At 61.3% G+C, this 126,850-nt stretch overlaps 8 protein-coding genes and 1 long non-coding RNA gene across 16 annotated transcripts in view; 6 read left to right on the top strand and 3 right to left on the bottom strand.

Moving 5' to 3' along the window:
• The window catches only part of LY6E (lymphocyte antigen 6 family member E), a 5,001-nt gene extending 4,839 nt beyond the window's left edge, over window positions 1–162 (top strand). For all 6 annotated transcript variants that reach the window (XR_002343041.1, XM_021088769.1, XM_021088765.1 and 3 more), the window contains one exon: window positions 1–162. This exon is cut by the window's left edge. The gene's annotated coding sequence lies outside the window, so the exon portion shown is untranslated.
• GML (glycosylphosphatidylinositol anchored molecule like) lies at window positions 14,746–23,156 on the bottom strand. Of its 2 annotated transcripts, none has more exons than XM_021088771.1 (4): window positions 22,988–23,156; window positions 21,240–21,327; window positions 20,501–20,608; window positions 14,746–15,419 (listed from the first exon to the last, which is right to left on the bottom strand). In XM_021088771.1, the coding sequence occupies exons 2-4, from the start codon at window positions 21,307–21,309 to the stop codon at window positions 15,124–15,126; spliced, it is 474 nt and encodes a 157-aa protein (XP_020944430.1). In that variant the 5' UTR covers window positions 21,310–21,327; window positions 22,988–23,156; the 3' UTR covers window positions 14,746–15,123. The 2 variants fall into 2 exon arrangements, with proteins under 2 accessions (XP_020944430.1, XP_020944429.1); XM_021088770.1 differs by having other exon boundaries at window positions 22,982–23,156.
• LOC110260194 (cytochrome P450 11B1, mitochondrial) lies at window positions 24,775–32,188 on the bottom strand. Its single transcript, XM_021088772.1, has 9 exons — window positions 31,948–32,188; window positions 31,438–31,593; window positions 30,370–30,569; window positions 30,044–30,247; window positions 29,615–29,769; window positions 28,002–28,168; window positions 27,531–27,609; window positions 27,236–27,433; window positions 24,775–27,084 (listed from the first exon to the last, which is right to left on the bottom strand). The coding sequence occupies exons 1-9, from the start codon at window positions 32,184–32,186 to the stop codon at window positions 26,971–26,973; spliced, it is 1,512 nt and encodes a 503-aa protein (XP_020944431.1). The 5' UTR covers window positions 32,187–32,188; the 3' UTR covers window positions 24,775–26,970.
• Window positions 50,786–95,109, top strand: LY6K (lymphocyte antigen 6 family member K). Of its 2 annotated transcripts, XR_002343042.1 has the most exons (6): window positions 50,786–50,916; window positions 56,638–56,740; window positions 57,655–57,759; window positions 58,840–59,637; window positions 89,112–89,242; window positions 93,692–95,109. XR_002343042.1 is itself a non-coding variant. In XM_021088773.1 (4 exons), exons 2-4 carry the CDS (start codon window positions 56,662–56,664, stop codon window positions 59,127–59,129), a joined length of 474 nt encoding a protein of 157 aa, XP_020944432.1. In that variant the 5' UTR covers window positions 50,786–50,916; window positions 56,638–56,661; the 3' UTR covers window positions 59,130–60,501. The 2 variants fall into 2 exon arrangements, 1 of the variants encoding a protein (XP_020944432.1); XM_021088773.1 differs by lacking the exons at window positions 89,112–89,242; window positions 93,692–95,109 and having other exon boundaries at window positions 58,840–60,501.
• Window positions 61,327–63,729, bottom strand: LOC110260196. The gene is made up of 3 exons (XR_002343043.1): window positions 63,036–63,729; window positions 62,483–62,582; window positions 61,327–61,764 (listed from the first exon to the last, which is right to left on the bottom strand). It is a non-coding gene; the product is annotated as an uncharacterized LOC110260196 (long non-coding RNA).
• Window positions 91,974–103,064, top strand: LOC110260400. Its single transcript, XM_021090360.1, has 5 exons — window positions 91,974–92,022; window positions 93,692–93,899; window positions 101,344–101,416; window positions 101,687–102,207; window positions 102,602–103,064. Exons 1-5 carry the CDS (start codon window positions 91,974–91,976, stop codon window positions 103,032–103,034), a joined length of 1,284 nt encoding a protein of 427 aa, XP_020946019.1. The 3' UTR covers window positions 103,035–103,064.
• On the top strand, window positions 103,079–104,764 carry LY6D (lymphocyte antigen 6 family member D). Its single transcript, XM_021088774.1, has 3 exons — window positions 103,079–103,241; window positions 103,911–104,009; window positions 104,219–104,764. The coding sequence occupies exons 1-3, from the start codon at window positions 103,190–103,192 to the stop codon at window positions 104,452–104,454; spliced, it is 387 nt and encodes a 128-aa protein (XP_020944433.1). The 5' UTR covers window positions 103,079–103,189; the 3' UTR covers window positions 104,455–104,764.
• LOC110260197 (ly-6/neurotoxin-like protein 1) lies at window positions 109,162–114,050 on the top strand. The gene is made up of 4 exons (XM_021088775.1): window positions 109,162–109,259; window positions 110,253–110,453; window positions 110,640–110,741; window positions 110,849–114,050. Exons 2-4 carry the CDS (start codon window positions 110,402–110,404, stop codon window positions 111,043–111,045), a joined length of 351 nt encoding a protein of 116 aa, XP_020944434.1. The 5' UTR covers window positions 109,162–109,259; window positions 110,253–110,401; the 3' UTR covers window positions 111,046–114,050.
• LOC110260198 (ly6/PLAUR domain-containing protein 2-like) lies at window positions 120,615–122,757 on the top strand. The gene is made up of 3 exons (XM_021088776.1): window positions 120,615–120,808; window positions 121,929–122,048; window positions 122,484–122,757. Exons 1-3 carry the CDS (start codon window positions 120,751–120,753, stop codon window positions 122,687–122,689), a joined length of 384 nt encoding a protein of 127 aa, XP_020944435.1. The 5' UTR covers window positions 120,615–120,750; the 3' UTR covers window positions 122,690–122,757.

Below are 126,850 nucleotides of genomic sequence, written 5' to 3' on the forward strand. Positions count from 1 at the left end.
TCAGAGCTCAGCCCTCTGGGAGGCCCAGGCTCCACCGTCCCAGGTCTAGGCTGCTGACCCAGGAATTCGCGCCCACCCCTGACCCGCTGCAGCCCCTGCCCCACCCCCCTGGGTCCTCCTGCTGCTTTGGTGCCTCAAATAAACATGGATGTTCCCACCTTTTCCTGCCTGGGTGTGACTTCCTGTGGCCCCCCCTTGATTGGACCTGCCCCTTCCAGCTTGGTCCTGATGGGGGGAGGCCGGTGGAGTCGGGGTCCCATAGGAGGCGGTGGGGAAGAGGGTGGTCGAGTCCACAGCCAGTTGCCCTCGGCGGACGGGGTCACTTGGGCCGTGGCTGGTGGGCCAGGAGCCGTGAAAGGAGGGCTGTAGCTGGCCTGCCCCCAGGGCGATGGGAGGGCCATTTTGTCACTGTGGAAGCTCAGGTTCTGGCCGGGATCCTGGACCTTGGTGGCGGGGGCAGGTGAGCAACCGTGCATAGGACGAGCCCCGTGACACGCACGCACGCACGCTTTGTCCTCATCGTCCTCGCCACCAAGGAGGGCGCCAGCCAGTACACGTGGTCGCACACCGAAGCAGTGAAACAGCCTGAGGGAGGGCCAGCCCCAGGCAGGCGGGGTGGGAGGAGGGCCCCCCGGGAGATCGGGGTGACCCCGCAGGATGGTGAGGGAAAGGAGGCCGGGGCCCGGCCAGCAGCCTGTGGGAGGACCCGGAAGCACATCGGAAGCACATCGGGGCAGTCTGGTTGAGACTCGCGGGGTGGTGAAAATGGGATTCATCTGAGTCGGTCCAACCAGCCTAAAGTGATAGGGACAGGGTCAAGGGGCGAAGCAGGGGACTAAATGATTGATCTCTCTTGGGGATCATATATGGAAAAAAACATATGGGCAAGCCCGGGAAGTCCGTGCTCCCTCAGGAGAGCAGGCTTGCTTAGCAGAAGCATGAGACAGGCCCCATGACAGCCAGACGCGGGGAGCGGTGGACAGAAACTGCTGGCCTGGGCCGGGCGGAATCGCAGCTGCCCACCCGAGGTGTCTCCCGCCGGGACACCCCGATGAGGAACGTGGTGTTGCCCCGAGAGCTGAAGGGGCTCCGGAGGGGCCGGTGGGGGGAGGAGACGGCCGAGCTCCCAGAACTCTCGGGGCCGGGCCCTCTTGCCCATCTGGGCTCTGACCGTGGGGCTGTCGCCTTCGCAGGTTCCTCCCTCCCTTGTCGCCGCTCGCATCTCGCAGCGTCCTGGGCTGACGAGCGCCTTGCTGCCGGTCACTCCGTCTCCTCGCAATTCTTTCTGGGCCCGGACAGAAGACCCTCTGCTCTGCGGGGTCCCGAAGCACGTCCTGCGGTTTCAAAAGCAAGGGGAAGAGTTCAAGGGCACGAGGTCAGAGGCCCCGATGAAGCCCGGCTCCCGTGCGGTTCTGAGTCCTGCAACAGCGCTGCACGCCCTGCACTCCCAGGAGGGCTGAGCTGCAAGACCCGCCGCAGTCACCCGGCAGCTGGGTCCCGAGGCGACCTCGGGACGGGGACCCACAGGAGGAAGCGTTCTGTTTTGGACCTGGGCCCCTGGATGGCCAAAATGTTATCTAAGGAAGACTTTCAATGACCCAGGATTCTAGCTTCTTCCCCAAGGTAGAAAGCGCGAAAATGACGAACTTAAGGCGTCCGGTTGGGGGTGTGTGTGATTAGCAGTAACTTTTTACCAAGATGTGCCCCTGAGTGCGTGTGTCCCAGCAAACACTTCACAGGTCTCCTGGCCCCTCTCCTAACGCTACTGAGAGGTGGTTCCCCAGCTGGTCTTTATTTTTATTTTTTATTTTTTTGGTCTTTTTAGGGCTACACCCATGGCATATGGAGGTTCCAGGCTAGGGGTTGAATCGGAGCTGAAGCCGCCGGCCTACACCGCAGCCACGGCAATGCCAGATCCGAGCCAGATCTGTGACCTCCACCACAGCTCGTGGTGATGCCAGATCCCCAACCCACTGACCGAGGCCAGGGATTGAACCCATATCCTCATGGATGCTGGTGGTGTTCGTTAACCAATGAGCCACAACAGGAACTCCCCCAGGCTACTAAAGTTCCCCCTATAATTGAAACTCACTGTGTAATCAGATAGATTGGGGGGGGTCCCCGGAGAAGGAGAACCAGGCGTGGCTTTCTTGCCCTAAGAGAAGCCATTTTGGCCTGAGCCACTTTACGACCTGCGCCTGGCCACAGTGCTCGGCCTCGAACAAGTCTCAGGAATCATGCTCTTCAGGCAGGTGAGGGTGCAGGGGCGGAGGAGAAGCAGTCGGACACGGGTGCAGGGATAGAGGCCTGGTTCCTCCTGGAGGGAAGTCCTTCCTACCAGCCCTCTGAGTTCTGCCGGAGCCAAGGCCCCGCCCCCGCTCTGGACCCTCCTAACGCAACCTACCAGCTAAAGCTTGGACGCTGTCAAGCGTTGCCCCAGTTCTGTGCTGAATTCTCCTCTCCTGCAGCCACTTGGTGAATGTGCGTGTCCCGTTCCCTTAAAAGTCCCCCGGCTCTGCTGGCCGGCAGACCCCGCTCCGGGGGAGCTCTCCCCGTGTTCTGCGTACTCGCCGCAACTACAGGCGGTCCTTCGCCGGTGGTCTCTTCGTCTTGGCCTCGGGCACGTCTTTTGGCTCAACCCCCCCAAGAAGTGAACCCCGTTTTCAGGTAACAGCTGCTTTCATGTTGTGTATTTTGTTTGTTTTGTTTTTTTCCGGACAGCTCCCGCTTTGGATGCATTCCCTGTGTTTTTCACGCAAAAGAAATGGCAAAGGGTCTTCGCTAGAAGGACCGAGAGCAGCAGGGCCGGGCAGCCATGGAGCCAAGGCGGGAGGAAGATGCGTCGGTGGCCTTGGCCATCAGTCAGGGCTCTGGATTGGACTCTGGGGACCCTGGGAGCCACGGGGCAAGAGGCAGCGGCAGGACAGCCAAGCGACAAACTCTCTTGCCCCGTGGCTCCCAGGCTCACTATTTTCCAGGTGAAGTTAGTCTCTTACTACTAGTCCTACAACGATGCTGAGAGGTGGGTGTTGAAACTGGGGCTCGGGGGTGAAGCTATTGGCCTTGCCCTACTGGGTAACCCCCTGGTGGGGGCAGACCTGCGGGGGAGGCTGGTGGTCCCGATTCCTGCTGCCCCTCCCTGGGGTGAGGGAGGCTGGGCGGGGGAGGGGTGGGAGGAGGAGCCCAGGGCTCTTGGGTTTCCTTTTCCTACAGCCTGGCGGAGGGCGGTGGTGGTGGTGGTGGTGGGGGAAACATCAAAGGTGGAGGGGAGGGGAGCGGAGAGGAAATGGTTTCTCGGCTCCGCCTGAGACTCAATTCTCCAGGCATCAGCCGAGGCCGCAGGGAGGTCCCGCCCAGCCTCGGGCAGAAAGGGGTTCGAGAGTCCGGCCATAGCCCAGGTCTCAGGCCAGTGAGGGTCTTGGGCTTTGCACAGGAAAGAATCGAGAGCAAGCTGAGGTACCGTGACAGCAGATTAATTCGGGGAGGTCTTCACTCCACACCCAGTGGGTGGGCCGTAGAGCAGCCCCAGGCTGGGGGAGGTGAGCTTTTCTTGGGCTGGGGCGTGTCTCAGGCTAATTGGTGGGAGGCTTAGTCCACCTATTTCCCCGGAGGGCTGGGGGGTTGCCCGGAACTGGGTCACCGCCTGCCGCCCAGAGCCGACTCGTGGGCGTGCGGTTGAGTGGTGCGAACTGGGGTTTGGCACCTGCCGCAGCCTCTGCATGGGGTAGAACAGGAGTGGAGCTCAGCGGGGAGACCAGGAGGGAGGCGCTCTGTGCGCTGGGAAAACTGGCAGAACAGGTCTGCAGAGAGCTAGATATTTTCAAGAGAAGAGTTTATGAGCCCAGTTCTTGCATCTCCTCATATCCAGAAAAACGCTAAACTCCGCCCCTTCCTGACACCAGCAGGAAACTCCTGTAAGACGCAAGCCTGGCAGCAGGCGCCTCCCCTCCCGCCTGGGGACGTGGGTGCTGCTGCGCCCCTTTCCCCGGGCGGGTATCCCCTTTGGGGTTTTCCCTTTGGGAACACCTGGGCTGTGGATGGTGGCAAAACGAAGACGTCGTGGGCCCCTGTGGGAACAGCCACGACCAAAGGGGGGCCAGTGAGCTCCGAGGGAGCACGGGGAAGCACAGCAAAGGAGAGATTCCTACAAGCCCAGACCTTGGTTTTCTGGAGGTCCCGTTGCGGCGCAGCGGAAATGAATCCAACTGGGAACCGTGAGGTTGTGGGTTTGATCCCTGGCCTCGCTCAGGGGTTTCAGGATCCGGAGTTGCTGTGAGCTGTGGTGTAGGTCGCAGATGTGGCTCGGATGATGTGGCTTGGATCTGGCATTGCTGTGGCTGTGGTGTCGGCCGGCGGCTACAGCTCCAATTCGACCCCTAGCCTGGGAACCTCCATGTGGCGCGGGTGTGGCCCTAAAAAGACCAAAAGATAAAGAGAAAGAAAAAAGAGACGGTTTTCTGTACATCTTCTGTTCCTACCACCTCCCCACTGTTGCCAAAACTCACACATCCTAGCTCCCCCCTCGCTTCCCAGAAGAGGTTTCTTGGGGCTCCCTGAGATGCTGTTTCCTGGGCTTAAGTCCTAATTTCACCCCAAACAAAACTTGGCTGTGAACCTTCAGGTTGTGTTGTTTTAGTCGACAGCTGCTCAGTGGACACACAAGCCTCGAGGCCCTGGAAGGCGCACCTTCTGCCATCTCGGGCCTGGTAGGTTTTAACCAGTCGTCAAGTCGTGTATCCTCAGTGGCTGTGTCATTCTTTGAAGGGTGTGCCCTGCCCCCTTCCTTCCTGTTGTCACACAGGCAGACGTGAGCAGAGAAGGGGGACATGGGGCCAGATGACAGGAAACCAATCATCATTGCTGTCGACTTGAAAAAAGCATACAACCTCAACCATGGTTTAAAAAATTAAAACTTGAAAGTCGACAGTTCGGTTCTCTTTGGGGTGAAGCGGGAGCTAGGACATATGGGTTTCTGCAACAAAGAGCAGGTAGCAGGAACAAAAGAGTCACAGACAACCGGAGTTACAGAAAGCCGGTTTCTGTGGTTAGAAGTCAGGTCGGGGCCTCCTGGAGCCCCGCCTTTGAGGCGCACCCCAGCTGGGGGTCGTCTTTTGTTGGTGTCCTGTGCTCCCTCGGGGCTCCCGGCCCACCCCTGGGAGTGGCCCTTCTCACGGGTGACCACCGCGACGTCTTTTCTTTTGCCCACTTAGCTGCAGCCCAGGAGGCCAGATGGCAGAGCTGGCCGACTTTTTGCCCCCACGAGGAGAGGGGACAACAGGACGTGACGCAGGTGAAGAGGGAGGTGCCTGCGGCCAGGCTGGCCTCACAGGGGTCTGCTGCTGGTGGCGGGACGGTCACTACTCGCCACAGGCAGCTGTCATCGTGAAGGATCTTAGTGTTTTTCTAGATGTGAGTGTAAGGTTTGCCGAGGGAGGCACACGCGCAAGGCCACGTGGGTAAACCTGAGAGATTCAGGAAGGCCGCAGACGGGGACAGGCTGAGCTCCAGGTGGCGCCAGCCCCGACCGTGAGGCGGTTCTGTGGTGGGAATCTGAGGCTGGAGTTCCTGGCAGAATGTGAGGCAGGAACAATGAAGAAGGGGAGGGGAGGCTCCAGGGAGGGGTAGGGGGTCGGGTCCATGACAGGGGCAGTTCAGCCCTGTGGGAGGGTAATCTACGGCGGCCCTTGTTTCCTGCAGGCCAAGGGGAGCCTCCACGTTCCGGGAGAGGTGTCCCCAGCTGGTCTCCAGGGTCAGCGGCCACATTTGATTGGGGGGGGGGGTCTGTCTCCGTCCTCCTGGGAACCTATCAGTTCCAGGATATTTTTTCGCACTTGTGAATTGCTGTTGAATGTTATCAAGTGGTTTTCCTGTAGACTCAACACAATCACGTGATTTTCCCTCTGAAGCCTGTCCTTAAGGGGAAATACATGGGCTGTTTTCAGGATCTACTGAAAATGAGAGTTCCATGCTGGCTCAGCGGGTTAAGGATCAGGCGTTGTCACTGCTGTGGCACAGGTTTGATCCCTGGCCGGGAACTTCCCTGTGCCACAGGCACAACCAAAATACAGACAGAGGAGTTCCCGTCGTGGCGCAGTGGTTAACGAATCCGACTAGGAACCATGAGGTTGCGGGTTCGGTCCCTGCCCTTGCTCAGTGGGTTAACGATCCGGCGTTGCCGTGAGCTGTGGTGTAGGTTGCAGACACGGCTCGGATCCCTCCTTGCTGTGGCTCTGGTGAAGGCCAGTGGCTATAGCTCCGATCGACCCCTAGCCTGGGAACCTCCATCTGCCGCGGGAGCGGCCCAAAGAAATAGCAAAAAGACAAAAAAAAAAAAAAAAAAAACCAAAAACAAAACAAAAACAAAAACAAAAACAAAATACAGACAGAATCCTGAACACGCCCCGCATGCCTAGAATATACCTCGTTTGGTCATAGGATGTGATTTTTAAAAATACATCGCTGAATTCTATTTGCTAATTTTTTAAACTGTTCATGAGCGGCATTGATCTGTAGTTTTGCGCGTGTGTGTGTGAGCTTGTGTGGGGTGTGTGGCGTGTGAGTGTGTGAGCACAAGCTCGTGCTATCTTGTGGGTACGAGCCTCCTGCCGGTCACCGACCCCAGCCCTGCGGCTTCCAAGAGGGCAGGACACTCGGATACAGTTGGGAGCACGGCCACTGGGGCTGCTGGAGGGACAAGACTGCCAGACCGGGGAGTGGGGGGGCAGAGCCTGTCCTGGGAGTGAGAAGAGGGAAGGGACAGGATGAGGGGCAGAAACAGGCAGAAGACAGAGAAGCAAAGAGGTGAGGGTGACAGGAGGCAGGCTTTTGCCACCAGGGGGCTGAGGAAACAAGAGTAAAAATAACAGCAACAATAATAATAGTAAAACCATGAACACAGCACCGACCAGGCCAGGCCCTGTTCTAAGCCCTCGCAAATAACTACACTTCCTCCCAGCAGCCCCTCGGAGCCATGCTGCCGCTCCTCCCTCTGTGCAGGATTTGGGCAGTGGTATCACGCCCCACACAGTCCTTCCCCTGCTGGCGAGGGATGGACGCTCTGTGTGAGTTAGAACCCTGGGGTGGGACCTGACCTGGGGAGGGTGGTGCCGCAGGAACACAGGGGTGCTTTGCAGGAGCCAGGGGTGGGGGGTGCTACTGCTTCAGGGCGCCCCCTTGCCGCCAGCAGCCCACTGGCATCCACGCAGAACGGGGCTGAGCCTGGACAGGCTGACAGCAGCCGCAGCCTGGCCTTTCCCCACAGCCCCGGGCATCCCAAGTCTGGCTGGCATTCCCAGTCCCAGTGTCCCAGGGCGAGTGCTCCCAGCAATGATGGGGGGCCCGGGCAGGAGGCTGGTCTGAGCAGCCCTGCTGGCTACGAACCTCCGGAGTCCTGGCTGGTTCTGCCTGTGGAACTGTGTAGAGGGCTGTGATGAGCTGGCTTGTTGCAGTGATTCAGGGCCTAGGGTGTCTGTCACTGTCACCACAATGAAAAGCCTTGGTGCCAACTGCTTGGTCAGGTCAGCCACCTGGGCAGGCCTGGGCGGCACCTGTGGTCCAGAGCAAGCCGCGGAGCCCAGTCCCGGGGCTGGTGCCAGGATGCCATGCTGGGAGCCCCAATGCTGGAGCTCCCAGCTAGGAGCAGGTGTCTGCCTCACCTGAAGAGGGTTCAGGTCCAGAAGAAGCCCCCAAACCAAGGGGTTAGCCAGGGCTTCGACCTCAAAGTAAGCCTGACAACTTGGTGCGGTGGCTTCTCTGCTAAAAATGACACAGCTCATCTCGTGCTGGCTGGGTGCCGGCTCCTCCTTCTGGGGATCGGCAGGTATTAAGACTCACCTCATCCGCCACAGACCTGATGAAGCGCATGCTATGGCGAGTCCCAAATTACAGGGAAGAAACCCAGGCTCACGGAAGTTCAACAAGCTGCCCAAGGTCACCCAGCGGGCAGTGGCAGAGCGGGGACTGGAAAGCGCCGCTCTGGGCTGAGCTTTCCGCCTCCGGGTCAGGAGGAGAGGATCCAGGATCCCCAAGCAGCATGGCTGGGGCTGCTCCTCTTTTGGGGGAAGCGGGGCGTGAGGGACGGGGGAGCAGAGAGAGAGCGGGGACGTGGCGGTGTCTGCAGCAGGGACAAAAGCGGGGGGCACGCTCTGACCAGGTCACGGTCTGCATCGAGGCAGAGGCGGCAGGAGCGGTGAGCGCGGGTGGGATTCCGGTGGGCGGAACTTTGGAGACCCCCTGGAAGTAGGTGGAGAAGGCGACACCTGGGTTTTCACATCTTTCACATGATGCGACAACACGATTTGGCTCAGAACCATCTGGGGCCAAGGAGGGCAGCTACGGGGCCAAGCCCGAAGGCCAGAGGGGGGCATCAGTAGCCTCTGGAAAGAGTGAGGCAGAGGCGAGGTCTGTGTGTGGCAGGTGTCTGCACTCAGCATCCTTGGGGGCCGAGCCAAGGAGCAGGCGGTCCCACAGAGACGTCCACGCAGAGGGAAAAGGGGATCCGAACGCTGGCAGAGAAAGCGTGCTACGGACGGCAAAGCGGTGGGTGGCGGCAAGGGCACCAGAGCCGGGACGGGGCCAGAGATCAACGGAAGTCCGGAGCGGCCACGCTGGCCGAGGCGGACGGAAGACGTGGGGTTCGTGGACTCCGGCCGCTGGGTGAGGCATTCATGCCGTCGCTGGGCCGGGCCTCGGTGAAGGCCCGAGCGCAGCTTCACTGAGTCCCGTGACCCCGTTCCACTGACAAGGGCGTGAAGGCCTGCGGAGATGCCCAGAGGGGCTGTGGCTGGACGGGAGGCAGGCCCTGGAGCTGGAACTCAAGCCCAAGTGGACACGCATCTGAGGGTTGAGGTTGACCCACCGCTTGCTGACTCGTGCCTGAAAACCGGCATCGCTCTGTCTGCCTGCCGCGCCACCCTGACGGCTGACACAGGCACCGCGCCCACCACCATCCCTGTCCCCACCAGCAGCACCACGCCCACCGTCAGCACCCCCACATCAGCACCCCACTGCCACCATCAGCACCCCCACATCAGCACCCCACTGCCACCATCAGTATCCCCACATCAGTATCCCACTGCCACCATCAGCATCCCCACATCAGCACCCCACTGCACCATGAGCACCCCCACATCAACATCCCCACATCAGCTTCCCACTGCCACCATCAACACCCCCACATCAGCATCCCACTGCCACCATAAGTACCCCCACATCAGCACCCCCACATCAGCATCCCACTGCCACCATCAGCACCCCCACATCAGCACCCCACTGCCACCACTACGACCACCAGCATCACCGTCTCCTCCACCACCGGCAACACCACCTCTGGCGCTGGGAGTAACAGGAGCCACCACTCTAGGTATTATGATAAGGAGTTGCCTTCGGGGCGCAGTGGTTCACGAACCCGACTAGAATCCAGGAGGATGTGGGTTCCATCCCTGGCCTCGCTCAGTGGGTTAAGGATCCAGCGTTGCCGTGAGCTGTGGTTTAGGTGGCAGACGCGGCTCGGGCTCGGATCCCGCCGTGCTGTGGCTCTGGTGTAGGCTGGCGGCTGCAGCTCCAATTAGACCCCTCGCCTGGGAACCTCCATGTGCCGCGGGAGTGGCCCAAGAAATGGCAAAAAGACAAGGAAAACAAAAAAAGCAAACAGCGAAACAAAACCATACATAAAAGAAGTGAATGAGATGCTGCGTGAGGCACTTAGACGTGGCGATTTGCTCCGTCTGTGAGCCTCACGTTTGCACCCACCTCTCCGCGAGGAGGGAGCCCTCGCCGGGCCTTTCTCTCCCTCTCCCCGCCCTGCCCGCACACCCGAGTGTCACTTCTTCCTTCAGAGCAACTTGACCCAGAGCTGCCTCCTTGGGGGTGCCCCCTCCCCCGCTGCTCCCGGCGGCAGTGCTCAGAGACCAAGGAGCTGGCAGCCCTTGCAGCGGTCCCTTGTCATCGGCTGGAGAGCCCCAGGCCTGGCAGAGCCATGACTGAAGTGGGGGGTTGCTCTTCCTTGGTGGCCCGTGAAAGAGCGGGGCATCCTAGAGTCTGTGGCGTTGACATATGATGTCACCGCCTCTGGGGAGCTCCCGGCCCCACACCTGGGGGAGGGGGAGCGGGGGGGGGGGCCTGAACAGGCTCCGCCGCTTCCTGGCGCCCAGCCGCTCCATCAGCGTTCAAGTGCCTGTCGTGTGGGGGCCGTGGAGAACCGGGGGGCGGAGGGTGGAGAAACTGTCGCGGAGCCCGTGTCTGCTGGCAGCACCCCCACGCCCCGGCCCAGACTGTGAGGCCGCCCCGGGACTATCGCCTCCTGTGCTTGGGCTCAGTTTTCGCCCCCAAGTTCAGACCTCGAGGTCCTGGCCACCGAGAAGGACCACCGCGTTTGGAGACGGGGTCCTCAGAGAGGAGAGGCGGCTAAGAGGAGGTCACCTGGGTGGCCCGAAGCCCGTGTGGTCGTAGGCTCGGTGTCCTTGGAAGAAGAGGACACAGATGCCAACAGAGGGACAGGCACGCGAGGACACAGGGAGCAGACGGCCATCCACGGGCCAGGCGGAGGCAGCCCCGCTGCCGCCCCGACCCTGGCCTTCCAGCCTCCAGAACTCGCAGACGCTGGGTTTCTGCTGCTTCAGTCGCCCCTGCCGTGGCGTTCATGCCAGAGGCCCTGGCAGGCAACCCGCCCCGGGTGACGAGCTGGAGTCCCGCTTCTCTGCACCGGCCAGGGATGGGTGCCGGGCGAAGGGAGGGTGAGGGGGCTGGTGCGTGAGGCCGGAGGGCGCGGGGCTAGAGTGCCTGGGCGGCCACAGGGGCCGGGAAGCAGGGGCAGGACCCAGGGGTACTTACTGCTCTGACTCCCCTCGGGAGAGGACACACATTGGGACAGAGGGCCAGCAGGGAGCGAGAGCTGTGAGTGCCCCAGGCCCTGTCAGAGCTGGACGGAGGCCCGCGACAGGCCAGCTGGCCTGGTCTAGGCCAGACACGCGGGCTCCGGACGGGGATACCGACGGCCCCGGTCCCGCGTTGAGCGTCCACCGTTCTGGCTGCAGGCTCTGCTCCTGCTGGCTCGGCCAGGTGAGCCCGTGGGGCAGGGATGCTCCAGGGCCTCGTCCCGCAGGCTGAGTGAGGGGCTCACGCCTCCCAGATCGCTGGCTGGGGAGCCGCTCTCAGCCCCAGGCCAGGCGCACGCCTGCGTGGCTGTGGCGCGAGAGGCTGGGCGGGAGCCAGGCCTGGCCTCCGCCGCCAGCCTTGTGGCCCCCAGGCCAGGGGCCGAGGTGCCCCTCTGTGACAGGGAATTGCTTCCTGCCCATGGCTTGCAAAGAAACCACGTGCTGGCGCCAGACTGTGTGGCAGCGAGTGCCCCTGCTCCTGCAGGCAGGTGGGCTGGGCGGGGCGAGGTGGGGCTCACCAAGGCCTGGCACTTGGTCCTCCAGCAGGAGGCGGGGCCGCAGGTGACGGCAGAGGCGTCAGAGAAAACCCTGCTCCTCCTCCAGGTGCAGACATCTGCCAGGGGTGTGTCAGGTGCGGGCTGGCACTGCCCTGGTCCGCAGTCGCCTCCACGAAGGGTCAGGAGCCTGTGGCCTCCACGCTAAAACCCTTAAGAGGATGAACGAGATGGTCCACGGGGGATGCTCCACGCAGCGTGGGGCCCAGGAAAAGCTCCATTCACAGGGGAGAGGGTTAGAATCGTTGTCCTTTTTGTCTCTCTTGGGGCCACACCCGCCGCACGTGGAAGCTCCCAGTCTGGGGGTGGGATTGGAGCTACAGCTGCCGGGCCACACCACAGCCACAGCAACATGGGACCTGAGCCACATCTGTGACCTGCACCCCAGCTCACAGCAACGCCAGACCCTTTAACCCACTGAGCCAGGTCAGAGATCGAACCCACATCCTCATGGATACGAGTCAGATTCATCTCAGCTGCCCCACCCCCACCCCGACATGGGAACTCCTGTTAGAATTACTGAACAGAGGGTCCAGGCTGCCCAGAAAGGGAGAGGGAGACAGTGGGGGAGTATGAGTCCTGCCCCTAGTCCCACTCTGAGCCCCCACCACGGCCCTACCCTGCCCCCGGTCTCCTTCTGAGCCTGCCCCTCATCTCACTCTGAGCCCCGCCCCTGCCCCACTCTGAGCCCTGCCCCTGGTCACATGCTGAGCCCTGACTCCATTTGCCCCTCCCGGGCACCCCAGTGAGATGAGAGGAAAGGCAGAAAGGTCCGGGCAGGAGGGCAGGACATCCTAGGCCTGGCTTGCCCCAAGGGGCAGGGGCCGGATTTCACCAGTCTCGGTAAACATCGCTCTGCCCTGAATTTTCCACACCCCGGCCGGGAAACGGTAGGCATCAAAGCCCAGGTTTATACCTCCCTGGCGGCTTTGTCTGTGGCCTCCTGCTGGGACCACAGTGCAGCAGCCACAGAGCCAGTGGCGGCCTGCTGGCCCTCAGCGTCTAGCGTGCCCACCTCAACCGCTAGCCCTGGGCCAGCCCCAGGAATGCTCAAGTGTTGCAGAACTAGGAGTCTGGACCTGGTGCCATTGTGCCACTGACACGCGGTGTGGCCTCCGGCAGAGCCCCTCTCCCGGGGCCCACATCCGACGGGCGAGATTCCAGGAGAGCATGGCCAGACTGGCGGGACACTGCAAGAGACCTGTGGCCGTGGCTGCAAGGAGCCTCTGCTGCTGTCCAGGGTGCTGTCTGCTGGCCGCACGCCAGGGACTCGGCCACCTGCTGGCCCCCGGGGCTGGTGCCTTTAGGGGCGGAGGCGACAAGCAGGTGCTTTCCATCCTTGGCGCCTTCAGGCCCAGGCCCCCGGCCTCCCAGAGCCTCTTGATCCTCTGAGCAGAAGACGCCGCGACGTCAAAGGTCGGCTGAGTTGCTGCCTCCTGATGGACCATGTCGCTGGCTTTCCCCCGGGAGAGAGGACACGCCCTCACCCCCCGGCCCAAATGGCCCCTCCAGTGGGCTCCGCCTGAGCCTCAGGGGTTTCGTGGAGGGCATCCTGCACAGGACGGGGCGTCCTCAGGCCTCCCCGCGTCGGGGCTGCCACTCACGCCATCTGCTTCAGGAGGCAGGGTGGGCACGGCGCCCCCGCTTCTGTGCCCGGAGCCACGCTGGGATGGGCTGGGGGCCCCTCTCCCTCTAAGCACACAGCGGGCCGCGTCCCCTTCCTCAGCCGAGCGGGCACATCAGCAGGAGAGGCGGCTCGAGCCCAAGCAGGCGGCAAGGAAGCCGGCCCCACCCCTGCCTCAGAAGCCCCGGCCTCACGTGGGCTCACGTCCTTGAGATTAAACGCCTCTTCCTGGCCCAGAGGGTCCTAGGCTCTGACCAGGGAGCCCTCTGCCCAGGAGCCGAGGAGCTTCTCGGGCTGTGGGGACCCATCACCCCCGTTCAGAGGGGGGCTGGCGCACCACCCATGGCGGCTCAGAAGCCTGCGGCCGCTCCTGGGGAGCAGGTGTGCACAGGTGGACACGGGAGGCGGCGGGTCTGCTGCCCCGCAGCCCAGCACCAGCCAGGGCCTGCGGGGGCTCCCCCGGCAGCGGATGCCCAGGCCATTTCTGGAGGCTGACCTGCCCATCCACGTGGCTTCCTCTGCGGTCCCAGCCCCCCTTCTAGTCAGTCTGCAGGTGTCAGAGCCCAGAGGGACGCAACCTGCAGTGACCACCGCCCACCAACCTGGCCATCTGCCCTGGGGCTGGAAGGACCCTTGTCAGTTACCAGCCCGTGGGTCCTTGAGGCCTGGATCCCCAGCCCCCACCTCAGGGTGGGCACCAGGAGGACCCAGTGGGTGTTGTGGGCATCACTGGGCCTGAGGGGGGCATAGGCAGGATGAGGACGTGCGAGGGGCATGGCTGGACAAAACGAGCCCCACCTCCTGGACCCTGGGGTGACCAAAAGTGGAGGTGCCTCGTGCCCCACGAACTGGGCTCCCAGCAGGCACGTGACCTCCAAGCCGTCTCCACCCATTTGGCACAGTGGACAAGCTGGGGGGGGGGCGGGCAGCCCAAAGAGACCCCACGGGGGACTCCGGGGCCCGGAGGAGCTCTGCTCTAGCTGCCGTCGGCGCCTCCGGCCCAGGAGCCCTTCAGGGGCACCGGCCGGAGCCTCCAGATGGACCTCGGCACGGGCCGGCCTCCCAAGGCCCGCTGCCCAGCCGGCTCCCCTCGGGCCCTCAGGCCCTCCTTCCCGCCAGGCCCGGGAGAGCTGCCTGGAGGGAGGGCGCCTGCCTGGAAAGGCAGTCCCCAGCCGGCCTGAAGGGGCCCTCACCCCTCTCAGGGCTCAGCGCCTGGGGCACGTTCTGTCCCTTGTAGGCAGCCAGGCGCCGTCTTGGAACATGGCCCGAGGCCTGCAGACCGGCGGACCGACGCCCCCAGGGCGCTGGACCCCGTCTCCGTGGCGGGCCCCCATCGTCCACACACCACCCCGTCACCAGCAGCCTCTCTGCTTCCGTCGTCCAGACCCGGACACTAGAAGGATGGAGGCTCAGGTGGCCTCAGGTACCGGTGGCCTGAGCAGAGCGCGGGCCACTCTTTCCCTGAGCCCAGAGACGACGCCCTGGCACTGTTTCGCTTTGTCGTCATTGTTCTTGTCTCTTGTCCTTTTAGGGCCGCACCCGGGGCACACGGAGGTTCCCAGGCTAGGGGTCGCATCGGAGTTGGAGCCGCCGGCCTACACCACAGCCACAGCAGCACCACATCCGAGCCGCATCTGCAACCTACACCACAGCTCACGGCCCCGCCGGATCCTTCACCCACTGAGCGAGCCCAGGGATCGAACCCGCAGCCTCGTGGTTCCTCGTCGGATTCGTTTCCGTTTCCGCTGCGCCACGCCGGGCACTCCCTGTCTTGCTTTTGATGAACAGGCGCAGCCTCTCCTGCCCCAAGGGCCGAGATCCTTTGGTCTGTGTGTGAGACCGTGATGCCTGACGACGGCCCAAACGGGTCAGACGCTGACACCACAAAGAAATCTGAGCGCACGCCCCCCGACGGCCATGCTCTTTTATTTCCCCCTTGAAAGAAGCCCCAGACGGGGAACTCGCCCACGGGGGGCCCCGAGGTGCAGTGTCTCTGGCTCACGAGAGATGCCAGGACAGCCAAGGCGTTCTGGGAAACGGGGAGAGGCTCGGACCCTCCCGAGGGGGCTTCTCATGTCAGGGCGTGGCTGACTAGGACGGAGGCCACACTCAGGAAAAGGGTGGCCTCCCCGAGACGCACGGTCCCTCCCAACTCCTCCTCAATTGCCTCTTCGGGTACAATGTCCCTCTCAAGATTAGTAGGTCCTCCGTGATTGCACGTCATGGTGTTGCAGCAGTGAACCCAATAGAAGCTGTTCGTAGCCCAGTATCTCGCCCTTGGCGCTTCCGGCATTTGCTCTTCGCGATACACAAACGTGCAGTTGAACGTACAGTCCTTGTAAATGAGTATTTCCCGAGCATTCACACCTACCGAGAAGCAGAGACGAAAATCATCGATTTTGCGTTTTCTGCTTGCACTTTCGAAAGCACCTTCCTCCATCCCCCACACCTTCATTGCCCAAAGTCTGTCAGTCCTTCTCTCTCTCTCCCCCGCCCTGGCTGCACCCGCGACAGATGGAAGTTCTCAGGAATGAATCAGAGCTGCAGCTGCAGCGAAACGGGATCCTTTAACCCCCTGTGCCAAGGCTGCCGACTGAGCCCTGCCTCCTCAGCGACCTGAGCCATTGCAGCCGGATTCTTTGTTTAAAATATATAATGATTTTTTTTCAATGTAGCTGGTTTACAGTGTTCTGCCAATTTTCTACTGTACTGCACGGTGACCCAGTTACACATCCATGTACACCTTCTTTTTTCTCACATTATCAGGCTCCATCGTAAGTCACCAGACATAGTTCCCAGGGCCACACAGCAGGATCTCACTGCTCATCCAGTCCAAAGGCAATAGTCTGCATCTATTAACCCCAAGCTCTCAGTCCATCCTGCTCCCTCCCCCTCCCCCTTGGCAACCACGAGTCTATTCTCCAAGTCCATGAGTTTCTTTTCTGTGGAAAGGTTCATTTTGTGCCGTATATTAGATTCCAGATACAAGTGGTATCATACGGTATTTGTCTTTCTCTTTCTTACTTCACTCAGTGTAAGAGTCTCTAGTTCCACCCATGCTGCTGCAAATGGCATGATTTTGTTCTTTTTTATGGCTGAGTAGTATTCTAGCAGTATTCCACATCTTCCTAATCCAATCATCTGTTGATGGTATAGTCGGATTCTTAATCCACTGCACCACCGCAGGAACTCACTGCCTAAAAGTCCTGATCGAGGAAGAATATTCAGGCCACCAGAGGGTCCGGTTCGTCCATAAACATCTTCTGCTGGAGATGTGTTCCACCTACACGGCAGCCTCCGCCAGGCGTCTGCCCTCCCTCGGCAGGTTTACAGTACCCTGTCGTGAGCTACAGCAATGAGTCGTCCTGGTCATCATTTGGCAGAGGAATTCCAGGCACCCGGGAATAAAATGCAGACCAGGCGACATGTTTTGCTTGGGTTCCAAAGATCATTCAGCGCCTGGCACAGAGAGCACAAGAGTATGGGCTTCGTCTGATGTTCTGCAGTTGGCATGGCCCCTCTAGAAGGAGCTCCTGCCACGGCCCCCGCTTGCGGTGCCTAGCTCCTGGCCCAACACGTCAATGCGGATGCACCATAATGCCCACCTGCTCCCCAGGGCAGACTTGACACACGTCTCCCCAACAGGCCCCAACTGCTGCCATTAGCTCCTCGGCCAGCCAAGGCCCCCTGACCAGGGCCCGCCCTGAGGCTGCCTCAAGATCCACCGGGTTCCAGGGCTCGTGCCTCCGGCCCTGTTCTGTTCCCCTTGAGCCTCGAAGCCTTTGCACAAATACTTCCTCCTGGAACTTACTGCTCAGGGCCCTGGGGTTGCCCCTCCAATAACACCAGAGGAACCCAATGACTCCACTCCAGTTCCTGGCTTTTCTTTATTTCCCATACATTAAAAAAGGGTTCATTACAGTCCAGCCTTCTACAGCAAAGAGCACAACCACAGGTCCACAGCTTCGTGGATTTTCACGTCGGGCACATGAGCCCATTACAGCATTTGTCTCAAGAAACGGAAGTGGATGGAAACCCCAAATCCCTCCCTCTCTTCTTCCATGGAGGCACTAGAAGCAGCCAAGGCCAAAGATCAGAAAGAAGGATCTGGATTTCTGAGCCTGTGCAGGAGTTAGTCTGCTTTGGAATCAATGACAATGACAGCCTGCTTGGTCTATTTCTGGGCTGCCCGCCCTCAGCTGCTGGGGCTTGGGGGACGCGCCCCTGCCTGTGCGAGCGGCCCTCGGGGTTCGCTCCCCTGGTTGTGTCCTTTCCCTTGTAGAGCAGACCCCCGTTTCCTGCTGATGGGCATGAAAGTTGCTCTGGTTTGAATCTACCCCAAGCCACACTGCAGTGACTGTTCTTGTCCCTGGCTTGAGGCAAGGCCGTGTAAGAGTCCCAGGAGGTGTGGACCCAGGAGGGGCAATGCTGGAACCCTGACAAGCTTACGTGCCGCTGTGGCAGATGCTGCCGAGGGACTGACAGACAGACTGGACCTCTTGAGCGTCCACCGGAGCCTGTATGCCTCTCGATCTCGCCAACACGGGGTGTGGCCCTCTTTGAGGGTTGAGTCATTCCTTCTGGGGTCATCGGACAGAGGTTTTAAGTTGCAGCTCCCCTGGGAAGCAGCACGTCCAACGTCTCTGCCACTTACTGCCCAGACGGACCTCGCCATCTGGCGAACAGCCCTCGTGCCCGTGGCTCGAATCTCTGTCGGATCATCTGCTGCTTTCACGGTTGATCTGTAGCAAGAAGCTCACTCTACATTCTGAAAACAAGGCCTCGAGCGCATACGTGTTTGAAGTGTGTTCTCCTCATCTGCGGCTTTTGCGTTTCTACTGTCCCATCCGTACCTCCTCAGGGGCAGATGTTGGGAATTTCCACATCAGGCCAGTGACCGTTTTTTTTCTCTCATGACCAGCAGTCTTCTGCGCAGTTTTTTAGAAAAAATCCTCAATTTTCCAAAGGACACAAGTATCATCTTCCACATTTTCCTTTCATTCGGGGGACTATTGGGCTTCACAGAGCTCCCACACCTGCTTCTGCTGTGAGCCTCAAACACAGTGTATGACGCCCTGTCTCTCCATCCCTCGTCAAGGCAAACCAGTCCTTCCCTGCTCCAAGGCGGGTCGACTTCGTCCAGAAACTTGTAACTGTTGGTAGGTGCTTTCTGGCTTTGCTTTTCTCCTCCATTGGTCTATTTTTCAATCCCGAAGCCAACACCACACTGTCTTGATACAGAAAATGACATGAACGCTCTTAGTAGTTGAGAGTGCAAGTCCTCCAGCGTTTCTCTTCTCCCACTTGATGGCTGTGGATGTTCTGAGCACTTTCCATTTCCATAAACATCTGTACATTTGGAAGCAATTTCTCACACACGTGCGCGCGCACACACACGCATGTGCCCACCACCTGCTGGGACGCCTCTGACTGCAAATTTATTGAATCTGTAGATGAATCTTTACTTTATTGGGACTCACCATCCATAAGCTTGGTGGATCCTTCCAGGAGTTTAAGGCTCGGACTTCAAGAATGGCTTTTGCAGTTTCAGTGTGCAAATCTTGCACAAAATTGGTTGGATTTCTTCCTGCGTAGTGATATTTTAATCCAGGTGTGTTTTCTCATAAATTTCATTTTCAGGTGATCATTCGATGCTGCGTCAATTGATTTCTGAATAACTGTCTTGTATCCAAGGCCCTTGCCAAATTCACCTGTTCCTTTTCCCCAAAGCCCACGGTCGTTGGTGACGAGTTGCAGTGTAACTACTGTCTTCGAGTCACCGTGCATTCTATTTCTTCCTCTGGCCTCCTGTGAACAGACCATGAACTTGATCCATTAGGAGCCGAGGTGGTGGTGTCGGGTACTGCACTCCAGTTTCACTCAGGCCAGACTTGCCACCGTCGTGTTTAGTGGTCAGAGTTTCTGGGAGATAAATCTTCCCTTTGCTTACACTTCCCTACTGTTTTCTTCTTCACTGGGACACGGGGTTGGAGCTGAGTGCACAGTTCTTGGCATATCTGATCACGATCCGTGATGTCTGCCCTTTCCTTTTTACTGGGGTGAATTGAACTCGTGGGTTTTGACCTGTAACCCTCAGAGTAATTCAGTGATCCCCGCCCTCACGCCTGCCATCACTACAAGCTACGCTGGCCCCAAAGGAATGGAAGGGTAAGTTGATAAATTCTTAGGTTTTGCATTACGTTTATGCTGCCACGGAGCGTGTGTCGGGGAGCAGCCCCCGCCAGTTCTTGCCCGGAGGGGTCCGTGTGAGCCTGGGGGGGTCTTCGCCCACGACGCCAGGGAGCTACTCGCCAGGGAAGCACTCTCTGGTTGGTAGCTTTTGCAGCAAGGACGCAGGACCCTGCGGCCTCAGGCTCTCACTGTGAGTCAGGCGTGCTTCAAGTTCTTCTTCATCTCACGGGACCCTCGCCTTCTCACAGGGACCCCAGTCGTTTGAGGCTTGTTGATGCTCCTTGTGTCACAGCCTGACCTCAGCCTTGCAAGGGCCATAGTCAATCCCGCACAAAAGGTGAACGTGGGCATCGCCGGGTCTGCTGTCACACATGCTGACTGCGCCCTGGTTGGGAACCGTGTCGCTCGGACCTTCTAGAGCAGAGGATGGCAACCCAGAGGCGGTGGGACCAACCCGGCCCACCACCTGGGTCTATAAAGAACCCTTGGTTGGAACACAGGGCAGAGCATGTGCTTCCTGACACCCAGGGCGGCTGCCACTTGGACAGAGACAGTGTTTTGTAGCAGTGACAGAGACCAGACGGCCTGCAAAGTTGAGAAGAAACATGCACAGTCCGGCCATTTGGGAAAAGACTGCGGAGCTGCTCTGCGGCTGTGCTCAGGTTTGCGCCCCTTCTCCGGCAGGCAGGAGCTAAGGAGGATTTTCACGAGACAGGCACGGCCCCATGGGGTCCAGGGGAGCTCAACTTCTTGGGCCTGTTTGTTGGAAGAGCTCGCCAAGCCACCGTTGCCACCTACCCCACAGCTACAGCAACCCCGACAGCACCACATGGAAGAGCTCCCCACACGACCACAGTCAAACGCCCAACCAGGAATCGCCCACGCTGCCCTGGGGCGTCCACACACGGGACCAGGGACTGCCAAGGGGGGAGCAGCAGTCCTCTCAGGCCCCGGAGGCACTGCGGGACAGGAGTCTCCCGAGGGCCCCCCTCGCAGGCCACGTGCCTCTGCCAGGGGCGGCTACGGCCCTCTCCCAGGGCAGAGGCGACTCCTGGGAACACCCTCTCGGGATGGGGACAGAGCAGTCGAGGCCCTGGGGCCGGCTGCGGAGAAAGAGCCGCTGGGCCCGGTGCGAGGAAGGCGCTCAGGCGGGGGCACTAGTTCGAAGGGGGAAGAGAGAGGCTCGGGCTCTTACGAATGGAGAGAGTCAGACAGCACCTGATGCCCCGAGGAAAGTCACGCTGCTCGGTACTCACGAATGGAGACGGTCAGGCAGCGCCTGAGGTGATAAGGACAAGTTCTGATGTCTATACAAGAGAAGGTGTTGGTGGCAAAACACTCATAACATCTCAAATTGTAGGTCCCTAGAAATAAGAGAGGGGCATCAGGCTCCTGCTCAAACATACTTTTGGAGCCAACAGGACCCAGGGAGCCCCAGGAGCACGTCCTCTGCTCAGACAGGTTGTCCTAAGGCCTCAGGGGACCAGGAGAGTGAAACTGCTGCTCTGGTGATGGGACCCCCCTTTTCAAGGACACTCTGGTGGTCCCAAGAGGCCAGTGGCCCCCTGAACTTCCTGCACTCAGCCAGCCCCGCCTGCTGGTGACGCAGGCTCCCTGGCACCGTGTCCTCCTCGGCTTCCAGAGAGGAGGGAGGCTGCCGAGGGAGCCAGGGAGGCCTCCCACAGGCGGCCTCGGCCTGTGGTCGGAGCAGGATTCTGGGAAGACGTTTCCGCTTACGACCACGACACAGAGGAGCGGGGAGGGTCCAGGCTAGACGCACTCCTCCTGGGGCCCCAGGGCCACTGGTCTGGGGAGGAAGCCCCTGCCTTCCTGACGTCCCCCGCCCCCGGACACCCTCCAGTCCACCCCGGCCACCAGCTGCAGCGACCAGGGGGACCTCAGCCGGCGAAAGGGACGAAAACTCCAGGCGGACCCTGGAAATGACCCCCCTTAAGGGAACGCTCCCCCCTGCCAAGATGCAGAACTGCTACTCACAGGCGTCTCCACGGTCAATGAAGCCCCAGGGCCAGGCCGTGATCAGGAGGCAGGCAAGCGGCAGCAGCATCTCTGGAGGAGCTTGAACCTGCACGTGGAGACACCCAGGGCACCGGTCAGCAAGGCTGGGGCTCCTCGGAGGGGCTTCGGGCTCCCAGCGTGGCCAGCACGTGTGCCGCGGCCCCAGTCCCCAGCTTCCCAGGCCATCGCTCCTCTGGGCAGACGCCGGGCAGCAGCCCGTGCCCGCACACAAAGGCTTGGCCACTCAGGCCCTCGTCCCAGATGAAGCCAGCCTCCCCGCCGTGCACCAGGCACGGCGGCTCAGCCAGGGCCTGGGGCCGGCGCCACTCGGACCACACCCCGGGTCCCCAACCCCACAGGCTTCCCCCGCCTCGTGTTGACTCCGGACCTCAGAGGCACTCGTGCAAAGAGCCTCAACCCTGCCCGCCTGGACAAGCACCGGGGCAGACGTGGGGGGCGGCGACTGGAGCCGGGGAACTAGGGCGCCAGAAGCCTGAAGCCTCCGCTGGCCCGGGGCTGGCACGTGCGGAGCCCAGGGGCCACCGCGCCTCCCTCGGCCTGGACAGCTCAGGGCCGCGGACTCCCGGCAGGGGATGGTCTGGGGCGTGGGGACACCAGCAGTCGCTCAAGGGAACGCCCCCAACCCCGCCCCGGCCCCGCCCCAGGCACAGCCCACGCCAGAAACGTCCTCCCGAGGGGACCCACCTGCACCCCCACCGCTGCAAATGCCCACAGTCGTGTGGAAACGGCCTCCCCGTCCCCCTCGTCAGCAGCAGGGGGCACCCCCACCCCCGGGCCCACTGGGGCTCCCCCTGACGACGTAGAGCCTGTCACCACGAGGACACCCACCCAGGCGGCGGCGGCGGCCCCCCACGACACCACGTGCACCGAGGCCCCTGGAACCGCCCGGAGGCCCGGGAGGGGGGCTTTCTGGGCAGCAGGCGGCAGGCCCCCAGGGGCCGCCAAGCTCCCACGGCCCCCGCCCTGCTCGCCCAAGTCCAGCTCTCTCCGGAAAGCGCGGCCCCAAGCCGCCTGCCGCCCAAGGCTTCCCGCCGGGACGCAGCGCGGGCCGAAGCCGGGGACAGGGCTGCAGGGGGGAGGGGGGCTGGCGCTCGGGCCCTGCAGGCGCCCCCGCCCCCGCCGCCCACTGCTGTCCTGCCCGAGAGGAAACAAGACGGCACTGCGGGCCCCAGGCGAGAAACACTACAGAGCGGACCTCAGCAGCCTCAAGCCTGGCGGGAAGGGGACGGGTGCCAGGCGGGCGTCAGAGACGCTGGAAGCCAAGACCAACGCTCTCCCTTTCCAGCGCCACCGACTCCCAGCAAAGTGACAGCAGATTCGCCCCCAGCGAAGGGGCCGAAGGACCCGAACAGCAGGAGCTGCCCGGTGGATGGGGACGGCCAGGGCCCCACGGGACGGGGCGCTGGGCCCCCGCTGGAGGCCGGAGGGCCGGGCGGAGGCGCGGGACCCGCGGGCGCTGATGGCAGGTTGAGTCGGAGCCCGTCCTTCACAGGCCTCGAACCTTCCCTGCCCCGTGTCCTGCCCAGACCTTCTGGAAGCTTCCTCAACCCCACGTCCTGTCAGACCTTCGGGAACCTTCCCCTCTGCCCTCCTCCAACCCGGTCCGCACCACACCTTCTGGAACCTTCCGTCTCCCTCCCCCCTCCCCCCGAGCCTGTCCAGACGCTAGAACTTTCCCCTCCGCCTTTCCCGCATCCTACCCAGACCTTCTGGAACTTTCCACCCACGTCCTCGAGGGCGCCCACACTCGCGTCGGGAGCGCAGCCACGGAGGGGAGCGGCTCAGGTTCCGGGCCCAGACCCCACTCGGGAGAGTCTGAAGGCGGCTCCCGTCAGGCTTTGCGCGGCCTCTGGAAGGTTCCGCCTGGTCTCGGGGTGGGGGTGGGGCTCCCGGAAGTGCTCCCCTCCGACAGCCCGGCTGGGGGCGGGCCGGGAGGGGCGGGGCCAGGAGGGTGGGGCGGGGCCTCCAGAGGGTCCGGGAAGGAGTTGGGGGGGTTCCCGTGGTCCCGGCAGCACGCGGGGGAGGGTCCAGAGGTCTGGGCAGGACCCAGGTGGCACGCAGGGCCCCACGGTGACCACACCAAATGCTGGGCCCGAGGCAAAGAAACCGGATTGTTCCCCCGTTGCTGGTGGCACGGAAACGGGGTGCGGCCAAGGTGTAGACGGGGCTGACACCTCCTTGAAAACCCCCCCGGGCAGCTACCGTAGGCGCTCCAAGTTCTCTTCTGGGTATTTTCCGCAGAGAAGCGGAAACTCGTGTCCCCGCAGGACACGCCCATAAGGAAGAGAGAGCTGGTTGCAGCAGGAAATGAGACGCCTCTGCCCAACCAGACTGCCTGGCATCAGCAAGGAGGGGCGGCAGGCGGGTCTGAGCGCAGACTGTTGCGCCAGGGTCTTGGGGCTTCCAGAACGTACAGGGGGGCGCGGGAGGCCTGTGTGTGTCCAGGTGCTTCCTCTCACGTTCAGTTTCGCCCGTGTGGTCCGCGGACTGAGGCGTGATGGTGTGGCCGGCGCCGTCGGGAACGGCGGGTGCCTGGCCTCGGCGCGCGCTCTCCGTGGCTCCTCCTGGGCGACCCGGGCTTCCCTTCAACACCCACGGCGTGTGTGGCAGCTGGATGTGTAGGCCCCCGACCCGGAAACACCCGGGAAGTTGCAGCGGGTGGACAAACCCCGGAGCCCGCGCCCGTGGGAAGGTCCTCAGCAGGAGGAAGAGGATTTTCGCGGATGCAGGAGGAATGAATGAGTCTCTGGGGACTCGGCTCAGGGAACCAAGGCCAACTGCCAAGGTGACACCCACGCCGCTCTGCTTACGTGCAAGCCCACGGATGACGACCGTGGAGAAAAGGCCTCCGGACCCGTCTCGTGGGCGTCCATGTCTCAGGATTTGGGGGGAGAAGAGGGCCCGTGTCCATGGAGGGGAAACGGGGAGGGGTAAGATCCGTCTTTTCCCGCACGTTTGCGGATGGCACGACCCTAGTTAGCTCTGGTACTTTTTTTTTTTTTTTTTTTTTTTGCAAGATGTTAGCGGTGGGAGTAACTGAGTAGAGGGCACGCGAACATCTTTCTGTGTTTCCGGCGACTGCACTTGGAAATACAACGATCTGAATCTACAAAGAACACGTTTAATGCAAAAGAACGTCTTAAGCATGCATGCGACTCATGACATTACTGCTTGAGTGGTTACAGTTAGGAACCCCAGATTTGGGGGCGTCAACAAAATAATCTATATCCTATCCTAGAGATACGCCTTAAAATAAGGTCATGAGGACAAATAGCACGTGATGTTACTTACATGTGGAACCTAAAATAGGGCACAAGTGAACCTATCTCCAAAACAGAGTCAGATCCATGGATAAAAGAACAGACCTGTGGTTGCCAAGTGGAGAGGGCGCATGGAGAGGGATGGATGCGGAGGATGGGGGTTGTAGATGCAAACCGTTACGTTTAAAATGAATAGACAACGAGATCCCACTGTATCACAGAGGGAACTATATCCAATTTCCTAGCATAAACCATGATGGAAAGGAATATTAAACAATGACATGTGTATGAGTACATACACACAGCTCAGCCACTTTGCTGTACAACAGAAATGAACACAACACTGTAGATCAAATATACTTTAATAAAATTAAAAAATAAGGATACAAAAGCTTGGAAATAAAATATAGAAATGGTCTACAATTTGAGTGCCAATCAAAGGATTTCTGTCACACCGTGGCAAGGTAAGCAGTGCCTCTGCAAGTGGCAGCCGCCCTGGGTGTCAGGAAGCACATGCTCTGCCCTGTGTTCCAACCAAGGGTTCTTTATAGACCCAGGTGGTGGGCCGGGTTGGTCCCACCGCCTCTGGGTTGCCATCCTCTGCTCTAGAAGGTCCGAGCGACACGGTTCCCAACCAGGGTGCAGTCAGCATGTGTGACAGCAGACCCGGCGATGCCCACGTTCACCTTTTGTGCGGGATTGACTATGGCCCTTGCAAGGCTGAGGTCAGGCTGTGACACAAGGAGCATCAACAAGCCTCAAACGACTGGGGTCCCTGTGAGAAGGCGAGGGTCCCGTGAGATGAAGAAGAACTTGAAGCACGCCTGACTCACAGTGAGAGCCTGAGGCCGCAGGGTCCTGCGTCCTTGCTGCAAAAGCTACCAACCAGAGAGTGCTTCCCTGGCGAGTAGCTCCCTGGCGTCGTGGGCGAAGACCCCCCAGGCTCACACGGACCCCTCCGGGCAAGAACTGGCGGGGGCTGCTCCCCGACACACCCTCCGTGGCAGCATAAACCTAACGCAAAAGCCATGAGAGCCACGGGAGGAATGGCAAGCCACTGATAGTCATCTCCTAGGACTAGAGATGCTCGAGGGCTTGAGGGCTGGCCCACGTGGTGAGCCAGGGCTCCTGTCTGCTCCTGCGTGGCCATGGTGTCTGGAGCCTCCTCTCTTCTCGCCAATCCTTCAAGTCCCCCTCAACAGCACCAGGCAGGGCTGGGAGGGGAGGGGAGACCACACTCTCGGCAGCAGCCCGAAACCTCCCCGCCTCGTGGGTGGAGTGGAGCAGCAAGAAGGGTGTACCCCTCAGCCACCTCCAGGCGTCTCGGAACTGCAGGTGCCCTGGGGGTCTCCGTGCCGGCAGGTTCTCTGCAGCCAGACACGCCACCCCTCCTTCCTTACCGCCTTGCCGTGACCCCATACCTGGCTGTCACTAGACAGGGTGCACAGGTGGGGAAGGAGAGAGCGAGCGAGCAGAGTCTCCAGCTCCCCTCATCTTGCCTCTAGGCTCCCTTTCGACCTGGGTGTGTCACCTGGGGACAGGTGAAACGGTACAGACTGCCCACTCCAGCCAGGTGGGCATCCCCGGCTGGCTCTCAGCTATTCCAACCCCTTCCACCCATGAGGTCGGGTGGCCCCTCTGCTGTGGTCCCTGGGAGAGGGCAGCCGGGTGTCTCAGACTGGCTTTGCTAAAGGGAGCACCAGCTGGAGCCACGGCCCTTTGAGAGACTTCTCGGTAGTTGCCCTGTCTCCACCTGGAGAGGCATTTTTGCCATCCCTCCTCCTTTCAGAGCAATACCCTGGGCCCAGATAGCTCTTCTAGTAAGCAGACTCCCGACCGACCTGCCTTAGCCGGGCGCTTCTGCCACCATCGTGGAGGACCTGCACTGCCCGCAGGAGCCCAAGTGGGCTGAGCGGGACCGACAGGACAAGTGACAACCCAGCCTGAAGGGAGAGTCCACACCACAGCACTGCAGACAAAGGGGACGGATGGCATTTGAAATGGCAGTGACAGGACAGGGATCCCAGGTTGGCAGCAGAGTTGAGCCCAGGGGCACATGGGACTGGACGGGGAGGCAAAAGGCGGGACGCGAGTCCCCTGCTTGGATGGACCCACGAGGAGCCTGGAGCCAGCGCTGGGACCAGGGGGGGCCAAAGGCCCTCCGAGGTGCCCCTTGCTGGAGAAGGCCTGGGCGAGATGGGGCACACAGCCAGGGCTGGCCATCCAGTTGCATTCCCAGCTCTGCCCTGGCCTTGCTGCCCAGGCTGGCAGGCCCTGACCCTCAGAGGGCCTGGGCTGTTCCGCTTGCGCCAAGTGCTGGCCGGGCAGAGTGTGGCTCAAGAAGCAGGGCCCATGGGAGGAAACAGGGGCGGCCTGGAGTCAGGCAGAGGGGACTGTGGTGCGGCTGGGCGGACAGCGCGGCGGCGGGACTAGCTGATGGCCCGGAAGGTGAGGAGGGGGAGGGTGGAGGGCGTCAGTATGAAGCGGTAGATCATCTTTATGTCCTCTTGCACCAGCGTCTCCACCAGGAAGTTTTTCAGTACCTAGGACAGAGGCGCGGGATCCCCTGGCCTGGCGGCCCCTGCCTTCCAGAGCCCTGAGGCTGGGCGCTCAGCAGAGAGGGTCCCAGACCAGGCTGCCTCCCCCACCCGCCCGCCCGCCCCGCTGCACCGGCCCCCACCCAGGCCCACTCACGTGGTGCAGCAGCAGTAGCATCTCCACCTGTGCCAGGCGCCGCCCCAGGCACTGGCGCATGCCAAAGCCGAAGGCCAGGTGTGGGAACCTGGTGCCCGAGCCCTGGTTGTCCAGCCAGCGCTGGGGGTGATAGCGCTCCGGTCTGGCGAACACGGCGGGGTTTCGACCCAGGGAGTAGAGTAGCACCTTCACCAGGGTCTGCAGACAGGCCGGGAGGGGCAGGGTCAGCTGCCCGCCCACGGGCGAACGTCAGGGAGCCGGGTGTCTGCCGGGGGAGCTCTGGGACCTTACTCACCCCGGCCGGGATGTGGTAGTTCTGCAGGACCAAGTCTGAGCTCACGCATCGGTCCAAGAAGATACCCACGGGGTACAGCCTGTGCACGGGAACATCCCCCAGAGTCCTTAGCTGTGCTGGGACCCTCGCTACCCCACTGCAGCCTTCCTAGCCCAGCGCACACTGGCCGAGGCCATCTCCCCCACTGCCTTCGCACTGGGAAGCCCAGAGCCGGAGGAGCTGCTGCTTTGCGTCTCCCGGGTCCACCCAAGCTCCCCTGGCCTGAGCAGCCCCGGGCCGGTGAGGACACCGAGGTGGGGCCCAGGGGACGAAGCACCCCTCTTCTGGTGGGGAAGAGCAGGTGCAGGGCGGGGTATCCTTGGGCAAAGTTACTCATCAGCGCCCCCCCCCCCATCTGTCTGCAAGCCCCGGGCGTGGTGTCTCCAGACAGGGGGCAGGGGCACTGGGACAGCCGGGGTCTCCCAGGCCTACCTCAGGGTCTCCTTGAGGGCCGCCCGCAGCAGGGGCAGCTCGGTGATTGCCTTCTGGGGGTTTTCCGAGATCCTGGCCGCGGCTGCCAGGCTCTCCTGGCGGAGCGCCTGCTGCACTTCTGGGTTCCGGGCCAGCTCGAACAGAGTCATCAGCAGGGGGTAGGCTGTCTGCGAGGCCACGGGCACAGGGCTCTGACCTCGGCCCTGGCCTTGCCCCTCCACCCACAGCACTCCCTTCCCGCCCCGCCCAGAAGGACAACTGTCCCCCTGCGTGCCCAGAGACGACAAAGCCCAGTGACCTGAGACCGAAAGATCCCAAACCACCTGTCTGCTTTTCCCTAAGTCCCTTGGGGAAGGTGGCCCCATTCTCAGTGAAGCCCCAGGTCCCCTCCAGCCACTTCTGAGCCTGGTTCTCACCCTCCTCTGGGTCCAGGAGGGGCTCACTCTTGCATCAACTGCGGGGCCAGAGGGGGGGTGTCCAGGAGCCCCAGGTCCTTCTGCTCCCAGGAGCTTATCTCCCCTGGGCAGAAAGATGGGCCACCCCGGAGCCCAGCAGTTCCCTCTTGCCGGCTCATTTCCACGTGCAGGGAGAGGCGTTGGCCCGCCCAGCCTGAGACCCAGGAGGCCCAATGTCTCCTAGACGCGCCTCCCAAGGCGGCACCCCGGGCCTCTCTGCTGCCTGCGCTCTAGTTCCAGCTCTACCCTTGTAGCTCGTGAGGGAGCAGACGTGCGGCCGAGACACTGCCCCCACTGACTTCCTCTGGCCTTGGACGCAGGCCTGGTGCCCAAGGCCCTTCCTGCCAGGAGCCCTGAGCCTGTTTGCCCTCACCTGCCCGCCTGCCCTGTTGCCCCCACTCAGCCTCCCCGCCCTTCCTGTCTGCTGTTGCAGGCCCTGGCGGCTGCCTCCCAACTTCTTCTCCTGTGATTCTTCCACATGCAGCAGAAAGCCCCCTTCTCCAGGAAGCCTTCCCAGAGCTGCCTCCTGGGGCACACGCCCTCCCCTGGGCTCTCTCGCCCGGTGGCTGCAGCACAGCCCCTGCTCAGCAATTCTTCCCACCCCGAGTCTGCGCTCCCGCCTGCTGAGGCTCTTGGGGGCCTGGCCCAAGGCAGGCCCTCAGAGATGCTGGCAGATGAAGGTTCCGTCTAGAGTCAGAAAGCATCAGGCGCACTCCCCTCCCCGGGGGCTCACCCTGCCCATGGTGTCACCTTGCTGCCCCTGCTTTCTCCCGGGCAGGCTGGAACCCCTCGCTGCCCTCCCCACCAGCATGTCACCACCAAGGGAGAGCCCAAGGCCATCTGGCCCCTCGAAGGCCCCCTCTGCAGCCCTCCAGCTGCACGTCGGCCCTTCCCTTCCTCCCAGGACCCAGGTGGTCCACACGGGCCTGCGATGCTGCCTGTCCCTGCCTGGGCTCCGTCCACTCTGAGCTCTACCTGGAGCATGGCTCCCTCGTGAGGAACTTTGAACTCCTTTGCTCAGAGGCTTGGCTCGCGTGTGCCCCCCCTCCCCAGTTCAGAAGCTGGGGCATGGAGGAGACGGTTGGTTTGGGAGGAGGCTGCCTGAGGGCGGGGGAGGGGGCTCCCTGTTCCAGGGGGAGGGCTGGCTGCTGGCCTGACCGTGTCCACGCTTCCGGCCGTGAGGTCGATTGAGTTGGCCTTGATGGCATCCACGGTCATGTTTGCGTGTGTCAGCAGCTCTGCCACGACGCCGCTGTAGTGCCACGGATGGCCCAGGGTCAGCTCCTGATAGAGCCTCTGGATGGCTTTGTTGGCTGTGGGACACAGCGTGATGGAGGCCCTGGGCCTGGGGCTGGGGGGCACTTGTTTTTGTCACCCCCTCCCCCCACCCCAACCCTCAATGTCCCCAGGTCTCCACATCCTACCCGGGTTCTCAGGATCAGCCAACCTCAGCGCCAACTCTCTCAGAGAGCATGAAGAAGCCAAAAGCCCCCTGCTGGGGCCTGAGTCCTCCCTGCACTGTGGTGCGTGGTGGGCAGTGCCCCGGGGTCGCTGGTCCTGGCCCTGCCTGCGCCCCGGGGCCCTCACCATACTGGAAGATGCAGTCCCAGGCCTCAAAGTGCTCCTTCCACGTGCCGGTGCTCGTCCAGCGCGACAGGCTCCTGGGCATGAACATGAGCTGCACAGTGGACTTGAACATGACCTCCAGCGCGTGGATGAAGTCCAGGCTTTCGGGATTCGGCTGATGGGCCAGGAGGCCCAGCCGCTCTCCAAAAAGGACTAAGTTGCTGGCTGCGGGGAGGAGGCGGTTCCCAAGCCTGAGGCAGCAGCCCAGGGCCTCCCGCTGCCCCTCCCCGCCCCGGACCTGGGCTGCCCCAGTGCCCCTGAGCTGCACCCTCCTCGTGGGCCCGCACCTTCGATGGTGTAGCGGAAGATGCTGGGCTTGATGTCCAGGGTCAGGCTCCCCCTGGCATTCTGCATGACCCTCGCCCGCAGGGCCTGGGAGAAATCCCTGGCCACCCCGTCCACCAGGGGCGTGAACTTCTGCATGGCCTGCAGCGACAGCACGCCCGGGTTCAGCTGCAGTCGGTCCAGACGCCAGGTGGGCCCGTTTCTGCAGAGCAGAGAGCGAGAGCGGAGTGTCAGCGCATCCAGAGTCAGCAGCTGGCCCCAGCCCTGTCCGCACCTGCCTCTCCCCAAAGGGCAGTGGGCCAAGCAGGGAGCTGCCTGCCAGTCCTCAGGGGCCAGGCTGCCCGCGTTTGAGCCTCGACTGCCCCTCTTTCCTCCAGGAGGCCCAGTGTCCTTGGTCCAGGAGGAGACGGGGGCCTCTGCCTGAGCGTGCCGAGGGACGTCCCCGTTTGTTTGTGCAGACCGGCAGGATCCGGGCCTGGTGCCCACGGCTCCCATCGGGCCCTTTCTGGGGTGCGAGGCCCTGTCCAGGAGGAAGGGGTCCGGGCCTTCCGGCAAGCTTGGCCCAGCTCGCTCACCCAAGGACCCTGATAGGAGAGGCCCGCGGCCCCCGGAGACTACCTCCCGGCTCCTGAGATGCCGCCTCTGCCTGGGCTGCCTGCTCCCCTCCCTGCTGAGCCCCCTGCTCCTCCATGGCAGGACCCGAATCGTGTCTCTCCTGATAGACTCCAGACAGAGCCCAGAGCCCACAGGGGGCTCCCCAAGGGCCCCTGGAGGGGCCTGACCGGAGGAGGGTGGGGGCTCCCTAGGGCCGGCGGCGGCATCTTTCTTCCTCTCACCCTGCAGGGAGGGCTGGGCTTGGGTCCCCACGGCACCCCGCTCCCCTCCCCGGGCCCAGGCCACACACGACCCCCCCCCCACCTCCCGGCACAGGCACTCGCCCGTCAGTGCACCCCCTCCTCCGCTGGGCCAGAGAGGCCCGGCAGGCGTGCTTTGGGCTCGTCCCTGTCTGCACCCAGCCTCCTCTCTGCACCCAGCCTGCCCCCTCCCCCTGCGCCCCAACTCGCCCTCACAGCAAGAACACGCCACACTTGTGCCCGCGGAGCTGTCGGTAGGCCAGCCAGGGCTCCAGGAACATCCGCTGGGGGTGAAGGCCTTCCACCTTCTGCAGCCGCTCCACGTCCTCAGGCAGCATCACCAGCACCATGTGCCTGCCTCCCACGTCAAATCTGTGGCATGGAGGGCCGAGCCCTGCTGTGGGGCCGTGTCCTCCCCTGGCCCCACTCTGCAGAACCAGTGCGACTCTGGCCCCTGGCAGGGAGGTGGGTGGCAGGGGTGGGGAGCAGCCCTCCCACCAACTCACCAACTCCCTGAAGCCTCCCGTCCAGGGTGTGTGTGTGTGTGTGTGTTCTGCCCTCCTGGCAGGCGCAGGGAGCCTCGCCGGGCACCTGCTCCACGGAGCCCCCTTCCTGCCCCTCCCCCACACGACACCCGTGTCAGGACGTGAGAGCAGGGAGGGACCCAGCAGCTAGTAGGGACGGACAGTGAGGGGTTCTCGCCCAGGTGGGCGGGGAGAGCACTACCTGAAAATGGGCCCCAGCTCCTGGAAGGTCTGATGCATGTCCAGGTGAATGTTCTCGAAGCCCTGCTCCCTCCAGAGCTGCAGCACCCGCATCCACTTGTTGCCGGGACACTGGGGTATGGCTTCGAAGGGCAGCACCGCCTTAGGGGCCAGAGCGGCTCTGGTGCCCAGCGTGCGTGCCCTGTGCAGGGCCAGCCAAGGCCCTGCCAGCCACGCTTCTGCCTTTGCCCAGATGGCCATCCTGGTGGTGTGCCCCCGCCCCTTCCAGCCCCATGCTTTTATCTCGCCCGGTTTGCTGGCCCAGCCGACTTGGTCACGTCAGAGAAGAAAGTGTCCCTGGGACTGCCCAGGAAATCCGGGGTGGCGGTCAGGGCTGGAGGCCTCGAGTGGCAGGAGGAAAGAGATGGATGGGAGCCTAGCCTGGCGGTGACGCAGGCCTGCTGGCGGGTGGCTGCCGAGAGCCTGGGCAGGGTCTGGCTAGGGCCCGATGGGGAGGGGCTGGGCGCAGGAGGCCCCCTCCCCCTGCAGCGAGGGATGGAGCAGCGTGGACAGGGCCTTATCTTATCAAGGGATGAAAGGGGACCCGAAGGCTTCATCTCTCTTCTACAAGGACCAGAGCGGGGGGCAGTAGGCGGGCTCTGCCCTCATCTGCTCGGCCGCACGGGCTTCGGCTACTGTCCCCCAGGGCCTTGTGTGTGCCTGGGGTGGAGACGGGGCCAGCAAGGGTCCCTCCCAGTGGGGGCTTTCAGTCCCTCAGGGGCAGATGGGGGATCCAAAGACACCATCGGGGGTGGCGCTGCAGCGGCCAAGGCACCGATGTGTCCGAGGCCCTGTCTGACCTTCCTGTCCAGCTGAGGACGGTGACGACCCAGCAGACTGGGTCACTGCGGGGGTGGCCTGCAAGCCACTCCTGAGACAGGTGGGAGGGCCCTGCCTGTTCCCCAGAGGCCTGAGCTCGGGGCCCTCACCCTGCTTTCTCCCCAGAGCCCGTGCCCCGGGTGGGAAAAGCCTCTGATGGGGCTGTGTCCCCGACTCCCCACAACCCTTTCCAGCAGGCACACGGCTGGTGCCAGTCCTGGGGGGGTCCATAGTTTGGGGTCCTGCATTGTGTCACTCAGGTCCAGCAACTTCCCCATGAGGGGGGTGTTGCCGTCACTGTTCCTGAGGCAGGAAGCGGACGGGCTCCAGGAGAGACGTTTACAAGTAGCCTCTCGTTTACACTTCCTGGGGCAGGAAAGAGGTACAATTAGCCTCCTAGTCACCTTTTTCTTTTTGTCTTTTTAGGGCTGCACCCGCAGCATATGGAGATTCCCAGGCTAAGGGTCCAATCGGAGCTGTAGCCACCGGCCTACACCACAGCCACAGCAAGGCGGGATCCGAGCCACGTCTGCGACCTACACCACAGCTCACGGCCACGCCGGATCCTTCACTCACTGAGCAAAGCCAGGGATGGAACCCGCAACCTCATGGTTCCTAGTTGGACTCGTTCACCACTGAGCCACGACAGGAACTCCCCTAGTTTCCCTTCCTGAGGCAGGAGACAAGCGGGCTCTGGGACAAACATTTACAATCAGCCCCTGCCTACACTTCATGACAGAGGTACCAGCAGGCAGAAGGCAAATAACTGGTACTTGTCTTTCACGACCTCGGTAAACAACGGTGATGAGAGGATCGGAAGAGGGGCCCAGCCCTGCTTGGACCAAAGACCAAGAGGTCACATCCTCCCCATCCTAAAGCCAGGGAGACCCCAACGCCACATGCGCAGAAAGACCCCCCTGGGTCAGAGAGGGAGGGGGCGCCAGGCCGTCCTAAGCCTGGACAACCTTCCCACGAGGCCTTGCTTCAGAGTCCAGCTTGGCCGAAAGATGCCGACACCCATCAGGGAGGCCCCTGGCTCTGCTCAGGTGTGGAAGATAAAACAAGACACGTGGACACAGGAAACAAAGACCCGGAAGAACTGTCCTACAGAAGAGAGCCGAATCACCCCTCAGGCGCGCTCCTCCCTCAAGGGGAGGCCCGCACCCTCGCGCCTCCGGGTGTGTGTTACCGCGCTGCATCTGCCTTCGATAAGTAGACTCCCGTCTGGGGGCTCTCCCCACACCAGTGTATTGTGTTTCTCACAATCAGCTTTATACCCGCAGTTCCCGTCGTGGCGCAGTGGTTAACGAATCCGACTAGGAACCATGAGGTTGCGGGTTCGATTCCTGGCCTCGCTCCGTGGGTCAAGGAGCTGGTGTTGCTGTGACCTGCGGTGTAGGTTGCAGACTCTGGCTCGGATCCCGCGTTGCTGTGGCTCTGGCGTAGGCCAGCGGCTTCAGCTCCGATTAGACCCTTAGGCTGGGAACCTCCATATGCTGCGGGATTGGCCCTAGAAAAGGCAAAAAGACAACAAAATAAAATAAATTTTATACCTGTTTCTACGGTCTTTGCCTCCTTGAAACACTCTTGCTCTCAACAGGGGGCAAGGATCAGGGCAATTCTGCTTCTAGCTGGGCTAGCGGCTGGGATGCCTGGTTTTCACCCAGGCTGCCCAGGTTCCATTCCCGAGCAGAGAATTAACATCTTGCTTCACACCATCGCTCACTGCTGTCTCCCCGAGATTCATTCTCATTTTCAGACGAGGAGACTGATGCCCAGAGGTTTTGTCACCTCCCAAGGCCCCCCACGCCGCAGAGGGGCCCCAGAGCCCTCATTCTGAGCACGCTTCAGGCTGCCCCCAGGCCCTGACCCCAACCAGGATGGAGAGGTGGGGGCGCTGCAGTGCGGGCTCGGGCGGAGGGCGAGTCTGTGCTTTGGTGGGGAGGCGAAGGTCCGAGTGGGGCTTTTAATTTTCCTTCACTCCCACTCCTGACCCCTCCCTCGGGGAACGCTCAGCGCAGGCAGTGAGTCAGAGCTGCCAAGGCCCCTCATCAAGCCGAGACGGAAGATGTGCCTTGACCCCAAATGATGTAAGAGCTGCCCTTGGGCCGAGATGCAGCCTGGAAGCACAGTCTGCCCTTGGGGTGCTGGCTGCCACGCTGAACATGCTCCTGCTGCCAGGTCCCGCCTGTGTGCCTTCCACCCTCACCCCCTCCTGGCCTCTCCTGGTCTGTTCTTGGGGACATCGCCACGTGTCAGCTTCCCTGTCCTTACACAGTCGGCCGCAGGATGCTGGGGACACAAGTCAGCCCAAAGCCGCCCCTGAGCAATGGCTGCAAGGCGCAGGCTCCAGCCTCAAAGGCTCTGTGCTCCTGCTGAATTCCTGGTGCCTCCCAGACGCCGCAGCCTTGAAACCAAGCTGAGGGGTCCCAAAAGGGCCTCCTTGCAGCACTGCCCCATGGATGAACCCATAAGACGATTCACTCTCTCGGCTCCCCATGTCACCACTGTGCTGCTCTGCCTGCCTCGTGGGCCTGGCAGGCCCCTTGGAGACTTCTTCCTGCGGCGGGGGCGCGGGGCAGTGAGGCCGAACCTGCCAGGTTGTCTCCCCTAAGGCTCAGAAGGTGCCAGGGCCTGAGATCGAATCCCCACCCTGAGGTCCTCCTACCCTGGGGAGGGCGTGCCGGTGCTGCAGGGAGAACAGGGCTGATGGTGTCACAGGCCGAGGTCAGCACACGGTGACCCTGAATACGGAGCACAGGCCCAAGGTCCGTCCGCTGTCAGGGAAAGGGCCCATCAGCGGAGGTTACGCCGGGCCCCTCCCGTCCCAGCCAAGGAGCCTGGGGGTGCTGGGCTGCTCCCCACTTCATCCGCAGTCCTTCCCAGCCCCAACGCCAGGCGTGGAGCCTGCACCCCAGGCGGGCCTCGGACGCCTTCCCCTGGGCTAGAGGAGGTGACCTGACCGGAACTCCAGCAGCCCCCCAACCCTGCCTCACCCGCCCAGCCCCCGCTTCCCTGTCCGCGCTCTTCGTCGCCCCCTGGAGGCAGGAATGCCAGTGGCAGCTTGAGCCCAGCCAGGGTTGTCAGGGGGCACAGCTGCCTTGAGGAGGCAAGAGGCCCCCTACCTGAAGCCCCCGACTTCAAACGCCCTGGGATCCTGCAATGACCACTGCCAGTTCCATGCTGTGAGTAAGAGTCCACGCAATTGAGGAGTTCCTGTTGTGGCGCAGTGGAAACGAATCCGACTAGGAAGGGAGAAGTTTCGGGTTCCATCCCTGCCCTCACTCAGTGGGTTAAGGATCCGGCGTTGCCATGAGCTGTGGTGTAGATCGCAGACGCAGCTCGCATCCCCCGTGGCTATGGCTGCGGTGTAGGCCAGCAGCTGTAGCTGCGATTACACCCTAGCCTGGGAACCTTCATGTGCTGCAGGTATGACCCTAAAAAGACAAAAAAAAAAAAAAAAAAAAAAGTAAACACACTGATTCAAAAGCTTTGTTCATTATTTATAATAGCCAAGATATGAACGTGTTCATCAACTGATAGGTGGATAAGGAAGATACATATATCTTCCATTTGTATACATATATCATCTGTATATGTGTGTGTGTACATATATCTTCTATATATATCTTCTCTCTATATATGATATATATACATAGAGAGAAAGAAAGAGAAAAAAATATATTACTCAACCATAAAAGAAGAGTGAAATTTTACATTTGCAACAACATGGATGGACTTGGAGGGTATTATGCTATGTTCCCACTCACGCAGTATTTGTCTTTCTCTGCCTGACATTTTTTCACACAGCATAATACCCTCCAAGTCCACAATGAAAAGGATGACCAGCAACAGAAGGACTAGTTAAAAAGGCAACTTGGAGTAATAACACGTCTCAAAAGCCTGCAACATCATGATATGCTTTCTGTTAAGTTTAAAGCACCACGTGAAGACTAGACAATTACATGCACCAAAGAAAACTATTTCAAGTAAGGATCAAGGGTGTGAGAGACACAAGACGGGTTGATGGTGCCTTGTGTGGAGAAAACAGGGAGGGAGGTAGGTTCGCTGGGGACGGCGGAGGTACTTGCAACTCAGGGCCCATGTTCCAGAGCTTGGTCCGGTGCTACCTACATACTAAAACGTTTCAGGGAAGGTTCCAGAAGGTCTGGGCAGGACAAGGAGAAGGGAAGAGGGGAAGCATCCAGATGGGTTAGGGTTAGGGTGATCTGGCTAGGACATGGGGTTGAAGAAGATTCCAGAAGGTCTGGGCAGGACAACTGGGGATCGAGGAGCTGGGTGTGGAGCAGTTTCAGAAGGTCTGGGCAGGACACGGGCAGCTGGGTGTGAGGGTTCCAGAAGGTCTGGGACAGAACACAGGGGAGTGAAGCGGGGAAGGTTCCAGAAAGTCTGGGACAGAACACAGGGGAGTGAAGCGGGGAAGGTTCCAGAAGGTCTGAGCAGGACACGGGCAGGTGGGTGTGAGGGTTCCAGAAGGTCTGGGACAGAACACAGGGGAGTGAAGTGGGGAAGGTTCCAGAAGGTCTGGGACAGAACACAGGGGAGGGAGGAGGGGAGGAGGGGAGGGAGGAGGGGAGGAGGGGAGGGAGGAGGGGAGGAGGGGAGGGGAGGAGGGGAGGAGGGGAGGGAGGAGGGGAGGAGGGGAGGAGGGGAGGGAGGAGGGGAGGAGGGGAGGGGAGGAGGGGAGGAGGGGAGGGAGGAGGGGAGGAGGGGAGGGAGGAGGGGAGGAGGGGAGGGAGGAGGGGAGGGTTCCAGACAATTGGGCAGACACAGGATTGAGGAAGATTCCAGGAGGTCTGGGCAGGATAACTGGGGACTGGGGGGGTGCGGGGGGGGGGTGCGGAGTTCCAGAAGGTCGGGACAGAACCCGGGGGAGGGAAGAGGGGAAAGATCCAGATGGATTGGGCAGGACACGGGGACGGGGAAGGTTCCAGAAGGTCTGTGAAGTGTACGGGCAATGGAAAAGGTTCCGGAAGGTGTGGGCAGGACGTAAGTGATTCCAGCCGCGCTGAAGTGTGGGGTCCCGCCCGGCCTCTGGTCAGTATCTGCGGGCTCTAGGATTCGGCCCTGCTCACCTCGACCAGGGTCCCAGGATCCTGCTGGCACTAATCAGCCATCTAATGACCCCCCCCGCGGGGTCCCGGTCGTCCCCTACCCACCCAACAGCCCTCCCCTGGGTAGAGGAGCCTCCACCTCCAAACTGGCAGCGCGCCCCCTTCTGCTCTTTATTTTAGGACCTTTGTTTTCCATTGAATTTGCGGTCTCCTTCCGAACTTTTGAGATGGAAAATGAGATCCATGGTGTTGGACACAGGCATGCGGAAGGGCATAGGTTCAATAAGGCCTGGGTAGGACTTGGGCATTGGGGAAGGTTCTAGAAGGTCTGGGCAGGACCTGAGGGAGGGGAGGGTTTAGAAGGTCTAAGCGAAAAAACTCAGGAGAAAAAAAATCTCTACGTTCTGGGCAAGACTTGAGGGAGGGAAAGGATCCTTAAGTTCTGGGCAGGACAGAGACGGCATGGGGCGGGGGCTAGGAAAGTTCCAGAAAGTCACTGAAGAACACAGGCAGTGGGCAGGGGAAGGTTCCGGAAGGTCTGGGCAGGACCTGGGCGGGGAGAACGATCCAGAAGGTGTGGAAAGGACATGGCTGGCAGGGGGAAGGGGCAGAGCAGAAGCTTCCAGAAGGTCTGGGCAGGACACGGGGCAGGGAAGGTTCGAGGCCTGTGAAGGACGGGCTCTGACTCAACCTGCCATCAGCGCCCGCGGGTCCCGCGCCTCCGCCCGGCCCTCCGGCCTCCAGCGGGGGCCCAGCGCCCCGTCCCGTGGGGCCCTGGCCGTCCCCATCCACCGGGCAGCTCCTGCTGTTCGGGTCCTTCGGCCCCTTCGCTGGGGGCGAATCTGCTGTCACTTTGCTGGGAGTCGGTGGCGCTGGAAAGGGAGAGCGTTGGTCTTGGCTTCCAGCGTCTCTGACGCCCGCCTGGCACCCGTCCCCTTCCCGCCAGGCTTGAGGCTGCTGAGGTCCGCTCTGTAGTGTTTCTCGCCTGGGGCCCGCAGTGCCGTCTTGTTTCCTCTCGGGCAGGACAGCAGTGGGCGGCGGGGGCGGGGGCGCCTGCAGGGCCCGAGCGCCAGCCCCCCTCCCCCCTGCAGCCCTGTCCCCGGCTTCGGCCCGCGCTGCGTCCCGGCGGGAAGCCTTGGGCGGCAGGCGGCTTGGGGCCGCGCTTTCCGGAGAGAGCTGGACTTGGGCGAGCAGGGCGGGGGCCGTGGGAGCTTGGCGGCCCCTGGGGGCCTGCCGCCTGCTGCCCAGAAAGCCCCCCTCCCGGGCCTCCGGGCGGTTCCAGGGGCCTCGGTGCACGTGGTGTCGTGGGGGCCGCCGCCGCCGCCTGGGTGGGTGTCCTCGTGGTGACAGGCTCTACGTCGTCAGGGGGAGCCCCAGTGGGCCCGGGGGTGGGGGTGCCCCCTGCTGCTGACGAGGGGGACGGGGAGGCCGTTTCCACACGACTGTGGGCATTTGCAGCGGTGGGGGTGCAGGTGGGTCCCCTCGGGAGGACGTTTCTGGCGTGGGCTGTGCCTGGGGCGGGGCCGGGGCGGGGTTGGGGGCGTTCCCTTGAGCGACTGCTGGTGTCCCCACGCCCCAGACCATCCCCTGCCGGGAGTCCGCGGCCCTGAGCTGTCCAGGCCGAGGGAGGCGCGGTGGCCCCTGGGCTCCGCACGTGCCAGCCCCGGGCCAGCGGAGGCTTCAGGCTTCTGGCGCCCTAGTTCCCCGGCTCCAGTCGCCGCCCCCCACGTCTGCCCCGGTGCTTGTCCAGGCGGGCAGGGTTGAGGCTCTTTGCACGAGTGCCTCTGAGGTCCGGAGTCAACACGAGGCGGGGGAAGCCTGTGGGGTTGGGGACCCGGGGTGTGGTCCGAGTGGCGCCGGCCCCAGGCCCTGGCTGAGCCGCCGTGCCTGGTGCACGGCGGGGAGGCTGGCTTCATCTGGGACGAGGGCCTGAGTGGCCAAGCCTTTGTGTGCGGGCACGGGCTGCTGCCCGGCGTCTGCCCAGAGGAGCGATGGCCTGGGAAGCTGGGGACTGGGGCCGCGGCACACGTGCTGGCCACGCTGGGAGCCCGAAGCCCCTCCGAGGAGCCCCAGCCTTGCTGACCGGTGCCCTGGGTGTCTCCACGTGCAGGTTCAAGCTCCTCCAGAGATGCTGCTGCCGCTTGCCTGCCTCCTGATCACGGCCTGGCCCTGGGGCTTCATTGACCGTGGAGACGCCTGTGAGTAGCAGTTCTGCATCTTGGCAGGGGGGAGCGTTCCCTTAAGGGGGGTCATTTCCAGGGTCCGCCTGGAGTTTTCGTCCCTTTCGCCGGCTGAGGTCCCCCTGGTCGCTGCAGCTGGTGGCCGGGGTGGACTGGAGGGTGTCCGGGGGCGGGGGACGTCAGGAAGGCAGGGGCTTCCTCCCCAGACCAGTGGCCCTGGGGCCCCAGGAGGAGTGCGTCTAGCCTGGACCCTCCCCGCTCCTCTGTGTCGTGGTCGTAAGCGGAAACGTCTTCCCAGAATCCTGCTCCGACCACAGGCCGAGGCCGCCTGTGGGAGGCCTCCCTGGCTCCCTCGGCAGCCTCCCTCCTCTCTGGAAGCCGAGGAGGACACGGTGCCAGGGAGCCTGCGTCACCAGCAGGCGGGGCTGGCTGAGTGCAGGAAGTTCAGGGGGCCACTGGCCTCTTGGGACCACCAGAGTGTCCTTGAAAAGGGGGGTCCTGTCACCAGAGCAGCAGCTTCACTCTCCTGGTCCCCTGAGGCCTTAGGACAACCTGTCTGAGCAGAGGACGTGCTCCTGGGGCTCCTGGATCCTGTCCAGGGAGCTCGCCAGCCTCAGCGCCCCCCTGAGGGCTGAGCTGTGCAGGCCTCAGGGAGAACTTGATTCCGTGGTGGGGGGCCAGCCTGAGCCGTACAGCGGGTGGGAGGAGAAGGGATGTTGGAGCCAGAGCCTGGGCCTGTGTTTTTTCTAGGGGCCTTTGACATGAGATGCCACGAGTGTGACACGAAGAACACCTTCGCTTGTGATCACATCGTGACTTGTCCTCGGGGCATCAGGCGCTGTCTGACTCTCTCCATTCGTAAGAGCCCCAGCCTCTCTCTTCCCCCTTCGAACTAGTGCCCCCGCCTGAGCGCCTTCCTCGCACCGGGCCCAGCGGCTCTTTCTCCGCAGCCGGCCCCAGGGCCTCAACTGCTCTGTCCCCATCCCGAGAGGGTGTTCCCAGGAGTCGCCTCTGCCCTGGGAGAGGGCCGTAGCCGCCCCTGGCAGAGGCACGTGGCCTGCGAGGGGGGCCCTCGGGAGACTCCTGTCCCGCAGTGCCTCCGGGGCCTGAGAGGACTGCTGCTCCCCCCTTGGCAGTCCCTGGTCCCGTGTGTGGACGCCCCAGGGCAGCGTGGGCGATTCCTGGTTGGGCGTTTGACTGTGGTCATGTGGGGAGCTCTTCCGTGTGGCGCTGTCGGGGTTGCTGTAGCTGCGGGGTAGGTGGCAACGGTAGCTTGGTTCTGATTCCTGGCCTGGAAATTCCATGTGCTGGGGAGCAGCCAAAAAGGAAAAAAATAGTAAATGAAGAGGGAGTTCTCCCTGTGTTGCAGCTGAAAGGAATCTGGTAAATGTGAGGACTCGGGTTTGATCCCCGGCCTCACTCAGTTGGTCAGGGATCCTTCACTGCCATGAGCTGTGGTGTAGGTCGCAGACGTGGCTGGGATCCCACCTTGCTGTGGCTGTGGTGTAGGGGGCAATTGTAGTTCCAATTCGACCCCTAGCCTGGGAACTTCAATATACCTTGGGTGTGACCCCAAGAAGCAAAAAAAAAAAAAAAAAAAAAAAAAAAAAAAAATTAAAAATAGGAAAGAACAAGGAGTTCCCGTCATGGCTCAGTGGTTAACAAATCCGACTAGGAAACATGACGTGTCGGATTCGATCCCTGGCCTTGCTCGGTGGGTTGAGGGTCCGGCGTTGCCGTGAGCTGTGGTGTAGGCTGCAGACACGGCTCGGATCCCGTGTTGCTATGGCTCTGGTGTAGGCCAGCGGCTACTATTCCGAATCGACCCCTAGCCTGGGATCCTCCTTATGCCGCGGAAGCAGCCCTAGAAAAGGCAAAAAGAAAAAAAAAATAAGAAAGAATCAGAAAGGGAAGGAGAAAGAAAATTTTTAAAGAAGGAAAAAGAATTCCTTTCGTGGCTCAGCAGTTAACAAACCCAAATAGAATTCATGAGGACACGGGTTCAATCCCCGGCCTCACTCAGCGGGTTAAGGATCCAGCGTTGCCATGAGGTGTGGTGTAGACTACAGTTGTGGTCAGAGCCTGCATTGCTGATGCTAGTGGCTGTAGCTCCAGCAGGTGTAGCTCTGGTTGGACCCCTAGCCTCGAAAGTCCCATATGCCATGGGTAAAAGCAACATGTAGGTGATGGAGCTAGTTAAGAGGAAGGTGCTTTGAGGAACGCAAGTTGAAAATGTGAAAGGAATGATTTTCATCTCTGCTTTTTTGCAGGGTTGAGTTCTCGGGAAATATACGTTTACAAGGGGTGCACACGCAACTGCACGTTCATTTATGCAGATGAGCAGCCTCCTCCAGGCGAGAGAAAACCTCCCAGGAGCAACAGCTTATACTTTGTTCAGTGCTGCAACGCTATAACTTGCAATCGGGGAGGACCTATTAACCTTGAGAAGGACATAACCCCTCCTCTGATACTTGAGGAGGAGTTGGGAGGGACAGTGCGTCTCGGGGAGGCCACCCTTTTCCTGAGTGTGGCCTCCGTCCTAGTCAGCCACGCCCTGACATGAGAAGCCCCCTCGGGAGGGTCGAGCCTCTCCCCGTTTCCCAGAACGCCTTGGCTGTCCTGGCATCTCTCGTGAGCCAGAGACACTGCGCCTCGGGGCCCCCCGTGGGCGAGTTCCCCGTCTGGGGCTTCTTTCAAGGGGGAAATAAAAGAGCATGGCCGTCGGGGGGCGTGCGCTCAGATTTCTTTGTGGTGTCAGCGTCTGACCCGTTTGGGCCGTCGTCAGGCATCACGGTCTCACACACAGACCAAAGGATCTCGGCCCTTGGGGCAGGAGAGGCTGCGCCTGTTCATCAAAAGCAAGACAGGGAGTGCCCGGCGTGGCGCAGCGGAAACGGAAACGAATCCGACGAGGAACCACGAGGCTGCGGGTTCGATCCCTGGGCTCGCTCAGTGGGTGAAGGATCCGGCGGGGCCGTGAGCTGTGGTGTAGGTTGCAGATGCGGCTCGGATGTGGTGCTGCTGTGGCTGTGGTGTAGGCCGGCGGCTCCAACTCCGATGCGACCCCTAGCCTGGGAACCTCCGTGTGCCCCGGGTGCGGCCCTAAAAGGACAAGAGACAAGAACAACGACGACAGAGAGAAACAGTGCCAGGGCGTCGTCTCTGGGTTCAGGGAAAGAGTGGCCCGCGCTCTGCTCAGGCCACCGGTACCTGAGGCCACCTGAGCCTCCATCCTTCTAGCGTCCGGGTCTGGACGACGGAAGCAGAGAGGCTGCTGGTGACGGGGTGGTGTGTGGACGATGGGGGCCCGCCACGGAGACGGGGTCCAGCGCCCTGGGGGCGTCGGTCCGCCGGTCTGCAGGCCTCGGGCCATGTCCAAAGACGGCGCCTGGCTGCCTACAAGGGACAGAACGTGCCCCAGGCGCTGAGCCCTGAGAGGGCTCCGGGCACAGAAGTGGGGGCCCCGTGCCCACCCTGCCTCCTGAAGCAGATGGCGTGAGTGGCAGCCCCGACGCGGGGAGGCCTGAGGACGCCCCGTCCTGTGCAGGATGCCCTCCACGAAACCCCTGAGGCTCAGGCGGAGCCCACTGGAGGGGCCGTTTGGGCCGGGGGGTGAGGGCGTCTCCTCTCTCCCAGGGGAAAGCCAGCGACATGGTCCATCAGGAGGCAGCAACTCAGCCGACCTTTGACGTCGCGGCGTCTTCTGCTCAGAGGATCAGGAGGCTCTGGGAGGCCGGGGGCCTGGGCCTGAAGGCGCCAAGGATGGAAAGCACCTGCTTGTCGCCTCCGCCCCCAAAGGCACCAGCCCCGGGGGCCAGCAGGTGGCCGAGTCCCTGGCGTGCGGCCAGCAGACAGCACCCTGGACAGCAGCAGAGGCTCCTTGCAGCCACGGCCACAGGTCTCTTGCAGTGTCCCGCCAGTCTGGCCATGCTCTCCTGGAATCTCGCCCGTCGGATGTGGGCCCCGGGAGAGGGGCTCTGCCGGAGGCCACACCGCGTGTCAGTGGCACAATGGCACCAGGTCCAGACTCCTAGTTCTGCAACACTTGAGCATTCCTGGGGCTGGCCCAGGGCTAGCGGTTGAGGTGGGCACGCTAGACGCTGAGGGCCAGCAGGCTGCCACTGGCTCTGTGGCTGCTGCACTGTGGTCCCAGCAGGAGGCCACAGACAAAGCCGCCAGGGAGGTATAAACCTGGGCTTTGATGCCTACCGTTTCCCGGCCGGGGTGTGGAAAATTCAGGGCAGAGCGATGTTTACCGAGACTGGTGAAATCCGGCCCCTGCCCCTTGGGGCAAGCCAGGCCTAGGATGTCCTGCCCTCCTGCCCGGACCTTTCTGCCTTTCCTCTCATCTCACTGGGGTGCCCGGGAGGGGCAAATGGAGTCAGGGCTCAGCATGTGACCAGGGGCAGGGCTCAGAGTGGGGCAGGGGCGGGGCTCAGAGTGAGATGAGGGGCAGGCTCAGAAGGAGACCGGGGGCAGGGTAGGGCCGTGGTGGGGGCTCAGAGTGGGACTAGGGGCAGGACTCATACTCCCCCACTGTCTCCCTCTCCCTTTCTGGGCAGCCTGGACCCTCTGTTCAGTAATTCTAACAGGAGTTCCCATGTCGGGGTGGGGGTGGGGCAGCTGAGATGAATCTGACTCGTATCCATGAGGATGTGGGTTCGATCTCTGACCTGGCTCAGTGGGTTAAAGGGTCTGGCGTTGCTGTGAGCTGGGGTGCAGGTCACAGATGTGGCTCAGGTCCCATGTTGCTGTGGCTGTGGTGTGGCCCGGCAGCTGTAGCTCCAATCCCACCCCCAGACTGGGAGCTTCCACGTGCGGCGGGTGTGGCCCCAAGAGAGACAAAAAGGACAACGATTCTAACCCTCTCCCCTGTGAATGGAGCTTTTCCTGGGCCCCACGCTGCGTGGAGCATCCCCCGTGGACCATCTCGTTCATCCTCTTAAGGGTTTTAGCGTGGAGGCCACAGGCTCCTGACCCTTCGTGGAGGCGACTGCGGACCAGGGCAGTGCCAGCCCGCACCTGACACACCCCTGGCAGATGTCTGCACCTGGAGGAGGAGCAGGGTTTTCTCTGACGCCTCTGCCGTCACCTGCGGCCCCCCCTCCTGCTGGAGGACCAAGTGCCAGGCCTTGGTGAGCCCCACCTCGCCCCGCCCAGCCCACCTGCCTGCAGGAGCAGGGGCACTCGCTGCCACACAGTCTGGCGCCAGCACGTGGTTTCTTTGCAAGCCATGGGCAGGAAGCAATTCCCTGTCACAGAGGGGCACCTCGGCCCCTGGCCTGGGGGCCACAAGGCTGGCGGCGGAGGCCAGGCCTGGCTCCCGCCCAGCCTCTCGCGCCACAGCCACGCAGGCGTGCGCCTGGCCTGGGGCTGAGAGCGGCTCCCCAGCCAGCGATCTGGGAGGCGTGAGCCCCTCACTCAGCCTGCGGGACGAGGCCCTGGAGCATCCCTGCCCCACGGGCTCACCTGGCCGAGCCAGCAGGAGCAGAGCCTGCAGCCAGAACGGTGGACGCTCAACGCGGGACCGGGGCCGTCGGTATCCCCGTCCGGAGCCCGCGTGTCTGGCCTAGACCAGGCCAGCTGGCCTGTCGCGGGCCTCCGTCCAGCTCTGACAGGGCCTGGGGCACTCACAGCTCTCGCTCCCTGCTGGCCCTCTGTCCCAATGTGTGTCCTCTCCCGAGGGGAGTCAGAGCAGTAAGTACCCCTGGGTCCTGCCCCTGCTTCCCGGCCCCTGTGGCCGCCCAGGCACTCTAGCCCCGCGCCCTCCGGCCTCACGCACCAGCCCCCTCACCCTCCCTTCGCCCGGCACCCATCCCTGGCCGGTGCAGAGAAGCGGGACTCCAGCTCGTCACCCGGGGCGGGTTGCCTGCCAGGGCCTCTGGCATGAACGCCACGGCAGGGGCGACTGAAGCAGCAGAAACCCAGCGTCTGCGAGTTCTGGAGGCTGGAAGGCCAGGGTCGGGGCGGCAGCGGGGCTGCCTCCGCCTGGCCCGTGGATGGCCGTCTGCTCCCTGTGTCCTCGCGTGCCTGTCCCTCTGTTGGCATCTGTGTCCTCTTCTTCCAAGGACACCGAGCCTACGACCACACGGGCTTCGGGCCACCCAGGTGACCTCCTCTTAGCTGCCTCTCCTCTCTGAGGACCCCGTCTCCAAACGCGGTGGTCCTTCTCGGTGGCCAGGACCTCGAGGTCTGAACTTGGGGGCGAAAACTGAGCCCAAGCACAGGAGGCGATAGTCCCGGGGCGGCCTCACAGTCTGGGCCGGGGCGTGGGGGTGCTGCCAGCAGACACGCGACAGTTTCTCCACCCTCGCCCCCCGGTTCTCCACGGCCCCCACACGACAGGCACTTGAACGCTGATGGAGTGGCTGGGCGCCAGGAAGCGGCGGAGCCTGTTCAGGCCCCCCCCCACCGCTCCCCCTCCCCCAGGTGTGGGGCCGGGAGCTCCCCAGAGGCAGTGACATCATATGTCAACGCCACAGACTCTAGGATGCCCCGCTCTTTCACGGGCCACCAAGGAAGAGCAACCCCCCACTTCAGTCATGGCTCTGCCAGGCCTGGGGCCCTCCAGCCGATGACAAGGGACCGCTGCAAGGGCTGCCAGCTCCTTGGTCTCTGAGCACTGCCGCCGGGAGCAGCGGGGGAGGGGGCACCCCCAAGGAGGCAGCTCTGGGTCAAGTTGCTCTGAAGGAAGAAGTGACACTCGGGTGTGCGGGCAGGGCGGGGAGAGGGAGAGAAAGGCCCGGCGAGGGCTCCCTCCTCGCGGAGAGGTGGGGGGCGCAAACGTGAGGCTCACAGACGGAGCAAAAAGCCTAAGTGCCTCACGCAGCATCTCATTCACTTCTTTTATGTATGGTTTTGTTTCGCTGTTTGCTTTTTTTTTTTCCTTGTCTTTTTGCCATTTCTTGGGCCACTCCCGCGGCACATGGAGGTTCCCAGGCGAGGGGTCTAATTGGAGCTGCAGCCGCCAGCCTACACCAGAGCCACAGCACGGCGGGATCCGAGCCCGAGCCGCGTCTGCCACCTACACCACAGCTCACGGCAACGCTGGATCCTTAACCCACTGAGCGAGGCCAGGGATGGAACCCACATCCTCCTGGATTCTAGTCGGGTTCGTGAACCACTGCGCCCCGAAGGCAACTCCTTATCATAATACCTAGAGTGGTGGCTCCTGTTACTCCCAGCGCCAGAGGTGGTGTTGCCGGTGGTGGAGGAGACGGTGATGCTGGTGGTCGTAGTGGTGGCAGTGGGGTGCTGATGTGGGGGTGCTGATGGTGGCAGTGGGATGCTGATGTGGGGGTGCTGATGTGGGGGTGCTGATGGTGGCAGTGGGGATGCTGATTGGGGGTACTGATGTGGGGGTGCTGGTGGTGGCAGTGGGATGCTGATGTGGGGGTGTTGATGGTGGCAGTGGGAAGCTGATGTGGGGATGTTGATGTGGGCGTGCTGATGGTGCAGTGGGGTGCTGATGTGGGGATGCTGATGGTGGCAGTGGGATACTGATGTGGGGGTGCTCATGGTGCAGTGGGGTGCTGATGTGGGGATGCTGATGGTGGCAGTAGGATGCTGATGTGGGGGTGCTGATGGTGGCAGTGGGGTTCTGATGTGGGGATGCTCATGTGGGGATGCTGATATGGGGGTGCTTATGTGGGGTTGCTGATGTGGGGTGCTCATGTGGGGTTGCTGATGTGGGGGTACTGATGTGGGGGTGCTGATGTGGGGGTGCTGATGGTGGCAGTGGGGTGCTGATGTGGGGGTGCTGACGGTGGGCGTGGTGCTGCTGGTGGGGACAGGGATGGTGGTGGGCGCGGTGCCTGTGTCAGCCGTCAGGGTGGCGCGGCAGGCAAACAGAGCGATGCCGGTTTTCAGGCACGAGTCAGCAAGCGGTGGGTCAACCTCAACCCTCAGATGCGTGTCCACTTGGGCTTGAGTTCCAGCTCCAGGGCCTGCCCCCCGTTCAGCCACAGCCCCTCTGGGCATCTCCGCAGGCCTTCACGCCCTTGTCAGTGGAACGGGGTCACGGGACTCAGTGAAGCTGCGCTCGGGCCTTCACCGAGGCCCGGCCCAGCGACGGCATGAATGCCTCACCCAGCGGCCGGAGTCCACGAACCCCACGTCTTCCGTCCGCCTCGGCCAGCGTGGCCGCTCCGGACTTCCGTTGATCTCTGGCCCCGTCCCGGCTCTGGTGCCCTTGCCGCCACCCACCGCTTTGCCGTCCGTAGCACGCTTTCTCTGCCAGCGTTCGGATCCCCTTTTCCCTCTGCGTGGACATCTCTGTGGGACCGCCTGCTCCTTGGCTCGGCCCCCAAGACACCTGCCACACACAGACCTCGCCTCTGCCTCACTCTTTCCAGAGGCTACTGATGCCCCCCTCTGGCCTTCGGGCTTGGCCCCGTAGCTGCCCTCCTTGGCCCCAGATGGTTCTGAGCCAAATCGTGTTGTCGCATCATGTGAAAGATGTGAAAACCCAGGTGTCGCCTTCTCCACCTACTTCCAGGGGGGTCTCCAAAGTTCCGCCCACCGGAATCCCACCTGCGCTCACCGCTCCTGCCGCCTCTGCCTCGATGCAGACCGTGACCTGGTCAGAGCGTGCCCCCCGCTTTTGTCCCTGCTGCAGACACCGCCACGTCCCCGCTCTCTCTCTGCTCCCCCGTCCCTCACGCCCCGCTTCCCCCAAAAGAGGAGCAGCCCCAGCCATGCTGCTTGGGGATCCTGGATCCTCTCCTCCTGACCCAGAGGCGGAAACCTCAGCCCAGAGTGGCGCTTTCTAGTCCCCGCTCTGCCACTGCCCGCTGGGTGACCTTGGGCAGCTTGTTGAACTTCCGTGAGCCTGGGTTTCTTCCCTGTAATTTGGGACTCGCCATAGCATGCGCTTCATCAGGTCTGTGGCGGATGAGGTGAGTCTTAATACCTGCCGATCCCCAGAAGGAGGAGCCGGCACCCAGCCAGCACGAGATGAGCTGTGTTATTAACAGCACAGCAATATCAGTGACATCACGTGCTATTTGTCCTCATGACCTTATTTTAAGGCGTATCTCTAGTATAGGTTACAGATTGTTTACCCCCTAAATCTTGGGTGCCTAACTGTAAACATTCAAACAGTAATGTCATTAGTTATATGCATGCTTAAGACGTTCTTTTGGGGAGTTCCCGTCGTGGCTCAGTGGTTAACATATCCAACTAGGAACCATGAGGTTGTGGGTTCGATCCCTGGCCTTGCTCACTGGGTTAAGGATCCAGCGTTGCCGTGAGCTGTGATGTAAGTCCCAGACACGGCTCGGATCTGGCATTGCTGTGGCTCTGGGGTAGGCCAGCAGCTACAGCTCTGATTCAACCCCTAGCCTGGGAACCTCTATTAGTCGCAGGTGGGGCCCCAGGAAAGACAAAAAAAAAAAAAAAAAAAAAGAAGACGTTCTTTTGCATTAAACGTGTGCTTTGTAGATTCAGATCGTTGTATTTCCAAATGCAGTCGCCGGAAACACAGAAAGATGTTCGCGTGCCCTCTACTCAGTTACTCCCACTGCTAACATCTTGCAAAAAAAAAAAAAAAAAAAGTACCAGAGCTAACTAGGGTCGTGCCATCCGCAAACGTGCGGGAAAAGACGGATCTTACCCCTCCCCGTTTCCCCTCCATGGACACGGGCCCTCTTCTCCCCCCAAATCCTGAGACATGGACGCCCACGAGACGGGTCCGGAGGCCTTTTCTCCACGGTCGTCATCCGTGGGCTTGCACGTAAGCAGAGCGGCGTGGGTGTCACCTTGGCAGTTGGCCTTGGTTCTCTGAGCCGAGTCCCCAGAGACTCATTCATTCCTCCTGCATCCGCGAAAATCCTCTTCCTCCTGCTGAGGACCTTCCCACGGGCGCGGGCTCCGGGGTTTGTCCACCCGCTGCAACTTCCCGGGTGTTTCCGGGTCGGGGGCCTACACATCCAGCTGCCACACACGCCGTGGGTGTTGAAGGGAAGCCCGGGTCGCCCAGGAGGAGCCACGGAGAGCGCGCGCCGAGGCCAGGCACCCGCCGTTCCCGACGGCGCCGGCCACACCATCACGCCTCAGTCCGCGGACCACACGGGCGAAACTGAACATGAGAGGAAGCACCTGGACACACACAGGCCTCCCGCGCGCCCCTGTACGTTCTGGAAGCCCCAAGACCCTGGCGCAACAGTCTGCGCTCAGACCCGCCTGCCGCCCCTCCTTGCTGATGCCAGGCAGTCTGGTTGGGCAGAGGCGTCTCATTTCCTGCTGCAACCAGCTCTCTCTTCCTTATGGGCGTGTCCTGCGGGGACACGAGTTTCCGCTTCTCTGCGGAAAATACCCAGAAGAGAACTTGGAGCGCCTACGGTAGCTGCCCGGGGGGGTTTTCAAGGAGGTGTCAGCCCCGTCTACACCTTGGCCGCACCCCGTTTCCGTGCCACCAGCAACGGGGGAACAATCCGGTTTCTTTGCCTCGGGCCCAGCATTTGGTGTGGTCACCGTGGGGCCCTGCGTGCCACCTGGGTCCTGCCCAGACCTCTGGACCCTCCCCCGCGTGCTGCCGGGACCACGGGAACCCCCCCAACTCCTTCCCGGACCCTCTGGAGGCCCCGCCCCACCCTCCTGGCCCCGCCCCTCCCTCCTGGCCCCGCCCCTCCCGGCCCCGCCCCCAGCCGGGCTGTCGGAGGGGAGCACTTCCGGGAGCCCCACCCCCACCCCGAGACCAGGCGGAACCTTCCAGAGGCCGCGCAAAGCCTGACGGGAGCCGCCTTCAGACTCTCCCGAGTGGGGTCTGGGCCCGGAGCCTGACCTGCTCCCCTCCGTGGCTGCGCTACCGACGCGAGTGTGGGCGCCCTCGAGGACGTGGGTGGAAAGTTCCAGAAGGTCTGGGCAGGATGCGGGAAAGGCGGAGGGGAAAGTTCTAGCGTCTGGACAGGCTCGGGGGTTGGGGGGAGGGAAGGTTCCAGAAGGTGTGGTGAGGACCGGGTTGGAGGAGGGCAGAGGGGAAGGTTCCCGAAGGTCTGACAGGACGTGGGGTTGAGGAAGATTCCAGAAGGTGTGTCGAGAACACAGGCGGTGGGTTTGAAGGTTCCAGAAGGTCTGGGCGGGATCCCTGGGGGAGGGAAAGGTCCGTAAGCTCTTGGCAGGATGTGGGGGAGGGGAAGCTGCCAGAAGGGCTGAGCAGGACTTGGTAGGGGGAGGGGACAGAAGGGAAGGTTCCCGAAGGACTCCGGCTCAGGTCAGTGTCTGCGGGTCCTGGGATTCGGGCCTGCCTCCTCCAGCAGGGTTGGCAGAGCCCCCCGGCACCAGCCGTACGTGCCGCGCACAGCGCATCCCTTCCCCGGGGTCCCGGGCCTCCCGGACCGCAGAGCCTCGCTTCCTCTACAGGCCCCCGGCTCCCCGCCCGCCAGCAGCCCCCTCTGTGCCCTGGAGCTTTTCCTCAGGAGCACACGGCTCCCTGGACCCACACAGCATCCTTGCCACTCAAATCCCTGCCCCACCTGGACCCCACCTCCCATCCCCTATCCCGAGCCCCGACTGGCTGCCCTGCTCATGCACCTGTGCCTTGCAGATGGCTCGTTTGTTTAAATTAAGCCCCTAGAAGGATCAGGTATTTCCTGCTAAGAGCAATTCCCAGATGGGACTGTTGTTTTCATTTTTCTGTTCGTGCCGTCAGGAGACGGCCGTCGCGGGTTATCGCTTTCTTCCCCAAAAGAAGTGGCTCCCAGCAGAGAGGAAAGATGAGGTTACAGGCTTTTGCTAAACTTGGCCTTCTACCGCCTTTTGTAACCTCGGGAGCAAAAATGGGGAGTGCGGAGGGGAAGGGCAAATAACCCAGGATCTTTTTTCCAGAGAGCTGTCAGGTGACTTCTGCCCAGTCTCCTTGAGACAGCTTTCTTCAAGGGAACTCATCCACGCGGTGTTAGCAGTGTAGCTGCTCCCGGATCCGTGGTGGTTATCAGTTTAAGACCCATCACGCTGGATTTTCACACATGCCAGCAAGTTCAAACACCTCTGTGGCAAAACCATCAATGTATGATAAGTTCCATTTTCAAAGGATACACATCTTGCCTCAGTCAGGAGTGAGAGGAAGGCATTAGCTAATCGGCCTCCATGGACCACTTCTCTCATAAGCTGTTTTTCTTCCTGTACGTTTTTTGCCACATCAGGGGTGGCTAAATCTGCAGGAAGAGCCAGCTGTTTTAATTCTTATTTATCTTTTTTTTTTTTTGTCTTTCTAGGGCCTCACCACAGCATGTGGAAGTTCAAGTTCCCAGGCTAGGAGTTGAATCATAGCTGCACCTGCCAGCCTACATCACAGCCGCAGCACGGATCCGAGCTGTGTCTACAACGTACATCACAACTCACAGCAATGCTGAGTCCTTAACCCACTGAGCGAGGCCAGGGATGGAACCCAAGTCCTCCTGGGTACTAGTCGGGTTCATTACCGCCGAGCCGCAACGGGAAGTCTCTCATTCTCATTCGTCTAATGAAGTTCTTAATTCCTTTCTCGATCCCCATTGAAGCCACTGTAGCTTGTGCCATTGTGCTGGCAAAGACTTAGAGTCCCACACCCAGGGTCACGCAATCAGATTCTGGACCTTCAGTCTTTAATTGAGGAGGTGAATTCAGCCTCTTGTTCAGATGTTTTCTGTGCTATGTCATGATTCTCATAATGGCTTGAAACTCGGCTAAAATGTGTCGAGCAGGGATTTTTAAATCCCTGGCATTTTATTTAAAATATTTGCGACAGTAAAGTTGGAAGAATTTACAGCGACTACAAGGAAACCCACCACCAAAGTCCACCCCTCACATTTTACTGGTGTTCCCACTTCTCCGTCTGTCTCATCAACCATTCTTTAATTCATTTTTGTTTCATTTCAAAGTGACCCCCACACACCAGCATTCTTTCCCCTACGAACTGTAGCTTTGGCGCACATGATTCATGTTTCAAATGGTTACCTAAAAATTCTTTGACTACCCAAATCAGAAAAATTGTTCCTGTTTCCTTCTAGAAGTCTTCTAGCTTTGTACTTAGATAAGTTTTATAGCTTTTAGTTGTATCTGTGATTCATTCAAATGGATTTTTGTATATGATGTGAAGTAGGGGAAAGTCATGTTGATATCTTTTCTTTCTTTTTTTTTTTTGCTTTTTTGGGCCACACCTGCGGCATATGGAGGTTCCCAGGCTAGGGGTCCAATCAGAGCTACAGCGACCGGCCTGCACCACAGCCACAGCAACACCATATCCAGGCCACGTCTTCAACCTACACCACAGCTCACGGCAATGCCGGATCCTTAACCCATTGATGGAGGTCAGGGATCGAACCCACAACCTCATGGTTCCTAGTCGGATTCATTTCCGCTGTGCCATGACTGGAACTCCTTTTGCTTTTCTTTTTTTTTAATTTGGGGCAATATTTTTTGCATGTTGTTGCTCAATGGTTCCAGCAGCATTGGTCACCCAAGGCGGCCCTTTCTTCATTGTGTTATCTTGATACTCATCTAAAATCAATTCACCTGTTAGACCTGTTTCTCAACCCTTTATTCTCTTCCACGGGTTGTATGTCTGAGCTCTTTGCAGCACCGTGCTTCTTGTTCACCAGAGCTTTCTATTACATCTCAAAATCAAGTCGCCCACGTCATCCAACTTTGTTCTTTTTCCAGGTTACTTTAGCTCTTCTAGGTCCTTCATTTTTCGACTTAAATTTTAGAATCAGTTGTTACTTTCTACATTAAAAACACACCTCCGGAAAGTCTGCCTGAGACCATGATGAATCTACAGCTCAATTTGGGGAAAGCAGACATCTCAGCCCTGGTGGGTCTTCTGGTCCAGGAACACAGCCTAACTCCTGGCTTTTTTAGGGCTGGCTTCTCTTCAGAATTCTGGTCACCTGGTGACATCGTGACCTCAGCTTCCTGGTGGGCTGACAAGTCAGACATTTGTGGATTCTCTGGTCTTCGCCTCTCGCTGTGGTTGTGGTTGTGGTTGTGACAGCAGAGACAGGTTCTCTTGTGTCCGTTCTACTTCCCAGCCAGACAGACTGAAAAAGAATCAGGTAACAATAAAGTGAAGGCGTGATGAGGGCCTCCCAAACTTTGAAGGGGGCTTGGTGGGCCTGGACTTGTAACAGCCTGGTTCTGGTGTGTGACCGGACAGACAAAGCAGCTGACGGAAGAAGCACACAAAGACAACCAGGTGCATTTGGAACTTAACACACAATGAAGGGCCTCACAGATCAACAGCAAACGGTGTTGCTGTTTCATAAAATGAATGGTGTTGAGGAGTTCCTGCCTTGGTGCAGCGGAAGCGAATCCGACTAGGAACCATGAAGTTGTGGGTTCGATCCCCGGCCTCACTCCGTGGGTTAAGGATCTGGCGTTGCCTTGAGCTGTGGTGTAGGCCGGATTCCCTCAATGCTGTGGCTGTGGTGTAGGCCGGCGACTGTAGCTCCGATCCGGCCCCTAGCCTGGGAACCTCCGTATGCCGCAGGTGCAGCCCTGAAAAGATAAAAAAACAAAATTAAATTAAATTAATGGTGTCGAGATAACTGAGTCATCATCTTAAAAAACTGAACGCTGAAGGATATGTTCCAAATGGATCAAAGATTTAAATGTTAAAAGAGAAAGAAAGAAAAAAAAAGGACCTTCTGGCAAAGCCATCAGAAGAAAATATGGGAGAATTCATTTATAATCTTGTTTCGGGGGTGGTTTTTTCTAACTACTCAAAACCCGCAACCACAATGTAAAAGGCGGCGGCAAAGACCCTCTCCTGACCGAACGCCAGCCAGGCTCCCCTGGGCCCTTCATGGGCGACGCCTCAAGCGGGGCCTGGAGAGACTGGCGCGGACACTAAGGTCGCGTCTCGCGGCTCCAGGCTGCATCTCTGGGATGACCCTGCCCCCCCCCCGAAAGGCCTGCCTGAGAAGACTCGAGGCTGCCGGAAGGACTGACTGTGTTTCAGACCCACCCGAAGAGGGGCCCCTTCTCCCAGGGAGCGGGCTTAATACCCTCGGGAAGTGCCAGGGAGCAGAACCAGCGGTTTTCACCAGGCCCACGCCCGCCTTCCTGCTTTTGTGATGCTCACGTTCCTGACCACCGGCCGCCTGTGCCCTCCCTCTCTCACAGGCCCAGTCGCCCCCCCGGGCACATCGAAGCGGCGTTCCCATCACGCGGCATGTTCCTGATTCAAATCCATTGTGACGGCTTTAGTGTCTGGCTTTATCTTCGGCCGTGAAAAAGCCAGCACTTCCGCTTGGCAAAAACACCAGTATTGAATAAGAACAAAGTTTCTTTGGCACTTGCTGGCCGACCACAGACTATGGCACCGTGTAGTTGGTCAACAGACTGGCATGGAGAGCACAGAAAAGGCAATACAGAGATTTACCTGAATGCAGAAACTTGGCAATGTCCCTTGTAATGGAAGAAATGCAAATTCCTACTACACGATGCTACTGTCACCTACTAGATGGGCAGAAACCCCGGGGATGGAGAAGAATGCCCTCTTTTTGACGGCACCACAGGGACGGGCACGCGCGCTTCTCAAAGTTGGGAGGACAGACTAGCCATTGGGTAACGTGCGTTTAGATTGCAACTGTCAGTTTCATTTCTGGAAACCGTCCCTGAAGTACCTGCACGTGTAGGAAACGACAGGACAACACTGCAGCAGGAAGACACGCACAAAGGAGCATCGAAGGAGCCTGTGCAAATACACTATCCCACACCCGGGCCATGGCACACTCTGCCACTGTTTAAAAAAAAAAAAAAAAGCAGAATTGCAGTGCAGAGGCGCTGCTGGCGCAGAGACGAACGCCTCCTGGAGAGGGCTGCGGGAGGAAGGCCGGGGGGCGCCGGCACCCGAGGCACGCTCCACTGGGGCCACAACCTGGGAGAAAACGGACCGCAATCGCGCTGGGCCTGGGAGGGGACGGGGCTTGAGCGCCTGGCGCCCTGGACCAGGCTCTCCCCTGACACGGAGGGGCCAGGGGCCGCCAAGGGAGGGTTCTGCCTCCTCCAGACTCATGGCAAACCCTTCTCCTCCTTGATCCCCACTGGCCAGATAGCAGGGCGAAGGTAGGGTGCAGGACTTGGGAGCATTCCGGAAGGAGGAGGGGAAGCCCAGAATGGAGCCCAGCGGGCGCGCGTGGGGGCCTGAGGCTGGCGGGACTTGTGAGAGGAGCCCAGCCCCTGCATCTGGGGCCGGGCCAGGCTCCCGCAGGGGTCCCCAGGCCTTCCTGTGCCCTGGGGTCAGGATGGAGGAGGAGGGGCAGTGGTTCTGGGTGGGAGGAGCCCCGTGGGGGCTCTTGAGAGAGCAGGGGATCGGGGCAGGGGTGGGGAGCTGTATGGCGCCCCGGGGGCAGCCGCAGGAACACCTGTCGAGCAGATCTGCTGCGGGCAGGGGTGGGGGGACCCCTGGGGACAGAGGGGACTGGGTGGTAGGGACGGGCCGCCCAACACCGAGAGGCCACCCCTGGTCCTGGGGCCCTTGGAGGAGGGTCTGCGCCAGCGTCCGGTGAGGAAGAGCTCTGGGTGCTGGGAGACGCACGGGGGCCAGCGCTCCCCCTGGACCCGCAGGCCTGACCGAGTGGCCTGCTCTCTCCTCAGAGTCCGGGCCAGGCTGCGCCGGAAATGAAGGCCCTCCTGGCTTTGTTCCTGGTTGTGGGCCTGCCGCGGGCGGAGACCAATGTCACTGTGTCTGGGCGACAGAGTAAGTCCGGGCCCCCAGCCTCCTCAGCTGGGGGGGAGGTGGTGGCTGGAACACCTGTGCAAACACAGGGGTGCCACCTGTTCTGGGCGCTGCCGAGGCCCCAGGTGGGTCTGGGCAATTGGGGAGCGGAGGACTGAGTGGGCCAGAGAGTCCCAGGAGGGTGGCCAGCTGACCTGAACACCTAGTGGGGGAGCTTCTGGATGCGGGGTCCCCCGAGGACAGCCAGGGACGGCCTGTTTCTTCCCTGGCACCTTGCTCTCGCCGCAGCAGCCCCACCTTCCTAGGGGAGGTCAGGCTGGAGGCCAGGCCCAGCTCGGCGCCTCGGTGGCCCTCCCAGGGCCGTCTCGAGAGCAGAAAAGCTGCCAGCGTGTGACCAGTTCCTGTCCTGGGAGCAAGTCCTGCCCTGAGGCAGGCAGACAGCGGCTGTTGCTGAGGGATCGGGGGGCGCCAGGCCTCAAGGACAGGGGCAGGGGGGCTGAATCTGCTGCTGGAGGGGTGGGGTGAGCCAGCAGTGTGGGTAGGAGGGGGCCAGGGCACAGCCTCCAAAACCCTGGAGTCTCTTTTTGCTTCTAAAGCAATCGAAGGGGAGCTGTCGGCGTTGTGTGTAGACGGGGACGTGTTCCCGGGTGTGTGAGTGTGTGTGTGTGTGTTCATGCGTGAGTGGGTGTGGGACTTGGGTGTTTCTGCGTGAAGGCGTGAGTGTCTGTGGGCCGTGGTCTGGGGGTGGGCGTGTGAGCGAGACCCACTCTTGGGGAGGACGAGGGCGCCCCGAGATGAGGAGCAGGGGGTGGGCTGGGGGGAGGTGGAGGGGCCCGCTGGCGGGGGCCTCGGTTGCAGGATCGGGAGGACAGCGGGGTTGGTCTGACGGGACCGAGGGCAGCGACTTCCCACTTTGCTTTCACTCGTCATTCCAGATGTGGCGATGAGGTGCTACGTTTGCGAGACAGAGAACAATTTTCTCTGCACCCAAGAGTCCAACTGCACCCGGGGCAGCCGATTTTGCACCACTGTGGCCGTGAGTAGGTACCCCTTCCACCTGGGCTTCCAGGGGCTGCTCACTAGGACGCGTTCAGGACTCAGGGTCGGCCTCGTTTCCCTCAGTGGAGAGTGACCAAGAGACAAGTGCCCCCTTTCCTGACTTTGAAAAGCAAAGTCCTGTGAAGCCGGGCGTCCGAGCAGGGGACAGCGGAGGGCGCGGCTTCTGTGGGGAACCGTGTGTCAGCCGCTGGTCCGGGGACAGCGAGCTGGAGGGAGAAAGGGATAGAGGTTGGGTGTCTGTCACCCTCACGTGAAAAATTAACGTCTTCAGATGTCCGCACCAAGACTGGAGCTTTCACGCGTAACGGGGGGTGTGGGCGTCAAGTGCGCTCTGAGAGGCGCTTGTGGGCCTGACGGTGGTTGGGGCCCACTGCTCTGCCGTCTGTGACTCCCCCAGTCCCGGGGCCCGGAGGCGCATGCTCTCCCGAGGGTGAGTCGGAAGCTGCAGCCTGACCCCGCAGGGGCCTCATCCTGGGGCTGGAGAACCCCTGTTCTATTGGTCAGCCGCTTCTGGGGGCGCCCACCTTCTAGGGAGCGTGGGAGGCGCTGGCCGCACATGGGCTCCGTAACGCCGCGTGGAAGAGCGCCAGCACAGGCACCTGCGAGGCGAGACACGCTGGGCAGAGTGCCCGGCCGCCTGGTGCTGGGCCAGTGGGCTCTCGGCCCCATCTACGTCCTGGGCAGCGGCTCCTCGGGAGGCCAGCTCCTAGCCCTGGGCAGTGGCCGGGATGGCCAGGAGTCCTTGGTCACAAAGGTCTGGGCAGCCCTGGGGTGGAGATGCCGAGGCCTGAAGAGCCTGCACATCCCCAGGGTCCCGGGGCACCTGCACAGGCCAGGGCTGGGGACATCTGACGCCGCGCTGTGCACAGGCCATCCCCCAGCCCGAGAAGCAGGTCTGAATGCAAAGGCCTGCCCCTCTCCTCTGGGGGGACGGCTCTGGACCCCCCGCCCCTCGAGAGGGGACGCTGGAAGCGGCAGGGCCGGCAGACGCGGCGGGAGCGGCGTCAGGGCCACTGCTTTCCATACCCACGAGGCCCCCGCGTGTCCCTGTCTCCCGCCAGGAGTGTTTCCGCGGTTCTACCTGGTTTCCAAGCAGTGTGTGGCGGCCTGTGCCTTCGAGGGCGTGCAGCAGCGCGGGGCCAAGTCCTTCCTGCTCATCAAGCCCACGCCTTTCCTGTACGTGGTGTGCTGCCAGGAGCGGCTGTGCAACACCCACAACCCGGTCATCGAAGAAAACTCGGAGGATAAGTACAAGGAGGTGGCAGGGGCCTGCGACGGGCTGGGCGGCCGCGTGGGGCTGGCGGCTCTCCTGACCCTGGCCTCCGTGCTCCTGGACCTCTGGCTGCCGTGAAGAAGTGGGCTCACCCCCGGCGCTGGGAACCTGTGCTATTAAACGGGCTTTGCACAGCAAGCTCACGGGCAGTCTGGCCTCCGGGGACCTTGGGTGGGGGCGGCGGGGGGAGGGCCCGGCCCCGCTGGCTCCAGCAGGCGGTTGGAAGGAGGGCAAGGCCAAGCCCTGCCCAGAGGGGTTTTGTTTACACGCTGTTTCTCTCTGCAGTCAAGCCTTGTGACTCTGTTTATTGCTGGCGGTCACTCTTGCCGCGTCCCCTCGGAGGGCCTGGGAAGTGATGGGAGGGAGGGAGGGAGGGGCTGAGGCCCGGCCGCCTGTGGGGCGTGAGCAGGGGTGCCCGGAGCTCGGTGCTATGGGCCTGGCGGGGGGCGGGGGGCGTCCAGGGGCAGACAGAGTGCCTTGGGTGTAAGACACTCAGAGCGAAAGACGCCTCAGCGAGGGGCAGCGGGTGTCATCCTGGGCCCCGTGCTGTCCTCAGCTCCTGCCACCAGATCCCAGCAAGCAGAAGGTAAGGTTGAAAAAGCTTGGACTCCGCCACTAACTGGCACAGGCGTGAGAACTCACACATCCCTCACGTGTCTCTGCCTAGCCCCTGGAACTTGGGAGGGTGGACAGTGCCAGGGTCAGTTTTCAGCAGCGACGCTGCTGACCCAAGACAGCGGACAAGTCAGACTCGCGCTTCTGCCCCGTGGGGTGGCCTGGGCGTTGGGGTGGGTGCGGCCCCACCCGCTGCTCCCCTGCCTTCTTCTCCCCCACACATCTGTCTGACTCGGAGCGACTGCTGGTGGCGGTGGCCTGGGAACCTTTGGTGGCCGCAGAAGGAGGCCCCTTGGCCCTGCAGAGGGCTGCCTCTGCCTCTCCCATTCCCGAGGCAGGAGCTCGGCCACCCTGGTCACGTCTGGACCCTCTGAAGCAGAGGCCTGAGTCTGTCCCGGGGGACAGTGGGCCAGAGGGACCCCTGAGGCTTGGCCAGAAACCCCCGGACTGGAGACTTCTAGCGTCTGTTGAGCTGTTACTACACAGGAGCAGCACACACCCCTCTTCCAAGTACAGGCTTTGCGCTCAAGCCCTGCTGCTCACGCCCGTGCCCAGGAGCAGTGTCTTCCCACTGCTTCCCACTCACATTCTGGACCGGGCTCTGGGGGGCATCCCTCTGGTTCGGGCAGGCAGGTGGCCAAGAACGTGAGCGTTACCACGGCAACCTGACCTTGGCGTCTCTTCGCAAGGAGGATGGTTTTCGTAGGGTATGAAATAAATGAGGCGTCAAGGTGTGTATGTGGAGAATTCCTAAATTTGGATCTGGCGGGCCTCGGGTGATCCGCTGGGGAGCACTTTCAGTGACTGGGTGATGGGCCTTTCTGCGGGATGAGGAGTTGGAGTGAGCGGGGGCAGGCCGTCACCAGTGTGCTGGCTCCTCTCTGGCTGTGAGAGGGCGGTGTTCAGAAAAGACAGCTCAAGGGCCCACGTGCGCAGCTCCCTGCGAAGGTAAAGGCTTGGGAGCCTGTATCTGCTGGGACTGGGGAGCCAGGGGGGTGACGGACGGGGGCAGGAGGTGGGGCCCCGCTGGTGCGGTGAGGTCCTCACGCAGGCAGAACGGCCCGGGATCCAGAGCGGGGGCCGCGGCACGGCCAGGGAGAAGGCCAAGCGATGGGCAGCACACGCACGGGTTGGAAGGAGCCAGGACGTGGCAAGAACGTTTGCTCCCAACAGTCACTCTCTGGAGACCAGAGGGCAGGGGTACCTGCTCGAGGCCGTGTGAGCGCAAATAAAGTGGGCATGCTGGCAGCTGGGGACAGTCCCTGAAGGCAGGAGAGAAAGGGGGTCCTGGTTGAGACAGTGCCTCCAACACTTGCAGAGACTCAGAGAGCTTTCTGGAAGAGGACCCAGGAGCAGTCCATGGGGAGGAGCAGAAATGGGGGGCCCTGAGATCACCCACAAGGCCACAAGGCCAGGAGACCTGCAGGTGGTTTCAGGAGAGCGACTGAGAGGTGACCTCCGGAGGTCAGACCGAGACGAGCAGGCCCAGGCCGTGGAGGCCCCCGGTCCCACCGGGGAGAGCGTGAAGGGACAGACGGGGCTGCCGGTCACCAGAAGCCGTCAGAACCCGGGGCAGAGGGAGTGAGAGCCCACAGGCTGGGAAGGGCTTCGGCTTCAGCAAGCGAGAAAAGCATTCTTTCTTGGTCACTGGCTTTGGGAAGGGCCCCTCCCCATGCTGGGGGGGGGGGTTGCTGTATGGGCAGCACGACTTTCAAGGTGACAGGTTCTCCAAAAGAGACGCATGCCGAAGGTACACTCGTATGCAGCCTTCGAAACAGAAAAGTGAGAAACGGAGGGCCACTTTGAGCAGAGGAAGCAGCCTTCCAGGGAGACCAGCATCTCAGACGCTCTGAGAGCTGCCGGGCCCCCGGGGGCCGGCTCCACGGGGCCACATCCGGGTGTGCGGGGAGCTATAGGGAGGACAGAGCGGGAACACAGCCAGGGACCCCCTCTCCTGATACGCGTCGTCCTGGACACGCAGGCTCTCCGAGCCTCTGCGTCTGTGAACAGGCGCGCCCATGGGTCCAAAACGTCCTTCTCCGGCTCTGGCCCCGGTACATCCTCTACTAAGGTTCCCTCTCTCAGGCCGAGCACGGGGCTGCCGGGACGACAAGACAAAACAGCAGAGGAGAGGAATGTTAGAGGCCCACATCATTGTGAACAAAAAAATTTTGGCTAATTGGCTGTATTAAAATAATAGCAGGTGGAGTTCCCGTTGTGGCTCAGTGGTTGACGAATCCGACTGGGAACCATGACGTTGCAGGTTTGATCCCTGGCCTCGCTCAGTGGGTTGAGGATCCAGTGTTGCTGTGAGCTGTGGTGTGGGTCGCAGACCTGGCTCGGATCTGGCTTAGCTGTAGCTGTGGTGTAGGCTGGCAGCCGCAGCTAGGATTCGACCCCTAGCCTGGAAACATCCATATGCCACGGGTGAGGCCCTAAAAAGCAAAGGAAAAAAAAAAATTTGGAGTTCCTGCTGTGGAGCAGTGAGTGAAGAATCTGACTGCAGAGGGGTGGGGTGCTGTGGAGGTGTGAGTTTGATCCCCAGCCAGGCACAGTTGCTGCAGCTGTGGCTCAGATTCAGTCCCTGGCCAAGGAACTTCCATATACCATGGATGTGGCCATTAAAAAAGAAAGAAAAAAATCCAAGTATAAAAATGACTTTAAAAATAAAGACGTTAAAAAAATTTTTAAAAATTTGCGTGAAAAAATATTCTAAATACTTTTCAACTGTATGCCAAGCTAATATGAACATTTCAGAGGTGGAAGGGAAGGAGGGAGGAAGAAAGAAAAGAAAAAGGAGGCAATCGTGACAATACCTGGTCAGCAAGTCGTGCAGCTGAAGATGCCGTCAGGATAACTTGCTTTTTTCAGGCCACCTAGAGCCACACGTAGGGAAACAGACGAGGCGCTGGGTCTCTGTAAGAGAGGAAGGGAAGGTAAAAGCCATAAATGAGGAGCCTCAGAAAGACTATGTCCTAAGTTAACCACTAAACTGGGGAGGGGGGAAAGATAACCGCTGCACAAGGAAATTTGTCAGGGTGGAGAAGAACATAACAGAAGTTTTTCCTGAGAAATAGACACTCTAGCATGACCTTGGAGCTTGTGTTTACACTACGGGTTTATTCCAATAAACTCCAAAGCACCAGATAAATGTTGCACGGTGGGGGACGGGTGTATACCTGGAAGAACAAAGGAAAAGCCTTTCTGAAGGAGTATCCACTCAGCACAGAGGTCACTGAGTCCCAAAGAACCTAGCTTCCGTCATAGGAGGCTTCCAGTCTGCTCTTCAAGCCTGCTTTGAAGCAGGTGTGGCCTTGGCCTTGGGAGGGGGTTGCTAACCTAAAACAAGGAAACAGCCAGTTATTTTACCAGCAAAATGGATTTATCCTGGAATCACAAAGGACTGCAATCTGCGATCGGCAAAGAACACAGCTGTGGAGAAGGACTGCAAGTCTGGTAAAGCAAAGCGGAAATTCTTTTTTAGAGGAGAAGGGGAATTGGGAGGGGCTGTTGTGAACCAAGAACCCATTGGAGGAAACTGCAAGGTCGCAGTGTAGTGGCTTTTCATTGGCTGGGCTGTGAAGGTCTCTCATTGGCTGGCCTGTTGCCCGGTAAGGAGAAGAATCTTCTTTCTTCCTGCTGGCAGTAGTGTCACTTCCTGCCAGAGATGCAAAGTAGGTCTCTTCCTGTTGGGATCTGTACTGACCTCAAGAGGTGGGTACATGAGAGCTCCCCCTTCAGGCGTCCCAACTCCATTGGAGCGAGTTTCCCTTTAATTTTCACAGGATGCTGGTGGTGAAGTTGTGAGCTCGGGTCCGCACCCACCTCTGTGCCCAGCTTCTGGCAGCAACTCTGCCCACCACAGTCCCCCTTGGCCAGCAGAGAGTGCCAGAGAGTGCTAGAGGGAGCTGGACGCCGGAGGGCAGGAGCTGTGCCTGTGCCTTGGCACCGCGTTAACCAGACTAACAGAGAGTGAAATTCCACGGCCAGGCTCTGCCCAGGGTGTGCGGACGTTTCCATGATGTGTTGCTGGAGCAGAACCCAAGGGCACTATCTCAGAGAGAGAGAGAGAAAGCCTGTCCCACACGCCGTCCCCCGAGACGGTGCGCCCACTTACCTCGACCCTTGCTCTGGCTGCTGAACTCCTCTTCACCCTTGCTGGCCCACCTCCGTGTGCCTCTTTGGGGAGCTGGCAGTGACCCCCCAACTCCATGGCTCAGCCCCAACCCGCAGGGGAGGGCACACAGGCCGTCCCAGGGGTGTCCTGGGGATGCTGGCGGCCGGGACATGCTTGTTTATCCAGTTTACTGCCTTCTCGCTCCTGGAAAATACCAGCTGCCCACGCTCAGGAACACAGGCGTCCTGCACCCTGGCTCCTTGCTGCCCAGACTGGCCGGGACCGTGACAGCCTGCCCACTGGGCACCCGGAAATGATCTTCCCCATCCCCTACCTCGCTCTCTGTTCCACGTCTTGAAGGGGTCGGGGGCTCAAGGAGCGGCCAGCTGGGGCCCATCTGGGCCAGACGGACACTCCAAGAATCTCAAGGAGGGGCCGCTCAGGCACACCGAGAAGCCCACCCCATTCGGGGATGCTGCGGGATGGGCACGGAGCTGGAGATGCCAGCTGTCTCCCTGCTGTAGGAAATAGAAGACTGCAGGGTCAGGGCCAGGGGCCAGGCTCTGAGTGTAAAGGAAGGGTCGGGAAGAGGCGAGCCCGGTCAAGGGCAGGTGCCAGGGCAACTCGGAACACCAGGCTTTCCACTCAGGACACGCAGAGCCCCCAGCCTGGCCTCTCCAGCTGCTGGCTAAGCCCTTTGTGAGGTGCTCTGTCTCTTGAGCAAACCAGCCTTTCTCCGCTTTCCCCACGGCCTGGTCACAGATGCGAAGACTAGAACAGGTTCCATCCTTTGGGGCTAAGACTAAGGCTCAGCAGGGGGCCAAAGTCCAGGCTCAGAGTGGGAACAGGGCGGGGCTGAGGAGTCCTCCTTGCTGCAGGAGGCACAGGTACACCGCTTTGCCCGCCCTGCTCTCTCCCCCTGCTCCCCAGCACAGGGCAGGGTGCAGGGAGAGGGAGGAAGGGGGAGGAAGGGGCAGGACTCGGCCTCTAGTTCACGTGGAGGTCTCGGGGTTCATAACTGGGGTCGAGGTCTTTCCTGGAGGCTGAGATCAACACCTCCCGGCCGGCAGGTCCATGCCACCTGACCTCTGCTGGCTCTCTCACCTGCCCAGCACACCCGTGGGACAGGGCGAGCTCCTGGAGGCCCATGCCAGGCAGAAGGGCATGTTTATTGTGGCCTGGGGTGGGAGTCTGGGCCTTCACTGGAGAATACACAGCTTGTAAAAGAGTGAGTTTCGGAGGCCCAGGTCATTTAATGAGGGGCGGCCCCACCCCCGCCCGCAGGCCCCCAGGCTGTCGGCCGGGCAGCCCCCCCCCATCGTCATTCTCTTGCTGAGGATCCGCCCCTTCCCTGCGGAGCCGGAGCCGCAGCAAACAGCGCGGGCCTCCGAGGGCCCCAACCGCTCGGGCTGCAGGCTCTTTGCTGCCGGAGACCCACAGCATCATTTCGCCCAGGACCTCGCCTTGCCCAGAGGAGAAGGGCTGCGCGCCCAGGTCCCCAGGAACATGAGTGTGCGCTTGAGACCCTGGGTCTACGGGGTGACGGCCCGCAGGCCTGGCCGTGGGAGCATTTTGGGAATCCGGTCCCCTCTCCTACAGCTCTGCACTGGCTCCTCCTCTTCTTCCAAGCCTCGCCCTCCTTGTCCCTACATCCACATGCAGCCTCCGGTAGCTTCTCCAGCGCTGCATGCAGGGTCCCCACGGGTGTTACCTGACTGATCTCCATTAACGTGGGTGCCCCAAGCCCCGACACTCAGCCTCTTGTCCCTGCACCCCAGCACCAAAGGCCCAAGCCTGGCACTGAGCAGAAATCAGCAACATAAACAGATGATTATTTGTTACCTGGAGAAGGAGGAGCCCAGAGCCCCAGGCTCCCTCTCTCCCAGGACCTCTTTCTTCATTCACTTGTGCACTGAGGCCAGCTCTGGCCTCTGCCTGCTGGCCTGTGAGCAGACTCTAGGGTGGGCCCTCTGCCTGGTGCTCCAAACAGGAGTCTCCTGTTTTGGGGCTCCATCTTGCCCTTCCCAACCACATTTCCTGGAAACAAGATCAAGGAAGTTTCTCAGGCCTGGGCTGAGGGCTGAGGTGGACTGTAGAAAGGCAGCCAGGGAAGAGTCCAAGCCCTATTCCAGGACAACTCCAGGCAAGGCTGGTTTCCAGGCCAGGGAAGCCACAGGCTACTGGGAAAGGCCTGGCCACTGCCATGGCCCATGACCATAGGAGGTCACTGAGCATGGAGGGAAGATGGAGTGGGAGGAGCAGAATGGAGTGGATGCAGTGGGTGGAGTGGGTGGTGAGGATGGTGAGGATGGAGTGGATGGTGTGGGTGGAGTGGGTGGTGAGGATGGAGTGGATGGAGAGGATGGAGTGGATGGAGAGGATGGAGTGGATGGAGAGGATGGAGTGGATGGAGAGGATGGAGTGGATGGAGAGGATGGAGTGGATGGAGTGGATGGAGTGGATGGTGAGGATGGTGAGGATGGAGTGGATGGTGTGGGTGGAGTGGGTGGAGAGGATGTAGTGGATGGAGTGGATGGAGTGGATGGAGAGGATGGAGTGGATGGTGAGGATGGTGAGGATGGAGTGGATGGAGTGGATGGAGTGGATGGTGAGGATGGAGTGGATGGAGAGGATGGAGTGGATGGAGAGGATGGAGTGGATGGAGTGGATGGAGAGGATGGAGAGGATGGAGTGGATGGAGAGGATGGAGTGGATGGTGAGGATGGAGTGGATGGAGTGGATGGAGTGGATGGAGAGGATGGAGTGGATGGAGTGGATGGAGAGGATGGAGTGGATGGAGTGGATGGAGTGGATGGAGAGGATGGAGTGGATGGAGTGGATGGAGAGGATGGAGTGGATGGAGTGGATGGAGTGGATGGAGAGGATGGAGTGGATGGAGAGGATGGAGTGGATGGAGTGGATGGAGAGGATGGAGTGGATGGAGTGGATGGAGTGGATGGTGAGGATGGAGTGGATGGAGAGGATGGAGTGGATGGAGTGGATGGAGTGGATGGAGTGGATGGAGAGGATGGAGAGGATGGAGTGGATGGAGAGGATGGAGTGGATGGTGTGGATGGAGTGGATGGAGTGGATGGAGAGGATGGAGTGGATGGAGAGGATGGAGTGGGTGGTGAGGATGGAGTGGATGGAGTGGATGGAGTGGATGGAGTGGATGGAGTGGATGGAGAGGATGGAGTGGATGGAGTGGATGGAGTGGATGGTGAGGATGGAGTGGATGGAGAGGATGGAGTGGATGGAGTGGATGGAGTGGATGGAGTGGATGGTGAGGATGGAGTGGATGGAGTGGATGGTGAGGATGGAGTGGATGGAGAGGATGGAGTGGATGGTGAGGATGGAGTGGATGGTGTGGGTGGAGTGGGTGGTGAGGATGGAGTGGATGGAGTGGATGGAGTGGATGGAGAGGATGGAGTGGATGGAGTGGATGGAGTGGATGGAGAGGATGGAGAGGATGGAGTGGATGGAGAGGATGGAGTGGATGGTGTGGATGGAGTGGATGGAGTGGATGGAGAGGATGGAGTGGATGGAGAGGATGGAGTGGATGGTGAGGATGGAGTGGATGGAGTGGGTGGTGAGGATGGAGTGGATGGAGTGGATGGAGTGGATGGTGTGGATGGAGTGGATGGAGAGGATGGAGTGGATGGAGTGGATGGTGAGGATGGAGTGGATGGAGTGGATGGAGTGGATGGAGAGGATGGAGTGGATGGAGTGGATGGAGAGGATGGAGTGGATGGAGTGGATAGAGTGGATGGAGAGGATGGAGTGGATGGTGAGGATGGAGTGGATGGAGAGGATGGTGTGGGTGGAGTGGATGGAGTGGATGGAGTGGATGGAGTGGATGGAGTGGATGGAGAGGATGGAGTGGATGGTGTGGATGGAGAGGATGGAGAGGATGGTGTGGGTGGAGTGGATGGAGAGGGTGGAGTGGATGGAGTGGATGGAGTGGATGGTGTGGATGGTGAGGATGGAGTGGATGGAGAGGGTGGAGTGGATGGAGTGGATGGAGTGGATGGTGTGGATGGAGAGGATGGAGAGGATGGTGTGGGTGGAGTGGATGGAGAGGATGGAGTGGGTGGAGTGGATGGAGTGGATGGAGTGGGTGGTGTGGATGGTGAGGATGGAGTGGATGGAGTGGGTGGTGAGGATGGAGTGGATGGTGTGGATGGAGTGGATGGAGAGGATGGAGTGGATGGAGTGGATGGAGTGGATGGAGTGGATGGAGTGGATGGAGAGGATGGAGTGGATGGAGTGGATGGTGAGGATGGAGAGGATGGAGTGGATGGAGTGGATGGAGTGGATGGAGAGGATGGAGTGGATGGAGTGGATGGTGAGGATGGAGTGGATGGAGAGGATGGAGTGGATGGAGAGGATGGAGTGGATGGTGTGGATGGAGAGGATGGAGTGGATGGAGAGGATGGAGTGGATGGAGAGGATGGAGTGGATGGAGAGGATGGAGTGGATGGTGAGGATGGAGTGGATGGAGTGGATGGAGTGGATGGAGAGGATGGTGTGGATGGAGTGGATGGAGTGGATGGAGTGGATGGAGAGGATGGAGTGGATGGAGAGGATGGAGTGGATGGAGTGGATGGAGAGGATGGAGTGGGTGGTGAGGATGGAGTGGATGGAGTGGATGGAGTGGATGGAGAGGATGGAGTGGATGGAGTGGATGGAGAGGATGGAGTGGATGGAGTGGATGGAGTGGATGGTGAGGATGGAGAGGATGGAGAGGATGGAGTGGATGGAGTGGATGGAGTGGATGGAGTGGATGGAGAGGATGGAGAGGATGGAGTGGATGGAGTGGATGGAGAGGATGGAGTGGATGGAGTGGATGGAGTGGATGGTGAGGATGGAGTGGATGGAGTGGATGGAGAGGATGGAGAGGATGGTGTGGGTGGAGTGGGTGGTGAGGTTGGAGTGGATGGAGAGGATGGAGTGGATGGAGTGGGTGATGTGGTTGGAGTGGATGGAGAGGATGGAGTGGATGGAGAGGATGGAGTGGATGGAGTGGATGGAGTGGATGGAGAGGATGGAGTGGATGGAGAGGATGGAGTGGATGGAGTGGATGGTGAGGATGGAGAGGATGGAGAGGATGGAGAGGATGGAGTGGGTGGTGAGGATGGAGTGGATGGTGAGGATGGAGTGGATGGAGTGGGTGGTGAGGATGGAGTGGATGGAGTGGATGGAGTGGATGGTGTGGATGGAGTGGATGGAGAGGATGGAGTGGATGGTGTGGATGGAGTGGATGGAGTGGATGGAGAGGATGGAGTGGATGGAGAGGATGGAGTGGATGGAGTGGATGGTGAGGATGGAGAGGATGGTGTGGGTGGAGTGGATGGAGTGGATGGTGAGGATGGAGTGGATGGAGTGGATGGAGTGGATGGAGAGGATGGAGTGGATGGTGTGGATGGAGTGGATGGAGAGGATGGAGTGGATGGTGTGGATGGAGTGGATGGAGTGGATGGAGAGGATGGAGTGGATGGAGAGGATGGAGTGGATGGAGTGGATGGAGTGGATGGAGTGGATGGAGTGGATGGTGAGGATGGAGTGGATGGAGTGGGTGGTGAGGATGGAGTGGATGTAGTGGATGGAGAGGATGGAGAGGATGGAGTGGATGGAGAGGATGGAGTGGATGGTGTGGATGGAGTGGATGGAGAGGATGGAGTGGATGGTGTGGATGGAGTGGATGGAGTGGATGGAGAGGATGGAGTGGATGGAGAGGATGGAGTGGATGGAGTGGGTGGTGAGGATGGAGTGGATGGAGTGGATGGAGAGGATGGAGAGGATGGAGTGGATGGAGAGGATGGAGTGGATGGAGAGGATGGAGTGGATGGAGTGGATGGAGTGGATGGAGAGGATGGAGTGGATGGAGAGGATGGAGTGGATGGAGTGGATGGTGAGGATGGAGAGGATGGTGTGGGTGGAGTGGATGGAGAGGATGGAGTGGGTGGAGTGGATGGAGTGGATGGAGAGGATGGAGTGGATGGTGAGGATGGAGTGGATGGAGAGGATGGTGTGGGTGGAGTGGATGGAGAGGATGGAGTGGATGGAGAGGATGGAGTGGATGGAGAGGATGGAGTGGATGGAGAGGATGGAGTGGATGGAGTGGATGGAGTGGATGGAGAGGATGGAGTGGATGGTGTGGATGGAGTGGATGGAGTGGATGGAGAGGATGGAGTGGATGGAGAGGATGGAGTGGATGGAGTGGATGGAGTGGATGGAGAGGATGGAGTGGATGGTGTGGATGGAGTGGATGGAGAGGATGGAGTGGATGGTGTGGATGGAGTGGATGGAGAGGATGGAGTGGATGGAGTGGATGGAGTGGATGGAGTGGATGGAGAGGATGGAGTGGATGGAGAGGATGGAGTGGATGGAGAGGATGGAGTGGATGGAGTGGATGGAGTGGATGGTGAGGATGGTGAGGATGGAGTGGATGGTGTGGGTGGAGTGGGTGGAGAGGATGTAGTGGATGGAGTGGATGGAGTGGATGGAGAGGATGGAGTGGATGGTGAGGATGGTGAGGATGGAGTGGATGGAGTGGATGGAGTGGATGGTGAGGATGGAGTGGATGGAGAGGATGGAGTGGATGGAGAGGATGGAGTGGATGGAGTGGATGGAGAGGATGGAGAGGATGGAGTGGATGGAGAGGATGGAGTGGATGGTGAGGATGGAGTGGATGGAGTGGATGGAGTGGATGGAGAGGATGGAGTGGATGGAGTGGATGGAGAGGATGGAGTGGATGGAGTGGATGGAGTGGATGGAGAGGATGGAGTGGATGGAGTGGATGGAGAGGATGGAGTGGATGGAGTGGATGGAGTGGATGGAGAGGATGGAGTGGATGGAGAGGATGGAGTGGATGGAGTGGATGGAGAGGATGGAGTGGATGGAGTGGATGGAGTGGATGGTGAGGATGGAGTGGATGGAGAGGATGGAGTGGATGGAGTGGATGGAGTGGATGGAGTGGATGGAGAGGATGGAGAGGATGGAGTGGATGGAGAGGATGGAGTGGATGGTGTGGATGGAGTGGATGGAGTGGATGGAGAGGATGGAGTGGATGGAGAGGATGGAGTGGGTGGTGAGGATGGAGTGGATGGAGTGGATGGAGTGGATGGAGTGGATGGAGTGGATGGAGAGGATGGAGTGGATGGAGTGGATGGAGTGGATGGTGAGGATGGAGTGGATGGAGAGGATGGAGTGGATGGAGTGGATGGAGTGGATGGAGTGGATGGTGAGGATGGAGTGGATGGAGTGGATGGTGAGGATGGAGTGGATGGAGAGGATGGAGTGGATGGTGAGGATGGAGTGGATGGTGTGGGTGGAGTGGGTGGTGAGGATGGAGTGGATGGAGTGGATGGAGTGGATGGAGAGGATGGAGTGGATGGAGTGGATGGAGTGGATGGAGAGGATGGAGAGGATGGAGTGGATGGAGAGGATGGAGTGGATGGTGTGGATGGAGTGGATGGAGTGGATGGAGAGGATGGAGTGGATGGAGAGGATGGAGTGGATGGTGAGGATGGAGTGGATGGAGTGGGTGGTGAGGATGGAGTGGATGGAGTGGATGGAGTGGATGGTGTGGATGGAGTGGATGGAGAGGATGGAGTGGATGGAGTGGATGGTGAGGATGGAGTGGATGGAGTGGATGGAGTGGATGGAGAGGATGGAGTGGATGGAGTGGATGGAGAGGATGGAGTGGATGGAGTGGATGGAGTGGATGGAGAGGATGGAGTGGATGGTGAGGATGGAGTGGATGGAGAGGATGGTGTGGGTGGAGTGGATGGAGAGGATGGAGTGGATGGAGTGGATGGAGTGGATGGAGAGGATGGAGTGGATGGTGTGGATGGAGAGGATGGAGAGGATGGTGTGGGTGGAGTGGATGGAGAGGGTGGAGTGGATGGAGTGGATGGAGTGGATGGTGTGGATGGTGAGGATGGAGTGGATGGAGAGGGTGGAGTGGATGGAGTGGATGGAGTGGATGGTGTGGATGGAGAGGATGGAGAGGATGGTGTGGGTGGAGTGGATGGAGAGGATGGAGTGGGTGGAGTGGATGGAGTGGATGGAGTGGGTGGTGTGGATGGTGAGGATGGAGTGGATGGAGTGGGTGGTGAGGATGGAGTGGATGGTGTGGATGGAGTGGATGGAGAGGATGGAGTGGATGGAGTGGATGGAGTGGATGGAGTGGATGGAGTGGATGGAGAGGATGGAGTGGATGGAGTGGATGGTGAGGATGGAGAGGATGGAGTGGATGGAGTGGATGGAGTGGATGGAGAGGATGGAGTGGATGGAGTGGATGGTGAGGATGGAGTGGATGGAGAGGATGGAGTGGATGGAGAGGATGGAGTGGATGGTGTGGATGGAGAGGATGGAGTGGATGGAGAGGATGGAGTGGATGGAGAGGATGGAGTGGATGGAGAGGATGGAGTGGATGGTGAGGATGGAGTGGATGGAGTGGATGGAGTGGATGGAGAGGATGGTGTGGATGGAGTGAATGGAGTGGATGGAGTGGATGGAGAGGATGGAGTGGATGGAGAGGATGGAGTGGATGGAGTGGATGGAGAGGATGGAGTGGGTGGTGAGGATGGAGTGGATGGAGTGGATGGAGTGGATGGAGAGGATGGAGTGGATGGAGTGGATGGAGAGGATGGAGTGGATGGAGTGGATGGAGTGGATGGTGAGGATGGAGAGGATGGAGAGGATGGAGTGGATGGAGTGGATGGAGTGGATGGAGTGGATGGAGAGGATGGAGAGGATGGAGTGGATGGAGTGGATGGAGAGGATGGAGTGGATGGAGTGGATGGAGTGGATGGTGAGGATGGAGTGGATGGAGTGGATGGAGAGGATGGAGAGGATGGTGTGGGTGGAGTGGGTGGTGAGGTTGGAGTGGATGGAGAGGATGGAGTGGATGGAGTGGGTGATGTGGTTGGAGTGGATAGAGAGGATGGAGTGGATGGAGAGGATGGAGTGGATGGAGTGGATGGAGTGGATGGAGAGGATGGAGTGGATGGAGAGGATGGAGTGGATGGAGTGGATGGTGAGGATGGAGAGGATGGAGAGGATGGAGAGGATGGAGTGGGTGGTGAGGATGGAGTGGATGGTGAGGATGGAGTGGATGGAGCGGGTGGTGAGGATGGAGTGGATGGAGTGGATGGAGTGGATGGTGTGGATGGAGTGGATGGAGAGGATGGAGTGGATGGTGTGGATGGAGTGGATGGAGTGGATGGAGAGGATGGAGTGGATGGAGAGGATGGAGTGGATGGAGTGGATGGTGAGGATGGAGAGGATGGTGTGGGTGGAGTGGATGGAGTGGATGGTGAGGATGGAGTGGATGGAGTGGATGGAGTGGATGGAGAGGATGGAGTGGATGGTGTGGATGGAGTGGATGGAGAGGATGGAGTGGATGGTGTGGATGGAGTGGATGGAGTGGATGGAGAGGATGGAGTGGATGGAGAGGATGGAGTGGATGGAGTGGATGGAGTGGATGGAGTGGATGGAGTGGATGGTGAGGATGGAGTGGATGGAGTGGGTGGTGAGGATGGAGTGGATGTAGTGGATGGAGAGGATGGAGAGGATGGAGTGGATGGAGAGGATGGAGTGGATGGTGTGGATGGAGTGGATGGAGAGGATGGAGTGGATGGTGTGGATGGAGTGGATGGAGTGGATGGAGAGGATGGAGTGGATGGAGAGGATGGAGTGGATGGAGTGGGTGGTGAGGATGGAGTGGATGGAGTGGATGGAGAGGATGGAGAGGATGGAGTGGATGGAGAGGATGGAGTGGATGGAGAGGATGGAGTGGATGGAGTGGATGGAGTGGATGGAGAGGATGGAGTGGATGGAGAGGATGGAGTGGATGGAGTGGATGGTGAGGATGGAGAGGATGGTGTGGGTGGAGTGGATGGAGAGGATGGAGTGGGTGGAGTGGATGGAGTGGATGGAGAGGGTGGAGTGGATGGTGAGGATGGAGTGAATGGAGAGGATGGTGTGGGTGGAGTGGATGGAGAGGATGGAGTGGATGGAGAGGATGGAGTGGATGGAGAGGATGGAGTGGATGGAGAGGATGGAGTGGATGGAGTGGATGGAGTGGATGGAGAGGATGGAGTGGATGGTGTGGATGGAGTGGATGGAGTGGATGGAGAGGATGGAGTGGATGGAGAGGATGGAGTGGATGGAGTGGATGGAGTGGATGGAGAGGATGGAGTGGATGGTGTGGATGGAGTGGATGGAGAGGATGGAGTGGATGGTGTGGATGGAGTGGATGGAGAGGATGGAGTGGATGGAGTGGATGGAGTGGATGGAGTGGATGGAGAGGATGGAGTGGATGGAGAGGATGGAGTGGATGGAGTGGGTGGTGAGGATGGAGTGGATGTAGTGGATGGAGTGGATGGAGAGGATGGAGTGGATGGAGAGGATGGAGTGGATGGAGTGGATGGAGAGGATGGAGTGGATGGAGAGGATGGAGTGGATGGAGTGGATGGAGTGGATGGAGAGGATGGAGTGGATGGAGAGGATGGAGTGGATGGAGTGGATGGAGAGGATGGAGAGGATGGAGTGGATGGAGAGGATGGAGTGGATGGAGAGGATGGAGTGGATGGAGAGGATGGAGTGGATGGAGTGGGTGATGTGGTTGGAGTGGATGGAGTGGATGGAGAGGATGGAGTGGATGGAGTGGATGGAGTGGATGGAGTGGGTGGTGAGGATGGAGAGGATGGAGAGGATGGAGTGGATGGAGTGGATGGAGTGGATGGAGAGGATGGAGAGGATGGTGTGGGTGGAGTGGATGGAGTGGATGGAGAGGATGGAGAGGATGGTGTGGGTGGAGTGGATGGAGTGGGTGGTGAGGATGGAGTGGATGTAGTGGATGGAGAGGATGGAGAGGATGGTGTGGGTGGAGTGGATGGAGTGGATGGAGAGGATGGAGAGGATGGTGTGGGTGGAGTGGATGGAGTGGATGGAGAGGATGGAGAGGATGGTGTGGGTGGAGTGGATGGAGTGGATGGAGAGGATGGAGTGGATGGAGTGGATGGAGTGGATGGAGTGGATGGAGTGGATGGAGAGGATGGAGAGGATGGAGTGGATGGAGTGGATGGAGTGGATGGAGTGGATGGAGAGGATGGAGTGGATGGAGAGGATGGAGTGGATGGTGTGGATGGAGTGGATGGAGAGGATGGAGTGGTTGGAGAGGATGGAGTGGATGGAGAGGATGGAGTGGATGGAGAGGATGGAGTGGATGGAGAGGATGGAGTGGATGGTGAGGATGGAGAGGATGGTGTGGGTGGAGTGGATGGAGAGGATTGAGTGGGTGGAGTGGATGGAGTGGATGGAGAGGATGGAGTGGATGGAGTGGATGGAGTGGATGGAGAGGATGGTGTGGGTGGAGTGGATGGAGTGGATGGAGAGGATGGAGTGGATGGTGAGGATGGAATGGATGGAGAGGATGGTGTGGGTGGAGTGGATGGAGAGGATGGAGTGGATGGAGTGGATGGAGTGGATGGAGAGGATGGAGTGGATGGAGAGGATGGAGTGGATGGTGTGGATGGAGTGGATGGAGAGGATGGAGTGGATGGTGAGGATGGAGTGGATGGAGAGGATGGAGTGGGTGGAGTGGATGGAGTGGATGGAGAGGATGGAGTGGATGGTGAGGATGGAGTGGATGGAGAGGATGGTGTGGGTGGAGTGGATGGAGAGGATGGAGTGGATGGAGTGGATGGAGTGGATGGAGAGGATGGAGTGGATGGAGAGGATGGAGTGGATGGTGTGGATGGAGAGGATGGAGTGGATGGAGTGGATGGTGAGGATGGAGTGGATGGAGTGGATGGAGAGGATGGAGTGGATGGAGAGGATGGAGTGGATGGTGTGGATGGAGTGGATGGTGTGGATGGAGTGGATGGAGAGGATGGAGTGGATGGTGTGAATGGAGTGGATGGAGAGGATGGAGTGGATGGTGTGGATGGAGTGGATGGAGTGGATGGAGAGGATGGAGTGGATGGAGAGGATGGAGAGGATGGAGTGGATGGAGAGGATGGAGTGGATGGAGAGGATGGAGTGGATGGAGAGAATGGAGTGGATGGAGTGGATGGAGTGGATGGAGAGGATGGAGTGGATGGAGAGGATGGAGTGGATGGAGTGGATGGTGAGGATGGAGAGGATGGTGTGGGTGGAGTGGATGGAGAGGATGGAGTGGGTGGAGTGGATGGAGTGGATGGAGAGGATGGAGTGGATGGTGAGGATGGAGTGGATGGAGAGAATGGTGTGGGTGGAGTGGATGGAGAGGATGGAGTGGATGGAGTGGATGGAGAGGATGGAGTGGATGGAGTGGATGGAGTGGATGGAGAGGATGGAGTGGATGGAGAGGATGGAGTGGATGGTGTGGAGATGTGTCGAAGAGGATGGTGTGGGTGGAGTGGATGGAGTGGATGGAGAGGATGGAGTGGATGGAGAGGATGGAGTGGATGGAGTGGATGGAGTGGATGGAGTGGATGGAGTGGGTGGAGTGGATGGAGTGGATGGAGTGGATGGAGTGGATGGTGTGGATGGAGTGGATGGAGAGGATGGAGTGGATGGTGTGGATGGAGTGGATGGAGTGGATGGAGAGGATGGAGTGGATGGAGAGGATGGAGTGGATGGAGTGGATGGAGTGGATGGAGTGGATGGAGTGGATGGTGAGGATGGAGTGGATGGAGTGGGTGGTGAGGATGGAGTGGATGTAGTGGATGGAGAGGATGGAGAGGATGGAGTGGATGGAGAGGATGGAGTGGATGGTGTGGATGGAGTGGATGGAGAGGATGGAGTGGATGGTGTGGATGGAGTGGATGGAGTGGATGGAGAGGATGGAGAGGATGGAGAGGATGGAGTGGATGGAGAGGATGGAGTGGATGGTGTGGATGGAGTGGATGGAGAGGATGGAGTGGATGGAGAGGATGGAGTGGATGGAGTGGATGGAGAGGATGGAGAGGATGGAGAGGATGGAGTGGATGGAGAGGATGGAGTGGATGGTGTGGAAGGAGTGGATGGAAAGGATGGAGTGGATGGTGTGGATGGAGTGGATGGAGTGGATGGAGAGGATGGAGTGGATGGAGAGGATGGAGTGGATGGAGTGGGTGGTGAGGATGGAGTGGATGGAGAGGATGGAGTGGATGGAGAGGATGGAGTGGTTGGAGAGGATGGAGTGGATGGAGTGGATGGAGAGGATGGAGTGGATGGAGAGGATGGAGTGGATGGAGAGGATGGAGTGGATGGAGAGGATGGAGTGGATGGAGAGGATGGAGTGGATGGAGAGGATGGAGTGGATGGAGTGGATGGTGAGGATGGAGTGGATGGAGAGGATGGAGTGGATGGAGTGGATGGAGAGGATGGAGAGGATGGAGTGGATGGAGAGGATGGAGTGGATGGAGTGGATGGAGTGGATGGAGAGGATGGAGTGGATGGAGTGGATGGAGTGGATGGAGTGGGTGGTGAGGATGGAGAGGATGGAGAGGATGGAGTGGATGGAGAGGATGGAGTGGATGGTGTGGATGGAGTGGATGGAGTGGATGGAGTGGATGGAGAGGATGGAGTGGATGGAGTGGATGGAGTGGATGGAGTGGGTGGTGAGGATGGAGAGGATGGAGAGGATGGAGTGGATGGAGAGGATGGAGTGGATGGTGTGGATGGAGTGGATGGAGAGGATGGAGTGGATGGTGTGGGTGGAGTGGATGGAGTGGATGGAGAGGATGGAGAGGATGGAGTGGATGGAGTGGATGGAGAGGATGGAGTGGATGGAGTGGATGGAGTGGATGGAGAGGATGGAGAGGATGGTGTGGGTGGAGTGGATGGAGTGGATGGAGAGGATGGAGAGGATGGAGTGGATGGAGAGGATGGAGTGGATGGAGAGGATGGAGTGGATGGAGTGGATGGTGAGGATGGAGTGGATGTAGTGGATGGAGAGGATGGAGAGGATGGAGTGGATGGAGAGGATGGAGTGGATGGAGTGGATGGAGTGGATGGAGAGGATGGAGAGGATGGTGTGGGTGGAGTGGATGGAGTGGATGGAGTGGATGGAGTGGATGGAGTGGATGGTGAGGATGGAGTGGATGGAGAGGATGGTGTGGGTGGAGAGGATGGAGTGGATGGAGAGGATGGAGAGGATGGAGTGGATGGAGAGGATGGAGTGGATGGAGAGGATGGAGTGGATGGAGAGGATGGAGTGGATGGAGTGGATGGTGAGGATGGAGAGGATGGTGTGGGTGGAGTGGATGGAGTGGATGGAGAGGATGGAGTGGATGGAGAGGATGGAGTGGATGGAGTGGATGGAGAGGATGGAGTGGATGGAGAGGATGGAGTGGATGGAGAGGATGGAGTGGATGGAGAGGATGGAGTGGATGGAGTGGATGGTGAGGATGGAGAGGATGGTGTGGGTGGAGTGGATGGAGTGGATGGAGAGGATGGAGTGGATGGTGAGGATGGAGTGGATGGAGAGGATGGTGTGGGTGGAGTGGATGGAGTGGATGGAGAGGATGGAGTGGATGGAGTGGATGGAGAGGATGGAGTGGATGGAGTGGATGGAGTGGATGGTGAGGATGGAGTGGATGGAGAGGATGGAGTGGATGGAGTGGATGGAGTGGATGGAGTGGATGGTGAGGATGGAGTGGATGGAGTGGATGGTGAGGATGGAGTGGATGGTGAGGATGGAGTGGATGGTGAGGATGGAGTGGATGGTGTGGGTGGAGTGGGTGGTGAGGATGGAGTGGATGGAGAGGATGGAGTGGATGGAGTGGGTGATGTGGTTGGAGTGGATGGAGTGGATGGAGAGGATGGAGAGGATGGAGTGGATGGAGAGGATGGAGTGGATGGTGTGGATGGAGTGGATGGAGTGGATGGAGAGGATGGAGTGGATGGAGAGGATGGAGTGGATGGTGAGGATGGAGTGGATGGAGTGGGTGGTGAGGATGGAGTGGATGGAGTGGATGGAGTGGATGGTGTGGATGGAGTGGATGGAGAGGATGGAGTGGATGGAGTGGATGGTGAGGATGGAGTGGATGGAGTGGATGGAGTGGATGGAGAGGATGGAGTGGATGGAGTGGATGGAGAGGATGGAGTGGATGGAGTGGATAGAGTGGATGGAGAGGATGGAGTGGATGGTGAGGATGGAGTGGATGGAGAGGATGGTGTGGGTGGAGTGGATGGAGAGGATGGAGTGGATGGAGTGGATGGAGTGGATGGAGAGGATGGAGTGGATGGTGTGGATGGAGAGGATGGAGAGGATGGTGTGGGTGGAGTGGATGGAGAGGGTGGAGTGGATGGAGTGGATGGAGTGGATGGTGTGGATGGTGAGGATGGAGTGGATGGAGAGGGTGGAGTGGATGGAGTGGATGGAGTGGATGGTGTGGATGGAGAGGATGGAGAGGATGGTGTGGGTGGAGTGGATGGAGAGGATGGAGTGGGTGGAGTGGATGGAGTGGATGGAGTGGGTGGTGTGGATGGTGAGGATGGAGTGGATGGAGTGGGTGGTGAGGATGGAGTGGATGGTGTGAATGGAGTGGATGGAGAGGATGGAGTGGATGGAGTGGATGGAGTGGATGGAGTGGATGGAGTGGATGGAGAGGATGGAGTGGATGGAGTGGATGGTGAGGATGGAGAGGATGGAGTGGATGGAGTGGATGGAGTGGATGGAGAGGATGGAGTGGATGGAGTGGATGGTGAGGATGGTGTGGATGGAGAGGATGGAGTGGATGGAGAGGATGGAGTGGATGGTGTGGATGGAGAGGATGGAGTGGATGGAGAGGATGGAGTGGATGGAGAGGATGGAGTGGATGGAGAGGATGGAGTGGATGGTGAGGATGGAGTGGATGGAGTGGATGGAGTGGATGGAGAGGATGGTGTGGATGGAGTGGATGGAGTGGATGGAGTGGATGGAGAGGATGGAGTGGATGGAGTGGATGGAGAGGATGGAGTGGGTGGTGAGGATGGAGTGGATGGAGTGGATGGAGTGGATGGAGAGGATGGAGTGGATGGAGTGGATGGAGAGGATGGAGTGGATGGAGTGGATGGAGTGGATGGTGAGGATGGAGAGGATGGAGAGGATGGAGTGGATGGAGTGGATGGAGTGGATGGAGTGGATGGAGAGGATGGAGAGGATGGAGTGGATGGAGTGGATGGAGAGGATGGAGTGGATGTAGTGGATGGAGTGGATGGTGAGGATGGAGTGGATGGAGTGGATGGAGAGGATGGAGAGGATGGTGTGGGTGGAGTGGGTGGTGAGGTTGGAGTGGATGGAGAGGATGGAGTGAATGGAGTGGGTGATGTGGTTGGAGTGGATGGAGAGGATGGAGTGGATGGAGAGGATGGAGTGGATGGAGTGGATGGAGTGGATGGAGAGGATGGAGTGGATGGAGAGGATGGAGTGGATGGAGTGGATGGTGAGGATGGAGAGGATGGAGAGGATGGAGAGGATGGAGTGGGTGGTGAGGATGGAGTGGATGGTGAGGATGGAGTGGATGGAGTGGGTGGTGAGGATGGAGTGGATGGAGTGGATGGAGTGGATGGTGTGGATGGAGTGGATGGAGAGGATGGAGTGGATGGTGTGGATGGAGTGGATGGAGTGGATGGAGAGGATGAAGAGGATGGTGTGGGTGGAGTGGATGGAGTGGATGGAGTGGATGGTGAGGATGGAGAGGATGGTGTGGGTGGAGTGGATGGAGTGGATGGTGAGGATGGAGTGGATGGAGTGGATGGAGTGGATGGAGAGGATGGAGTGGATGGAGAGGATGGAGTGGATGGTGAGGATGGAGTGGATGGTGTGGATGGAGTGGATGGAGTGGATGGAGAGGATGGAGTGGATGGTGTGGATGGAGTGGATGGAGAGGATGGAGTGGATGGTGTGGATGGAGTGGATGGAGTGGATGGAGAGGATGGAGTGGATGGAGAGGATGGAGTGGATGGAGTGGATGGAGTGGATGGAGTGGATGGAGTGGATGGTGAGGATGGAGTGGATGGAGTGGGTGGTGAGGATGGAGTGGATGTAGTGGATGGAGAGGATGGAGAGGATGGAGTGGATGGAGAGGATGGAGTGGATGGTGTGGATGGAGTGGATGGAGAGGATGGAGTGGATGGTGTGGATGGAGTGGATGGAGTGGATGGAGAGGATGGAGTGGATGGAGAGGATGGAGAGGATGGAGTGGATGGAGAGGATGGAGTGGATGGAGAGGATGGAGTGGATGGAGTGGATGGAGTGGATGGAGAGGATGGAGTGGATGGAGAGGATGGAGTGGATGGAGTGGATGGTGAGGATGGAGAGGATGGTGTGGGTGGAGTGGATGGAGAGGATGGAGTGGGTGGAGTGGATGGAGTGGATGGAGAGGATGGAGTGGATGGTGAGGATGGAGTGGATGGAGAGGATGGTGTGGGTGGAGTGGATGGAGAGGATGGAGTGGATGGAGTGGATGGAGAGGATGGAGTGGATGGAGTGGATGGAGTGGATGGAGAGGATGGAGTGGATGGTGAGGATGGAGTGGATGGAGAGGATGGTGTGGGTGGAGTGGATGGAGTGGATGGAGAGGATGGAGTGGATGGAGAGGATGGAGTGGATGGAGTGGATGGAGTGGATGGAGTGGATGGAGTGGGTGGTGTGGATGGAGTGGATGGAGTGGATGGAGTGGATGGTGTGGATGGAGAGGATGGAGTGGATGGTGTGGATGGAGTGGATGGAGTGGATGGAGAGGATGGAGTGGATGGAGAGGATGGAGTGGATGGAGTGGATGGAGTGGATGGAGAGGATGGAGTGGATGGTGAGGATGGAGTGGATGGAGTGGGTGGTGAGGATGGAGTGGATGTAGTGGATGGAGAGGATGGAGAGGATGGAGTGGATGGAGAGGATGGAGTGGATGGTGTGGATGGAGTGGATGGAGAGGATGGAGTGGATGGTGTGGATGTAGTGGATGGAGTGGATGGAGAGGATGGAGAGGATGGAGAGGATGAAGTGGATGGAGAGGATGGAGTGGATGGTGTGGATGGAGTGGATGGAGAGGATGGAGTGGATGGAGAGGATGGAGTGGATGGAGTGGATGGAGAGGATGGAGAGGATGGAGAGGATGGAGAGGATGGAGAGGATGGAGTGGATGGTGTGGATGGAGTGGATGGAGAGGATGGAGTGGATGGTGTGGATGGAGTGGATGGAGTGGATGGAGAGGATGGAGTGGATGGAGAGGATGGAGTGGATGGAGTGGGTGGTGAGGATGGAGTGGATGTAGTGGATGGAGTGGATGGAGAGGATGGAGTGGATGGAGAGGATGGAGTGGATGGAGTGGATGGAGAGGATGGAGTGGATGGAGAGGATGGAGTGGATGGAGTGGATGGAGTGGATGGAGTGGATGGAGAGGATGGAGTGGATGGAGTGGATGGAGTGGATGGAGTGGGTGGTGAGGATGGAGAGGATGGAGAGGATGGAGTGGATGGAGTGGGTGATGTGGTTGGAGTGGATGGAGTGGATGGAGAGGATGGAGAGGATGGAGTGGATGGAGAGGATGGAGTGGATGGTGTGGATGGAGTGGATGGAGTGGATGGAGAGGATGGAGTGGATGGAGAGGATGGAGTGGATGGTGAGGATGGAGTGGATGGAGTGGGTGGTGAGGATGGAGTGGATGGAGTGGATGGAGTGGATGGTGTGGATGGAGTGGATGGAGAGGATGGAGTGGATGGAGTGGATGGTGAGGATGGAGTGGATGGAGTGGATGGAGTGGATGGAGAGGATGGAGTGGATGGAGTGGATGGAGAGGATGGAGTGGATGGAGTGGATAGAGTGGATGGAGAGGATGGAGTGGATGGTGAGGATGGAGTGGATGGAGAGGATGGTGTGGGTGGAGTGGATGGAGAGGATGGAGTGGATGGAGTGGATGGAGTGGATGGAGAGGATGGAGTGGATGGTGTGGATGGAGAGGATGGAGAGGATGGTGTGGGTGGAGTGGATGGAGAGGGTGGAGTGGATGGAGTGGATGGAGTGGATGGTGTGGATGGTGAGGATGGAGTGGATGGAGAGGGTGGAGTGGATGGAGTGGATGGAGTGGATGGTGTGGATGGAGAGGATGGAGAGGATGGTGTGGGTGGAGTGGATGGAGAGGATGGAGTGGGTGGAGTGGATGGAGTGGATGGAGTGGGTGGTGTGGATGGTGAGGATGGAGTGGATGGAGTGGGTGGTGAGGATGGAGTGGATGGTGTGAATGGAGTGGATGGAGAGGATGGAGTGGATGGAGTGGATGGAGTGGATGGTTGGATGGAGTGGATGGAGAGGATGGAGTGGATGGAGTGGATGGTGAGGATGGAGAGGATGGAGTGGATGGAGTGGATGGAGTGGATTGGGTGGATGGAGTGGATGGAGTGGATGGTGAGGATGGAGTGGATGGAGAGGATGGAGTGGATGGAGAGGATGGAGTGGATGGTGTGGATGGAGAGGATGGAGTGGATGGAGAGGATGGAGTGGATGGAGAGGATGGAGTGGATGGAGTGGATGGAGTGGATGGAGTGGATGGAGAGGATGGAGTGGATGGAGTGGATGGAGAGGATGGAGTGGATGGAGTGGATGGAGAGGATGGAGTGGGTGGTGAGGATGGAGTGGATGGAGTGGATGGAGTGGATGGAGAGGATGGAGTGGATGGAGTGGATGGAGAGGATGGAGTGGATGGAGTGGATGGAGTGGATGGTGAGGATGGAGAGGATGGAGAGGATGGAGTGGATGGAGTGGATGGAGTGGATGGAGTGGATGGAGAGGATGGAGAGGATGGAGTGGATGGAGTGGATGGAGAGGATGGAGTGGATGGAGTGGATGGAGTGGATGGTGAGGATGGAGTGGATGGAGTGGATGGAGAGGATGGAGAGGATGGTGTGGGTGGAGTGGGTGGTGAGGTTGGAGTGGATGGAGAGGATGGAGTGGATGGAGTGGGTGATGTGGTTGGAGTGGATGGAGAGGATGGAGTGGATGGAGAGGATGGAGTGGATGGAGTGGATGGAGTGGATGGAGAGGATGGAGTGGATGGAGAGGATGGAGTGGATGGAGTGGATGGTGAGGATGGAGAGGATGGAGAGGATGGAGAGGATGGAGTGGGTGGTGAGGATGGAGTGGATGGTGAGGATGGAGTGGATGGAGTGGGTGGTGAGGATGGAGTGGGTGGAGTGGATGGAGTGGATGGCGTGGATGGAGTGGATGGAGAGGATGGAGTGGATGGTGTGGATGGAGTGGATGGAGTGGATGGAGAGGATGGAGAGGATGGTGTGGGTGGAGTGGATGGAGTGGATGGAGTGGATGGTGAGGATGGAGAGGATGGTGTGGGTGGAGTGGATGGAGTGGATGGTGAGGATGGAGTGGATGGAGTGGATGGAGTGGATGGAGAGGATGGAGTGGATGGAGAGGATGGAGTGGATGGTGAGGATGGAGTGGATGGTGTGGATGGAGTGGATGGAGTGGATGGAGAGGATGGAGTGGATGGTGTGGATGGAGTGGATGGAGAGGATGGAGTGGATGGTGTGGATGGAGTGGATGGAGTGGATGGAGAGGATGGAGTGGATGGAGAGGATGGAGTGGATGGAGTGGATGGAGTGGATGGAGTGGATGGAGTGGATGGTGAGGATGGAGTGGATGGAGTGGGTGGTGAGGATGGAGTGGATGTAGTGGATGGAGAGGATGGAGAGGATGGAGTGGATGGAGAGGATGGAGTGGATGGTGTGGATGGAGTGGATGGAGAGGATGGAGTGGATGGTGTGGATGGAGTGGGTGGAGTGGATGGAGAGGATGGAGTGGATGGAGAGGATGGAGAGGATGGAGTGGATGGAGAGGATGGAGTGGATGGAGAGGATGGAGTGGATGGAGTGGATGGAGTGGATGGAGAGGATGGAGAGGATGGAGTGGATGGTGTGGATGGAGTGGATGGAGAGGATGGAGTGGATGGTGTGGATGGAGTGGATGGAGTGGATGGAGAGGATGGAGTGGATGGAGAGGATGGAGTGGATGGAGTGGATGGAGTGGATGGAGAGGATGGAGTGGATGGAGAGGATGGAGTGGATGGAGTGGATGGAGTGGATGGAGTGGATGGAGTGGATGGTGAGGATGGAGTGGATGGAGTGGGTGGTGAGGATGGAGTGGATGTAGTGGATGGAGAGGATGGAGAGGATGGAGTGGATGGAGAGGATGGAGTGGATGGTGTGGATGGAGTGGATGGAGAGGATGGAGTGGATGGTGTGGATGGAGTGGATGGAGTGGATGGAGAGGATGGAGAGGATGGAGAGGATGGAGTGGATGGAGAGGATGGAGTGGATGGTGTGGATGGAGTGGATGGAGAGGATGGAGTGGATGGAGAGGATGGAGTGGATGGAGTGGATGGAGAGGATGGAGAGGATGGAGAGGATGGAGAGGATGGAGAGGATGGAGTGGATGGTGTGGATGGAGTGGATGGAGAGGATGGAGTGGATGGTGTGGATGGAGTGGATGGAGTGGATGGAGAGGATGGAGTGGATGGAGAGGATGGAGTGGATGGAGTGGGTGGTGAGGATGGAGTGGATGTAGTGGATGGAGTGGATGGAGAGGATGGAGTGGATGGAGAGGATGGAGTGAATGGAGTGGATGGAGAGGATGGAGTGGATGGAGAGGATGGAGTGGATGGAGTGGATGGAGTGGATGGAGTGGATGGAGAGGATGGAGTGGATGGAGTGGATGGAGTGGATGGAGTGGGTGGTGAGGATGGAGAGGATGGAGAGGATGGAGTGGATGGAGAGGATGGAGTGAATGGTCTGGATGGAGTGGATGGAGTGGATGGAGTGGATGGAGAGGATGGAGTGCATGGAGTGGATGGAGTGGATGGAGTGGATGGAGTGGATGGAGAGGATGGAGAGGATGGAGTGGATGGTGAGGATGGAGTGGATGGAGTGGATGGAGAGGATGGAGAGGATGGAGAGGATGGTGAGGATGGAGTGGATGGAGAGGATGGAGTGGATGGAGTGGATGGAGAGGATGGAGAGGATGGAGAGGATGGTGAGGATGGAGTGGATGGAGAGGATGGAGTGGATGGAGTGGATGGAGAGGATGGAGAGGATGGAGTGGATGGAGAGGATGGAGTGGATGGAGTGGATGGAGTGGATGGAGTGGGTGGTGAGGATGGAGAGGATGGAGAGGATGGAGTGGATGGAGAGGATGGAGTGGATGGTGTGGATGGAGTGGATGGAGAGGATGGAGTGGATGGAGAGGATGGAGTGGATGGAGTGGATGGAGTGGATGGAGTGGGTGGTGAGGATGGAGAGGATGGAGAGGATGGAGAGGATGGAGAGGATGGAGTGGATGGAGTGGATGGAGAGGATGGAGAGGATGGAGTGGATGGAGAGGATGGAGTGGATGGTGTGGATGGAGTGGATGGAGAGGATGGAGTGGATGGAGAGGATGGAGTGGATGGAGTGGATGGAGTGGATGGAGTGGGTGGTGAGGATGGAGAGGATGGAGTGGATGGAGAGGATGGAGAGGATGGAGAGGATGGAGTGGATGGAGAGGATGGAGTGGATGGTGAGGATGGAGTGGATGGAGAGGATGGTGTGGGTGGAGAGGATGGAGTGGATGGAGAGGATGGAGAGGATGGAGAGGATGGAGTGGATGGAGAGGATGGAGTGGATGGAGAGGATGGAGTGGATGGAGAGGATGGAGTGGATGGAGTGGATGGTGAGGATGGAGAGGATGGAGTGGATGGTGTGGGTGGTGAGGATGGAGAGGATGGTGTGGGTGGAGTGGATGGTGTGGATGGAGTGGATGGAGAGGATGGAGTGGATGGTGTGGATGGAGAGGATGGAGAGGATGGTGTGGGTGGAGTGGATGGTGTGGATGGAGTGGATGGAGAGGATGGAGTGGATGGTGAGGATGGAGTGGATGGAGTGGATGGAGAGGATGGAGAGGATGGAGTGGATGGAGAGGATGGAGTGGATGGAGAGGATGGAGTGGATGGAGTGGATGGTGAGGATGGAGAGGATGGTGTGGGTGGAGTGGATGGAGTGGATGGAGTGGATGGAGTGGATGGAGTGGATGGAGAGGATGGAGAGGATGGAGTGGATGGTGTGGGTGGTGAGGATGGAGAGGATGGTGTGGGTGGAGTGGATGGTGTGGATGGAGTGGATGGAGAGGATGGAGTGGATGGTGAGGATGGAGTGGATGGAGTGGATGGAGAGAATGGAGAGGATGGAGTGGATGGTGTGGATGGAGTGGATGGAGAGGATGGAGTGGATGGTGAGGATGGAGTGGATGGAGTGGATGGAGAGGATGGAGAGGATGGAGTGGATGGTGTGGATGGAGTGGATGGAGTGGATGGTGTGGATGGAGTGGATGGAGAGGATGGAGAGGATGGAGTGGATGGTGTGGATGGAGTGGATGGAGTGGATGGTGTGGATGGAGTGGATGGAGAGGATGGAGTGGATGGTGTGGATGGAGTGGATGGAGTGGATGGAGTGGGTGGTGAGGATGGAGTGGATGGAGTGGATGGAGTGGATGGAGTGGGTGATGTGGATGGAGTGGATGGTGTGGATGGAGTGGATGGAGTGGGTGATGTGGTTGGAGTGGTCCAGGTAGCGTGGAGAGGAGGGATGGGGTGAGGAGGGCTGGAGTGGGCGGCGTGGATGGAGACAAGCAGAGTGGAGAGCATGCAGTGGACCCTGGCGTTGCTCAGTCACGGTCCGTCCAGCTCAGGACACAGACTCATTTTCGGGGAGGTGGTCAGAGCTCTGGTTCCTTACCCTCCCTTATCTTACGGGGTTTGGAACGAATGGGCGCCCACATACCCTATGGCCTAATACAGGAAGGTTCTAAAAGAAGCTTAAAAACAGTTAAAATAAAACAGCACTGGAATTCGCGTCATGGCGCAGTGGTGAACGAATCCGACTAGGAACCATGAGGTTGCGGGTTTGATCCCTGCCCTTGCTCAGTGGGTTAACGATCCGGCATTGCCGTGAGCTGTGGTGTAAGTCGCAGATGCGGCTAGGATCCCGCGTTGCTGTGGCTCTGGCGTAGGCCGGTGGCTACAGCTCTGATTCGACCCCTAGCCTGGGAACCTCCATGTGCCGAGGGAGTGGCCCTAGAAAAGGCAAAAAGACCAAAGATAAATAAATAGATAAATAAAACAGCACTGACCAATGCGCCACGAAAACAAACAGGACAGTCTAGCCTGACTTTCAGTTCCAGGCTCCTTGGCAGCACAGAGAAAGCCTGGCCCAGCCTGAGACCTGACCCACCTGCACGGCAAGGGCCCGACACACATGCAAGTGGCCCCCAGCCTATGCGCCAGCGCTCCCCCTGCCCCCACAACCACCCTGTGCCACACTTGGACCTGGGATGGGCACCCAGCAGCCAGCCCATCCCCTGTGGGTGGATAGTAAAGGGCCCCACAACCAGGGCCCCGGGAAAGGGCACCAGCCCGTCCTGGGTGAGGGAGGGCCTGGAGGCGTGTGAGAGTCTCCCCTGCAGGCCGATGGGGAGGCAGCTACTCAGAGAGGGCTGTCGTGGGCCCTCAGCAGACTGTGACCCAGAGGGCAGCTGTGGTTCCTGGGGAGGGGACTGTAGCCCCTAGGAGAGAGGCTGGTGGCCCTGGGAGGGGACGGAGTAGACCTATGAGCTCCCGCTCCAAGACCCTGACTCAGGGCAGCCCACCGGGCGCAGGCTGTTGGCTGCATCGTCCTGCCAGGCACCCTCATCAGGCACGGTCCCTGAGCCTGGCCTGGAGCCCGAGGGGCCGCAGTTCAGCTCCCGTGGGACGTGGGGCTGTGCCTCTGGTTCTGTGCGGCCCGGGCCATTTGGCCCCAGGACCAGCAGCACCAGCACCAGCACCCAAGGAGCTTGCTAGGAATGCGGAGTCTCGGGTCCCAGCCAGCTCTCCAAGGGGGAGGCACCATTTCACCAGAGCCTGGGTGGCCTCTGTACTCTCCACGTTGAGCCACGCTGGTCAAAAGCTTCCGGCCTGTGGGGCCTCCATGTCCCCATTCAAATCAGTCTGGTGTCTCCCTGCCCACCCTGGCCCTAGGGAGGGGTGCGGAGGAGACCGCTGTGTCCCCCAGACCCCAGGGGAGGGCCATGTCTCCAGGGCCCTCCAAAGCGGACTGTCACCCACAGACTAGCACGCCCGTCTCTCCTTCCTCCCAGCTCAACCAGGGGCCTCGTGACAGCTGCAGGGACAGTGAGCCCGATGGCTTGGGACAGAGGGACAGGAAGAGAGGGGGCACAGGAGACCTTCTGGGAACCCCGGCAGCCCCTGGGGTGGGGCAAAGGGGGGCCCCCCAGTCGTATGAGTCAGGCTGGGCGGCCAGCCCAAGCTCATCTCCATCTAAATTACTAGGTCCGCAGGGCGGAGAACCAGCCCTATAAAGACACCTGCCGCTGGCCGCTCCCCAGGCCCAGCTGATGGATGCCCCACGATGAAGCCACTCCTGGTGTTTCTGCTTCTGGCTGCTCTGTGCACTGACCTGGGTAAGGGACACGAGCTGGGAGGGAGGGGGTCGGGCAGGTACCGGGCAAGGCTGCCTCCGGTCTGAGGCTCTGCGGCGTCGGCCTGCCTGGGGGGCTTCCGGGGGCAGGAGGAGAGGCCCTGGGGCTGCTCCCTGACCAGCTGGACATGGGGACCTAGGGCCCTTCCTCTGCAGGGGACAGAAGACCCCAGTGATGCTTCAGAGCTCTGGGCCAGGCAGTGGGACCTGGGTTCCGGCCACGGTGACCAACTGTCCTGTTTTCTTGGGACAAAGGGGATTCCTGGGCTGCGGGACACTCCACGCCGAAAATCAGGAGAAGGATTTGGTCAGTCCCAGCTCTGGCCCTGCCTGATGGCCTGGCTTTATGACCTTGGCCAGGAGTGCCTGCTGCTTTTTGGGGTCACCGGAAATGGGGCCTGGGGAGTGGGTGATTCAGCTTGTGCTTGCCAGCTGAATAATTACCATCCTGGGCTTCCGCTGGGCTTGGTCGGGGTGCGGGGCTGGGGTGGAGCCTCCAGCCGTCTGGGGACGCCCGGGGTGGGGGAGAGGGAAGAGGAGGGGCCTGCAGCTGGAAGGGGGCCCTGCCAGAGGAGAGCTGGGTGCAGAGGTGAAGAGCCGGGGCTGGAAGGCCCCCGGAGGCCCTGCTCAGAGCGCCCCCCGCCCATGGTCCGGGTGGAGCTGTGGGAGAGGAGAGGGGAGCCGGCTTGGCTTTGCTGTAGGAGGCTGACACTGGACACCTGCTGGGGAACCGGCCGCTGCTCCCGGGCACTGCTCCTGGCTCTTTGGAGTACTCACCTATTAGTTCCCGGCACAGCCCAAGGATACAGGGACCGACTGGACCCCTGTGGGGGAAACTGAGGCACAGTAAGACTCTTGTTCAGAGGCACCTCAGAGTGTCTCTCGGCCCCACCACCCAGGACTCCGCTGCACACAGGGCACTGGGAGCGGCCGGGGTCACCCTCAGACGGAGGGGCCTGTTCTCCTCCGGGAGTTCCAGAACTCTGAGCAGCCTGGGGTGGGGGCTCCAAGGGTCTGTGCTCGACCCCCAGCTTTGCCCACGGCTGAGCCACAAGCGCCCTGACGCTTCACGAAAGGGTCAGCTTGGCATCAGCTGACCCACGTGTGCCAAGGACACCCCCACAGGGCACCCCCCCACACCTGGTGGAGAGGCGACCTTTCCTGCAGCACAGCCCCCACTGCCAGCCAGGCAAGGTGCCGCTGGCTTGCCCACCTGCCCGCCTGCCCTGTCACAGCTCCTGAGCCCTCACAGCCTGCTCTCCGCTGGCCCGGACCCACCCGCTGCACCTTCGGCAAAGGGTCTTTCCCCCGACAACGAGTACAGACCCATCCATCCGTCCAGGCGCGGCTGCCGGCTGTGGCCCCAGGAAGCCTCCCCGACGGCACCGCCTCCGTCAAGTCCCTGCTACCTCTGGATCAGGTGCCCACAGAGTGTCCGTTGCACGCTCTGCTCCATCTCACCCGGCTACACACTGCACCTGGGTGGCCACCCCCGGGCGGCCTGCGGGGTCTCCAGGCCAGGTGCTTTGTCCTGGTTTCCTTGTTGGCAGGACTGGACAGGCCACACCGCATTCGGGGGTGGCCAGGGCCAGACCTTTCGCAGCGGACGCCCCACCGATCAGCCTGGAGTGGGGTCGCTGGCCCCAGGCACAAAGGGAGACCTTTCTTTCCTGTTAGAAGCAGCCTTAGCACTGACTGTGTGCAAAGTCTTGGGACCCGAAGGCTCCAGGCAGTATCCGGGCCGGAGCCCGGGTGCAGGCTGGAGGGGCAGGAGCCAGGCTTTGTGCAAAGCTGACCGGCTTCAGCTGCCACTGATCCTTTCTTGTAGGTGAGGCCCTGTGGCCCAGAGGGCCAGTGGGCCACGCTGGTCACTGCCACCAGATCCCGAGCCCCTCAGCCCATCCCAGGGGGCCAAGAACACCTCTTCAGGGAGGGAGGAGAGCAGGCATGGCCCCCCCCAGGCCGCCCACCCTGATGGCTGCCAGAGCCCCCAGCCTGGACTGACCCTGGGCCTGCGCTTCCTCCCCCAGCCCGGGCCCTGCGCTGCTGTGGCCGGGAGCCCTGCAAGCCGCTGGTGGCATGTGCCCCACCCAACAAGTATTGTGTGGTTTCTCAGGGCAGTGAGTACCCCCCACGCTGGCCTCTGCCACCCCATCACCCCACAGTGGGGCCTCCCCCGGGGGGCTGAAGGGGCGGGGACCACAGCCTTTCCGTGCAACACTCACACATCCACGCCAGGGCCCGGGAAGACGAAACCTTTCAGCAGCCCCACGGCAGTGTCACGGCAAGGCCCCAACGTGGGCCTCCCAGCTCAAGCCCACGGGAGGTGTTTGGGTGGGAGGGAGCCGGCGGTACGTGGATTTGGCAAGAGGTGGGCACGGAGGGACGGTGATGCCCGGAAGGCCTGGCCTCGATCGCAGCCCCGCAGGGCGGCCTGGCCAGTGTGCCTCCCCCGCTCCGGGCCTCGCGCCACGCCCCAGGGCCCCTCCCAGTGCCGGTGCTCCAGCCCGCCTTTCCCCGCCTCGTGGGAATTGCCCGGGGCCCCCACGCCCCCAGCGCAGGCCCGCCCCTTCCTCCTCCCTCCTGGGACACCCCTCAGGTTGGAGCGCCGAGTCGGGCTCATGGTGACAGGGACAGGCAGGGTCGCCTGGTGGGGGTCTGCTCAGAGTGCACAGCTGGGCAGGAAGGGGTGGCGGGGATAGGACGGGGCCGAAATGAAGGGGTCCCAGGAGCTTCCGCCCTTGGGGGGAGGACGCTGGTGGGGTGAGGGCCAGGCCTGGGCGGCTGCGTGGCAGCACTTCCTTCTCCGCAGGGGGGTGGGCACGGTCTCCTCTTGCAGTGGCCCCAGGCCCTCCTCAAGCAGCAGGGCAGCCTCAGCCAGAGCCCACCCTTTGGCCTCCCGTCCCCCGTCCACCAATGACGAGAGGCCCTGGCAGCTGGGCCTCATTACAGGGGGACCCCCACGAGACCAGGCTGGGGTCTGTCTCCCCACCCCCCCAGGGGACCATGAGCCTCGGCTCAGCCCAGAGATGCTATGTGGGAGCAGGGCACCCCTAGTGCCCCACGGACCCTCCCCTGTCTGTCAGGCAGAGAAAGACCCTACCTAGAGACCCTAGCCTGTCACCTTCTCAGGGGCCAGGGGACACCCCCCCCCGCTTCCGGCTGCTGGGGCCACAGCCAGGAGCTGCCCCTCCCCTCAGGGACCTGGCAGATGGCTCCTGAGCACCCCGGCCCTGGTACCAGGCAAAGACCACAAGGTTCCCGGGCTCAAAGGGCCCGCTGGCGGGAGGTGGCCAGAAAACAGTGACCTAAAAGTGAGAGGGACCAAGGGGGCCCTGCTCTCCCTGGCGCTCCCAGCAGTCTGGGACCCCCCACGGGCTCAGCTCTTCCACCCTGGACGGGACCAGGCCCCCAGACAGCTCACGGCTCCATCCCCGGGGCGGGGGCTTTCCTCAGACGCCCCGCCCTCAGCCCACTGCCCGCTGTCCGTCTGCTGCATCTGTCCGTCCAGCCACCTGGCTGGCCAGGCAGCCCTCTCTGGCCACGTCCTCTCTCTTTTTGGCCAAGGCCTTAGAGGGCACGGGCCTTCCCCGCACTGGTGGTGCCCCCTAAACATCGCCCCTAAAAACGAACATCCACTCAGAGTGCTCTCAAGGCCACGCAGGCATGAATCCATCGAATGCCTGTCGCAGAAACTGGTCCTCTTGGCGTCCACATTCTCTGGATGAGGAAACTGAGGCAGCTCGAGGGAGACCCTCTGCCCTCTCTGCTCTCTGGGTCGGAGTCACTGTTGCCAGCCTGTTCCCAAGAGGACGTGAGGGAGGCAGCTGTCACACCGACCCAGCAGCACTGGGCTCCGAGCTGTCCGCGCCCTCGTCTCGGGAACCCTGCGCAGCTCCCAGCCTCGCTGTGTGGGCGCAGAAGCCGAGCCAGCGACTCCGTCCCAGGGGCCTCACCGGCCCGGCTGCCCCGGCACCTTCCCCTCCCCTTGGGGATGGGAGGCTCTAAAATCTGCCATCTGGGCTGCCTGTGTCCCTCCAACTCCTCACCCACCATTTCCTAAGGCTTTCCAGCCCCCAAAAGGGACAGGGGTGAGCGCAGGGCCTGGCATTCCCTCTGGACCCCGAAACCCAGAAGCAGGAAGAACCCCCACACCTGTCAGAGGGCAGAGGAGAGCCCTGCCTCACTCCCTGGCCCCAGGGGTCACACAGGAGCCTGGTCTGGGGGGAGATGGGACGGACTCCCCAGGGCCACAGGCCCCGAGAAAGGACCCGAAGGCTCTGCGGGGCTCTCAGACGCAAGCCCCTGGAGCCCAGAGGCAGCTGTGCCCGCGGTGGGTGCCGGCGGCCCCAGGCTGCAGGACTCCTGGGGAGAAGGCTGGGTGGGAGTGCACAGAGCAGGTGCCCATGGACCCGCGCCCCTCTCTCCGCAGCCTGTCCCAGCGGCATCCTGGTCATGAAGTCCTGCGCCCCGACGTGCCCCAACAGCACCGTGTCCTCCGACGGCCACACCCTCTCCGTCTCCTGCTGTCAGGGCAGCCAGTGTAACAGCAGCGCCGCTGCAGGCCTGCCGGGCAACCTCGGGGCCCTGTGGGCCAGCACCTCGGCCAGCCTGCTGTGGGCGCTGCTCCGGGCGGCCTGGTGAGCCCACCCGCCACAGGCTGGCCCTGGGTCTTGCCTGTTCCTTCTCAGCCTGGACCTGGGCTGCACGGGAGCCATCTCCAGCTGGTGTGTCCCCACCCCCCCGCACACCTTCACCCTGGCGGGAGGAGCGCCGTCCCCCTGTCACTCCGCCCTGCCTCCCCCCGGGCCACCCCAGCAATCCCCACCTCTGGGACCCCCTGATACAGGAAGACCTGTTACCCTCTCCTGGGCTCTCAGGGTCCTCTGATCACCCGTGATGGGAAGGGGGCCTCAGTCACCCCAGGACCCTCCAACCCACTCAAGGGCCTTGCTCTGGGGGCCCCTCTCCCTCAGGACCCCCCTTCCATGCTCCACGGCCCTTGGGCCCCTCCAGCTGCCTTCTGTGCCAGGGGCCGAGGGCTGGGCTTCCCTCCGGCCCACCAGCCACCCCTTCACCCACTGTCCGTGGGTCAGCTAGGGCGCTCATTCATCACAGACCCACGGGGCTTCCCTGGGGCTGACGGGGCCCGCCTCACAGGGCCGTCACTCTGGGGCTTGGTGTGCTGAAGTCTGGGGACCACCAGCCCCCCCACCAACCCCCGCGTGCCCACCGTGGGGGAGAGCCGTGCGGACTGGGGGCTGGCCTACCTCCCACCCCCAGGATATAGAGGCAGAGGGAATAAAGCCAGAGCTGCTCTGAGCACGTTCTCTTGCGACGTCGAGGCTGGGCAGGAAGGTTCTCGTCCCGGGAGGCGGGTGCAGGGCACCGTACGAGCTGAGGCGGATCCTTGAGCACATGCTCGGGCGACGCAGAAGCACTTTTTCCTAAGAAGCCAGCTCTGCCCCAAACCCCCTTGGCCAGGAGGACGGAGACGCTCTTCCAACGAATCCCAAGTAGGGGGTGGACATGGCCCCTACGAAGGACAGCTTCTGGGCCTGTGTCCCCCACATAGGGGGTCAGTTCCACAGGCCCCTCCTGTCCCATACCTCCAGTCGGGGCACACCTGCCCCAGGGCTCTGAGTCTCCTCCCAGGGCCCAAGACCCCCCCTCTCCAGAAGTTTGAGACCCCAAACCTCTGTCCAGGGCCTTGCCTCAGGAACCCCTACCCGGCCTGAAGGGAGGAAGGCCTTCCTGTCCCCAGCAGCCACTTCTGAGGTCCCCTGTGCCTGTGATGGAGCTGAGGCGGCCACTCAGTTGGGGACCACGATGCCCCCAGGAAGTGCGGGGAAGCCGGGGGCTGGCCAGCAGGAGGGGAGGGGAGGGGAGGGGAGGGGAGGGGAGGGGAGGGGGGGCCCACCCTCTGCGGGACTTCGGGCCACCTCTGTCCACACCTTGGGAGGTCTGGGGGACAAGACAGGTTGAGGGGGCCCTGCCTTGGCCCAGATGTCAGGATTCCCTCAAGGTCCCTGCGAGCCTTCAGCACGGTCGGCCTGCACGGCTAGGTCCGGGGCGCCAGGAAGAGGTGAGGTGACCCTCCCAGCGGTGAAGCTGGAGCTCAGGATTGGGCCGCCCCACCCAGACTGAGCAGCTTGGGGTTTCTTAAGAAAAGTGGAAATTTCCCTTCTTGACTCTCCTGTCTGACGAACCTTCCACTGGGGCGGGCCCCACCCCTACAGGTCCCGAGGGAAAGCCACTGAGGGTGCCACGTGACACCCCAGGCCGCCTCCCCCCAAGGGCTTCTGCATTCAGAGGCTGGGGAGGGGCAAGGAGGCGGTCTCTGGACAGGACATTCTGCTTTCCTCACTCTCCATGAGGAAACTGGACCCAGAGAGCTTTCCGTTTTTTTTTTTTTCCCTGTCTTTTTGCCATTTCTTGGGCCGCTCCCGCGGCATATGGAGGTTCCCAGACTAGGGGTCCAATCGGAGCTGTAGCCGCCAGCCTACACCACAGCCACAGCCACATCAGATCCAAGCCGCATCTGCGACCCACAGCACAGCTCACGGCAATGCTGGATCCTTAACCCACTGAGTAAGGCCAAGGATGGAACCTGCAACCTCATGGTTCCTAGTCGGATTTGTTAACCACTGAGCCACAACAGGAACTCCCCAGAGAGCTTTCCTGAGTCACTCCAGCCCCCAGCTCCTGATGGCAGAGTGGCTGGCACCATGGCCTGAGTTCTCAACGGACGCTCAGAAGGCCTACTGCAGAGCAGGGTCACGTGGGCGCTGAGACACCAGTGGCAGAGCAGACACAGGCCACAACCCGCAAACTGACAAGCAAACGTGGGCCCACGGGGAGGAGGTGGGGGCTGGAGGGCAGGCTCGTGGCTGTGATCCTGACCGTGGGAAGGTAGCAGGAGAACAGGTGCAAAGGCCTGGAGGTAGGGACGGGCTGGAGAGACTTGGAGGAGACCCCAGCTGAAGCCCAAGGGTGGGCTGCAGATGCACCAGCAGAGCAGGGGCCCTGGAGCGGGATGAGGAGGGGGGTCCCACCCTGGACACCCCCCGCCCCACCACTGCTGGTTTAGGGAGGAACATTTTGGGATGGCGTGGGGGTGGGGCCGTCCATGGACGGCTCAGGCTGTGACTTGTTATTCTTGAAATCCCCAAGGGAGGGCTGGGCCAGGGCGGGGGGTGGGGGGGCAGTGCCAAGGCAGCTGGAGCTCCAAGAGCTTGGGAGCCGCGGGCAGCTTTGGGTTAGACACCCAGACTGGCAGCCAACAGGGTCAGCGCCAAGACCCCCAGTGCCCTGGGGCTGACAGTTGGAGCTGCCTCCTCTGGGTACCGCCCCAGGGCTCCTGGGCCTCCACGTGCCCACCCTGACCCCGCCCTGCCCTGCCAGCATACTCTGCTCCCAGGGGCCCCTGCTCCTTTCTCACACAACATCCTCGATTTAAGATGACACAAACCCCTCAATCCCTAAGCCCTTGCAACTGTAGCAATGAGCTTCTGCAGGCCCAGATAGGGACCCACCTTCTGCCCTGGGGGCCTGTCCCCACCCCTAGAGCAGGCTGCAGCAACATGCAAACCCCTGGACCAGGACTGGTGCCAGAGCTGGGCCCCGGAGGCCACCAGGCTAAGCAGGGAGCAGCTGAGCGGGACTGTTTCCACTTCAGAGCTCAAAGCTGCCTGAGGCTGGAGGAGCAGACACCCAGTCTCCTCAGCTCCCTGACGACCTGAGGACAGTGCGCCACAAGCTCACAGCCACATGAGTGCACAGAGGCAACCCTGCCACCTTCCGTCACCTGTGCTCGGACCAGCACTGGGCGCCTGGTCTGTAAAATGCAGGGTTTGGATAGAGGCTGTCCAGGCCCAAAACCTGGGTCTGACCAGAAGAACAAAGCCCTCCCCTGCACGTGCTCAGGAGGACAAGGGGCCCGTTTCCATGGCTCCATCAGCTGGTCCCCAAAAACTTTTCTAAAAAATGTTCAGTTGTCTTGGCAGTGTTTTAGTGGAGCTTAAAAAATGGTAGCACCAAACAAGGGGCAGGGGACAAAGTGACTAGGGTGGAAGGTGGCCCAGGAGAAAGGAATTTGCTCTGCTCCATGTGGAGGTGCTGGGGCCAAAGGCGGACAGACAGACAAGCAGAGCACATGGTGTACATTAGATGTTCATTCTCCTCTTAAAGGTTAGGGCTGAAGTTGTCCTCCCACCCCCCACCCCCGTCGACAGAGAATCTTGAGTAATAAGAGTGTCTACATGTCTGTTGTTGCAAATCCCGGGGATGCCTGCCACCCGCGTGCAGACCTAAGGCTCTCAGAGCCCCACTATGTTTCACTCTGGGGTCTTTGAGAATTACTGCTTTTTCTTGTCATGGGCAGGTGAGTGTACAAATGAGAAAGAGCTGAGGAGCGAGGCGATAGAAAAATGTCACTGTAACCATCTCCTAGAGGATGCGGAAGTGGTGTGAGCAGAAGAGTCGATGGATGAAGGAAAAGATGGATGCCTGGATGGATGGATGGATGGGTGGATAGATGGATGGAGGCTGGATGGGTGGATGGATGGATGGATGGATGAAGGAACAGATGGACACATGGATAGATGGGTGGATGGAGGCTGGATGGTGGATGGATGGAGGATGGATGGATAAGGGAACAGATGGATGCATGGATGGATGGCTAGATGGACAGACTGATGGATGAATGGAGGATGGATGAATGGAGAGATGGACGTGTGGATGACAGGTGGATGGCGACAGACGGGCGGATGCAGGCATGATGAGAGATGGGCAGATGGCTGAGTGGATAGATACGTGGGAGGTGTTGGGAGCAAGTGTGGGCAGAGGGGTGGGGAAGAAAGTGGGAAGGGCCCCATGGTCACTCCCCCAGGACGCGGCTCACACCTCGAGGGCTTCTCCTCCATCACCCTGATCCCCGCATTCCAGGGTCTCTCGGGGACACAGCCAGAGCAACTGGCAGTCAGGGCCCATGTGGGCTCTGTGGAGGGGTGCCCAGTGCGGGTGTGAGCAGGGGTCCTGTGAGGCCTCTCCGGAGGTTTGTCTCTCTTGGTCCTCAGAAACCTAGGGCTCCAGCCCAGCCATGGGAACAGGCTGCGCCTCGAGGCAGAGGGCTGGCCACGTGGTGACTCCCTAGATTTGCAGTCTGGCAGAGCCCAGAGGAGGGGCTCCAGCTGCGTGAGAGGCCAGAACAGAGGGGCAGAGCTGGCCTTGAACCCCAGCCCCCAGCCCCGCCCAAGGACACGAGCAATGGCAGGGGACACGTCTCTAGAGAAGGGTCCCTGCTGGGAGCCGTTCGCACAGGTCTGCCTGCTGACAGAGTCCGGGAGACCGTGGACCGCAGACCGCACAGCATGTCTGGGAAAGCGACGGTCCTGCTGCGTCTTCTCTGCCTGCTTCTGCTGTTCATAAAAACTGCGAGAGCTGGGAAATTGCTGTCGAATAAAGTTCCCCGAAGCAAGACCCCAGGGAAGGTAAACGTCGGGGCTTGGTGTTTCCCCGCGGATTCCTACCACCCCCTTGTTCTGTGACCTTCGTGCACGTCTGAGTTTCCTCCCTTGTTTCTGTACAGAGCCTGATAGAATGCTTTCACATTTAGACCGTTACCGTTTAACCTGCGGAAATCCCTGGAGACAAAAGAGAGGCTCGAGGCACAGGTCTCTCCATGCTCCAGCAGGTAGCTCTCTTCTATGCTAGAGACTGGTGGATGAATAGGGTGGTCACCGCGCTTTAGTTATAGAACAACTTGTGTGGTTTGCAGCAGGTGATTGAATACAGGTCAGGAAATTACCTGCTTTCAGTCAATTGTCTATTGCTGTGCCAGGCCTGCTGGCCCAACCCTGAGAAGTGTCAGTGCTGTGGTTTCTAGTTCTATAAGAATCAAATAACCTTTGATAGATATGATTAACCTTTACTCATAGAACATAGTCTGGCCTTAGGTTTTAGACACAGAAATAGTCTTAAGTATGAAGTTAGTGAGTTTGTCCTTTTGCAACCCGCGAAGTGAGAGCATCTCCATGAATGCATTTAAGTCTGAAAAGTCAAGTGGGAAGTACGAAAAAGAGCATTGTTTGTGTCCCCAGATGTGCCTGGTCATGCGCCGGGTCATAAGGTAACATCTGACGGAGTGGAAAGTTAAAAAATACCACCAGGTGTGTGAGGCATGACATGTGCCAAAGGAAAGTGAAAACGGAGCATGAGCTTGGTTGATCCAATTAACAAACGAGCAGCCTGCAGAAGCATCGGGTCTGTGTCCACTCCTTCTCCGACGCCGCTCGTCCTTCCGGAGGCCCCGGTTCGGCTGCAGCTGGCCTCGGGCAGGTCCCCAGGATGAGAGAGAACAGGTGGGGCTATGCCAGGCCCTGGGAAGCAGATGCGGGAAACCCACGTCTCGGCTGCGGCCCTGGGTGCAGCGGTGGCTCTCCCAGCAGGGGGCCTGGGTGTGGGGAAGAGCCCCAGGAGCAGGGGGCAGGCCCACTCACTCCCATGCGCTGGCTGGGTGACCCGGGGCCAGGTCCCACCCTCCCTGTGTCATCTGAGTGTGCAGGTGTGTGACTAAAGGGAACAGAGCAGCCCGAGGGGGACACCGCGTCACTCCATGGCCTGACTCATGGGGCCTGGCTGGGAAGGAGAGAAACAGAGAGAAGCAGGACCCAGAGGCCATGCACAGGCTCGAGGCCAGGCCCTGGCTCTCTTGCCATGATGCCCTTCCCCATGCCACCTGCTGGAGCTTCCCCCGCCCTCAGCCCCGGGACCCTCAGCCTCCCTGGTCGTCAGGTTCCCAAGGCGGATACATGGAGCATCATCACGTGTCCATCCTGTCCCCTCCTCCCAGCCAGTTGGGGTCCCCAGGGGCTGGACCCCAGCCTTCCTCCCTGTCTCTCTTCTACCCTCTGTGCCTGGCACAGCACAGGTCCTAAAACTCTGTTGAAGGAACGAGAGAGGGGGGTGCATGGGGCACCTCAAGGTGGAGGGAAGTTTGGGGTGACCTGAAGCTTGAGGTTCGGAGGTGCCCAGACCAGGCCTGACTGGCCCGCCCTGGTGCCCCCCCATCAGCCCAGGGTGGCCCGGGGCTGGGGGGAGGGGTTTCCCAAGGCTGTGCTTTCACTTTCCAAAGGCCTGGGGTGGCCGCTGGGTCACACTGAACCAGGCACCTCCCTCTCTGGGCCACACTCCCGCTTCCTGTAACCCTGGTGGCCCTGACAGCGGGAGGTCTGGGCCTCCGTCCCTGCCCCCCACCACCTGGCCTGAGACCAGGGGGGCCGGGCAGGAAGGCAAGGTGTGGGGAGGGGGCCTGGCAGGAAGACCCTGGCCACGGGCAGAGGCCCAGGCTTGTCTTGGAGCCTGACTTCCTGGCTAGCTGGGTTCAGGAGCAGGCAGGGCCAGGGCGGAGGTGGCAGTGTCCTGGCCCCCCCACCCCTTCGGGGCCCCTCCCGGGAGTCATGGCTGCTGTACAGTCAGTCTAGGGCCCTGGGGCTGGGTCGGAGGGCTCAGGTTCCGGAAGCAGCAGGTCTCTCCAGGCTGTGAGGGAAGAGGGACAGGAGGGGTCGGTGGTGACAGAGAGAAGTGTCAGGTTCTGCCCATTCACCAGTGACCTGGTGCCAGCCCGGCCTTCTCTGGCTCTGGTGTTGGAAGGGGACCAGTTTCAGGGCTCCTCTCTCCATGAAAGCTCCTCTTTGCCCTGAATCCTGGAGCCTGCTTCCAAGATCATGGTCAGGTCACTGCCTGCAGGAAGCCCTCCCTGATTGTACTGTCCTGAGACCCCCCAGTTCTCTGTGAGCTCCTGCCGCTAGAATCACCCACACTCTCCCACGAGCCAAGTGTGTCTGGGGTTGAAGTCTCTGCTAGAAAGCCCCCAGGAGAGGCAGTGCACATCCTCACGGGCGGCTCTGCCAAGGGCCAAGGCCTCCTTCCCCACCTCTGCCTCCAGGGCACACGGCCACAGCAAAGCCCGAGGTGCCCCGTGGAGGTGGACTGGGGGTCCAGAGGTGCCCTCCAGGCCCTCCTGCAGGGGCCCCCTGCCCAGACCTCTGCTCCCACTCGGCCCCACATCCCTGGATCCTGCAGCTCCCCTGGGCCCAACAGGAAATCCAATCCTCCAAACCAGTTTTTCCAGAAGCTTCCATGCCCCTTGGCCCAAGTGAGTCAGCCTTCCCCACCTGCCACCCCCCACCCCATGCCAGTCACCACCCTGGCACTGAGCCCTGTGTCCCGCTTCCCAGGGCCTCATCAGCACCCTGCCTCCCACCTGTGGCTGAGGACTTGTGGGGGGGCCTCCGAGCTCAGGGCATTTTCTCTGGGTCAGGGCGCGGGGAACCCCCACATTATCTGCCTCGTCCATTCAGAACCCAGAGACACTCAACAAGCCCCAGGGACCAGCCAGCCAGACCGGCAGCCTCGCCAGGCTTAGAAGGCTGATGTGGGGCCACCGGGGACTCCTGCCTCCCCCTCTGCCCCCCCAGGACCGGAAGGCACAGAAACCCCCCCTCCCTGCTTTGGGCGGGTTCCGCGGTGCAGTAACTGCTTCAGGAGGGGCAGCAGTTCTGGTGGCTGCTTCCGGCACTGCGATGCAGGCCTGACCACCCACCCGGGAGTCAGCTCGGGAGCCGGCTGGCGCAGGGGCTGCCAGGAGGAAAGGCCGGGGCTCTGTACCCCAGACCTGAGTGGCCGAGCCTGTGCTCCGAAGAGCCTTCGGCTGGCTCTGACCCCCACGCTCCGGCCCAGGGCCGCCCTCTCGGCAGCAGGCGCATCCCCACCAGACCTTCTGGAGTGTGTCTTCAGCAGGGACAGCTGCTGGCACAGCCCAGGGTCAGTCTCCACCTGTGTCCTGGCCCCACTCACTGCCATCGTGACCTGCCAGGCAGGGACCCATCAGGGCCTCTGTGGGTCCCACCACACCCTCCAGCAAGGTCTGCCCGGCGCAACCGAGAGGTAGTGCAGTCACGGGGCCGGCAAGCAGTCTTGGAAACCGGGGTTGGGGGGATCAAGGGAAGGAGGCCTATGTGCTCATTGGCCCGGGTCCCTCCTGTGAACACGGTGAGACAGGGCAGTGGGGATCTTCTGGCCGGCACCCCCCAGCCAAACCCGCCCGGCCTGGGAGCGCACACGGACTTCTGGCAAAGCAGACACAGAGCGCCGTGGTCCCAGAGCAGGGTGGGGGCAGCTGCTGGAGCAGGGCCGGCGAGGAGCAGGCAGAGGGGGCATTCGATTGGGAGGTGTCCTGGGGCTGGGAAAGGTGGGAGGCAGGTGCTCAGGAGAGGAGTCTTGGCCCCCGGGCCACCCTTCCCCCAGCAGCCCAGCCCCTGTCCCTTCTCCTCCGCCCCAGGCCCTGCTGGACTTCGCCTCCCCCGCCCGGTCCATGCTCACCACTTCCGGCACATCCGGAATCCACGCCCCACCCGCGGCCTCGTCCAGCCCCGCTCCCCAGGTCCAGACATCTCAGTGGGTACTTTGCTTCCCTGGGGTCCTTTCTCAGGGCCCCTGGGGGTCGACCTAGCAACCCTGAACGCAGGGCGAGCACCTCCTCCTGCCCCCGGCCCTGGGGCAGGTCACTGGGCACCCCCAGGGCACTGGCACAGGCTCAGGATGGTGACCCTATCCGAGGGTGGGAGTGGAAGGCCAGAGACCAAGGGACCAGGGCTGGGAAGGGGACAGAAAAAGGACAGGGCAGTGGGCTGCAAAGTCAGCTGAGGACTTCTTCCCGGGGGAGGTGGTCCCCGGCCCTCGGGGAGGTGGTGGGGGTTGGGGGACAGCGCTGAGATCCCTCCAGCTGGCAGGGCAGGGGTGTGCTGGGCTGGAGGGCGTGGGCCAGGCAGGATGGGGCAGATCCCCGTCCGCCCCTCCCCCAGAGCCTGTGCCAACTATAAGGCCTCCAGCGAGGAGGGGCCCCCACTGCTCCCAGAGACACCCCGAGATGAAGACAGCCCTGCTGTTCCTTGTCACCCTGGCTGTGGCCGCGGGGCCAGGTGAGGGGCTGGGCAGGGGCTGGGGATGGTGGGGGTGGCGCGGACCCTGGAAGCCTGGAGTTGCTTTCCCTAGGCTCAGAGACCTGGCGTTGCGGGGGCCCAGATCAAAGGGAACCCCACATCATAAAAGTGTGGAATCACAGACTTACAATATTCAGACCGGAGACTCTTAGGATCAACGGCGAGAATCAGATATTCTGAGAGGGAGGGACCCCGGACTCGTCTCAGGCTGCGTCTCCCCAGGGTCCAGGCTCTGGTCCTCCCAGACCAGCCCTTCCTCCCACATGCTCAGTGTGGCTGAGCTGACAGCCCTGGGGCCCCGACTCAGCCTCAGGCCCTGGGGTCCTGGGAGCTGCTGCCAATCCCAGGGCTCTCTGAGGCCCCTGGAGAAGGGCCATCAGTGCCCCCATATGGCCACCTTCTCACCGGTCCTCTAGAAAAGCCAGGCACTGGGCAGCTCCTCCAGGGACCGTGCCCTCCTGCCTCCCAGGGCTTTGTGCTGCACAGGAGCCCTGGCAGGAATCAGGGGCCTCAGAGGGGACAAGCCTGGGGCAGGGGTGGTGGCAGGCCCTCTCCAGGAGGGGTCTTTTCGGGCAGTAAAGCCAGGCCTCCCTGTCTCCCTGGGAGGTCTCCCTGGGGCCCGCTGAAACCACACACCCTCACCCCCAGCCCAGGCGCTCCGCTGTCACGTGTGCTCCAGCACTACCAACTGTAAGAAACCTCAAGCCTGCCCAGCCAACTCCAACTTCTGCAGAACCACGACCAAGGGTGAGCGGGCCGGGAGAAGGGGAAGGGGCGCTGCCGGATGCCCCGGGCTCTGTCCAGGCACCCCAGGGCTTGGAGGGCCGGCCCTGGGGCGGTTGGTGGGAGTGAGCTTGGTGACGGCTTGGCAAAGGGAGCTGGGACCTGGGACCTGGGTGCCATGGGGTCCCAGGTGCTGCCTGGCCTGACCGCCCCCCGCCCCATCCTGTTCCCAGTGGAGCCCCTCTCCGGGAACCTGGTGGAGAAGGACTGCGTGGAGTCGTGCTCGCCCACGTACAACATGCAGGGCCAGGTCAGCAGCGGCTCGGCCACAACCCTGTGCTGCCAGAGCGACCTGTGCAACGAGAAGCTGCAGACCTCCGCGGCCACCCGCACCCTGCTCACCAGTGCCACCCTCGGCCTGGCACTGGCCCTGGGCCTCCTCGCCCTCCTCTGGGGCCCAAGCCTGTGACCCCCGGGACCAGGGGCCCTACCCCTTCCTCTCGCCGGCCAGGACGGGGGCTCGGGCACCCTGGGCTGGGGCCCCCGTCAGAAGGTCTGGAGCCCAGTGGTTGCCGTCGTCATGGTCACGGGGCGTGAAGCAACGATGGCTGGGAGCCACCCCTCCCCCAGGATGAGAGGACCCGCCTCCCTGAGCAGCGGGGCCTCAGGGGAGGGGACAGAAGGCGTTCTGTTCCCTTCTGGTTTCATATGCACTCTGTTTGCTTCCCTTTTATTTTTCTACTCAACCTCCTGCATAAGAATAAACGGTTGAAAACGAATGGGGTCCTGTCTGTGCTATTCCGGGAGCAGAGGGGTTGGGGGCCATCCAGACACACAGGCCCTCCAGTCCCAGGGCTTGTCACCAAGGCCAGTCTTGGCAGCCTGCATGGCGCCTGAAGTGTCACCCCTCACCCTCGCTACAGGGGCGGGGGTGGGGGGTCCCTTGCCACCTCCTCTGCAGCCCCAGGAGAGCAGGCCCTCCTGGGGGAGGCCTAGGTAGGCGCCCTGGGGAGAAGCTTGTGCGTGGAGCGGTGATGATGGCCAGGCAGCCACCTGCCTGCCTGAGACCCCCTGGTGGAACCCCTCTGGACAGGGCCGCAGGCCCACCCTGCCAGCCCCTCCCTGGCCCCTCATGTCCAAGCCCCAGCTGGTGACCAGGGTCCCACCTCGTCCTGACCAGGTGACCTTAAGCAAGACCCCCTACTCCCCGGAGCCTAGGACTCCTCCGCGTGCCCGTGGCGTCCACCTGCGGAAGGCAGCGCGGTCCAGTGTCACCTGTGGCGGAGGTCGGGGGCCCCGGCCCCTCTACCGCCTGCAGGTCTCTCCCGCCCCGCGCTCCCAGGGGCTGTGATCCGACCTTGGCTCCTGTGGAGGCGGGAATCCTCTGAGGACCAGCATGCCCCCCGGTGGCCACCGGAGAGCCGGGCGTTGGTACCAGCGGCCCTGCGGGGCTGCCTCCCCCTCGCTTGAGCGCACACCACGCCCTCTGGCTCCTGGGGCAGAGAGTGGAAAGGCCGGGTCAGAGCCGCGGGCCGCAGGGGTCAGGAGGAGAGGCAGGGGCGCACAACCCTCCCGCCGCCCGGCGACGTCCCGCAGCCATCTGACCTCCTGGCCGGGCTTGGCATCCAGGGTGGGGGGCGGGGGCGGGGGCGGGGACTTGCACCTGGGGGAGGGGCTGGGGGGGAGGGGAGGGCGCTCTGCGTGGGTCCAGCTCCAGAGACCGAGAGGAAAGTGCTTCCTGGGGCCAGAGTCCCGCGAAGACCACTTGCCCCCACCGCACCCCCACCCCAGCCAAGGGCGCAGCCAGCAAACTGCAGGGCGGAGGGAGGCGGATGCTCGACCTGGGGTCAGGGCGGCGGCCGAGTGACCATCCCTAAAGGCACAGCCGGGAGCGGGGAGGTACCAGCAAATTCCCTCCCGGGAGAGCCCGCTGTCCCCTGGGGCTGGAGCAGCGTCTGCGACCCCACAGGACCCCAGACTGGAGGTCACAGGTTGCAGGGCCATCCTCCAGGACAGTCGCAGCTCCCCCCCATCACCACCCTCCCGCCGGCTCCGCCCAGACTCCCAGGCTCCTGGCCGCCTCTCTGTGACCCCACTGGGCAGCCCAGCCACCCCTTCAACCGTCCTAGACCCAATCTGACCCCAACCCCGATCCTAACCAGGTCCCTCCACAGGTGACAGGCCGGGGCCTGGGTCTGCAAAGATGAGGGCTGGGCTGCCCCAGACCTGTGACTGTCTGGAGGGGTGGCCCCTGCCTTCCCTCCCAGCAGCTCTGAAGGAAGGGCTCCCCCTGCCGGAGCCCCAAGTCCAGAGCCTGCGCAGGGATTTCCAAAGGCCAAGGCCAGAAGCTGTGCTGGGAGCTGAGGGGCTGATGGCCTCGTGGGTCCAGTGCTGACTCTCCTGGTCCATCTGGGACACCACAGGGCAGCTGTCTCTTCTCTGAATAGAACGGTTAAAAGCAGCCAAGCACAAAGGCTTCCGAGGATTTTGCAAAAGCAATTGAACTTGGCTTCTGAGAAGAGACACCCAGCCCCTCCTTGCAACCTGCTTACAACAGTTACTGGCTCACAGCTCACGGCGTAGTGGGGCCTGCACTTTCCCCCAGACAGAAAGGAGCAGATCTCCCTGGCGTCAGAGGAACAGGGGTGGGAGAGATGACCAAGAGCCTCCCTGGGGCCACCTGGGCTACTGGGCCCCGCAGAGGAGGCAGGGGGCCCTCCTGGCTTGCTGCCCACTCCTCTGGCCAGCCCCCCTGCTCTTTCTCCAGCCCCTGGTGGACAAGCAAGACTAGAGAGGGGGTGCTGTGTCACCAGCGCCCCAGCCACACTGCTCTTAGGACAGCTGCAGCCAAGAGGGGCCCAGGTCGCCAATGGCCACTTCTCTCCCTTCCACACCTCCCCACCTGCTAAGGCGGTGGAGTCCCCGGCTCCCCCCAAGCTGCCTCCCTCTGTCCTCTCCCAGAAACCCTGGGTGCTGGAGTGAGCCAGGCCTGTGCCAGGGGATACAGTATGGAGGGCAACGGGGGCTGGGGGCCTCTCAGGGGACACCACACCTGTTCCTGGACAGTCAGTCACACGGGTCCAGGGGTGGTGGGTGCTTGGCTGGGGGAGGAGGGGCTCAGCCTGGAGTGGGAAGGGCAGGGGCCCCAGGCTGGCCGAGGACCACGGCCAAGGGCGGAACTGCTTCGCAGAGCTGCTGGACCTCGGAGCCCACGTGGCCAACGTCTGAGTCTCCAGCGCCTGAACTGGGCATGTAGTTCCAAGCTGTTTGCTTCGCTCTTGTGTTTTGGTGTTTGGAACATTTGCCCGCACTGTTTCTGATGAGAAACCTGCCCCCGGGTGTATGACATGACGTCTGCTTGCAGTGTTTTCTCTTCGTCACTGGCTTTGAGCAGTTGGGCCACAAGGTGCCTTGGTGTCGTTTGCTTCAGCTTCTTGTGCGTGAGGTGTGTTGCATTTCCGGGTTCCACGGGTTTATAGTTTCCCTGGGGGACTCAGGCTGGAGGAAGACAGGAGGGTTCAGATGCAGATCAAAGGAATAATTTCTTGCATCGTCACCTACAGCAAAGCCTTAAACTTGTGAACGTGAGCTGTCTATTTTTGTGTGATAAGCAGTAAAGTTTTGATGTGTTCCAAATCGAGCCCTACCCCGGCGAATATTCCTCTGTCTCCAGGCTCCTCCCTCCCCTCTTTGGAGCAGTTCCTCAGAGCCACCTGAGAGGCTGTGTCCCGGGCTGTTGTCCACCACAGGGTCCCCGAACAAAACATGAAGTCACAGCTTCTAGGTGGGATGTCTTGTTTCAGTCCACACGGGAACCGCCTGCTCCTTCCGCATTTCCGGGCCCTCAGTGGGAGCCCTCCCTGCAGCCTCTCGGCGGCCCTACCTCAGGGCGACTCCCCCTCCCCGCTCTGCCCTTCGACGTGGAGCTGCTTTGGCCTCTGAGCCCCTCTCACCTCCTCACCCCCATCCCCCACCCCCGTCATGCGGCCTGCAGCCCCATCATCGTCATTTATCTCCTGCCCTCCAGGACCACTGCCCTGCGCCGTCTGTGCCCCATTCTCCAGTTGTTTGACGGCAGGGCAGTAAACCCAGTTTCCGTGACTTCCCCATGAGCCAATGCGGAAGCCCACGCCTACTCCGGTTTTGACCCATGTGCATTTATGCTGCAGAGTGTAAGCTTCACGAAGACAAGAAAGACTCGGGAACATTTGTCAGTTTTATCCCCCGACTCCCAGCACCTGTGGCATCTCAGTGACTATTTGGCAAACTGGGTGACCAGCCAGGCTGCCTGCAGAGAGTGCCCACTCTGCTCTGGAGGCTCAGTGCCTAGGACCCCCAAATGGTCATCTCTTTTAAAATAAAAAAAAGAGAATTTTGAGGTCTGGAGTTCCCATCTTGGCACAGTGGAAACGAATCTGACTAGGAACCATGAGGTTGTGGGTTCGATCCCTGGCCTTGCTCAGTGGGTTAAGGATCCGGCGTTGCCGTGAGCTGTGGTGTAGGTCGCAGATGCGGCTCAGGTGTGATGTTGCTGTGGCTGTGGTGTAGGCCGGCTGCTGTAGCTCCAATTCGACCCCTAGCCTGGGAACCTCCATGGGCAGAGGGTGTGGCCCTAAAAGGCAAAAAAAAAAAAAAAAAAAAAAATTTGTGGTCCAAGAAAGTGTATTTTCTTTCTCACATTAGGGAAAAAAAAATTAGGGCCCATGAAAATCTTAAAATTTGCCTTAAACGTTATTTTTACCATGCGAGGAAACATGGGATCCTATCGGGGCTTGCTTTTCTGCTCTGTTAGGTGTGACCAGGTGTGGGGACTGAGGCACAGAGATGCTAGGTAACTTGCGAGGTCACACAGCAGGTAAAGCAGGACACCCCCCACCCCCACCCCCGCAGCTCCGCATCCCAGTAAGACTGGGCTGAAGGAATAAGTGGCGGGGGGGGTGGCCGCTGGGAAGCAGGCCTCGGTGGAGCACGGCGCGGCTGCGGGAGGCAGGTAGGAGGAAGGGGCGGAAGATTCCGGGCCGCGGGGCGCATGGCCCCGGGCGCGTCCTGGCGGTGCACCTGCGTCTGAGCGTCGCATGGAGGCCGCCGCGGGGCCGCCCCAGGGACCGGTTGGTTGGGGCCCCGCAGCCGACTCGAGCCCGGGGGCGGGGCGGGCCCGCGGTGACGTCACGCGGTGGGCGGCTCTGCCGCGGGGCGGCGTCGCGGCGCTGTCACTGCGGGGCGCACGGACCCGCGCACGGTCAGTCCCTGGCCGGGGCGGACGCGCGGCTGCGGGTGAGTCCCAGGCGCAGCGAGGGCCCCGGGGGGCGAAGGGCACGGTCGAGGTCACCCCGACAGCCCCCCTAACTGGGGGCCGCGGCTGGGGGGCGGGGCTGTCCGGGAGGGGGCGGGAAGAGCTGAAGCCTCTGGCGGGTCTCGCTCGGACCTTCGGCATCCGGAGGTGGACGCCCGAAAAATGGGTCATGGAAGATGGGTTTGTTGTTCCCGGATTCGGGAGAGTCTAATTTAGTCTCCGGCGCGGAGACCCGGGACTCAAATAGCCCCGCGCGGGGAGGAGAGTCCTGGTCCGGATTCCCCCACCCCCGCCCCAGACCCCTTCCCGGAGAGGAGACGTCTCTGTTCCGAAGGGCACCGCCAGGCCGGGCAAAAGCTGCTGTTGAGGGCGTTGCCCAAGCGCCCTCCTGGAGGGCATTCAAAGCGCGTCCTCCCCAGGCTGACGGAGCCCATCGCTGCCAGGAGCTCCGCGGTGGCGGAGGCGGAGGCGGAGGTGGAGGCGGAGGACTCAAGGCCGGCTGGGGCTCTGGAGGTCTTCCTGGGAGAGGGGCCCCCGGCCAGGCTCCGAAGGGAGCGGGAAGGCCCACCCACGCAGGGACAGGCGCGGGGCCAAGGGCCGGATCAGCCCACCTCTGCGGCCTCAGCCCTGCCCTGGCCAGTCGCCCTGCACCTGGGGCTCCGGGCAGGGAGAGGCCTGTGTGCCAAGCTCCACAGGGCCCCTGGAGTGTGGCTCTGGGCCTGGCAGCCCAGGCGTCCCCACCCGGTTTCCGGCGCTGCCTCCTTCAGGAGGCCGGGTTCTCGGTTCTCGCTTTCATGGGCACTGGCCCCTCCGACTGGACCGGCCCTCCCCTGCTTCCTTCCCATTCCCTTTCGTGTCTCCTCCTCCAGCGGGCCTCCCCTGACTCCCAGGCCGTGTTGGGTGCCTCCTGCCCAAGCCCCCAGCGAGCCCCTCAGGCCCCGCCGTGATCATCCGTCTTGATCTCCTCTGTGCAGGGCTCCAGCGCCTCCAGTAGATGAGGCGCTCTGGGAGGGCAGGGGCCTGTCCCACCCGCTCTGGGCCCTGCTCCAGCCCCGGCCTGTGCTGAATCGAGAACGGCACGCTCTCTGTGTCTCCAGCACCCCCTGCCCTCTCGCCTCCAGCCATGGCGCCCCTGCTCGCCCTGTTGCTGGTGGCCCTGGTGGGCCTGCCTGTGGGTAAGAGGGATGGATAGATGGACCTTTGGGGGCAGGCAGGCTGCAAGGGGTGGGGGTGGGGGGCAGCGAGGCCAGAAACCCCAGCGACCCCCTCTCCTCCCCGCTCGTCTGCCCTGGGGGAGGTGGTGGGCAGGGGAGGGCCCCCCCCCTGCTCTGTGACCCCCTCCCCCTTCCCCCGGCCCCCAGCCCAGGCTCTGGAGTGCCACGTGTGTGCCTACGAAGGAGAGAACTGCTTCAACCCCATGCCCTGCCCGGCCATGGTCGCCTACTGCATGACCACGCGCACTTGTGAGTTGTGGAGTGCTCCCCACGGCCCGTGGGCGTGTGGGGGAGGCTGACGGGGGGCTCCCACCTGCCCCGGGGAGCCCCTGGCCCACCTGCCCACCCCTCCGCAGACTACACTCAGACCAAGATGAAGGTGAGCAAGTCCTGCGTGCCCAGATGCTTCGAGACCGTGTACGACGGCTACTCCAAGCACGCGTCCACCACGTCCTGCTGCCAGTACGACCTCTGCAACGGCGCTGGCCTCACGGCGCCCGCGACCCTGGCCCTGGCCCTCATACTCCTGGCCACCCTCTGGGGTCTCCTCTAAAGCCCTCTCCCGCCTCCGCAGACTGTCCAGCACAAAGCTCTGAGCAGCACGGACCCCACCCTCTGCCCTCCCAGACCCCCCAGCCACACCCAGGACTGTCTGCAAGAGAACCCGACCTCCCCTGGCCACCCTGGGGTCAGCTTCCAGGTCACGACCTGTTACTTCCAAAAGGCTCTTGTGGGACCACGCCTCCTGAGGCATCTGTCCAAGGATGGGGTGCAGGCAGAGTGTGCTGTCGGGGAGGCTTCGGTCGGCCCAGACCACTGATTCGAAGGCGCCCTCTGCCGCGTCTGCCCTGAAGCTGTGCTGGAGGGGGAGGCGAGATGAGGGACCCAGGGGTGGTGGACAGTGGTAGGACGAAGGCTCTCCAAGGCCCCAAAGGGGCTGTCTCTGTGTCCCTGACTGAGGCCGGAGCTGCCCAGGGCAGGTGTGGCATGGGGGCTGAGCCACGAAGGCCTGTGTCCCCTTTGGCTGTCCCGGGGAGGGTGCCAGCCTCTGTCCAGTGGCCTGTGGCAGGGGACGGTGTAGGTCCGCCTAAAGAGACCTTCCAGCCCCAGGAGTGGATTCTGGGTCCAGTGCGGGGGTCTGTCCCTTCTTACTCAGCCAGACCCTTGACCTTCCCCCTCCCCACCCAGCACTGGGCGGCCGCAGGACAGGCCAGGCTATATTTGGTCAAGCCTGAGAGCTGAGCCCAGGGCTATTTTGGGCCAGGAAAGAAGGGAGCAGTGTCGCGGCTGCGGAGGCCTGGCCTTTAGTCCCATAGCAGGTCCTGGCAGAGTAGAGCCTTTACGGGGGTGGTGGTGGGGGAAACCACCTCGGGGGCGCCAGAGAGGATTCTGCCAGAGAGGATTCTTCCCCTCCTCCCACAAGTCGGACAGTCCCCCCGGTGGGGACGGAGGGCGCATCCTCGAACTGGAGCGGGGCGCCCTCTCGTGGCTGCCTGGGGTGGCGCTGGGCAGGGGCAGGCTGGGCCTGGGGGACGGAGCAGGAGGGGGCGGCGGGGAGGGGGGAGTGGATCCGGATGGAAGGGAGGGGGATCGGGGTCAAGAAAGGGGGGGTGCGCACCCCTCGCCCCCTCCTGAGGAGTGATCATTGTCCCGCCACCTGCAGCAGGCCCCTGTGCTCTGGCCTGCGGGCCCCGCCGGCATCCTGAACAAGCGGTGGTGCACCGGCCTTGGCCTCCAGGTCTGCTCCATCCGGAGGGTTGCCAAGGGCCCTGCAAGCTCCACCTCAGGGAGGGGCTCTCAGGAGCCCCCATGCCAGCTGGGCATTGGGATCCCCAGGGACCCAGGCATGGGCGTTATTTAAGGGGCACCCACCCATGGTGAGGCTGGGGAGGCACAGGTGTGTCCAGGGAGCCCAACCCTCCTTCTTGTGAGACCGGACACGACACGCAGCCACTTTTCCGGGGTCACGCAGCACCAGAGGCCTCCTCACCTGACCACTGCCCCAGTTCCAGTGTTCACAGAGGAGCCCAAGTGGGTGCAACGGTGGCAGGTGCCCATGTGGGGGGTGGTTCTAGAACTTAGAAGCCCTGGGCCCCGAAGGGTGGCCCCTGTCAGGGGGACCTGTGCTGGAAGTTCCCTCCTGAGAGCTTCCCCCAGGACTGTCAGGCCCCCAGGGATGGGGACGCTCTGGCAGCCCGGGTCGGGGTCCTTAGGGGCTGGCAGCGTGCTCTGCCCAGACAGCAGGCCTGGTGTCCCGTCCCCCTGAGGCCGGCCAGGTGTGAGTCCCTCCTCAGGGGAAGCTGGGAGGAAGGCAGACCCCACCCCTGGCCCTCAGGAGCGAGTCCCCTTGGAGCTGGCTGCAGGGCCAGTGCAGATGTAGGTGCCAGCGGGAGGGCGGGCAGCCTGCCCTCCTGACTCAGTGGGCGGGGCCTGGGAAGCGGTCACCACCCTGCTTGTGCAAGCACTCCGTCCTGGTCGTCCGTCCCTCCCTCTGGTCCCAGTGGGCGATGGCGCTGAGCCCTGCCTGGCCACCTGTGGGCTGTGGGGTCACTAAGAGCAGGGATCCAGTGGGAGCTGCAGGTGCACAGTGTTGAGCGGGGTGCTTCTCACACCTGCCTCCTGCATCTGTCCATCCATCCTACACCCTGACCTGGTCCCCCCCAGCGCCAGGGACCATGCTGCCCACCCCACCCCCCTAGAGCAGGTTCTGCCAGGCCAGGCTGTCCCTGCGTCCCGCACAGAGCACACGAAGGTGCTCGGCTCAGGCCGGGCCGGGCCTCCCAGTGGGAGGTGCGCTGCACTGTCAGGGGACTCGGCTGCAGCGCCCCTGGCAATCAGAGTCAGTTTGTACCTACTGTCTGTCAGTGCAGTTCCCCCGACAGCCCTGCAAGGTAGGAGCTGTCATCAAGCCCCTTTCACAGATGAGGAAACAGAGGCACAGAGGGGGCGGGGTAGCCCAAGGTGGGCTGGACTCCTTGTCCGCTGCCCCGCTGTGCAGTCCCTTCTCCCGTCAGCTACGGGAGGGAGGGGAGGCTGGGAAGGTGGGTTTATAAGTTTAAGAGAACTTTAGCATGTTAAATATAATACCTTAGGGTCAGAAAAGCTCAGGAGGTTTGGGAAGCCATGAAGGCCAGACTCAGGGTGTCCAGCCGAGTGCCAGGCCGGGGGTGGCATAGCAGAGAGGGGACAGAGGGGCGCCAGGTGCCCCATCTGCATCAGGACCAAGGATCGTGGTAGGGAGAGGCCCAGGTTCCTCCCGGGAGCCGGCCTCTGTGTCTCGGGAGTGGCGGCTCGACCCTGACGGCCCCTCCTGTGGAGCCTTGTATTCTGCGTTGGCCTGGAATCAGCCAAGAGGCTGGCACCACAGCATCGAGCTGGGGTCAGGGTCGGGTCTGGCCATCACGAGGAAGGTGTGGTGCGCCGGCTGCTGGTGCCCTGGTGCCACAGGGCGGGGAGGGGCACAGCCCCGCCCACCTCCCTTTGCCGCGAGTGTCTGATGGGTGGTGATGAGTGTGTATTTTCTTCCTGATTCTAAACTTCGGAAAAAGTGAAAAGCAACTGAGAGGCCTCTTTCTTTTTCGTGCTCCCGCCGCCCTGAGCGGCTTGTCAGATCCTAAAGCTCGGGCTGATCTGGAGCTGGTCCTTCGCGTCTCTGAGCCTGGCTGTCTGGTTAAGGAAGTGGGGACGATGGCGCCTACCAAGCTGGGGCCCAGACGGAACGAGGCTGCGGGTGTCAGTGCCCAGCCTGGGCCTGGCGCACCGGAGGCCCCCGATGGACAGCGGATGGGGAGGGGTCTTGTCCCTTCCAGGCCCCTTCCCTGGTGCTGGCACTCCCGAGGGTGCTGCCCCTGCCAGTGGCTGATGCCAGCCCCAGGCCCTAACCCTCCTGGGGCAGGATTCACCTTCAGGCCACATCTTCACCCTTGCTCACTGCATCGCCCCAGCGAGGTCTGCGTCGTATCTCCAGCAGGTGGATACAGATGCTGTGCCTCCCTATGTCCCTAGGGGCTCCGCCAGTGTGATCTGGTTTGGCTGGTCCTGCTGGCTCTGTCCGTCTCTCAGCCCCTGGCCACTCTGGCTCATCTGGTCTTTGACCATGGAGCCAGCCCTGGCCAGAGTGGGGGAGGGGAGCCAGCAGGAGAGGCAGGGGTCCCTGGAAGCCGCCCCAGGTGGGAGCAAGGTGACACCCCCCCCGGGGAAGGCTGGTAGGGCCGGGGACGCAAGCAGGGCCCCAGGAATGCACCCCACTCCCCAGCTCTCGCTTCATGTCCCAGCTCTTCTCTGCCTGGGAGCAGGGTCTGGGTGGGCACAGCCCAAGAGCCCACCAGACAGAGGGCCAGACGAAGCCACTCAAGCCACCAGAGCAGACACAGCACGGTCCCTGGGCCAGCAGGGCTGAGGGCTGACCCCCTTCCAAGGGTCACCTGCACTGCCCCCGTGGGACCCCAGCACCCCCACCCCCAGCTTTTGGCAGAATGGCACGGCCGATGCTGGCTCCCACGACGTTTGGCTCCGTTCTCAGGAGGGCCCCTCTGGGCTCCCACCCATCACGGGGCCCCTCTTAATACACACTCCCAGCCGTGGGCAGACACCCAGAGGTCCCGGGCCCTGCCACATGGCCATGATAGTAACCAGAGCCCCTCATCACTGCCAGCGCAGTGGGCCCCTCACAACCGCAGGTTCTGGAAGGAGGCGAGAACCACCCGTCATGGCTCTCAGGCAGCTGCTGGGGTGTCTGGGGAAGCCTTTGGCTTCAACCAGCTCTGAGCTCCGTGAGCACCTTTAGGGGAGGGGAAGGACCTGCGGGCCCGAGCCAGACTCCATTTCTATTCATCACAGAGAGACCAGAGGCTGTGTGCCAAGAGTGTGCCCTGTGCCAGACCGTCCGACGTGCTCCCCGAGCCTGTATCTGTGGACAGGAAAAGAGCTTTTTGTGACTACATCAGGCCCTCCAGAGGCCATGCGGCCATCAGGCCTCGGGGCCAGGCTTGGGCCCAGCACTGACTAGGCCCCCGTCCAGCTCCGGGCTGAGCTGGCTGTGGGGCGACGCAGAGCAGGGCTGGGGCAGGGTGGAGACGCAGCCGGTGTAAGACACAGTCTGGGTGCCCGGGGAGCCACAGGCTCTTCCCAGGAGAACATGAGGCCATTCCTTGGGTGAGTCCAGGGGCCACTCTTTTCCAGCCCCCCCCGCCCCCCACCCCAGGCATTGCTCTAAGCCTGTCCCTTCAGTCTCGGCCACTGCTGAGCCCTGACCTGTGACTCCTACTTTGTGGAAACCCATTTCCTGCCCCCACCCCCTTTCCTGGGGCACAGGCCCTCCCCGCTCCAGCTCCTACCCTCAGCCTGTGACCCACTTACAGTTCTCACCCCTCGTTCCTCCCGGGACCTGCAGACCGGTTGGCTGAGCCCTCATGCTGCCCTTGTCTCTGCAAGGACGGCTTGCTTCTTGGCCCCGGCCCCTGACTTGACTCCCATCCCCCCACCTCCTCCACCGGCCTCCCTCATGCTCCAGGGACCTCACACACCTGAGTGTCACAGCAGGCCTGTCCCCTGGGTCCACCCATTCTTGGCTCCCTCCGACCTCTCCCCGGGGGGTCTGGGCCCCACCCCTGTGCGCTCCTGGCCTTCCATTCCCGGAACTTCAGCCTTCTCTGGGCCCCCACCCCTGCTGTCCTGGCTGCAGAGGCCAGCCCGAGGGCTCTTTGGGGACATGGCCCTCCAATGGGCGGCCCACACCTGGCCTTGCCCTCCCCCCACCAGCCCCTGAGTTGGGTGGGCATCTTCAAATGAACAAAACCAGTCAGCCCCCTTGACCCGACCCCACTCAGACCCCGCTCCCCAGCCCCACCTGCTTCCCCATCGGGTCAGCACCCACCTCACCGGCCACATGGCCCTAAAGGAGATGGACAGAGGAAGCAGATGTCTCCACTTTCCCAGCGACATGGCCCTGCCCGACCCCCACGTGTCCCTGCCACCGGCCTTGCCCCCCCAGTCGGCACAGCCAGAATCAGAGCAGCGCACGTGCAGCTCATCACGCTGTCGCCAAATGTGATGTGAGGGTGGCTTCCCACAGTCTAATGGACTCACGCTGGGTGGGGGGGACTCGGACTGGCCGACTCCCGCTGCAGCACCGACCCCAGCAGGACTGGGGCCCGCCGCACCCAGAGCAGCATCGCCAGGGCCCGTGCTGCGCAGTCCCACGGGGTGGCCAGGCAGAGCGCCCTTGGCCGAGGCTTGGTACATGGGACCGCCTCCCCGACCCCCCTATCTTGGAGGTCTTGAGGGGCCAGACACCCCAAGATAAACGACAGGGCCCCTGAGAATGGGAGTGAGGGGCCGAGTGGGCAGAGAGGTGTCATTATGCGGATGGGTTGTCACCTGCGCCCCTGTCAATGTCCCCGTCCACCTGTCTCGGTCTGTGGCTGCAGCACAAGTCCTGTGGTGCCCCCAGTGCAAGGGCTTCAGAGGATGCCCATCAGGCTCCAACTCCTGCATCACCATCACCACCCATGAGTAGGGGTGCAGAGCGGCTGGGCCACGCCCTCCTTGCCCATGGAGGGAAAGCCAGGCTCAGAGGGGCAGAGCCTGAGCCAGGCGCCCGGCAAGTCAGGGGCAGGGAGACAGCCCGCTGGTCCCAGGGCTAGGTCCACCCAGATGCGGGCTGACCCTTGGCTCGGTGGTGCGTGGGACACGGGGCACGGGCAGCTCAGAGCCTCGGGGAATCGGCAAGATTTCTCTCCTGTCCACCCCAGGGGCCCAGCTCAGCTTCAAGGACCTGCCTCCAGGCCCAGCTCACCTTCAAGATGTGCAGAGGGCGGGGTCTGTGGGGGGAAATGGGGTGGCGGGGGCTGCAGGGTGCAAGGCCCTCCGTGGTGGGGGGGTGCCTTCGCAGCCTCGCCTGCCCCTCCCCCTTGCCTGGGCGGCAAGATGGACGAGACCCCCTCCATGTCACCCCCGGCCCCCGACCTGGCCCTGTCCCGGGCGCTTCTTGTTCTCACCTGAGGAGACACAGACAGGCTCATGCGATGGTGCAGCTGCCCCGACTGAGCGCGGCCTCGTCCCGCAGAGAGGGACCAGCGCAGAGCCCGGCGACAGGCCTCACCGGGGAGGCCAAGAGCGAGCTGGGGGCCCCTCCAAGCCCGCCTCGGGAAGGACCGCGTCCCTTACACCCCCGACTGATGGCGCTCCTGCGTATCTGTGGGGGACAGCGTGCTGACCGCCCGGGGGAGAAAAAGCAAATGCGCTGCTCCCCCCTCTGCACCCACTGCATCGAAAGTCATTCCAACTGAATCAGAGATTTTTTAGACGGCAGACAGTTGAGACTTGAAAGGAAGGCACATCCTCCCAGGGCCTGAGCACAGAGTTCCTGCGCCAGCTGCCACTGCGCTAGGAACCTACCCAAGGGAAGGGGCCTGCTCCCACCCAGAAACTTAGTCGTGAATGTTCACGGCGGTTTATTCATAAGGGTGGCAAAGCGGAGATGCCCCACATGTCCATGAATCCACGAATAATACACACAGGTGGTCTCTCTAGGCGATGGAATATTTTTCAGCCACGAAAAGAAACAAAGTCCTAACACAGGACGTGAGCCAAGTGGCGACACCCGGTGAAAGAAGTTGGGCATGGAAGACTCGCGTCCTGGACCCCGGTTCCAGGCCGAGTCAGAACAGGTGAATCCAAGGGACAGAGGGTGGATCCGTGGCTGCGGGCCGGCGAGGGGGGGATGGGGGTTGGGGGATGACAGTCAAAGTGAGGGGGTTCCTTTTTGAGACAAAGAAAGTGTTCTGAAACCAACTCTGATGGTTTCGGCATATCTGTAAATACTCCCCAAACCGTTCATGTGGCTGCGCTGCATCGTATGTGAAGTATACCCCAAAAAGCTGTGAATAATTTTTAAAAAATTAAGGAAAAGAAGCCTCACAATTCAGATTGAGAAAAATTAAGATGACATAAAAAATCTGAAAAGAAATGCGTGGAAGGGCAGCAGCCGAGGGTAACAGGCACGAAGACTGCGGTGCAAGACGCTCACAGCAGCGTTTCGAGCACAAACAGCGCAGCCTGGGTGCCCCCTAGTGCGGGAGGGACGCCCGAGGGCCATCCCGATGGGTCCTGCTGGAGGGAGAAGAGTCAGCGCACGGCCGCCACCCCCGGGGGCCTTCACCCCGTCTGAGCAGTTTCTTCAGAGCTTAGAAACGCGGCTTTAGAGCCCTCAGTCTGCTCTGCCCGACACAAGAGGGCCATGGCAAGTGGGGACCCAGGGGGGACACCCCTTGACCACTGTACGTGTCCACAGACATTGTCCTGAGAAGATCTGTCCACAGGCAGTGCGGAAGGAGGCCTCACAGGGCAGACAGAGCAGAAGGGCCCTGACCCCGGTCCCCCTCTGAGCCCTGACCCTGTCACCTTTTGAGGCCTGCCCCTGTCACGCACTGGGCCCTGTTCTGGAGGCTTCTGGAGGAACAAAAGGAAGGGTGGAGGCCTCTTAGCAGGGAAGCATCTCGGGCAGAGCCAGCGCAGACCCCAGCTGGGCCACATTCCTGCTTCGCCCTAGGTAACAGCCCCAGGTCGCCGAAAGTTTCAGCCCGAGTGTCCCTGGCGGGGGGCCAGGGAGAAACTCTAGGAGGAGCGAACGCCCGGGGGCCAGGGGTGTACCTGGAGAAGCGTAGGTGGGGCCCCCTGGGTCTGAGGACCGGAAGGCGCTGGGCTGGGCCAGCACGCAAAGGAACTGGGCTACACCCAAGGAGGCCCTCGGGTGCATGTGGCGGTGTCCAATCCTGTTAGCCTCGAGCTCGCTGCGGCTCGGTGGCCTAGTGAAGAGCAGAATCAGACAGGCCTGGCTGCTGTTCTGGCTCTGGCCCAGCCCTCCCCAGGGAACTGCCTGTCAGCTGGAGCTTCCCATCACGCTCCAAAGCCCACGCGATGCCCTGGGTACCCGCGCTAGCTGTGGTGAGGTAGGGAAGGCCCAACAGGGAAGCTCTGGGTGCTAAGGGAGGGCCAGGTACCCACATCCACCCTTGAGCCTCACCCAGTGCCCACGGAGAAATAGCCCCTCCCAGCCTCGGGGGCCAAGGCCAGAGCCCAGATGGCCCATTCTAAAAGGGTCCCCAGACAGAACTTCACCCACAGAGGCGAGGTAGGGAAGGTGCCCCTGGCAGCCAGAGCTTGGAGCGGGTGAGATTTGGACCTTTGGGAGAAGGCGGAAGAGTCGAGTTGGGCTGCAGGGGAGTCCCGAGAAAGTCTGGGCACAGCCCAGCCTGACTGTGGCTTTGACCCTCAGGGTCAACACCCAGGGTTTACTCTGGCATCCAGACAACTGGAGGAGGGGGTGGCAGGGTCACGGGCAAGGCACAGCCAGGAAAGCCACAGGTGTGTGTGTGGTCAGGGAGCCGTGCCCGGGGCCAGGCCTGAGTCCTAGGACCCCAATCCTCACGGCCTGTCTGAGCCTGGGCAAGGGCCTTCCTGTCAATGCCGCAACCTGCAAGGGGACCTGCATGAGGGGCGGCCCCCTCGCCCCCACTGAGATCAGGGGGCCTCCACAGGACACCGGGATAAGCTTCCCCAAGGCCCTTCCGTCCCCGCCCCGATGCAGGACCTTCCTGTTGACCTAGCACGGTTCAGCCTTTGTCCTCTTAAGCCTCCGAGCTCATTTTGGCTGGATGTCCAGGCGGCGATCTCCCCATCACTATGCCCACGTGACCGCCTCAGAAAAGCCGGGTGCTGGGGCCTTGGGCAACGGGGAGGACTTGAGCCCAGAGCCGCTAGACCAGGAATCTGCCCCGAGGCAGGAGTGGGGACCCCAGGCAGGAGGGGTGCCTGACAGAGGCGGGAGTCAGGGTGCAGGAGAGCCCCCAGCCCTGCCGCTCCCTCCCAGGTAGCCGGGTGCTTCCCGAGGCTGGAGGCTGGGGAGGCGGGGGAGAAGGCAGAAAGCCCCCTCGGAGGGAGTTTCAGAGGCGGGCAAGGACCCCACCCTAAGAGTGGGGTCACGAGGGTTCGAGAGGGGCGCGGGGAGGCGGCGCAGGAATGAAGAAGGGGCGGGGAGGGTGGGAGGAGCCCCACGGGGCCGGGGCGGGGCCGGGGCGGGGCCGGGGCGGGGCCGGGGGCGGGGCCGGGGGCGGGGGCGGTCCCTGCACGTCTGCGGCCCGCGGGGAAAGCCGATCCCGCTAATCTGCTCGGCTGACCGGTTGGGCAGCTGCACCGGCTGTTCACCTTCCCGGCCAGGCACGCCCAGGACCAGCGCGAGCTGTGCGAGGACCAGAGCATGTGGGGGACGCGGCTGGCGCTGCTGGCGCTGGTGCTGGCTGCCCGCTGGGAGCTCGGTGAGGGGAAGGGGGCAGTGCCTGGGGTGGGACGGAGGGAGAGAGCAGGAAGCCGAGACGTGGCCTAAGAAGGAAGAGAAGCGAATGGAGCGGGCCGGGCACGGGGGGCACTGGGGGCAGAACTCGCGGCCCATGTCAGGGTGAGGAGGGGTGTGGCGGGAAGGGGCCTCTCCTCAGGGCTGAGGCTGGCAGAGTGGCTGGTGGCCCAGGTGCTGGGCGCAGTCTGGGGAAGGGCCCCTCATCCGGGGGCGTGGGTGCTAGGGAAGGATTTTCCGCAGGGGCGGGTGGGCTCGGTCCATCAGTCTCCCGGTTCCCCACCGTGGGGTGGGCGCAGGTCTCAGGAGGTGCCTTGGGGACACCAGGGAGGCACGGGGGTTGGGACAGCAGGAGATGGAGAAGGAGGAAGCAAACACAGACATACTAGGGGACTTGGGGTTTGAGAGAGGTCCTAGGCCCCTGCAGCCCCACACCCGACCAGAAAAGGGATGGGTGGAGCAGACCCAGCCAGATGGTTCTGCCCATTTGCCGGAGGGGGAAACTGAGGTCATCCGAAGAGACACTGCAACACTCCGCGGGGTGGAGGGGCCTGCGCCTCACTGTACGCCTAGGCTGCCGTGGTGGGGTGAGGCACTGGAGCTGGAGCAGCCTGGTTGCCCCTCACCCCCCAGCTGGGCCCTGACCTGCCCGGTCCCCACTGGATTGTGGCTCTTAAACCGTCCCTTGTTAGGCCGGCGCCAGCAGGCACAGCAGGCCCAGCCTGGCTGGCCCACCAGGTACGCTCCCCAGTTCCTTGCTGGATCCCCGATCCCCACTGCAGCCCTTTGGGTCCTGCATTATTCTGATGAGGAGCCCAAGAAGTGACCTGCCACATGGAGTGCCTCCCCAGCCCTCTAAAGCTGCTTCACCCCTGCTTTGAACTTGGCCGGCAGGCCGAGCCCACCCCCACCCCCTCTGGGGCACACTCTGCCTCAGGACACTGGCTCGCAGCTCTCTTCCTGAGTTTGGGCCAGTGGACGACTGGACCCCGGGTGGCACTGTCCCCCCAAACCTGGGCCTTTGGGTTGGAGGACTTGGGAGGGACAGGGCCTGCCTGACCCGTCCCTCATCGCCCCTTCCCCAGTGGTGGCCCTGCAATGCTACACCTGTCACGAGCCCACCAGTGTGTCCAGCTGTGTCACCACCGCCACCTGCAGCTCCAACGAAACCATGTGCAAAACCACACTCTACTCCCTGGAGATCGGTCAGTGGGCAGGGGGGGCCCCGGGGTCCCAGGGTCAGAGCTGCCTCCAGCCCTTCTAGAGCTGGCCAGCCCAGGCGCCCAGTGCCAGAGAGCAGCCACCACCTTAATCATGTCCCCAGAGGGCTCTTGGTCCAAGCAGCCAGGCCGCCCGCCACGCCTCCCTCCTTCCCGCCTTCTGTGGCGGGAACTCCCTTCACCCTTGCTTGGGAGTCACTGGGGAGGGAGTTGCCTCAGCCCATGGGGCACCCTGAGCAAGTCACTGCGTGTCCCTGGGTCTCGGCCAGGGGTGGTGGAAGGAAAGGGCCTTGGCATGAAGGGACTGAGACCTGGGCAGCGACCCCAGAGTGGGTGCTGTGCCAGGCGGATGGGCAGGACTTGGAGGCCGCGGAGGACAGGGTCTCAGGCCAGCCTGACGGCGGTGCCCCCTGCCCCCAGTGTACCCCTTTCTGGGGGACTCCACGGTGACCAAGTCCTGTGCCAGCAAGTGCGTGCCCTCGGACGTGGATGGCATCGGCTTGACCCGGCCCGTGTCCTGCTGCAACACTGACCTGTGCAACGTGGATGGGGCATCTGCCCTGGGCAGCCCCCGCGGCCTGGCCACCACCCTCCTGCTCAGCCTCCTCATCATCCTGCAACTCTAGAGCCCCCCCACCCCCCGCCGCCCAGCCCCCAGTGCCTCGGAAGAATCGCAGCCCCTCCTGCACCAGGCCTCCTGAATCTCTTTTCTTGGAGCGGACCTGTCCGCTGGGCAGGGGAGCACCGCCCGCTACGTTGCTGGCTCTGTCAGCCTAGGCCCTGTCCCCCTTGGGCCTCTCGGTCCTTCCATCTGTGTCCCAAGGCCTCTGCCCACCCCAGCCCCCCGGGCTCTCTTGGGAGCTGCCTCCCCCGTGCCCACATTGCTGCCCTGTCTGTCCGTGTGCCCTCCATCTCCCTGTGACATGGTAAGCAGAGACGGTCACTGGTCCTGGGACACTGGGCAGGTCCCTGCTCACCTGGCCTTGGCGGGTCTGGGTGCCTGATCAGGCAGGGCAGGGAGTCGGGTATCATGGGCAGGGGAGCTCCACGGCCACAAGGACTAGGTCAGGGGTGGCTTCTTGGAGGGGGCACCAGGGTAGCCCCTGAACGACAGGGAGACTGGGTGGGTAGAAGAGGCAGCCCAGGCGGAAGGTAAGTCCAGGGGGCCCAAGAGTGGCCGAGGGTCTGGGGTTACTCCATGAAGCGCCCCACAGCTCACTGGCCTGGCCCCTGAACAAGGCTTTACACGTGGCTGGTCCCCTGCGTTGTGTGGCAGAGGGTGCTGAGAGGAGGCTGGCAGGCGGGCTGGCCCTTCTGCAGTGCCCCCCCTCCCAGAAAGCCCTGGCCCCACCCTCACCAAGCCCCATGCCCTGGTGTGCAGGGCAGCCCAAGCTCCAGTGCAGAGGGGACTTTGGCTTCACCTTGGCCTTGGGCCAGCACCAAAGCCTCCAGACCATCTCCCAGAGGGCCACCTGCCCGACAGGCCTCTCCCACCTTCCCCCACCCGAAACATGCACCTGTCTCAGAAGCACTCGGGACAGGCCGGCGCCTGAAAAAGGATGGACCCGGGGGCAGGAGGCGAGCCCTGCTCACCCCGGTTCCTGCCCTCCTCTCAGCCTGTCCCTGCCCCTCCCTGCTCTCCTAGGTCCTGGGGTGAGGGGGCCTCCTGGGCTCTGCAAGGGGCCCCCAGCGCCTCCAGCTGAGCTGAGACGGGTCCACACAGCCTTTCTTCTGCACCACAGGGCACCCCAGCCCACAACCCTGAGTCCAGAGACCCCCCCCCCAATCAGCCAACCCCTCTTCAAGGAGCTCCTGCTCCCGGATGGAGGGCGGTGGTGGCCAGGACCCAAAGCAGGGCTGTCCTGGGTGAGGGACTCCCGCCTGTGCGAGAAGAGACTGGAGCCTAGGATTCCCCCTGCTCCTTGGGCCCCAGGAGCTCCACCCTCTGCTTCCTGTGGGCAGGACTCTTGTCCGAGCCAGCTCCCAGGGGGCTGGACCCTCACAGAGACCCTGTGCGGCTCTCTGAGCAGACCCTGGAATGGCAGGTCACCGGGGGCCAGAATGTTCAAACACTGTCTTGGAGGCCACACTTGGGGCTGTGACTCTGAGCCTTGACCTTTGGGAGGGAAGACTGCCCTCAGTTGTCCATCACAGCCCTCAGCTGGCCCTGTTCCCACAGAAGCAGGGAGACAGGGCTTGCCTGGCCTCAGACTCAGGAAACACAGACACACACAGACAGACACACACACATGAACACACGGCTGTACGGAGACACATGGGGAGGCTGGATGCCACCCCCACCCCAGCTACCACCCCACCTGCAGTGCCCTCCCTGCCATCCTAAACCTCCAACGTCATCCGGCTCCTCAAAGCTGGGCCAGGGCCCTGCCCAGGCAGCCTCCCCCGACGGCATGTGGGATTCCCATCCCGAGCCAGGACCGGCCTGTTCTGGGCACGCCCGCCCCACCGCTGCTCCGTCCCGCCTCCTGTGGACACACCCTCACCAGCCACCCTCAGGCTTAATCACCCTCTGCCCAGCCCTCACGGAAAAGGGGCTCAGGGTAGCTTGTGCACAGACGGTCCCGCAGGAGACAGGGGGAGCAAGCCCCACTCAACCCATCAGGCTCTAGGCCAGACACTTCCAGCTCTTCTCGAAACACCCTGGGTGCGTTGGGGGACCAAGCCCCAGAGAAGAGCCTCCCCTGCTGCGCCCGCCTGACTGCTTGATATGCGGTAACCAGTGTCTCTCCCTTGGCAAACATGACTTGCCTTTGTTTCCTTGCAATCATCTCTCATCCATGAGGCCGGGTCCCTTGTGCCTGGAAATAGCCCAGCGTCCCCAGTCCCAGCACACAAACAGAAATCCAATCCAGAGGGAGAGTCACCCTGAGGCCACACGTGGAGACGGCAGCAAAGCCAAGACCAAAACCCAGGCCTCCTGGGTGCCCTCCCCAAGCTCCCCCAACCCTGTCGTCCTGCCTTGAGATTGGGGTGCAGCTCTCTACCCAAGAGCAGGGTCCACCCACTCTCCACACTGCATACCTTTCACCCATCGCCCGCCCATCCATCCATCCCTCCATCCACTCATCTGCCATCCACCCCCCTTCCAAGCAGCCGTCCACTCATGCGCACTCCATCCAGTCACTCCTCCCTTGGCCCACCCACCCTCTCAAATGTTACCCACCCACCCACCCACCCACACCCATCCACCCACCCACCACCTACCATCCATCCACCAATCCACCCACACCCATCTATCCACCCACCATCCACCCACCCACCATCCATCCAGCCACCATCCATCCATCCATCCATCCACCCACCCATCAACCTACCATCCATCCACCCACCCACCTACCATCCATCCACCCACCATCCATTCAGCCACCATGCATCCATCCATCCATCCACCCACCCACCCACCATCCACCCACCAATCCACCCATCCATCCATCCACCCACCCACCCACCTACCATCCATCCACCAATCCACCCACACCCATCCATCCACCCACCCTCCATCCATCCACCCATCCTTCCATCCATCAACCCACCCATCCATCCACCCACCTACCATCCATCCATCCACCCACCCACCCACCCACCATCCATCCACCCACCCACCCACCCACCATCCATCCACCCACCCACCCACCTATCATCCATCCACCCACCCACCCACCTACCATCCATCCACCAATCCACCCACACCCATCCATCCACCCACCCTCCATCCATCCACCCATCCTTCCATCCATCAACCCACCCATCCATCCACCCACCCACCCACCATCCATCCACCCACCCACCCACCCACCATCCATCCACCCACCCACCCACCTACCATCCATCCACCAATCCACCCACACCCATCCATCCATCCACCCTCCATCCATCCAACCAACCATATAACCACTTGCTGAGCCCTCAGAGAGAGAAGCCAGAGAACCTGGGATACCAGATCTGGATGAGAAGGACCTGGACTGGGCCTTCTAGAACAGGGGAGCCTGGAGGTTAGGGTGGGAGACCAGAGAGGCTGCCCCACTGAGGCAGAGCCCGGGCGAAGGCATGGACAAGAAGATGTGGGGTGGGAGGTGGACAGTGCAGATCAGAGACTGTCAGGCCAGGACTGGAAGCTGCACAGATCCCTGCTGCCTGGGCCCAGAACCAGGAAGCTCAGGCTTGATCCAAAGGCCATGTGTAGGAAGGGGTCGGCAGCCACGAGAGGACGGGCCCAGGACCCCATACTCAACAGCCCAAAAGGAGCGTGGTGGGCTCACCCCCTCCCCAGAACTTCTCTGCACCTGGCCTGACACCTCACCTCTGGACTCCTGCTCCGGTGGGTCCCTGGGTCAGGTGTATACCAGGCAGGGGACGTCCGAGTGTGGAGATGGCCTTGGCCCTGGTCAGGCCTGCTGTTCCCGTGTAGCCTCCCCACGCGGCTGCAGGGAGAGCCCAGGCGGCTCTGGCAGGGTGCTTCCCGCCGAGGGCCCCTGCGTGCTGTGGCGCCTGCACATCCTCCTGCCAGCTGCCTCCAGCTTCCGCCTGGTGCCACCCTACTGACTCATGCACCGCTTCTGCCCCCCTACTACCTGAAGCGGGGGCCCGAGGGCCGGGTATAAATCCCCAGCAGAGGCGGGCACAGGCTGCTGCCCTCCAGGCTCCCAAGCAGGAGGTATGGCATCTCCCAGGGCCCTGCCGCTGCTGCTCACAGCAGCCCTGAGTGCACGCGCGGGTGAGCGGGGCTGGCTGGCGAGGGGCCCCGAGTGGGGAGGGAGCTTTGGGGG

The sequence above is a fragment of the Sus scrofa genome, chromosome 4 (assembly GCF_000003025.6).
Source record: "Sus scrofa isolate TJ Tabasco breed Duroc chromosome 4, Sscrofa11.1, whole genome shotgun sequence".
Lineage (NCBI taxonomy): Eukaryota > Metazoa > Chordata > Mammalia > Artiodactyla > Suidae > Sus > Sus scrofa.

What these genes read in the sequence shown, in the direction of transcription:
- LOC110260400 (XM_021090360.1), top strand. Translation starts at nt 91,974, where the DNA reads ATGAAGGGGTCCCAGGAGCTTCCGCCCTTGGGGGGAGGACGCTGGTGG. An exon ending in GGGGGGAGGACGCTGGTGGG is followed by an intron (nt 92,023 to 93,691) that starts GTGAGGGCCAGG and finishes CTCTCTCCGCAG; the next exon opens with CCTGTCCCAGCGGCATCCTG. An exon ending in TTCCATGCCCCTTGGCCCAA is followed by an intron (nt 101,417 to 101,686) that starts GTGAGTCAGCCT and finishes CGCCAGGCTTAG; the next exon opens with AAGGCTGATGTGGGGCCACC.
- LOC110260198 (XM_021088776.1), top strand. Translation starts at nt 120,751, where the DNA reads ATGTGGGGGACGCGGCTGGCGCTGCTGGCGCTGGTGCTGGCTGCCCGC. An exon ending in GGCTGCCCGCTGGGAGCTCG is followed by an intron (nt 120,809 to 121,928) that starts GTGAGGGGAAGG and finishes CCCCTTCCCCAG; the next exon opens with TGGTGGCCCTGCAATGCTAC. An exon ending in ACTCTACTCCCTGGAGATCG is followed by an intron (nt 122,049 to 122,483) that starts GTCAGTGGGCAG and finishes CCCTGCCCCCAG; the next exon opens with TGTACCCCTTTCTGGGGGAC.
- LOC110260194 (XM_021088772.1), bottom strand. Translation starts at nt 32,186, where the DNA reads ATGGCCATCTGGGCAAAGGCAGAAGCGTGGCTGGCAGGGCCTTGGCTG. An exon ending in AAGTGTGGCGTGTTCTTGCT is followed by an intron (nt 30,570 to 31,437) that starts GTGAGGGCGAGT and finishes TCTGCTCTGCAG; the next exon opens with AAACGGGCCCACCTGGCGTC. An exon ending in CGGCCGGAAGCGTGGACACG is followed by an intron (nt 28,169 to 29,614) that starts GTCAGGCCAGCA and finishes GTGGCCTCGCAG; the next exon opens with ACAGCCTACCCCCTGCTGAT.
- LY6K (XM_021088773.1), top strand. Translation starts at nt 56,662, where the DNA reads ATGAAGGCCCTCCTGGCTTTGTTCCTGGTTGTGGGCCTGCCGCGGGCG. An exon ending in CACTGTGTCTGGGCGACAGA is followed by an intron (nt 56,741 to 57,654) that starts GTAAGTCCGGGC and finishes TCGTCATTCCAG; the next exon opens with ATGTGGCGATGAGGTGCTAC. An exon ending in TTGCACCACTGTGGCCGTGA is followed by an intron (nt 57,760 to 58,839) that starts GTAGGTACCCCT and finishes GTCTCCCGCCAG; the next exon opens with GAGTGTTTCCGCGGTTCTAC.
- LOC110260197 (XM_021088775.1), top strand. Translation starts at nt 110,402, where the DNA reads ATGGCGCCCCTGCTCGCCCTGTTGCTGGTGGCCCTGGTGGGCCTGCCT. An exon ending in CCTGGTGGGCCTGCCTGTGG is followed by an intron (nt 110,454 to 110,639) that starts GTAAGAGGGATG and finishes CCCGGCCCCCAG; the next exon opens with CCCAGGCTCTGGAGTGCCAC. An exon ending in CTGCATGACCACGCGCACTT is followed by an intron (nt 110,742 to 110,848) that starts GTGAGTTGTGGA and finishes ACCCCTCCGCAG; the next exon opens with ACTACACTCAGACCAAGATG.
- GML (XM_021088771.1), bottom strand. Translation starts at nt 21,309, where the DNA reads ATGCTGCTGCCGCTTGCCTGCCTCCTGATCACGGCCTGGCCCTGGGGC. An exon ending in CATTGACCGTGGAGACGCCT is followed by an intron (nt 20,609 to 21,239) that starts GTGAGTAGCAGT and finishes TCTTATTTCTAG; the next exon opens with GGACCTACAATTTGAGATGT. An exon ending in CTGCCTGACCGTCTCCATTC is followed by an intron (nt 15,420 to 20,500) that starts GTGAGTACCGAG and finishes GCTTCTCGGTAG; the next exon opens with GTGTGAATGCTCGGGAAATA.
- LY6D (XM_021088774.1), top strand. Translation starts at nt 103,190, where the DNA reads ATGAAGACAGCCCTGCTGTTCCTTGTCACCCTGGCTGTGGCCGCGGGG. An exon ending in GGCTGTGGCCGCGGGGCCAG is followed by an intron (nt 103,242 to 103,910) that starts GTGAGGGGCTGG and finishes CCTCACCCCCAG; the next exon opens with CCCAGGCGCTCCGCTGTCAC. An exon ending in CTGCAGAACCACGACCAAGG is followed by an intron (nt 104,010 to 104,218) that starts GTGAGCGGGCCG and finishes TCCTGTTCCCAG; the next exon opens with TGGAGCCCCTCTCCGGGAAC.